The 142,329-nt window shown below is 46.6% G+C and overlaps 4 protein-coding genes across 7 annotated transcripts in view; all 4 read right to left on the bottom strand.

The window, feature by feature from the left end:
- The window catches only part of RPS6KA1 (ribosomal protein S6 kinase A1), a 38,835-nt gene extending 2,928 nt beyond the window's left edge, over positions 1-35,907 (bottom strand). Inside the window, exons 1-18 of one of the 3 annotated variants that reach the window (XM_079114515.1) lie at positions 35,747-35,907; positions 27,576-27,620; positions 19,954-20,070; positions 19,666-19,747; positions 17,729-17,809; positions 17,491-17,570; positions 16,141-16,247; positions 15,275-15,312; positions 14,812-14,954; positions 14,138-14,208; positions 13,737-13,825; positions 12,671-12,735; positions 12,355-12,457; positions 10,837-10,967; positions 9,547-9,672; positions 9,302-9,391; positions 8,795-8,953; positions 1-59 (exon numbers count right to left, since the gene is read on the bottom strand). The exon at positions 1-59 is cut by the window's left edge and continues 103 nt beyond it. In XM_079114515.1, coding sequence (XP_078970641.1) covers positions 1-59; positions 8,795-8,953; positions 9,302-9,391; positions 9,547-9,672; positions 10,837-10,967; positions 12,355-12,457; positions 12,671-12,735; positions 13,737-13,825; positions 14,138-14,208; positions 14,812-14,954; positions 15,275-15,312; positions 16,141-16,247; positions 17,491-17,570; positions 17,729-17,809; positions 19,666-19,747; positions 19,954-20,070; positions 27,576-27,620; positions 35,747-35,809 — 1,649 coding nt within the window. In that variant the 5' untranslated portion in view covers positions 35,810-35,907. Of the gene's footprint in view, positions 60-8,794; positions 8,954-9,301; positions 9,392-9,546; positions 9,673-10,836; positions 10,968-12,354; positions 12,458-12,670; positions 12,736-13,736; positions 13,826-14,137; positions 14,209-14,811; positions 14,955-15,274; positions 15,313-16,140; positions 16,248-17,490; positions 17,571-17,728; positions 17,810-19,665; positions 19,748-19,953; positions 20,071-20,833; positions 22,260-22,619; positions 22,881-27,575; positions 27,621-35,746 lie in introns of those variants that run through there. The other 2 variants (XM_079114516.1, XM_079114514.1) reach the window with 2 other exon arrangements.
- Positions 35,908-69,057: 33,150 nt separating this feature from the next.
- On the bottom strand, positions 69,058-72,516 carry HMGN2 (high mobility group nucleosomal binding domain 2). The gene is made up of 6 exons (XM_079115330.1): positions 72,293-72,516; positions 71,401-71,445; positions 71,185-71,214; positions 70,825-70,875; positions 70,119-70,214; positions 69,058-69,731 (listed from the first exon to the last, which is right to left on the bottom strand). Exons 1-6 carry the CDS (start codon positions 72,305-72,307, stop codon positions 69,696-69,698), a joined length of 273 nt encoding a protein of 90 aa, XP_078971456.1. The 5' UTR covers positions 72,308-72,516; the 3' UTR covers positions 69,058-69,695.
- A 1,101-nt stretch (positions 72,517-73,617) lies between these two features.
- DHDDS (dehydrodolichyl diphosphate synthase subunit) lies at positions 73,618-107,288 on the bottom strand. Of its 2 annotated transcripts, none has more exons than XM_079115081.1 (9): positions 107,157-107,288; positions 106,621-106,730; positions 104,595-104,711; positions 100,108-100,250; positions 97,196-97,312; positions 95,813-95,914; positions 86,352-86,466; positions 84,007-84,114; positions 73,618-75,929 (listed from the first exon to the last, which is right to left on the bottom strand). In XM_079115081.1, exons 2-9 carry the CDS (start codon positions 106,681-106,683, stop codon positions 75,690-75,692), a joined length of 1,005 nt encoding a protein of 334 aa, XP_078971207.1. In that variant the 5' UTR covers positions 106,684-106,730; positions 107,157-107,288; the 3' UTR covers positions 73,618-75,689. The 2 variants fall into 2 exon arrangements, with proteins under 2 accessions (XP_078971207.1, XP_078971208.1); XM_079115082.1 differs by having other exon boundaries at positions 73,928-75,926.
- Positions 107,289-111,823: 4,535 nt separating this feature from the next.
- LIN28A (lin-28 homolog A) lies at positions 111,824-124,657 on the bottom strand (the record flags this gene model as incomplete). The annotated part of the gene is made up of 4 exons (XM_079115295.1): positions 111,824-112,080; positions 112,923-113,107; positions 123,968-124,164; positions 124,627-124,657. 4 exons carry the CDS (start codon positions 124,655-124,657, stop codon positions 111,864-111,866), a joined length of 630 nt encoding a protein of 209 aa, XP_078971421.1. The 3' UTR covers positions 111,824-111,863.
- Positions 124,658-142,329: the final 17,672 nt, after the last annotated feature.

The following is a 142,329-nucleotide window of genomic DNA, read 5'->3' as shown; positions in this document are numbered from 1 at the left end:
GGGTTCCCAGACTCGTCCACGTACAGGATGTTGCTGGGCTTGAGGTCCCTGTGCACAACCTAGGGGCAGAGGGCTGGGGTCAGCCTCAACATGGGGAGGCTGCTGGGGAAAGACCTAGGGTCCAGGAAGAAGGAACAGGGCTACCACGCGGGGCCCTGTTGCTGGCGCAGCTGCCTCCAGAGTCTCCAGATGTCTACGGTGGCCGGAATTAACCTGCCCACCACCCAACTCCTACGTCTCCCCTCAAAGCTACTCATTGCAGAATCTCTCCTAGTCACAGCTTCGTCCTTCCCGTTAGGTGGGTCCTTTTTCCTTTTTCCCTCGTGTTCCTTAACCAACCCACAGGTAAACTCACCAACCCGGTAAACTCTGCTGACTCCACCACTAGAACGCAGCCGGAGCCCCACCATTTCTCAGCTCCTCTACTGGCAGGGCTGTGAGCCCCACCGTCGTTCCCACCCTTGGATTACAGCAGCCACCTCCTTGCTGGTCTCCCTGCTTCCGCCTCTCCCTCCTACACCCCGTCTCACCACAGATGAGTGCCACGGTGATCCTGTTAAGCATACATCAGATCATGTCATCCAGCTCGAGACCCTCCAAGCCCTCCCCTTTAAAGAGGAAAAGTCCTAGCTGGGCATGGTGGCATGCCGTAGTCCCAGCTACTTGGGAGGCTGAGGCAGGAGGATCCCTTGAGCCCAGGAGTTCAAGGCCAACCTGGACAACATAGACCTTGTGTTATTTTTTTTTTTAATTTGATTTTTTTTAGTTGTCAATGGACCTTTATTTTATTATTTGCAATGCTGAGAATCAAACCCAATGCCTCACACATGCCAGGCAAGCTCTCTACACTGAGTCACAACCCCAGCCCCTAGACCTTGTTTTGAAAGGAAAAAAGTGGCGAGAACAAAAATTCAATAAGGGGCACCAAAACACAGTTAGGAGAGGAACTCTGATTTATCTATAACAATCTATGATACATTTCAAAATAACTAGAAGAACATGAAATTCCCAATACATGAAAATGATTAGCCAGGCATGGTGGTGCACACCTGTAATCCCAGAGACTTGGGAGGCTCGGGTAGGAGGATTACAAATTCAAGGTCAGCCTGGGCAACTTAATGAGACTCTATCTCATAAAATAAAAAAGGCTGGGGGTGCAGCTCAGTGGTAGAGCACCCCTAGGGTCAACCCCCAATAACAGCCCCACCTGATCTCTCCCCTGCCCCTTGCCCACATCTCTTTCACTCTCTGCACTCTGGCGTCCAGTGTTCTCCTCCTTGCTGAATCTACTTTGGTCACATCAGTCTTTTTCAACAGGCCAAGCACACATCTGCCTCAGGACCTTTGTACTTGCAGTTCCTTCTTTCTAGAACACTCTTCCCTTATCCATCTGCCTGGCTGATTCTCTTTTTTCTTTCAGGTCTCAGTACAAATGTCACCTTATCAGTATGGTCTCCCATGACCATTCCCACAGAGAATAGCCCCCTGCCACCCAGTACTCCTGAGTCCTCTTACTCTGCTCTACTTTTGTCACATAGTAGCACTTACCACCATGTGACATAATATTTCATTTGTTTTCTGAGTCTGCGCACTGGAATGTAAGCTTCATGAGCACTTAGCTCACCACCGATCCCAGCACTCAGACTAGTTCCTGGTACACCGAAGGAATTCAATGCATGTCTGTTGAATGAATGATTGAACAGCACTTACTGCTGAGGCCATAAGCAAATGACTGTCCCCTGGATCCCATTTGCTCATCTGTAACCAGAGGGGGCTGAACACCCCACTCTCATGCTTCTCTCCCTCTGCATGGTGCTATTCATAGCCAATCCTCTACCGCCTAATTACAATTCTCAGCTCTCTAGCCCAGGCCCAGAACTTTCCTGAGTCCAGGCTCATATATCCAGTTTCCTCAGATGGCAACTGCTGGATGTTCCAGAGTCTCAAACTCGCCATATTCCAAACTGAACACATCATTTTCTCACCTTCCTGCCCCTCCTCTCATGAGCTAATGGAACTCCCTGGGATTTGTCAAAAACCTTCAAAAGGTTGGGCATGGTGGCATACACCTGTAATCCCAGTGACTCAGGAGGCTGAGGCAGGAGGACTGCAAGTTCAAAGCCAGCCTCACAACTTAGTGAGGCCCCAAGCAAGTTAGCAAGACTGTCTCAAAATAAAAAATAAAGCATGGGCTGGGGATGTGGCTCAGTGGTTAAGCACCCCTGGGTTCAATTCCTGGTACTAAAACCAAAATGAAACAAAACAAAAAAATAACCCTTCAATGGCTCCCAAGTAAAGCCCATGTTGCTAGCCTGCCCTGGGAGGCTCAGCCTGGCCTGGCCTGGCCACCGCATTCTCTCAGGCACTCTGAGCTCAGGCCACGCGGGCTCCTTCCATAATCCTCATAACCACGCCTGCCTGTGCCTGGTCCCCGGCAGCACCAGTGCAGGGCCTAGCAGAGAGCAAGTGCTGGTGAGCTCTGTGCAGTGAATGGAGGTGTCACCTCTGCAACATGCAGTCACCTTGCAGGTGACCATGGAAAGGGCAGACTGGAGAGCAGATGTGGCCCAGCATGGCCCACCTCTACAGAGGAAGAGTGCCAGCAGAGGAAAAGGGCCACACAGACAGGCTGGCCCCAGTGACACCCTGTGAATGCGTCCAAGCACTGGAGAAGTCCCTTGGACTCTCTCCTTCCAATAGTCATGTGACACCAGCACACAAGTTCCGAGCCCCAGAAAATGTAGACTGTCTTCCCCACAGTACCCAGCCATGCTTCTGAGAGGCCAGGGATGCTGGGGATACCTGTACAGGTGATATTCCTGGCTTAAGAGTGCTCCCCCACTACAATCTCATTGGGCTTACCCACCACACCTTGGTAAGTGGGCAGACAAGCATGATTGGCCCATTTTACAGAGGAGGAAACTGAGACTCTAAGGAGAATGGCCTTGCTTGTGTACGTAAGAGGCAAAGGCAAGACTTGAACCCAGTTCTGACTATAATCCCCCAGTCTTATTCAGTGCAGCACAAATAACACTTTTGGAAACGGGAATATGGACGTTTGTGATCTTATCCTGCCCTGACAACACAGGGAAACGACAAACTCCACCAGGTCTCATCTTGGCCGGTAAGGGAAGAACTGGGAGGCAGGGTGCAGACTGGAAAAGCCCCACAGGTGGTTCTGCGACCTGACCTCAGGTGTGGAGTGGGGAGATGACACAGTCTCACATCTCACGCACAGGAAGTCACAACAGGCTGGGCGAGTGTGAGGCAGGCCAGGCTGAGTGGGAACCGCGCCAACCCGTCTAAAGGGGCCACTGCTCCTTGGTGCCAGTAGACTGTCCCAGCGGAGCAACTCAGGCCCAGTTTTTCAAAAGCAGTCAAATCACCACACCTTACCAAACCAACCCAAAACAAAAATCAGCCCATATTTTGCAGGCCAAATAAAATATATGCATAGGTCACATGCAGCTGTAGGTCAACAGGCTGTGACCTCTGGCAGTCACAGGAGAGAGTCGGGCAGGCCAGAGTGAGAATCTTGGATTTGCCCATGGCTATGTAGTCTGCCTCTCTAGCCCTCACTTTTCTCATCTGTAAAATGGGAATGATAACAGTAATCAAATCCTGGGTTGGGGCTGGAGATGTGGCTCAGTAGTAGAGCATCTGCCTAGCATGCATGAGGCCCTGGGTTTGATCCTTAGTATGGAAACAAAACGAAACAGAATTAGAAGACAGATGCCATCCAGAGCATCCCGTCTATGCATGAATTAAGAGCGTAGACTCGGGGGCCAGATTAGCCAGACGGCTTCAGGCAAGTTCCTTAAACTTCAGTCCTCTCACTTGTAAAGTGGAGATCATGATGACACATTCTTTGCCAGTTTTTTTTTTTTTTTTTTTTTTTTTTTGTAACACTGAAGTGAGTTAATATGCAAAGTGCTCAGAACCTTGTCTGGCCTTCAGACAGTGGTGAGCGGGGTGAGCTGCCAGGAGCCGCAGCCGCAGCACTGTTTTGTTTTTTTGTGGTCCTGGAAATTGAGCCAGGGGCATTCCACCTCTGAGCTACTCCCAAGTCCTCTCAGTAAGGTGCCAAGGCTGGCCTCAAACTTGCAATCCTCCTTCCTCAGCCTCCTGAGTCACAAAGATCACAGGTGTGTGCTGCTGTGCCCAGCAGCTACGGCGTCTGTAGCACCTTCGGCATCCTCAGCAGATGTGCGCTTGGGCACCTAGGGCAAGTTGTTGTGTGAATCATCTGGTTAAAGACGGAGCCAAAGCCTAGTGTTGTCTCTCTTGAATCCATATCTCAAAGGCTGTTCCTAGCATGATGGGGACCTTATAGAAACAGACAAGATGGAGTCTGGGGACTTCTCCCCAATTCTCTCTCTTTCTCTCTCCCTCTCCTTTTCTCTCTTTCCCTGTCCCTCACCCTCTCCCCCTCCCTCACCCTCTACCTCTCCCTCTCTCGCACTGGGGATTGAACTCCAGAGTGCTTAATTACTAAGCCACATCCCCAGCAGTGTTGGTTTTTTTTTTTTTTTTTTTTTTTTTTTTGAGACAGGGTCTCACTAAGTTGCTTTAGAGCCTCACTAAATTGCTGAGGCTGGCTTTGAACTTGCCATCCTCCTGCCTCAGCCTCATGAGCCTCTAGGATTATAGGCATGTGCCACCATGCCCAGCAGTCTGGAATTTAAGAGGCTTTACATATTAAATAAAGAATGGCTACAAAATAACATGAAAGGGTCAGACAACCCAATTTAAAAGCAAGGGCAAAGGTTGGAACAGCCATTTCAGAAAAGAGGGCATTCAAATGGCAATACGCATGTGAAGAAGTGTCAACTTCACTAGTCATCATGAGATACCACCCACACCTACCAGAATGGCTGACTTAAAACATGAATAGCACTGCTGGGTGCAGTAACATGCCTGCCATCCCAGCTGCTCAGGAGGCTGAGGCAGGAGGGTTGCAAGTTCAAGTTAGCCTAGGCAACTTAGCAAGACCCTGTCTCAAAAACAAAAAAAGAACTGGGGATGAGCTCAGTGGTAGAGCCCCGCTGAGTTCACCTTCCAGTAGGCCTCACCACGCACACAGAAGGATCCCAGGGGATCTGGCGCCCCGGTCACATTTTCCCATCCTCCAGTTTCTGTCAGATTCCCATATCATAGTCCACAGCTCCCCCAGATGCCAGATCAACCCAGAGAATGCCCATCTAAATACCTCAATAAGAACAGCTTCCCATTTCCTCATCAGTTGTTCCTGGTATTTGGAAAGGGCCAGAAACACTGGAGATTCGTAAACTCCTAGCTTTGGGGAAGAGACAATTTCCTCCAAGTGGTTGCTCATATTTGGAACCTGCCTTGTGGGAGGGACTTGCTTTGGCTTAGAAAGCTTTTCCTTGCTCTGAGCTTCAGATGACCCACTGGTAACTCGCTGGCTTGCCTTTGTCTTCTAAACCCCCTTGGAGGTAACCTTAACTAGTACTCACTTGAGAACAAAACAGGAGAAGGAAACACATTTACTCTTTGATCTCACATTTGATTATTAGTCTGTTTGAATTGGCTATTTCAAAAGCCAAAGTCACTTCAAACATGGGCATTAAAAGCACATGCGGTAACCAAACTGAAGCTTGGATTATAAGGTAAAGTTTCTTTTTATTAAAGAGTTCCCACTAATAAATTAGACGTAATCAGCGCCATTTTTGTATACCCTAGTGAAATAAGTGATTCAAAGACCCTGAGAGGATGAAACCATGAGGTGAGGCTCTCTACGAGGAGATGGGAATGTTGCCACCTGGCACGAATAACGGGGCAACACGAGGTCATGTGCTCACAGATGTGATGCAGGACAGGCACCTGCACCTCTCATGGAGTGGCTGGAGGACCAGGGTCTCCTGTCGATTTCTTGTTTTATTTTTGGCCCCGTCCTGTTTTACTGTTTTGTAGCAGGAGGCAACTGCAGGTCTGTGGTCATGTGAAAGAAGCTGGTGCACAAGTGCAAACGGGACCCATGATTCTTTTATTCTGAACAAACACTTGACCATGATGCAGGGCCTGCAGCATCTGGCTCCAGGCCTGAATGGAGGGACTGCCTGCCTCCCCTGTGCAATGACGCCCCAATCCCCCCAGTCACCACTGCAGGGAAACAGGCGCTACTGGTTGAACGTGGTCACACTAAGTCCCTTTTCTAGACACTTCCCCAGTCCTCTACAGACGTGAGGATAAGACAACTGGAGATCCTTGAAGGTCAGTGATTCATAATAGCTAAGCTTTCTACACGATTCTCTTGGATCCCAGATGCTGGCTTTCTGAACTTTTTCCCATCCCACCAAAATTTGAAGCTACATCTAAATTAGACTTCAGAGCAAGATGGGTGCCATGGCGAATGACTGTAATTCCAGCTACTCAGGAGACTGAGGCACGAGGATCCCAAGTTCAAGGCCAACCTGGGGAACTTAGCAAGACTGTTTCAAAATAAAATTTAAAAGATAGGCTGGGGTTGTGACTCAGGGGTAGAGCACTTGACCAGCATGTGTGATGCAGTCCTGGGTTCAATCCCCAGCAATGAAAAAAAAGAAGATGATTCTAGAGCAACCTGCAGTTTACAGGAAATATGAGCAATAGAGAAATAATATAAATGATGCCACCAGGAAGCAAGCAGACAAATTCAGAACGTGGGACAATCTCTTCAAAGTAAGTGGCTTACAAAAGGAGCTCTTACTATTCAGCTGACGTGGGTGTACATATTTAACAAAACTCATCACCTATCGCATGCAGATTTTACTTCAGTTTAAAAAACGATTTGGATATAACAACTTAAATGAAATAAATGTGTGGACTTTGTAGCACCACATAAAAATAAATAAATAAAATAAAGGTATAAAAAAAATTACAGATATAAGACTTTAGTTCTGGGGGCTGGAGGTATAGTGCCTCTGGGCTCGATCTTCAGTACCAAGCAAAAACAAAACTCTGTCAAAATTTCTATAACCTCCTTTCAAATGCCTTCTCAGAAATACATTTATTTAGGAAGGCTGAGGCAGGGGGATTGCTGGTTCAATGCTAGCCTCAGCAATTTGGTGAGGCCCTAAGCAACTCAGTGAGACCCTGCCTCTAAATAAAATATAAAAGGGGCTGGGGATGTGGTTCAGTGGTTAAGCACCGCTGGGTTCAATCCCCGGTTACCAGAAAAAAACAACAAAAAAGAAATACACATTTATATCCGAAAGAGACAGGCAGAAAAAGAGGAAACAAATGCAACAGACTGTTACTGTTAGGATATACTGAATTAGAGGAAAATGAATTTCACTGTATCGTTCTTTTAACTTTTCTATACATTTTGATCTTTCTCCTTATAAAAAGTTGAGAAAAATATTTCAGTAGAAAAAAGAAATGAAGGAGGGCTGGGCTGGGGATGTGGCTCAGTGGTAGAAATTTGCCTAGAATGTACAAGGCCCTGCACTGAAAAGAGAAAGGGCGGCAGGGAGAGAGGAAATGTAAAGGAGGGAGCAGAAAATGTACATATCTTGACCATTTTTTCTTTTCTTTTCTTTTTTTTTTTTTTTTGAGATGGGGTCTTGCTATGTGGACCCAGCAGGCCTTGAACCTCCTGTGCTGGTTTTGACAGTTCCTGGGTTTGGGAGTTGAGCCTTTGGGGCGGCTACATTATTCTTCACAGTTCCGCCTGCATGTTGGGGTCCTGCCTCCCTGCTTATACGCTGTGTTTACCACCAGCCTGACTTGAAGACTACTTTGCTTCATCCCACAACCACCCCACGATGAGGCAGCTACCACAAGTCTGTAGAAGATGGAAGGTTTAGAGAGGCCAGATGGCTTTCCCAGCTATATGCACAGGTAAGATGAGAAGCCATGACCCCGACAGTCAATTGGATAAGAGGCTACATTCTTTTTATTTCCCCCTTGGTGATGGGGATTGAACCCAGGGGCACTTTACCTCTGGGCTACATCCCTAGCACTTTATATTTTTTATTTTGAGACAGGGTCTCACTAAGTTGCTGAGGCTGGCCTCTAACTTGCAATCCTCCTGTCTCAGCCTCCCGAGTCACTTGGATTCCAGGTGTGCAACACCTCCCCCACTCAGAGCCTACATTCCTAATCCCCATAGACTGATTAGAAGCACCCCCAAACATCACCTTATCCAAAGAGTAACTGGGTTAACTCACAGTCATACGGAACTTCTCTACCTTCTGCTCTGTACCTTGGTCTGGAGACGTCTAGTGTTTATTTGTTTTGTGCAGCAATAAAGGCCACATTCTGCTCTGTGGCCCTACACCCCTTCCGCAGCGCCTGCTGTTTCCAGCAGCATTTCCTCCTGCATCCATTTCCTCTGGCTTAACAACTGGTCCATAGCCAAATTCACCCCTCGGAAGGCTTGCAGCTACAGGGACTGCACAGCCTCCCAACTCAAACCAACTCTTCCAATTTCTCAGTCTGACAATCCGGCTCCATTCTTCCCTGGCTGTGGGGTCTTGGGCAAATGACAGCTCCCTTCCTGACTGGAAAGTCGGGCCAACAACTGCACCTAACTCAGGGTTGTGAATTGAGATAATACAAACCTTAGCATGGCACCTGGCACAAAATAGGTACCAAGCAAACTGTTCCTTTCCACAGGTTGGCTTCTTTCTCTCTCCCTTCTTAACATTCATCCCCTCGCCTCCACACCTGTCCCGAGCGTCACCTCCCTCTGGCTGGGTGGAGACTGCCACTCCTGGGCCAGACCATGGCTCTTCCACTCTGCTGATGGCATGACTTTGGCACTCCCCGCCCCGCCCCCATCCAGACTCACCCCCTGCGAGTGCAGATACTCCACAGTCTTGCTGATGGTGTGCAGGACGAAGCTGGCCTCCCGCTCGGAGAAGAACTTCTGCCTCAGGATCTTGTCCAGCAGCTCCCCACCCCGCATCAGTTCCGTCACCAGGTACACATGCTTGCCATCATCGTATACCTGCCGAAGACCGTGCCACCAGGCCTGGGCGCTCAGTCACCAGCTCCCAGCAGGAAGCATGACAAGCCCCAGGCATGTGTTCTGCCCTGGCTGGACCCCCACCCATCTGGACTCATGTCCTCCTGGTCAAGGTGGTGCTGGCACTTGTCCCTGATGAGCAGGGACGCTCTCGAGAGAATGCCCGAGTCTGAAGCAGCAGACCCTTGGGGTGTGGCTAGACCAGAGGGACTCAGGGTGCCTCTGCCCCTCCATGTGCCCTGGGAGGAGGGTCAAAACCAAGGCGTGACCTCCCCAAGACAAACCCCAGCCTCGAGCACGCCAGCGCCACCCGTCACGGATCCTACTCACATCTTTCAGGGTGATGATGTTGGGGTGCTGCCCATACCGCAGAAGAATCTCAATCTCTTCTGAGGGGTCCCGCTTGCTCTTGTCAATGACCTGAAGAAAGTGGGAGCAAATGGCATCATCAGGGGGACAGACTCCAGGGCATCTCCCTGCCGGAGCTCCAGACACCAACCTTCCCCACTGAAGTACCCACATTGGCCTCACCCCCAGCCCAGCAGCCTCGGCCAGGATGTGGTCAGGAGGCCCACCTTGACAGCGTACTCCATGTTGGTGGCCTTGTGGACACAGCGCTTACACACAGAGTAGGAGCCCACACCAATCGTCTCCTTCACCACGTAGCCATCGCTAAAAACCAGGTTCTTCCCATGGAGTTGCTGCAAAAGACCAAAAGATGGGGCTAAACCCTGGTTCCAGAGTGCCAGGGTCACCCCAGCACCAGGGCCTTCGCTCAGGGGGGATGGTACAGGGGAAGAGCCAGAGGCCTGGGATGGTGCTGGCTGTGTGACCTCAGAAGGACCTGCTCCCCCGGCCTCAGTTTCCTACTCTGTACAATGGGCACACTCACTGGCTCCTTGCTGGCCTGTGGTGCAGTCTACAGAGTGTGATGGAAGGGGTGGGCAAGAGAGTCAGAACACACACTGAGACGTATGCAGTTCTGAGAAGCCTGGGAAAGCCCAAAGGGACGCAGAAGACCTGGGCTGGGCTCCGGCTCTGCCACTTTCTACGGTTTTGGGTGAGTAGCCTCCTGTTTCTGGTGTCAGGGCTCACAGCATGGCGTCTCTCAGGTTCTGAGACATTAACAACAGCAAACGCTTGCACAGCATTTGGCGTGTGCTGTGTGCCAGGCACTATTCCAAGCGCTATCATCAGGTGGCCATGTGTCACCTGTGGCTCTCATGACCAGTCAGGTTTAACATTTGTGTTGGACAATGATGTCCCAATTTGGATAATAAATTACAATCACCTTGACTTTACACGTAGCTCAGGTAATCCTCACATGAGTCTATCATCACCTCCATTCACAGATGAGGAAACTGAAGTACTGGGAAGACAAATGTCTCATCCAAAGTCCCTTTACCTTGTAACTCTGAACTCAGGCAATGAGCTCTGGAGTTGACATTTCCTTTTTTCAGTACTGGGGACTGGACTGGGCACTCTACTACTGAGCTACGTCCCCTGCCCTTTCCATTTTGAGAGGGTCTTGCTAAATTGTCCATGTTGACCTCACACTTGTGATCCTCCTGCCTCTGCCTCCCCAGTAGCTGGGATTACAGGTGTGTGCCACTGCACCCGACCCAGAGTCTACATGCTTGCCTCTCAACTCTAAACTGCCCATGAAGCAGCATAGTGTACAAATAAGGGATAAGTGTGAGGACATGCAAGTCCCCTGCCACCCAGTCTATTAAGGCCTCAACAACCACTCCCCCACTCCGCCCTGGGCATCCCTTGGCATCTGACGAGACCCTGGTTCTGCCGTTCTGCCCTGTGTGTTCTGGGTGGAAAAGGACAACCGAGCAGCAGTCCCCAGCCTTCCTCACCTGTACCACTGAGTGCAGGGGGGCCTGTGTGGCCCGAGGTTTGCTGTCGTCCTCCATGAGGCCAGTGGCCACAAAGCTGAAGCCACGGAACAGCTGATGGGCACCGGCACTTGGGGGGACGCCTGGGGAATCTGTAGGGGTGGAAGGGGACTGGGCTGTGGCTCAGTGGTAGAATGCTTGCCTGGCATGTGTGAGGCCCTGGGTTTGATCCTCAGCACCGCATATAGGGGTGGAAGGAGGAAACGAGCCTAAGGGGGTACCCCTGACCCCAAGGCAGCCCAGCAAAGGGGGACCATGGAGTTCCTGGCCCATCTCATGGCTGGCCATGGTGGGAGCTGCACAGGGCCCATCTGTTCACACGTGCTTAGAGCGGCCAGTCCTGCAGCATGTGGAACGGAAGACTCCATGATCCAGCCTCAGCCCACGCCAAGCCCAGGCCAAGGATCCTGAGTGCCCCTCCCCGGCCGCCCCGCCTCCTGTCTCCGCTTCAGGTCCATCTTCTGGAGGGCTCCAAACACAAGCCTGCCTGCACCCTTCACCTGTCCCTGTGGCCCCCAACTCCTTGGTGCGGTCTTCGCCTCCTCTCTCTCCACTCCACAGCACTGTCATGCTGGCTTTCCCGGATCCCCAAAAGGGTCTCGGGCCACTGCACATGCTAGTCCCTCTGACCAGAGACTACTCCTGGTCCATCCTCCGAGGCTCAGCTCCCTCTAAGAAGCCCGGCTGATGCTGCTCCTGCCGCCCCTTGCCCTGTGAACCTCTCTTCTAAAAATGGCCTGAGCTCCATGAAGGCAGGGCTGGGTTAGTCTCATTCGCTGTCATTCCCCCATGGCTGGCACAAATAGGGACCTGGTATGATTTATCAGGTAAGTGAATAAAGAGGAGGTAGATTACCCAGAGAAGTGCTGAGCTCCCTGTTACCAGCAGTGTGCAAGCTACAGCAGGAAAGCACCCCCCTGCTAGAACGTGCCCCTCCAGGAGGCATCTTGGAACTCACATCCTCCCCTCTGCCAGTGCTGACATCTGGCCAAGAATTCACCAAGCTCCCTCCCAAAGTCTTCTCCCTGGCTTCTTGCAGCAACTCTTGGGATTGAGTAGGCCCGGCAGTCAGAACAGCCGCAGCTGGTTCCCAGGCTTGCCCCTGGCCTGTGGGCGCCGTCACCTCTGCTCTGCCATACTGTCTCCACCACGGTTTGGCTGGGTCAGATTCCTCATCCCCTCCAGTGGGCTGGAGGTGCCTGGGGCAGGGGTCCTGCCTTTTCTGTTGTGACCTGAGCCACCCACATACCTCACTCTCTCACCCAAACACAAAGAGGCCCACAGAGCCCCAGAGTGGGAGGGACAGGCAGCGTGAGACAGGGACAGAGTCAGAGTCCCACAGAGGCAGCCACTCATTGCCAGTCTGCCCCCACATACAGGCCTCCCAGAGTCCGTGACCATCCTGTGCCCTGGGGGGCCCCCATCCCCTGCTTCCCTCCTACACCTGCCCCTGGCAGACAAACCAGACAAGGGACGCACCTTTGGGTGTGCGGGATGTGAACTCAGTGTCAAAGTAGAAGGTGTCGTCAGGTTGAGCCACGGCTGGCTTGAAGGGTGGCTTGATCTCCCGACGGTATAGCTTCTGCAAGGTGGGTGGGGGCTCTGGTCACCACGGTGCCCCACACGGCCCGGCAGACAGCGGCATAACTGCTTGCCCTTGGAGGCCAGCCCTCGCCCCAGGGCACACCTTTGCCCTTTCCTCCTTACCCGAGGCCCTGGGCATCATTCACAGAGCCCACCACCCCACTTCCTGTGGCCAGCACAGTGGAGCCCTGGCCCGGACGGACACACTCACATTCCAGTCGATGGTAGAGTAGAAGACATGTCGCTTGATTTCCTCTGCCCCGTCCGGGCCGGAGCCTGAAAAAGCCCACGCGAAGGTTGGCCCCTGGATGGTGCAGTCCCCAGACACCCGCTGCCTGCCAAGTAGCTGCACAGTGCTCTGGGACCAGCTGCTGCAGGAGAGGGGGAGTTCCTGCCAGAGCCACCCAGCCACCACCCTAAGGCCTGTGGCCCATTCGGCCTCTCCCACTCTCTGGAGCCTCCGATGATCAATCTCCAGGGTACACGCTGATGAGGAAGGTCCAGAGAGATCAGGCAACTTTTCCAAGACCACAGTCAGGACAGAGCTGGACTGACGCTGAGACCTGCTGAGGGCCCCGACCCCTCCTGATGCAGGCTTCTCTCTGCTCTCCTTAACCTCTTGTCATTTTCAACCATGAGACAGGCTATCATTTCATTCAGCCCCAGGGACCTGGACTGGACCTCACAAAGCTGGTCATGGTCCAGGTGATCCCAGGAACGAGGAAAGCTACACACACGAAACGCTCACTACACAGCAGCCACATTTCCGGAGCCTCGTTTCGTACATAGGGCCCTTGCAAGCTGGCCTTGGATCACCATCTCCACTGAGACAAGGGATCAGGGGTTCAGAGAGGTGAAGTCACCTGTCCAGGTCACGTAACTCATAAATGGCACTCATTCACTCAACAAATATTTATGGAGGTGCCGCTGGGTGCCAGCAGTGGGGGCTGACACAGCTGGGACTGGGACCGAGCGTCTCACTCCTGAACTCACGTGCCTTTTCTTGGGCCAGCAGCACTGGCACAGAATCTGTATGGGGGCCTCTGTCCTTATCCTCAGAGGGAGTGGGGATGACTCAGTTCCTGCCTCTCCCTGCACACAGGTCACCGCCCCCCACCACCACACATGGAGCCAGAAGGCAGGGTGGCCAGGGACATTGTCTGCCCACACAAAGGACAACGGCCCCTTTCAGCCCCAGATGTGTCCCTGTGGCCTAGGCTGCAGCTGTACCCTGCTCCCCACCACCACGTCCCCTCCCATGAGCTGGGGTTGCTTACCGAGCCGGTTGGCAGGATTCCGCTTGAAAAGGGCCCGCAGGAGGCTCTGGGCTTCTGCACTCAGAAACTGGGGCATGCCCAGCTTCGCCCTGAAACAGCCCCAGGTCTCATCAGGGCTCAGCCTCGCCCCAGAAGCCCCAGTCCCCTCCCCGTCTCTGTCCAGGCCTCATACCCAGCTTCGTCTAGACAAGCCAGCCACTAACTCACCTTCCAAAGACTTCAAGGATCCCTCCCACAGGCCCTGGTGCATGAAAAGGGGGCTGTGGAAAGCGCAACGTTTCACCCAGAGGAGTGTCCCCTTAACGAGGACATCAGAAGCAGGGGCAAGGTAGTCCTCTGGCCCCCCAAATGGAGTGGAGCTTGGGGAGCCCTTGCAGGACCAGGACAGGGCTGATGCTTACTTCAAAATCAGGGTCATGGTTTCCTTCCGGTCCTTTCCCTGGAAGGGCAGGGAGCCCGTCAGCATCTCGAACTGCAGAGGACAAGGGTCCATTCAGGCTCCATCCCTGTCTCCTACCCAGGCCATCCTACTCCAGGCCCAAGATGCTCTTTTTGCTGCGCTGGGGACCAAACCCAGGGCTTCGCACACGCTAGACGAGCACTCTACCACCGAGCTACATCTCCAGCTCTTTTTATTTATTTATTTTAAATTTTGAGCCAGGGTCTCACTCAACTTCTCAAGCTGGCCTTTAACTTGCAAGTGTCCTGCCTGAGCCTCAGGAGCAGCTGTGATGACAGGTGTGTGCCACCACACCTGGCTCAGTCCCAGGATTCTTGCTGGTTGGTCCAACCTCTGAGCCCAGCTGGGGCAAAGACTGCCTCTTCCCTTACCCTCCACCGACCCAGACCACGGGAATAACGCTAGGGGCTTGAGGCCGAGAGGCCCACAGCCAGGTGAGGGGTGCCTCACGTGGGGTCCAGCCTGGCCTCCATCCAAGAAAGGAAGCATGTAAGACGAGGCCAGCTTGGCTGTGAGAGGACACGGGGAGAAGCTTGGAGGGGACCACCCCCTCGCTGCACAGGCAGCGAAACAACCCACCTGGGCTGGAGCTTCCACGCCTGCCCAGGCACTCACCATCAGCACTCCGTAAGACCACCAATCTGCACTGTGGGTGTGGCCCTGGCGGTTGACGACCTCAGGGGCCATATACTCCACTGTCCCGCAGAAGGAGTAGGCCTTCTTCTCGTGGTCGATGGCCTCCTTGCTCAAGCCGAAGTCTGCAGCAAGGAGGGCGTGGACACATCTTTAGGACCTCTGCCTTCCTCCTGCCACGCTGCACACTCACTCCCCTGCCAGAAGCACTAGGGCATCGCCTGCGACACTCAGGAGGAAGCTGAGGCCCGGGAGCTTAGGGGGCCTCTCTAATCCCAGTGAGGAGCCAGGATTTCATCTTGAGGGGCTCCAAGTTTGGGTCCTGGGGTTCGGCCCCTTCCATCCCCCGCTCAGGAAGAACGAGCAGCTAGTCCTCAGCTGGGACCTATCAGGAATTCTTTCTACCCACCTCCAAAGGCCTGAGAGGGCAAGTGCCGCCACTCACCAGTGAGTTTGATGTGGCCCTCCTCGTCCAGAAGAATGCTGAAACAGACGAGGGAGCCAGGGTCTACCAGAGGCTAGCACTGTGTGGGTCTTTGCCCAGAGGAGGTGCCTCGCCCAGATCTATCTGATGAATGGGTGTTGGATCAGGGCTGTGGCAGTGCCAGGCAGGTGTGCTGCTGGCGTCTTCTGTCAATCTCTGCAAACACTGTGTGTGGCAGGTTCTATAGGGTCCCATTTTAATGGAGAAACTAAGACTCAGGAAAGTTAAGTGACTCCCCATGGTCACAGAGCTGGCAGGGGATGGCAACAGGATTTGAATTTAGGTGAGCCTAACTCTTTTTGAGATGGACGCACTGTTACCCAGGCTGGCCTCAAACTCCTGGGCTCCAGTGACCATCCTGCTGCTTGAGTGGGTGGGACTATAGTTGTGTGCCACCATGCCCAGCTGAGGTGTGCCTAACACTAATGCCAGATCCCATTCTACCTCATCACTTGTCCCTGGATCCCAAGCTATTGTTGGAAGGTACTGTATTTAGGTATCAAGGAAAATTCTAGAAATGGCCAAAATAAGGAATGTTCTTTAATGGTGGCAGCTCAGATTATACTGGATTAATGAAAGAGTGGGGGGTTGGAGGGGTGCACCTGCCTGGAGGTGCTGGTCCTTGGTCACAGCAGCACTGGTGATTAGGCAGCCCCCTAAAGTGAGCCTGCTGCTGTCCCCAACCCACTCTTCGAGAGTCCCAGAGAGGGGGAAGTTCCTGGGGAGAACTGTACCCACCCCCGTCAGCGTGGCCCTGTTCTAGAGGAGGCCCAGGGACTTTTCTGCAATCCCTAGGGAGGTCAGGAAGGGTGGGGAACGTCACTCACTTCTCAGGCTTCAGGTCTCTGTAAATGATGCCCAGGCTGTGCAGGTGGTCCAGGCCCAGAGCCAGCTCGGCCAGGTAAAACTTCACGTCCTCCTCTGTGAACATAACCTGCAACAGGGAGGCAGGGGCTGCAGCTGGGACCGCCTCTTCCTCAGGAGCTGGAACGCTGAGTGGTCAGCAGCTTCCTGGTCCCAAGGGTCCACCCTGGGGATATACCCCAGTGCCACAAAACTTTCTCTCTCTAAAGGGGTTCGAAGTATGAAATGACTAATATACAAGTCACTCATGGTGGCATTGTTTGGAATCAGCAAAAGGTTGGAAATAGCCCCTGGGTCCAGGAGACTGGAATAAATTGCCTGTCCCCTGCATAATGAAGCTTGTGCAGCCAACACCCAGAGCAGGGGTTTCTCCATGACCAGATAGGGAATAACTGCCAAGTAGACTGCCTTCAAAAAGGAGAGGTACAGAACAGTGTACACAGAATGGTGCTTTGTATGTAAGAAGGTAGGAGGAAAGGGTTCAGAATGTGTACCTGGTTTGTTTGTAAAAGGAACATGGGAAGGTTAAACAAGAAACCAATAAAAATGTTCATCCATGGAAGGGTGGAAGGGACTGGGTTAGGAGGAGGACTTCTCAGTGAATATTTTTCTTTTGAATCATGTATTACCTACTCAAATGTTAAAATGATATTTTAAAAATTAAAGGTTTCGCTAGTCATGGTGGCACACACCTGTAATCTCAGCCACTTGGGAGGTTAAAGCAGGAGGATCACAAGTTGGAGGCCAGCCTCAGCAACTTAGAGAGACCCTATCTCAAAAAGGTAAAGCACCCCTGGGTTCAATCCCCAGTACAAAAAAAAAAAAGAAAAGAAACTTAAAAAATAAAATAATTAAAAATTTGGTTCTCTTTCTGCATTATACTAATGGTCCCATTTTTTTATTTGGCTCAGATTCTTTCATATTGGTTCCAAATCCCTTTGGATAACATATGGAACAAGAATGCTGAAGTTTCCAGCCTTCTGGATGGATCTGAGCTTCCCATGCTAGTGGCCTTGGCCAGCATGGCCCTGAAAGAATGGAACTAGAGAGGTGTCTTTACTCCCCCAAAACAGGGTGGCATCAGGTCCAGGGCCTATTCATCCTCAGCCCATCTTGGGAGAAACTCTCAGTGGCTTTGCCAGGTACAACCTCTGTCCCAGGATGGGTGACATCGCCTGTCAGGGGCTGCTGGGTAGACCTATGCAGTTCCAGGCCCAGGGCCATGTTGGATGTGTTTCTCACAGGCCCTGAGGTGAGAGGCCTGGTCAAGCCCTCGGACCTATCCTGGGGCTGTCAGTGGGACATCAGCTCACCTCTTTTGAGAGTCGTGTGAAGAGGTCCCCACCACGCAGGAAGTCCAGAATGAGATAGAGCTTGCCCTCGGTCTGGAAGGCTGGAAGAGGGGGAAGTCCACGGTGATCAGCTGCGCCTTGGGACCTGTCCCTTGGGCCCTGGCTCTCTTGGTTTACCAGGTGGGAGGTGGGACATGCAGCAGACCACAGGCAAGGGCCAATGCTGGGGTGGGAGATCAGGTATGGTCTGCAGTCTCACCATAGTGCAGTTTCACCACAAATGGGTGGTTTACATCAGCCAGGATGTCTCTCTCCATCTTGGTCCGAACACGGTCACGCACTGGCCAGAGGAGAAAGGAGTCACCGAGAGTCTAGACACCTAGTCACTCTCTCAGTCCCAACCAAGGGCTGTTTTCTACTTGTTCCTCCAGGGCTGAGCTCCCAAAGTTCTCAGCGAGGGCTCTGGAGACACTCGATCTTGATTTCTTTCTTCCTTCCCAGGCTGCTGGGCTCCTCGGCTGGCTTTCTGCCCACGTTCCTCATGGCAATGCCCAGGGCTAGGCCTTGGCACACCACCAGTTCTCTGGGCCTATCTCCCACCATGCCCCATTGAGGGCCACTGAACAACTGTTCTCCTGGGGGTTCTATTTTCTGAGGTCTCCAGACTTTGTACCTCCCCCAACACACCTTTACCAGGCCCCTGTTCATCTATAAAAATTTCCAAATCCTAGTCCAGGGTGTTGAGAATGGTAACCCAGGGTGCTAGCTAGAGAGGCAGATTTCCTGGATCTAAAGTTCTGGTTCCGATCTTGAGCAGGCGTACTCCACGTACTTTTCTTTTTCTTTCTGTTTTTGATACTAGAATTGAGCCCAGGAGTGTTCTACCACTGAGTCACACCCCCAGTTCTTTTGATTTATTTTTTACATTTTGAGATAGGGTCTCCCTAAGTTGCTGAGGGTATTGCTAAATTGCTGAGGCTGGCCTTGAACCTGAAATCCTCCAGCCTCAGCCTCCTGAGTTGCTGGGATTAAGACATGTGCTACTATACCCAGCCACAAGCTTGTTTTTTCCTTTTCTTTCAGTACCAGGGATTGAACCAACACTGAGTCATATCCCCAACCCTTATAAAAATATTTTATTTAGCAACAGGACCTTGCTAAGTTGCTGAGGCTGACTTTGAACTTGTGATCCTCCTGCCTCAGCCTCCCAAGCTTCTGGGATTACAGGCATGAGTCACTGCACCAGCCTCTATTCTGCTTTAATTCTTGCACTTCCCTCACTTTGACACAGCAGGGACCATGCCTCTGAGGTGAACTATTATAGCCATTGTTTCACAAACACACCTCATACTTCCAAACCACCTCAGGTAAATGGTTCCTCCTTCCCGGAGTGCCCATCCTACTACCATGGTCTGGAAGATTCCTAAATCACCCCTCAGGCCTTTCTCACATGGCTACTCCTTAGGTGCCCCCAACCCTCAGCCTGCTCTCCCTGAGGCCACGCCCCACCATTTCAGGCTCCAGCCTGGACCACCCCCCCCCACAGGTCACAGTGCCGCACTGCCAGGTGTGAGGAGCCTCCACCAGAGCTGCCATCGCCCACGGGCAGCCCTTCCTGGGTCACATGGCCAACAACATCCTTAAGTTGACACTCCTCTCCTCCCGCCTCACCCCAGCCAGGGCTTGGCTTGGATTCCACCTGGCAGTTGCCACACTGGCTGCCACACAAGTCAGTCAACGTCTCCCCTCGTGACCTTCCAGCCATCCTCATACCCTCTAAAATCCCGGAATTCTAGACTTTGGCTTTCCCTTCCACACCTTTCTGCCATCTACCTTTATAGCTTCCTTGATTTGCCCTGGCTTACGGGCCCAGCTGCCCCACTGGGCTCCCCACCTCTTCTCTCAGGTCCTTTTCCACCCTGAGTTGGGAGCCAAAGGTCTCCCTTGGACTCTTCCAGCATCATGAAGCACCTCTGCTGACCAAGCACCTCTGGTTGAGCAGCTTGATATTTGAGGGTCCCCCATCCTGCCACAAGCACCCTGCACTCACCCAAATAGTCAGCCACTTTCACTTGGTGTGGGAGGAGGGTCTGGGGGTGGGTGGCTGCGAGTCACCCTGTCCCCACCTTCATGCTAGGAGCTCCTGCAGATGGAGCTGCCTCCCTCATCCCACCCAGGCCCATGAGACCTGCTCACCTTTCAATGTTGCCTTCTTTAGGACCTTCATGGCATACAGGTGCCCACTGTCAGGCCGGGTGACCTTGCGCACTAGGAAGACCTGAGAAGGCAGAGGAGGGAGAAGTTGCCACGGGGCTGAAGCCACCAGCTCTAATGTCCCTGGGCCCCAAGCTGACCTTTTGTTCTTCCTGGGTACCCAGGTGACTTCTCACCCTTGCCCTCGGAGCCTCTGGACCCCAAGTGACCCCTGACCCCCACCTCTGACATGACCAAAGCTGCCCTCCCAGACATGAGCTCATGACTCACTTTGCCAAAAGATCCCTGGCCCAGAACCTTCAGGAGCTCAAAATGGGATGGGTCGGCCTTCTCGGAGCCTGCCTTAACATGGTGCGTGATGGAGATCTCCTTGAGGATGCCCTCATCCTGATGGAAGGAGAGAGTGGGTAGACCAGCAGGAGCACAGGTACATTCCCAGTCAAGTCATTTCCACCAGAATTCATCATATCCAACAGACCACCCGGTCAGAAAGCCTCCAGGATCATCAATACAAACAGGGATCAAAGGTTGGGCAGGTCAAACCACCAGGATGCTAGCTCTGGCCTGGTTGGGCCCCAAAAGATGCCTAGCCCCAGTCAGGCTGGCCAGGCCAGGCCAAGTCAACCCCTGGCTCTGGCTGAGGCACAGGGACCTGCCCCAGGTCCGCCCTGTGGGGCTCCCCTCCCCCTGCTGTTTTGGTTTTGCCACAGTAGGAAGTGGGGTTTGTTCTCATAATGGGGAGGCAGAGCTGCGCCTTTGTTCTGGAGATGAGGGGATTCCTCTCGTTGAATGGACAGGACTAAGACACACAGAGACCCCAGAGTCACCCGGATATTCCCTTCCACCCAGTAGATGCCAGTGTGGGATAGGTGGGAGTTAAAGTCAGAGAATTCATGCCTTGCTTGCCCAAACATCCCCAAACTCTAGGGACCCCTCATCAGGTCCTAGCTGTTTTATATGCTGGTCTTGCCCGGAAGCTCCGAAATGCCTCAACACTCCCCCAGGAAGCAAGTTGAGGCAGGGGCTGGTCACCCAGCAGGAACAGGCCTGGGCCAGAGGAGCCCAAAGCCCACTTAGGCCAAACCAGCTGCCCTGGCACCTGTTCCAAGGGCCACAACCGGGCCAGGACTAGATATCCGGACACACTTACCGAGTCCTGCTGGGGGCCAGAGCCAGGGCCATGGGCAGGCAGAGTGGTCTGGCCGATCCTGGGCCGCTGCTTCCTGGGCAGCCAGGGGAGCAGGGCCCAGAGCCGCAAACGGGGCGGCTTGGGATCCTGCTCCATCCGCCCAGCAGGGCCACAGCACCATGGCAGGGGCAAGCAGCCTCCGGGGCTGCTGCAGAGGTGGTCGGCCCCAAGGCGGATGTGCAGGATGGGGGTGCAGGGGCTGGGCCTGGTCCAGGGCAGCCAATCAGTCAGGGCCTGTGGTTTCCCAGCCCTGGGCCTCCACCCTCACCATGTTCCCTCTCTTCCCCTCTCCCCAGTGCCTGAGGGCTGCCCTCTGGCCCTCCCCGATATTCCCTGAGAGCCCACAAAGGGAAAGCCCCATGCCAACCCAGCTGCTGAAGCAAAAGGTACCCAACAGCCACAGTCAGACATCTAACATGTACAGGCAGATAAAGAGGCACCCAACAGGCGGAGACAGATAAAGACGGGCATCCAACAAGCAGGGGCAGGAAGGCACACAGGCTTGGCAGGCAGGGATGTGTGAGGACACACACCCAACAGGCAGAGACAGCAGAGAACACACACCCAACACGCAGAGATGGATGGAGGCATGCACCTATCAGGCAGAGGCAAGAGGAACTCATCTAACCGACAGAGGTGGAGAGACTTGTATACAACATGCAGAGGCAGTTGGGGACAGAGACCCAATAGACAGACAGAAGGGAACACAAACCCAACAGGCATCCAACACGTGGCATGTGCCCAACTGGTGAAGAGGCACTGATCACATGGAGGACAGAGACAGAAACTCAACACCACAGACAGGCGGGCAGCAGAGAAGCATCCTCATGAGGCCCATGTAGACTGACAGATACCCAGGGCAAACGCAAGCAGGCAGTGAGGCGGGACCCCCAAAGGATTAAGGGCAGGGCTGTGGGTTCCTGCTGGTGTGCCTGGGGGTGGGAGAGGGAGGAGGGACACAGCCTGCAGGGCCCAGCACTCAGCAGAGCAGCCCGGCTTCAGACCATCTCTGAGGTCTTCCATTTCCCAAGGTGTGTCTCCCTCCCAGGACCTGAGAGGGACCCAGGACTAAGGCCGGTAGCTGAGAAGGCCATCTCCTGAGTGGACTCTGATCGCTTTGACGGATCCAAAGATCCCGAATACCCCTTTTCAGGAACAGGAAACTGAGGCCCAGAGGAGAGTAACACCCAGGCTCAAAGCAAAGCAGTGGCAGAGCCAGCATGAACTAAAGTCCCCCCTCTGGCTCCTGCCTGGCCTCGGGTCAGCAGCCCCAAGTGCCAGGAACAGGTGGGCAGATAAGTCAGCCAGAGCCTGCCCACTCTCACCTTCAGACCTAGGGCTAGTGTGGGACTCCCCACTCCAGATCTTGACCCTCAGAGACTCAAGCCTATCCTCGGGGAGCTGTATCTGATGGACAAAGCAGTTGGTGTAACAACCCCCACAAAAAGAAAAAAAAAAAAAAAAAAAAAAAGAATCTGCACACTAATCAGGCCCCTGAACATAATCTTTTGATGGGATAGGCGGAAAGCCCAGCTCAGAGAGGGGCTGGGGTGGGCCAAGGCCACACAGCAATCCCTGCCCACCCACCCTGAGATCTGCACCTCCACCTTGCCAGCCTATCTCTGACAGAGAACACTCCCTGGGGACAGAGAACCCGGAAACCCCAAGGACAGAGCCACCCCAAACTTATTCCTTGCTAAAAGACATGGTGACAGATACTACTGGAGGAAGGCCACCCTCTGCTCACCTTCCTGGGACAGGAGGCCGAGTCCCTCTCAACCCTGGGGAAATCTGCTGGGGTCTGCATGGTGGGGCTCAAGCAGTGGCCAGAGGGCCCCGTTAGTCCTCTTACTTCTGCTTTTTTAGTCTTCTTGGCCCAGAAGGCAGGGTCGCTGGCCCCCCTCCTTCTCACTTCCCTCTTGGTAAGGAGGAAGGACAGCAGATGGGTCAGGATCCTCTACTGAGGGGATACTGCAGACCCGAAGCCTATAACCCAGGGACGGCCCAAGGGTATGTCCCTCCCTGTCTCCTCTCACCCTAAAGATGGGAGACAGGGTCACAGGCAAAAGTCACGAGGCAACGAGGTGGGGACACACAGTGGGCTCCCACTACCCACAAATGTCCACCTGGAGAACCCCAGGAGCATGTGGAACAGCAGACAGCAGGGCTGGAGCCCAGCTGCCCGACTCACAGCGAAGGCACACTTGCCCCAGCTGTGGCCACCCAGAACGGTAGCCCACAGAACAGAGACCACCATGCCTGGCCCTGCCCTGGCTCATGCCCTGAAGAAGCCTGCCAGTCCCAGGTCCCAGGATGGGCAAGAAGGCAGAAGGCTCCAGCCAGAACCTTACAGAGGGCTACAAGGAGGAGTGGGCCGCCGAGGGCAGAGGTGGAGCAGGCCCAGCCCCTTTCCACGTGACTTCACCTCATCCTCACACCAGTACACCCACAGGAACCGACAGACACACTCGGGCCAATGATCGGAAACCCCTTCCACAGCCATCCCCTGTGCAGAACACACACCCCCGCACTCTTGGACTTCCCCTCCCGAGGGCCCTGGGCCTCTGATAACAGTGTGCGGTGATGGCCTACAGGGGTTGTGAAAGACCTTCCTTAGAAAGAGGCCACTTTGCTCCCTCAGGCAGGAAACCCCAAGTCCCCTGGCCCAGTGCCAGTGCCAATTCATGGCCCCCAACTCCCTAGTCCCTCAGAAGCTGGGAAAGAACCTCTGTGGCTATGGAGTGCCAGAAGGGGCAAGAGGAAGGAAACAGTCTCAGAACTGCCGCTGTTGAAGGGTGTGTGGGGCCTGAGCCTCTGGTGGCGGGGAGAGGTGACAGCCACCAGCTCACATCCCTGGGTCTCTGCCTTGTCCTCACCATACACACTTCCTCTTTATTTACTTCCTCCCACAGGGCAGCTGGGAGAGAAGCCCAGCACTCACAGCCTGATCCCCAGTCCACAGGGTCCTCATCCTGGACCGCCCTGACAAGCTACGGCCAAGCCCACCTGGTAATCCCTGACCCTAACAGACACCAACAGTTCTTCCCCAGCTGGCTACAATCTGCAGGGCTCCCAGGTGCTCCCCTCTCTAGCAGGACAGATGTCTCCAGATCTCTCACAGCATGTCTCTGGGCAGGTGAGGGATCCAACTTGGGGCCAGTGATAATGAGCACTGAACCTCCTATCGCTGAGCGTTCGGCTACCCTGGCCATTCTTTCTTTCAGCTTTTGCTGATGTGGATTCCACGAGGCCTGTGCTTGGCACTGGAGCAAGGAGCTCACGTCTCAGTTCCAAGGGAGAGATGAGAAAACTAAGGGAGAGAAAGTGACTTGCCCGAGGTCACATGGCTAGCAAGGGGGAGAAGGAAGAGTGAAGCCAAAGGCTGATTGCATCCCAAGCCTGCACTCTCAACCCTTCACCACAGCCCTCTGCCAGGCCAGTAGGCCTGCCCCTCTGTGGAGGTCCCCATAGCTCCTGGCCCTGCTCCGCCCAGGCAGGAACCAGACACTAGGAGGCGCAGGTGTTAAAGCAGACCCAGGCCTTGAGCGCTGGCACCTCTGAAGAGAAACAGAGGATAACACAACACAACTGTCCTGCCGCAGAGCAGCAGTCAAGGTGTTGTGGATGCCCAGAGGCGGGGACTATGGCCAAGAGAGGGTACGGGTAGGTCTTCTAGAGGCGGACAGTCCAGTTAGGTACAGAGAAGGACCAGGTGTTGGCCAGGCAGAAGGCGGGGTGTGTGGGGTGGGAGACAGTCCTGGTGGAGAAAACTGGCTCCTCACTAGCTGGGTGCTCCTGGGCAAATCTTTCTTTCCCTGTCGGAACCTCGGTTTCCTCCTCTGTAAAATGAAGGTTCATATTACACATTCCATGCTCAGAAGGTTATTTCTAGAAGGTTGTTTGTAGAAGCAAAATAGGCCATGGAGACAAAGGGACATTTTAAACAGAAGTTCTCCCTGGTTTAGTTAGTCTGACTGCCACAGGATCTCTGCTGGGCAAGCTGAGGGGACAGAATCCAGGCAGGGCCCCAGGTGCTGGGCGGGGGGGCTGGCCTGCTGTGGATGGTCCAAGGGAAGTTACTCCCAACACCTGAGGCTGCCCAAGGCTCCCCAAAGTCCACAGTCACATCCTGCCTAAGCTCCGGCCAGGAGAGCATGAGGGATCCGGAGGGATCAGGGTTTCATAAACAGGAAGAGAGGAGGGGAGGGGGGAGACACTCGGTTCTCAAAATAGCCATGCAGACACTTCAAAGGGGTCCAGCTCCGGAGATGGCCAGAGGAGGGGGCCTGGGGTGCCCAGTCCATTCCCAGGAATGGAGGTGGGGAGAAACCCCATGTGCCTGAAGATACTAGGCGTCCCCAGGTGCTGAAGAGATCCAGGGAGCACACACCCTGCACCCTCTCACACTCTCACTGCTAAAACCCAAATTCTCCTTTCTTCCTGAAATAAATAAAATAAGCAAGTCTTAGACGCCAATATTGTACTATGAACCTTGCTGGATACCTTCATTCATATACCTCACATTTCCTCTTCCAGGTGGCCCTGAGAGGTGAGCACTACACTGCTTTTACTGGAAAAGAATCTGAGCCTTGCAGGAGCGAGTTCTTGTCCCAAGTTACAAGGCAAACGAGACATAGGGGCAGGAACTTGAACTCAGACCTCTGACTCCCAAGGACCCTCCCCTCCTTCTTCTCCATTTGGAAGGCCCATTAGTTTCTCCTGCTGCTCAAAGCCCAGCCAAATGCTAGCTCTGCAGGGAGTGGCCAGGTGCCCAAGCGTCCACCTAATTCTTCTTCCTGTGCCACACACAGCAGTGACCATCTGTCTGGTCCATTCTCAGCTCTAAGTTCAGAGGCCTCCAACCGGGGCTGTGATATGCTCATCACATCTTGCCACCAAGAGAGAAGGGGGCACCTGGAAGGTGGTATGTCTGCCGGGCATGGAATGGAGCTTCTGAGTGTCCGCAGGCGTGTTCCTGCCACATCCTAGCACCCACCACACCCCCCCAAGCCTGGTTGTTCCCTGGGGGATGTTGACTTCACTTTGGGGTCTCCCAGTGTCACAACAAGGTGCACTAAATTTCTAATGAAGGATAAGTTGGCGCATTGTCAGTTCCTTCCACTGCACTGATGAGGGTGTGATCACAGGTGAAGCGCCCCCTGGTGTACGAAGCCTAGAAGTGGGTAGTGGGGATACTGGTGGCCAGAAGGAGAGATGGCAGGCGCCCAGCGCTCCTCCTCTTTAGCAGAAGTCCTGCCTGGGCAAGCTCCTCCCTCCTCCCAGTCAGCCCCTCTGACCTTTTTTTGGTACAGGGATTTAACCCAGGCTGCTCTACCACTGAGCTACATCTCCAACCATTTTCACTTTGAGTCAGGGTCTCACTCAGTTGCCCAGGTCGACCTTGAACTTGTGATCTTCCTGCCTCAGCCTCCTAGCCCCTCACCACCACACCTTGGCCCCCCCGATTCTCTGGGTAAGAAGCTGCACTCACCACCAGCTCTCCACAGGCTGCAAACTGCTCTGCAGCCCCAAGGTCTGAACATCTGGTTCTCCACCAGGACTACAGTCCCTCATTTTATGACTAAGTAATCAGGGGCAGCTACTGTGTGGGAGGGGCATCTCCAGACACAGGTTAGGATAAACCAAGGGGTCCAGACCACACTGCTCACTGGCCTCTGATGGCTGTTGTCACAGTTGCCAACGGTGGAGGGGTGGGAACCTACTTCTCTCATCCTGCCCTACCCCACCAGCTCAAACACCTTATCTTAGGAAGCTGAGTCAAGGTAAACACCAGGGCCAACCCCAACTCCATCTCAAAGGTCAAGCAGACCCAGGCCTGGAAGGTGGGGCCGGTGGCAGGAAGTGGAGCTGAGCCACGCACAAAGGCCTTCACACCGCCAGGGCTGATATCACCACCCCATTTGCCCTTCGCATCACTCCTGTGAGAAAGGCATTATTTCCCCCAACTTACAGACTCCCACACTTCAACTCTGAAGAAGAGTTTTTGGGCAAATGAGTGGGGATAGACTGAGACTAGAACCTAGGTTTGCCCCTGCTCTGCCCCCACCCCGGGGCTTCCAAAGTCACTTCACAGCCGTCTTCCCTAACCTCAGAACCTGTGAGTTGCGTCTGGTCCTTCCCACTAAGGAGATGAAATAGCTAAGGCCCAGAGGGGACAAGGGACCTAGCCAAGGTCACACAACTATAACCAGCCTCTGGCAGAACCAGGAACAGGGTCTAAGGAGCTGCAGGAAGGAGCCCAGAGGAAGCAGAGCAGGGGTGAGGAAATACCTCAGCCTGGGAGGTGGGAGCCAGAGAAGCCACTCCCCCGGGCTTCCAGGCCCAATCCCACCAAGGAGATCAGCATGGTGTCTGGGCCTCTACCATCAATGGTAGGATCTCTCCATAGAAGGCCCAAACTCCATAAGTAAATAAACCCAGAAGTGTCCTGGCCTGGGTGACAGGTAGCCAGAGTCCCAGCCAGGATCCTGCTCCGAACCCTTTCTGGGCTGCAGACCTCTCACCTATGACACAGGAAGGTTGGAACAAGTGAGTTCTATGCCCAGGGCTGCTATAAGGATTAGGAGGCATCAAAGAAGGAAAGCTGACCTCCAGGTGGGGCAAGGGCGGGCCTCTCTCCCCCAAGGCCCTACAAACAGAACTCCCACAGTCCCGAGCCCAGACTACCCGCCCTGGTTCTCACCTTGGACAGCTGAAGTCCAGCTTCTTCCCCTGAGGCCTGTCCATTCTGGAAAAAAAAAGGGGGGGTGGGTAGATGGGGAGGCATTGTCAGAACTCACCTGAGTAGAGAAAGACACTCCAGTACCTCATCCTTGTGGCTCCCAACAGTCAGGAGGCCATGGAGAGGTGTCAGGAGTTCTGGGTGGGTCCCCTCCCCTCTACCTGCTTTTGCAGCGAGGGCACAGGAACCAAGCCCTCTGGCAACAGTCCCTCACAACCCTGGCAGAACATTCCCAGGGCCAGCACGCCCTCCCATACTGGCTGCCTAACAAACGCCTCATCTTCCGAGACTCAGTTCCCGGGAGAAGGAAGAGGCCTGTGTGCCCCTGGCTCTGCCAAAACAGACTGCAACCAATGGTGAGAGGTCTCAGTTTCTCAATCTGTAGCATGGGGTTGGTTATCCTGACCTCCCAGTTGCTGCCAGGGTGGAAGGAGACAGTCTGGGCAAGTGTTCAGCCCAGAGGTGGCACCTGGGACCCCTCCTTCCCACTCTGGCAAAGTGATGGCTGCCTCCCCCACACCCCTGCATTCCTTCCCTGAACTGCTTGTCACACTGAAGGGACTATTTACATGCGGGCCTGCCCTTCCTAATAGACAGGGAGTCCTGAGAGGGCAGAGACAGGGCTTGGTGCTAACAGCTGCTCTTCTGAGCTCCTGCCACATGCCGGGCTGGCTCAGCGCCTCACACCTGTGGCACCATTTAATACTCATGGCAGCCCCGGGAGGTAGGCCCTGGCCCAACTACAGGAAGAGGAAATCGAGGCTCAAGGGGGTTAATGATGGCACCTAAGGTCACACAACTGAAAAGTAGGGATTCAAAACCTCATCCAAAATCCAGGAAGTGCTCGAACACGTCTGCTGCAGAGGACCCTCACCCTGCCGGGTGACCATGGGTGGGAAAGGCAGGCCCTGGAGTCCACGCGGGGGCAGTCTTGGCTTTTCTAGACTTTGCCTCGCACGGGACTGACTGGTGTGATGTGAGCTGGGTAACCTACCTACCTGAGCCGGAAGAAACTGTCCGCACGCCTCTTGGCACGAAGAGTGCCGTGAGGCAACAGAAGGATCCCAATGGTAGGAAGACCCAGCCGAGGGCAGGCCAGGACTTTGGAGCCAAGAGCTGGGTCCACAGGCAGCCATGGCCTTGCCTGGCAGTCGCAGTCACAGCTGTGCCTTGCCCATTACATAACCTCCCTGTCCTGGAGCAGCGCCCCTTTCTGCTCCCAGGACATCCTTCCTGCCCCTGAGCCCCTTTAATGCCCCTAAATCCTTCCCAGGGGCCAAGTGTTCTGCAGGTGGCTGCACACTGTCATCTCTCAGCAGCCTGCGGAGAAGGGACAGGTTGGTCAGAACCCAGGGGGTGGACGGGGCTCTAATTCACCTGCTTCTAGGTTCCTTTTCGTTTTCCCCTCGCCCTCCCTCCGTGAGCCACCCTGCTCCTCCCCAGGTCTGCCTTTCTAGACTCCACAACGGAATCATCCCACACAGGACGGCAACGGCCTACCCACCAGCCCCCTGCCTGGCCTGCTCCACCCTGAACATCCATCATTCCCCAAATCAAGTGTGACCTTTACACTTAACACAGTCACCCAATATTTATTGAGAATCTTCCATGGCCCAGGCTGTGAATATTTCTGTGACTGAGAATAAAGTCTTTGTTGTCTGTAGAATAAAAATTCATGCTCCTTGGCATGAAATGCCATCATCTCCAACTGTCCAACACAATGACTAAGAATGTGGGTTCTGGGGCTGGGGTTGTCTCAGTGGCAGAGCGCTTTGCCTACCGCACTGGGTTCAATCCTTAGCACCACATAAAAATAAATAAATAAATAAAAGGTATTGTGTCCATTATATATATATATATATATATATATATATTTTAAAGAATGTGGGTTCTGCCACATACACCTGTAATCCCAGGGGCTTGAGAGGCTGAGGCAGGAGGATCGTGAGATCAAAGTCAGCCTCAGCAACCTAGTGAGGCCCTAAGCAACTCAGTGAGACCCTGTCTCTAAATAAAATATAAAAAAGGGCTGGGGATGTGCCTCAGTGGTTAAGTGCCCCTGAGTTCAATCCCTGGTACCAAAAAAAAAAAAAAAAAAAAAGAATGTGGGTTTTACCCACAGAATGGGAGAAAATCTTTGCTAGGTATTCTTCTAACAGAAGAGTAATATCTAGAATATACAAAGAACTCAAAAAAAGAACACCAAAAAATCAAATAAACCAATTAATAAATGGGCAAATGAATTAAACAGATACATCTCAAAAGAAATACAAATGGCCAACAAATATATAAAAAAATGTTCAACATCATTAACAATTAAGGAAATGCAAATCCAAACTAAAATGAAGGACTGAGGTTGTGGCTCAGTGGTAGAGAACTGGCATGTGTGAGGCACTAGGTTCGATTCTCAGCACCACATAAAAATAAATAAATAAAGATCCATCAACAACTAAAAAAAAACTAAAATAAAATTTCATCTCATACCAGTCAGAATGGCAATCATCAAGAATACAAATAATAAGGCTGGGGTTGTGGCTCAGTGGTAGAGGGTTTGCCTAGCACGTGTGAGGCACTAGGTTCAAAACTCAGCACTGCATAAAAAAGTAAATAAATAAAGGTTTTGTGTCCATCTACAGGTAAAAATATTTTTTTAAAAAAAGAATACAAATAATAAATGCTGGAGAGGATGTGGAGAAAAAGGAACACTTTTACACTGTTGGTGGGCTTGTAAATTAGTGCAACCACTCTGGAAATCAATATGGAGTTCCTCAAAAGACTAGGTATGGAACCACCATAGGACCCAGCTATACCACTCCTCTTATTTATCCTAAGGAATTAAGATCAGGGCTGGGGTTGTGGCTCAGTGGTAGAGCGCTTGCCTAGCATGTGTGAGGCACTGGGTTCGATTCTCAGCACCACATACAAATAAATAAATAAAGGTTCATCAACAACTAATAAAAAATAAAAAAAAAAAGAATTAAAGTCATCACACTACAGTGATACATGCAAATCCATATTTATAGCAGCACAATTCACAATAACCAAACTATGGAACCAGCCTAGGTGTCCATCAATGGATGAATGGATAAAAAAAATGTGATATATATACACAATGGAGTTTTGTTCAGTCATAAAGAAAAATAAAATCATGTCATTTGCAGGAAAATGGATGGAACTAGAGACCATCAACTTTAGGAAAATTAAGTCAAACTCAGAAAGTCAAGAACCTTATGTTTCCTCTCTCATGCAGAAGCTAGAGAAAAAAAAAGGAAGGACAGGTGGGGGCAGATCCCATGGAAATCAAAGGGAGATCAGCAGGGGAAAGGGACCAAGGGGTGAGCGGTGGGGAGGGAGGGGGAAAGTGCTGGGGAGTGATATTGGTCAAATCATGTTGTTATATTGTGTGCATCATTGTGTACAACCATAATGCACCAATAAAAATGTGGAAAAATTAAAATTTCCATCCATACAAAAAACCATTGTGGGTTCTAGCTGGGCATGGTGGTGCACACCTGTAATCCCAGGCACGTGGAAAGCTGAGGCAGAAGTATTAAAAATTTGAGGCCAACATGAGCAATTTAGAGAGCCCTGTCTCAAAATAAAAAGGGCTAGAGATGTAACTCAGTGGGAGAACACTTGCCTAGCATGCCAGGTATGGCATTTAATTCCAGCAACTTGGGAGGCTGAGGTGGGAGGATCACAAGTTAAAGGCCAGCCTCAGCAATTTAGTGAGACCCTGTCTCAAAATAAAAAATGAAAAGAGCTGGGGATAGCTCAGTGGCAAAGCGTCCATGGGTTCAATTTGCAGTAACAAAAAAAAAAAAAAAAAAAAAAAGGTGTGTTGGGGGAGGGGTTGTTTTAGTACCACCTTGACCTTGTGGATTCAAATTCTGGTTCTACCATCTGCATGACCCTGAGAAGGTCACTTCATTTCTCAGGGTTTGTTTCCTCATCTGTGAAACAGAGATAAAAGTAACATACTTCATCAGGTGATGCTAGAAGTAAATGAAATAATACCTATAAATATATATAACTAGCATGTAATTGGTCTACAAACAAAAGCTATTGTTATTATTGGGCCCTAATTTTTAGCAAGATTGTGTTTCACACCTCCAAGCATTTGTATAGTGGCTCACTCTACCAAGAAAACCCCTCCTGCCTTCTCACTTTGACAAGCTCCTTCCAGAACTGAATTTTTTTTTTTTTTTTTTTTTTTTGATGATACAGGGAATTGAACCCAGGAGTGCTGTACCATTGAGCTACATCTCCAGCCCTTTTTATTTTTTATTTTGAGACAGGGTCTCACTAAGTTACTGAGGCTGGCCTCCAACTTATGATCCTCCTGCCTCAGCCTCCTGAGTTACTAGGAATACAGGTGTGTGCCACCACACCCAGGTTCAGGACTAAATTCTAGTGCTACCTCCTCCGACCACACAGCCTCAAGTTCTTCCCTCACTCCTCTATGCACTGAGCACACTGCAGGTTAACTCATGAGGTGGCCATGGTGTGTCTATCATCAGCTCCTTGGCACCTAGCCAGGCTACAGTATGTAGTTTGACAAATGAAAGGTCAACTCAGCAATGAGAGCAAGGAGGCCAGACCAGGTTCCTTTACTCCCATTTTCAGCTTAGACTCAGAGTTATGGGACTTACCTGAGGTCCCTTAGCTACTAGGCTACAGCCATGGGACCATAATCCAAAGTCGTGTGGCTGCAAGGCGAGATTCCTGACGAGGGAGGGAAAAAGGCTGTAGGTATAACAGAGCATAGGGTTCTTCAGCAGTGGCCTGGATGATTCAGGGGACCTCCCTCCAGGCTGTTTGGTTTGGTCTCTGGCCTGGGTGCCATTGTCATGGGACTCCATGCCGCTAAGAGCTGACACACAAGATCTCTAGAGGGGAGCGGCAGCCCTGGAGAAGGGACTGAGTGGTGCAGGGAGCCTGGTCCTGGGAAGGCAGGGGCCACCCGTCCTCCGGGCCTGGTCGCCACATGGGATGTGGGAAGAACATAGCTGTGCAGCCACCAAGACACTGACACTCATTTGGAGTTCCTGCAGCTTACTCTGACCTTGGGTCTGTTACATCGCTTTTCAGATCCTCCGTTTCCTCCTCTGTACCACGAGGGCAGGTCTATCGTGTTTCTGTTGTTTGCAATGGTGACAGTACTTGTCGTCTAAGTACTCTGAATGAATACGTGAGTGGGGACAATGATGCTGACCCTGTAGGACGCTGAGTGAAGGATGCTGAGAAGCCTAGGATGGGGAAGGCCCTTGGGTCTCTTAGAGGCTGGAGATCCACTCTCCTCCCTTTTCCTCAGAGAGCACTGCTCATGAGGACGGCTGCCCAGGACGCACAGACCACTGCACCCCCTTCCCAGAGCTCAGAGATGGGTTCCAACAGACATTCCTCCTTCCCACACAACAGTTCTGTCTAGGGAAGAGGGACCCAGGACAGTGTGAAGAGAGGCTGGGCAGCAGATGGAGAAAGACAGCAGCACGTGCACCATGGTCAGGAGGCAGCCCCAGGAGTTGGGTTCTGAGCCCAGCACTGGCAGCCTACGAACGGCCGGAGGCTGGGGGTCAGGTGCCAGGGCACTGCCAGCCCTCAGCAAAGGCTGGACGAGGGCCCTGCAGGAGAAGGCGAGCCTGCCAACACCCGGAGGCACTCTTGGAATACCATCCACCTGGGCTAGTTTGAGCCCTGCCCATCCCCATCCTTGAGTCTCCCAACTTGGCGAAAGACAGCAGGAAATCTGGGTTCCAATTCTGGCTCTGACGTTAATTCATATGCCAGTTCTGCTCTCCGAGTTCTGTTGTCCCATCTGCAAATGGGGGTAAATTCCCCAACTTAAGAAGTTATTGTGAGAATTAAAATAAGGTGACACAGATAAAAGAGAGTAGGTGGCAGATAGTAAAGCTCTGTAGGTGGCAGAACCAGGCCTGGGGACAAGGCTTCTGTTTTCAGAAGGGCCAGGGAAGGCCCAGGCCGATGCCTCAACTATACTCATTGAGCATTCTCCACCTGGGCCGCACCCTGGGCCAGGCCCTGCCTTCCAGCAGCCCGTTTTCAGCAGTACTACAGGGAAGGTGGGGCAGTCCACATCCCAGGCCTCTGCCAAATGCTCCCACCAGCCCCTCACCTGCCTTCTTCCTGGCCACGAGCTGCCAGCAATGGCGCCCATACCCGCAGGTCAGGCCACTGTATCGCTTACATGTCACCTGGGCTAAGAGAACAGCGAGGCCCTGTTCTCCAGTGAGAACAGAGGAACCCGCACCCTGGCTGCCCCATGGCTCCTGTTACTCAAACAATAACACCCAGTCGCCTGGCACCCCCATGAACGGGGGGAGGGAGACAGGCAGCAGTATACAGAGCTCTGTACCCTCTCAGGCCCCAAGAACAGAGCTAGAACCCTGCTCTTGCCACTGGAGAAACAAAGGCCCAGACAAGCTGAAGACTGACTGAGGGTCACACAGCATTTCCAGGGTGAAGCTCTTGAAGAAAGCATCCCCCTCTATCCTTGGAAATTCACTAATCTTTTCTCAGAGAATTCATGTGCAGTACTCAAAACTTAGATGAGTTTCTACTTTATACTTGGTCCCCTGGTGAAGCTGGTTCTTTCCTCAGGATTTTCCACAGGGAAGCAGGAAGTGATTTTCTGGACCAAGAATCCTGGGTTCTACCTTCCTTGCTAGTAGAACCCAAGGGAAGCTGCACGGTGAAGTTCCTCCCTAGTCCTTGCCAGCTCAGCTTTACCTTCTCTCAGGGCCTGGGTGGCAGGGGCGTGCCTGGGCAAAGGAACCTGCCTTTGAGCATCCCCCTAGGCCCTTACGCCATGGTCCTACTGTGTGTGTGGTTGGAGGATGAGGGGCCACAGAGGGCAGTGTTCCTCACCTTGGAGGGTGAGTCAGCGAGAGAACCTCTGAGCAGCCTTGTAGGGCCTGTAAAAACCCCATGGCAGGGATCCCAGAGCAATTTACTCCAAATTGCGCCTTCAGGTTGGTTACCTAATCCTGCCGCGCCCACCCTCCAATAGCCAGTGTTGGCCATCCCTTTAAAGGGGCAGCACACTCTGGATGCTCGGGACCCGGGGCCCTCACCCTGATCTTCATCTGTGGTTCTGACAGCCTTGACACACTGTGGCTGCCCTAGGTGGGAGGACAGTAGAGAGGACGGATGCAGGTGCCAGGGACTCAAACTGGGCTCCTGGGTCAGCTGAGGTCTCCAATCCTTTCTGCTTACTCCCAATGGCTCCCCTAAACCCAGAGTAGCACCTGCCTCCTTCCTAGCATGGGGCTAAGGGAAAGTTTTCAACTTGCTGGTTCAGGGCTTGACCTTGACCCTGGGGTCACACAGCACAGGAAAAACTGGCCTTCTGAATGCTTAGGACCTGGCCCCAAGCGCCCTTACCCCTCCCTCAGAGGACAGGAACTGCTTCTAGTAGAGACAGTGCCAGAAGCCTCACTCCCCAAGGGCCCAGTCCTTGCACAGGGAGGGAGGCAGACACAAGGTCTTACCGCTCCAGGGAGTAATCTTCACAAGGTCTAAGGGCCTTCCTCTCTCTTCTCCACATTCTGGGGCGGGGGACAGGTGTCCTCTGGCTGAGGCCTCAGGGCAAAAGGAAACAGGAATCCCAGCCCCAGAGGGTTACTGTCATCCCACATTCCACAACTACCAGCGCTCTGGAGGGACAACCCTCCTAGGATCGGCAGCTTGAGAAACAAGGGGAGCTCTTGGGAGAGGGCCCAGGGATAAGTGGGGGTCCTACGATCCTTGTCTCTATTAGGATCAAAGCCATCTGACCCAAGCCCTGCCCATCTGCACGAAAGGAGGGAGAGCTGACAGCTCCCAAAGATGCCGGGTCCTACGGGTGTGGGATGAAGGGGGACAGATCTCAGCGCCCCAAGGGATCCTCTTCCCTGGCTATGGAAGGGAGCTACTCAGCGTTTGGCGGAACTATCCTCTGCACGCACACCCGGGGCACACGGGGGTGGAGCCCGACAGTGGGCAAGAGATCGGAGGACACTCGCGCCCTCGCGGGCGTCCGCCGGGCTGCAGCGACGCCGCGGGCCGCCCCGCCCCTGTGCGGATCCGGGCTCGCCGGCCGCCGGCGCCCGTCTCCCGCCCCGCTCACTCACCTCCGGGTCCAGCGGCACCAGCTCCATGAGCGGCCAGGGCTCCTTGAGCTGGGCGAGCGGCATCGCGCCGCCGCCGGGCCGCCCGCGCTCCTCCGGCGACCCCGGCTGCGCCTCCTCCGGGCCCCGGGGTCCCTGGCTCAGCGCCCCGACCCCCGCGTGCCCCCGAGCCCCTCGCCCCTCGCTCCGGCTGGGCCGTCCGCCGCTGCCGCGGCACTCGCACTTCGGCTCCCTCCGTCACCCGGCGCCGCCGCGCCCATTGGCTACCTGCGTGGGGGCGGGGCTGCCGAAGCCCCGCCCCAGCCCCCGCGGCGCGGCATTCCCGGCCCGGACCCCCGCCCTCGCCCCTCGGGAGCCGGGCCCCGCCTCCACCTCGAGCCCCTGGCCCGAGCTCGGCCCCGCCCACAAGAGGCCCTGCTGGTTCTTCCCTCCCCTGCCGAGTCCCCTGCGCCGACCACTCCGGTGCCACAGCTCTCCTGCACCCGACTCGTTGGGAATCTCAACCCAGATGTTCCTTCTTCCAGAGGGGAGGAAGTCCCTGCCCCACCCACCTACATTCACTGGGTGTCCTGGGTCTGATCCAGGCGGAGACTTGAAAGGAGCCTGGGCCCTGCCCGCCTTATTCCCTCACCCCACCAAGCCCTAGGGATCCCCATCCCCTCTACAAGTTTCTGCCCAACACGGAAGCCCGCACTGGGATCTCCAGGTGAGCTCCGTGTGAGCTCGGTGCCTCAGTTCCAGGTAGGCTCTCCCTCTTGTGTCTCCACAGTCAAGACTCAAAGCCTCCTGAGGGTGATTTCTTAATGTGCATTGTTTGCAAGGTATTGTGCCCTGTCACTTGAGAGCGCTCCTTTCGACCCAGTTCTGACATCTTCAGCTGCAGGCCTTGCTCAGGACTGCCCTGGGCCTCCTCCAGTGGAAGGAGAGTGGAGTCTAGGCTTCCAGGATCAGCGGGTGCTGCTGGGAGTTGGAGTAAATGACCAGGAATCCTCCTGGAGAGAGTCCGCCTCCACCCAAAAAGGTCTGGGGTACAGGTGTGGTGGGACTTGTTCACACGTGAGGGAGCAGAGGGATGGGTTTGCTGGCTTCACAGGCAGAAAACTGGTCAGTTCTCTGTTTGCAAAGCAGCTCTAAGGCAGGTGGATGAGGAGGAAATGTTGATCAAAAGCCTCCTGTGGGCCTGGGGTGTAGCTCAGTGGCAGAGAGCTTGCCTAGCATGCCCCAGGCTCTAGGTTCCATCTCCAGCACCAACAAGAACAAGAAGTCCAGGTACCACCAACAGGTGATGTCCTTTTTTTGTTCTGGTTCTAGGCCTGGGAAACCAGGGCTTTGGGCATGCTGAGAACTAGTTCTACCACTGAGCTGTACACTCCACATGTGATTTCCTTGAATCCTTACCACCATCTAAATTTTTGGGTAGTTGTTGTTTTGAACTCAGGGACTCTTAATCCCTGAAGTATACACCCAACCCTTTTAATTTTTATTTCAAGGTAGGGTCTCACCAAGTTGGGGAGGCTGACCTCAAACTTAAACTTGCAATCCTCCTGCTTCAGACTCCTGAGTCACTGGAATTACAGGCATATGCCACCTATCCTGGTCTATGGTTTATAAATCATGAAACTAAGCCAGAGGCTCAGAAGAATGAAGTGACTTACCCAAGGTTACACAGCAGGTCAAGAGCACACTACAGCTTAAAAAAATCAAAGTGGTGCTGGGGCTGTAGCTCAGTGGTTGAGTGCTTGCCTAGCACGCATGAGGCCCTGGGTTCAATCTCCAGCACCACTAAAAAATATAAATAAATGAAAATAAAAAGAAATTTAAAAAAAAATCAAAGCAGGTGATGATTTTTCCCAAATCCATACACTCTTATTCCTTGTCCCCAGGGTAGGGCCCTCACTGTTGAACTGACCTGATCTGAGTTTTGAGTGGAAAGGATGTTGGGACCCCATAAATCTGGATTTGAACCCCAGCTCCATCCCCTCAAGATTGGGAAACTCATTTTGCGTCTGCCAACTCAGTTTCCTCCTCTGTAAAATGGGAATTAATGATCTCAATCTCTCAGGTATATAGCAAGAACTAAATTCCTTTTAATTCAATAAATTATTTACGGCTATAAATGACACACCAGGCCCTCTTCCTGAATATGTATTATAAACCAGGCCTTCTTCTAGATACTGAGGATACGGCAAGGAAAAAACAAGGTCTTTTAGCCGGTTGCAATGTTGCATGCGTATAATCCCAGCAAGTTGAGGGCCTAAGGCAGGGGGCTCACAAGTTTGAGGCCAGCCTCGGTAATTTACCGAGACCCTTTCTCAAAATAACAAATAAAAAATGCTGGGGATGTGGCTCAGTGGTTAGGCACCCCTGAGTTCAATCCCTGGTACCAAATAAATCAATACAAGGTCCTTGCCCACATGGAGTTTGCCTTCATTCCGGTGCGATTAAATGACTACAGCCAACACTAACAGCACTTCCTGTGTGCCAGGCACTGTTCTAAGCTCTTTTCCTGTATAATATAATCCTCGTAACGACATTGGAAGCCGGTATACAGATGAGGACACTGAGGACAGAGAGCGAGCCTTTAATTCTCGGGGTCCTGCCACCGTCACACAGCTAGAAAAGGGCAGAGCTTAAAGACTACCAGAGTCTGGCTCCATCTGCCAGTGAGGTCTAAACCAAAGGCAGCCTGGACCTGAGGTGACAGCTGTGGACACAGTTTAATTGCCTGGCCGCTCAGGCCTCAGGTTGTGATACTTGGACATACTCTGGCTACATAATTATCTGTGTTTTTTGTTGTTGTTGTTTTGTTTTTTTGCAGTGCTGGGGATTGAACCCAGGGCCTCATGCTTGCAAGGCAAGCATTCTACCAACTGAGCTATATCCCCAGCCCTCTGTTGGTTTTCTGAATGCCCAGATTTAACTGGCTCTGCTGGTTTGGGGGTTGGTTTGTTTTTCGCATCACCAGGGATTGAACCCAGAGGTTTAACACGTGCTAGACAAGTGCACTGCCACTGAGCTACCCCGCCAGCCCTTTTCATTTTGAGACAGTCTTGCTGAGTTGCTCAGGCTGGCTTCAAACTTGTGATCGTGCCTCAGCCTCCGAAGGAGCTGGGACACAGGCGTGCACCCTCACACCCAGCTGGTCCTGTATTTTGTTTACTCTAGTAATCCTACTCAGGGTTTCAAAGAGATTGGACATGCGTGCCAAATGTCCATCTTGCAGCCAGCCCTGTTTAAGTGATCCTTAGCGAGGAAGAGATACTGAGACCCAGAGAATGAGGGCAGCGGCTGGGCGAGGGAGGCGAGCTGATGGGCAGCAGTAGAGGAGGAGGGGAAAGCTGGAGTGGACCTGCCTACGCTCTAACCCCTTCCTTGGGCCCCGACCCTCTTCCTCCCCCTCTCACAAAAATCTCCCTGTCAAACACTTCATCTCACTTACCGACTGAGTAATTGGTTGTGCTTTCAACTTTATGAATACATTTCACCTCCTGTGTCCCCTCTCCCCGAGGATGTGGGAGAGAAAGTGGGTCATTCTGGTACTACAGGAGCCCAGAGGACACCTGGGATATACCCGAGGCACTTGGTCAGGTCAGCAGAAAGCTGCAGAGAGAAAGCAGTAGCCCTCAAAGCACTGCCACTGCTGCAGCTCAGCTCAGCTCAGCTCATGTGACCCAACTCTCTAGGCTTCAGCCACAGGTCCTTTGCACATGCTGCTGCCCCTCCAGTCTTTTCCTGTAGGATGTCTTCCCTCACCTCCCTGTTACACAGACCCAAAGCAACAAACACTTCTCCACAATGCTTCTGGTAGTTGTAGTTTTACATGCTTTTAAGTGATTCTTTGATTCACATTGGGCTCTGACCCAGCTCTGAGAGGGCAGCAGTTCATGGCTCCTCATCCTCTCTCTAGCACATAGGTAACTCAAAGAGAATAAGATAGGAATGGGGTGGTAGGTGTGCCTCAGTGGACAAATGCATACTTAGCATGGACAAGGCCCTGGTTTCCAGCCCCAGCAACATACACACACAGAGAGCTAAGTGCTATGTCCAACATCGCCCAGCTGTGAAACGGTAAGGCTGCAGCTCAGACCAGGCACTCTAACCCCATGTTCTGGGGTGCTCCGCTCTGAGTGCTGGATATTAATAATAGTACTGGGGGTTAGAACAGGCTGTTCTGGGCGGTTACGTGAGTGTTTGTTAAATGAGTGACTCATGCTATGAAAGCCCTTGCTGGACAGTGAGTTTATTATCTGTACCTGTTGAAGAGGTGAGGAGCAGGAGCAGGGGCTGAGGGCCAAGTTCCGGTCCCTCTGCGGCAACCTGGGATGTGCGTGCAGCAGAGTTCAAGAGCACAGGGTCTGAATGGGCTCCGCCCAGGCATGTTATTCTTTCTTGGCCTCTCAGTAGAAGAGGGTCTTGGTTCACCACGCCTGCTAGCAGCAGGTGGGACAGGGTCAGGTGAGTAATCACAGGTAGTTAGCTTTAAAAAGTGATTACAATATGGCCCAGCATGGTAGCGCACACCTGTAATCCCAGCCACTCCAGAGGCTGAGGCAGGAGGCTTGTGAGTTCAAAGCCAGCCTCAGTAACTTAGCAAGGCCCTAAGAAACTTAGCAAGACCCTGTTTCAAAATAAAAAATAAAAGGACTGAGGGTGTGGCTCGGTGGTTAAGCGCCCCTGGATCAATCCCTGGTGCAAAAAAAAAAAAAGATTTACGACATGCCAAAACTGGGCTTAGTATTTAAATGACAATCACCGTGAGAGAACTGTGTGGCCTGCCTGAAGCTGAGTGGTCTCACAGACAAGGGATCATCAAATCACCCCAACAAGGCCATGAGAGAGAAATCCTGCTGCCATTTTTCAGATGAGAAAACTGAGGCTCAGAGAGGAAGGGATTGCCCATGGTCAGATCAGACAGCTGTATTGCAGCAAGAACCCCGTTCTCAGGTCAAAGTCAGTGTTCTACTGCTTTACTGCACTAACCCAGAAGGGGGTCAGGGGCACTCAGTGTGCACAGTGGGGCACAGTGACCCAGTGGGGGCTGGGATCTCTTGACCCTTGCCTGGGTCTGAGGGATGGGGTGGTGTCCCTTCCCAATTTGAAACCCTCCTGCAGCTTCCCCGTCACACCACTAACAAAACCCTAAGCCTTCGCCAAGCCTGCATAGACCCCCAGGACTGGCCCCTGCCCCCTCCGCACCTCCCCTCCCGGCCTCAACCTTGTTCCCTGCTCTCCTGCCACCAGGCCCCTTGGCTGCTCGCTGCATGTGCCAGGTCAACCCCACCCCAGGCTTTGCTCCTGCTGTGTCCCCTACCTGGAACATTCTTTCTGCAGCTCTGAGTTCACCCCCTCACTTCATTCATACCTCTGCTCCAATGTCACCTCTTCAGAAAGGACTATCTCTACAATAGTTCTCCACCAACAGCATCTCCCAGGTGGTTTTTTCCCACCCAGGACATGCGTGTCATCCAGCAACCATCTCACGTATTCACCTGTTGGCTTCCCTCACTAGAACAAAGCTCCGCAAAGCAGGACCTGTCTACCCTGTTTACTGCTGTCTGCCTGGAGACTCCTGACACATGGTGGGAGGTCACGAGCTCCTTGTGAATGGAACTGCACAAATCCGAGCTCTGATCCCAGTTCTACCACCGCTCAGCTTTGCACCTTTTATTTCAGTTCATTTCTCTGAGTCTCAGTTTCTGCTTCTGTTAACTAGGGGTGGTTGAGTATTACATGAGATCAGGCAATAAAACACCTGTGCTGTGCCTGTCACACCATATATGCTCAATATGAATAGTAAGTAGCAATCACAGACTTCCTTTCCTCTGCTGCAAAGGAGGGAGAGGCAGGAACCAGGGGTCGGGTTCACTGGGTGGACTCTCGGTGTGGGACGAAGAGAAGAGGCTATGGCTTGGAATGAGGCCAAAGGAAGGATGGGAAAGGAAGAGGAGGAACAGAAGCCTGCAGGTGGAATGTGCCGGAGCTGTGGCGGGTGGAGGAGAGCAAGGTGGTAGAATTGGCCAGTGGGCTTCTGCAGGGGGAAGTGCCATCGACAATGACCTGGAGACAGGCGAGGCAGAATCTTGCTGCTGCGGGTTAGAGAGGACAGGAGGTGACAGAGAGGTAACACAACAGCAGCAAGAGATGGAATTAGAATTGGAGTTGGAAGGGGCAGAAAATAGAGCAGGTGGTCATCCGCAAGTACTGGGCACCAGCCACATGCTGAGCACAGTCCTAGGCGCCAAGTAGGTAGCCAAGGAGCAGACAGAGAGGGTCTCTGCTGTCCAGGGGAGTGGCGGGCAGAACACTGTCCGCAGGCCAGTGCTGGCCTACTGCTTTTGTATACCTGCAAACTAAGAATGCTTCTTCAATTTCCAAATAATTTCAAAAATCAAGAGAAGACTATTTCATGACATGTGAAAATTGTATGAAATTCAATTTCAGTATCCATAAATAAAGTTTTATTGGAACACAGCCACGCTCCGTTTACGTATCGTCTATGCTGCTTTCTCACTACAACAGCAGAGTTGAGTAGTTGCAACAGAGACCATATGGCCTGCAAAGCCTAAAATATTTACTAGTTGGCTCTGTAGAAAAGGAAGTTTGTCGGCCCCTGCTCTCGGAGCTTATGTTCTCAGTGGGGGAGATGACAGTCCAACAAGCAGGTAAACTCATTTCCGGTGCTCAGAGCCCACCGAGCTGGGCATTGCCTCACATCCTGCCCCTCCCCAACCTTCCCCTGGCATGGAACTGTTCCGTCCCTCCAGGCTTCCTTACAGCGGCAGAGCAGTCCAAGTTATTGTGATGAGCCCCTACCTTTGGATCAAGAAAATCTGGGGTTTTTTTCTTTTTTTTTCCTTCTCTTTTTTGCTTAACCACTGGGCCACATCCCCAGCCCTTTGGAGAGCGGGTCCCACTAAATTGCTTAGGGCCTCACTAAGTTGCTCAGGCTGGCTTTGAACTTGTGATCCTCCTGCCTCAGCCTCCTGAGCTGCTGGGATGACAGGTGTGTGCCACCGTGTCCCCAGGATCTAGGCTTTTCTAAGGAGGAAAATTTTACACTTGGTGACTTGCAAAGTTCAGTTCCCACAAAATCTCCTTCTTTCCTCCAGATCCTGAGTCCACTTCTGCATGATTTGGGGTGACATCATCCCCTTTGTGGAGGCACCTGGGCTATGCTCCCTTACACAGGCTTCACAGGTCTGCCTCCTGGAGCCCCCAGGGGGGTACAGTGTGGGGAGAGTTTTGAGTCTCATTTCCAGGTAAGGAAACAGACTTAGAGAATTGACCTGACTTACCCAGGTCCCACAGCTGAAATAGCTTATGCAGTCAGAAATGAAAAGTAGTAGAATGTTAGTTTTGGAAGGGGCCTTTGGGATTGTCTTAGGCAGAGTTCAGAAACTGGTGGCCTGAGGCAGAGGTGAATCAGGTAAGGGTGGTGGCGGAGTCTGTCATGTGCAAGAAATAAGGTGTGCATTGTCTGTGGAGAATTTTAAAACGTCAATGAAACTGGGTAGGTCTGCTTTTTATTATCACCATGCCCCGGCTGTCCTAAACAATGTTGGTGATTTGGTGATAAAATTGTCTTTCGCAAAAGAGGGTTTTTTGTTGTTGTTGTTGTTGTTTTGTACCAGGGATTGAATCCAGGGAGGAATATTTTAACCACTGAAACACATCCCCAGATCTTTTTATTTTTTATTTTGAGACAGGGTCTCACCAAGTTGCTTAGGGCCTTGCTAAGTTGCTGAGGCTGGCTTTGAACTTGAAATCCTCCTGTCTCAGCCTCCCCAGTTGCTGAGATTACAGGTGTGCACCCCCATGTCTGGCCAAACCCTTGTTCTGGTAATTGTTAGTTGGTGGGGATCATTCCAGCTCAGTTCAGGAGCAGTTCATGGCCCTGTAGACCCGCTATTGAACAGAACAGTAACAGAGAAGTGGCCGGCCATCGTGGTGCCCACCAATAATCCTGGCAACTCAGGAGGCTGAGGCAGGGGGATTACAAATTCAAGGCCAGTCTCAGTAGCTTAGCAAAACCCTATCTCAAAATAAAAGAGGACTGGGGATATAGCTTAGTGGTAGAGTGTCCCTATTTTTATACAGAGTTGGGGATACAGCTCCGCAGTGGAGTGTATGTTTAATGTGTGGTCCGCGTTTGATCTCATCCCCTAATTTTTTTAACTATCTGTGTTTACTTGCTATTATTATTTATTCATGATTATTATTGAAGATGATTATCTAATGGGAGTTCAAATATGATCCACCTGTGTCACATATACTAGGTATGCAATTGGTCTGAAGACAAAATAGGACCCACGGACACCCACATCACCTTCTCCATGACAGTTATCTTTACTGTTTCACTGAGTGTCCACTTGGTGCCAGGCACTATTCTAAGGTTTGACATGTAGTATCATCTCATTTTAAACTTTACAGCGAGACAAGATTGAAAAGGGCTGGGGTTAGGGTGAGGTGAGTGAGGCCAAGTTACACAAGTGTCTGGTCAGATTCTGCCTTTATTTAAAATGTTGGCATCTTTGTTCAGGCATGGAGCACATACCTGTAATCCCAGTGACTTGGGAGGCTGAGGCCCAGGATCGAAAGTTTGAGACCAGCCTCAGCAAATTAGCAAGGCCCTAAGTTAGAACTTGTCTCAAAATAAAAATATAAAAAGGGCTGGAGATGTGGCTCAGTGGTAAAGCACAGCTAGGTTTAATCCCTAATACCAAAATTTATTTTAAAAAGAAAGAAAAAAAAATGTCGATATGTTCATCATACATTTTTGGTCATTACGTTTGGTTTTTCAAAAAATATTACTTTAGGGTTGAGGAGATAGCTCAGCTGGTAGAGTGCTTGCCTTGCAAGCACAAGGCCCTGAGTTCAATCCCCAGTACTGCCAAAAAAAAAAAAAAAAAATTACTTTAATGAGCTGGACTTGGTGGCGAATACCTGTAATCCCAGCAATTCTGGAGGCTGAAGCAGGAGGACGACTGCAAGTTTGAGACCAGCCTCAGTAATTTAGCAAGACCCTGTCTCAAAATAAAAGATAACTGGGGTTGTGGCTCAGTGGTAGATTGCTTGCCTAGCATGTGTGAGATACTGGGTTTGATTCTCAGCACCACATATAAATAAAATGAGGGTCCATCGACAATTAAGAAATATTTTTTTAAAAATTTATTAAGAAAAAGAGAGGGGTGCTGGGGAGCTAGCTCAGTTGGTAAAGTGCTTGCCTTGCAGGCACAGGGCCCTGGGTTTGATCCCCAGCACTGCAAAAAAAAAAAGAAAAAGAAAAAGAAAATTTAAAAAGGGCCATCTGGAGGCTGGGGTGTACATAGAGTGCTTGCCTAGCATTCAGAAGGCCTGTGGTTTGATCCCCAGAACCCCCTAAAAAGAAAAAATATGGTGGGCACCTGGGCCCCCATTTCTACTTGGGAGCGATCGTCAGGAGCAGAGCGGCGTCTCTCTTAGATGGCTGCCCCAGTCTGCACCATGCCCCACTGCGTTAACTCCTCACCCATTTCACTTACTCATTTGCCTGCTCCTGTGGACATCTGAATTTGGAGCTTTAATCTGTCCACTTCACAAATGGAGGAACCCAAGCCCCAGAGAGGAAGAGGCTTGACAAATCAGCAGCAGCTTTGTGACAAAGCTGGGCTCCAAGCCAGGGCTTGCACAGCCCCTCTGTGACAGGAGACAATTGAGTGACCTTGAATGTGATGGGAGCTCAGAAAGGGAGTTTCCCAGCCCCGATCTAAGCTAACTCCTATTTCCTGAGCACCTCCTGAAGGCTGGCGCTTGCTGGCATATCCATGCCCCCCACAGCCACGTGGGCCCGCCAACAATCCTGGCAAGTCAGCACTGACCACCTGTGCTACAGGGACGGTGGTGCAAGGAGGTTATGTGACTTCCCCAGGATCTCGCAGCAGGTCTGTCTAACTTCAGTTCGCTAGCTCATGACAGACCAGAGAAATCTACCTCCTCTTCCCTTCCTGGGGCAGCCCCTATCACTCCTGCCAGGATTTTCTTGGGCTGAGGCTGGAGTCATCCCTGGCTAAATTTCCTCTTTTCCTCTGAGACTGGGCAACCTGAGAGCCAAGCAGAGATTGCAAAAAATAGCTACCATATGCCAGGCATGAACGAGATGCTTTTCACAACACGTCTATCCTCTTCTTTGTGTTTATTTTTATTCTCTATAATTTCACAATTAATACATTTTTACTTCCTGTATAAGAAATTACTTGGGGGCTGGGGTTATGGCTCAGTGGTTGAGCGCTTGCCTATCTTGTGTGAGGCACTGGGTTTGATTCTCAGCGCCACATATAAATAAATAAAATGAATAATCCCAGCAGCTCAGGTGGCTGAGGCAGGAGGATCTCGAGTTTGAAGCCAGTCTCAGCAAAAGTGAGGTGCTAAGCAACTCAGTGAGGCCCTGTCTCTAAATAAAGTACAAAATAGGGCTGGGGATGTGGCTCAGTGGTCGAGTGCCCCTGAGTTCAGTCCCTGGTACCAAAAACAAACAAACAAAATAAAATAAAGGTCCATTTACAACTAAAAAAAAATTAAAAAAAAAAAAAAAAAAAGAAGAAGAAGAAAAGAAATTACCTGATGTAGGCCTGGATACAATTCTATAGGTCTAGAGAAATTGGGGATCAGTAATCCCATTTTGCAATTAAGGAAACAGGTTCAGAAGGATTGCCCAGGTCACACAGTAAAAAGTGAGAGGACAGTTTTCTTTAACTCCAAGGCCTGTGCTTCATCCCACTGCTTTGCCTTTTTATTTTTATATACTTTTCTTTCCAGGAAGACATAAATTATAAGGTCCTCTCCCCCACACACTGGGGATCGAACCCAAGGTCTCAGACATGCTAGGCAAGCACTCTTCCACTGAGCTACATCCCCAGCCCTCCACAAAGAAATAAATTACAGGGGCAAATTATAAAAACACGTAGGAAGGGTTGGGGATTTGTCTCCATGACAGAGTGCTTCCCTAGCATGCATGAAGCCCTGTGATTGATCTCTAGCACTGCAAAGGAAAAACACACACACACACACACAAGAGGAATCAAGCATTTTATTCTGTCTTCCTTGTATAAACTGTATTTCAAGAGAAAAAAATAATGAGGAAAAGTTATTTATGGAAGAATTCCAGTTAATGAATGCAAAGAGAATGATAAATTTAGACAAATCATCATTTCGCAATACCTGATAAAATAATGGTTCATTATTGGATGCTAAAACCAGCAGGTAGAAAGGTAATGAGGAATATTATAATGAAGAGAGCATTAAGTCTGGGTGTGGGGGTGCATGCCTGTAATCCCAGCTACTTGAGAGGGTGAGGCAGGATTCCAAGTTGGAGGGCAGCCTCAGCAACTTAGCGAGACCCTGTCTCACAAAGGACAGTGGAGCGCTGGGGTTGTAGCTCACTGGCAGAGTGTTTTGCCTGGCACGTGTGAGGCACTGGGCTCAATTCTTAGCACCACATAAAAATAAACAAATAAAATGAAGTCATTCTGTCCATCTACAACTACAAAAGAATTAACAACAACAACAACAAAAAAGGGCAGGGTCTGGGGGTTGTCTCAGTGGTAGAGCGCTTTGCCTGGCACCTGTGAGGCGCTGGGTTCTATCCTCAGCACCACATAAAGATAAACAAATAAATGTATTATGCCCATCCACAACTGAAAAAAAAAGGGGTGCTCGGGCTATAACTCAGTAGTAGAGGGCCTCTGGGTTTCATCCCCAGTAAAACAAAAATTAAAAAAAAAAAGGATTGGGGATTTAGGTCAGTGGTAAAGGGCCCCTGACTTCAATCCCCAGTACTGCCAAAAGAGAGAAAGCATTAAAGCATTAAACCCACTAATCAACCAGTAAAAGTGATTTAGCTAGACATTATGTGCCTGCAAATATTATGTAATAATAAGTACACACCACCAATAAGGTATTCTTGCCAAAAATATTAAACCTGAATCTAATCAAGTCTCTAGATCTAACTTTCAGTTTACTGGAAACATAAAGGACAGAAGAACAAGTTCAACTATACCACCAGGAAGTAACCAGCCAAATCTTCTAGGCTGTAGAAACTTTAACAGAAAAAAATGATCTGGATGGGTCAGGGGATGTAGCTCAGTGGTAGAGTACTTGCCCATCACATACAAGGCACTGGGTTCAATTCCCAGCCCTGGAAAAAAATTTAAAAAGATAAAAGCATGAAAAAAGACAAAGACATTAAAAGTTACTAGATACATTAACCAAATGGAATGTGTGGACCTTATTTGAATTCTAATGAAGGAACTAGCTATTAAAGATATTTGAATATGAACTAGGTTTTAAGCAATATTAGGAAATTTTTATTATTTTGTTAAGGTGTGAAAATAGCATTGGGGTTATGTTTGAAAAGCCCTGTTAGGATAAACACTAAAATAATTCAGGTGAAATGATGTCTGGGGTTTGCTTTGTAATACCTTCAGAGAGGAAAAGTAAGTAGATAAAACAAGATTGGCAAAATGTTGATGATAACTGAAGGTGTTAGGTAAACAACTGTTACATTCTATTTTATATATGCTTGAAATTTTCTATAATAAAAAGATGTTTAAGGCTAAAAGTAAATAATTAAGAAAAATGGGAGAGAGAAAATACAGATCAAGAAACAAAAATTCTGAGCTTGTTAGCAGCCAAAACAAAGAGGGAAACAGGAATCATCCCAGCAAAGAGATTATTAAACCAAGACAGAGGGATGCAGCTCAGTGGTAGGACACTTGACTAGCACATATGAGGTCCTGGGTTCAATCCCCAGTACTGCCAAAAAAAAAAAAAAAAAAAAAAAAAAAAGAAAAAAGATTTATAAAACCAACAAACCAGCACAGTTTTTTTTTTATTATTTATTATTTTTACAGACTGCACTTTGATTCATTGTACACAAATGGGGTACAACTTTTTATTTCTATGGTTGTATACAATGTAGATTCACACCATTCATGTAACCATACATATACATAGGGTGATACTGTCTGTCTCAGTCTACTATCTTTCTCCTTCCCCCACCCCTCTCCTGCCCCATTTTCCTCTACACCATCCAAAGTTTCTCCATTCTTCTTTTGCTCCCCCTCCACCCCCTGCCACTCCTCGCATTATGTATCATCATCCACTTATCAGAGAAAACATTCAGCCTTTGGTTTTTTTGGGCTTGGCTTATTTCACTTAGCATGATATTCTCCAACTCCATCCATTTACCAGCAAGTTCCATAATTTTATTCTTTATGGCTGAATAATATTCCATTGTGTATATATACCAGTTTCTTTATCCATTCATCAATTGAAGGGCATCTAAGTTGGTTCCACAATCTAGCTATTGTGGATTGAGTAGCTATGAACATTGATGTGGCTGCATCACTGAAGTATGCTGATTTTAAGTCCTTTAAGTATAAACCAAGGAGTGGGACAGCTGGGTTAAATGGTGGGTCCATTCCAAGTTTTCTGAGGAATCTCCATACTGCTTTCCAGAGTGGCTGCACCAATTTGCAACTCCACCAGCAATGTAGGAATGTGCCTTCTTCCTCACATCCACACCAACACTTATTATTCCAGCACAGTTTCTTATGATCAAAAACTCTACGCAAAAACTCACTTGGGCTGGGGATGTGGCTCAGTGATAGAGCACTTGGCTTGCATGTGTGGAGCACTGGGTTCGATCCTCAGCACCACATAAATAAAATAAAGACACTGTGTCGTCTATAACTAAAAAACCCCCTCTCACTTAACGTGGCTTACCATTGTTCCAGTAGGGAGGTTGGTCATCTATTCTGATTTGACTATGAAGAGAGACTGGAAAAAACCCAGTGTTTGGCGGGGAGACGAAGGAAGTAAGGAACAGCAGGGGAAAGCGGGTCATTCTAAGAGGGGGGCGGGTACAGAATGACCAGGGGCCAAGAGACTGTTCTATTTTCATAAAAGGAAAAAACATGCAAAATTTATACTAACCTTAATAAAGCTCATCCTTTCCTCCCTCCTTGAAACCCATCTAACTCAGAAAAGCTCTGATAGGAGGCAAAACTCTGGCCTAAGGACCTACACTACCCAGGCACTGCTAAAGAATAAAGGGGAAAAATAAAGGCTTTATTAAAGGTTGCTGCAGGGGCTTACAAAGGGACACCTCACAGATGTCCTTTCAAAATTCTCGGGTCTCCCAAGCTTTCCGAGTGGCTCAGCCCCTTTGCTTTCTAGTCTCCAAATTCCTGCCCAGCCTGCCAGCTCACTTCTCAGAGCAGCTTCCCTGAGTGGGACCGCAGGCCGTTCCTCCAGCTGCTGTCAGGATTCCACTTGGGTCTGTCCCTTTCCCTCTGCCCTCTTAGACTCCTTAGAACTAAATCTGGAGGAGAAAAAAACCATGAATATTTATATGTAAATATTTTTGTCCTGTTGTATAGGAAAGAAGGTTGGAAGGAAACCTACTGGAATGTTAACAGTAAGGCCAGGAGAGCTTGGAACCAGATAAAGTTGGGCCCAGTTCCTGGCTGTACCATTCTTTCTAGCTGTGTGACCTTGGGCAAGACTCACTGGAGAGCTGTTTCTTCAAACCTCAGACTTCCATTTCTTGAATTGCTTAGTGTGATATCTGGCTCACAGTAAGCACTTCATGGTGTGTAGCTGACAAGATAAAGGAGTTACCTCCCACTGGTAGGGATATGGTGAACTTTGACTTTATCAATTAATTTTTTTAGCTCTATTAATATTTAAGAAAAAAAATTTTTACAACACATATTTGTAATTTAAAACAAAAGAGCATAAAGATTATTATACACATAGGTATAAACTAAATGCTTCTCAGTGGGGGAGTAAATAAATTATGGGTATCCATATTCTGGAATATTAACTTTTTTTTGGTATGGGAATTGAACCCAGGGGCCCTTAACCACTGAACCACATCCCCAGATCATTTTCTTTTTTATTTTGAGACAGGATCTTATTAAATTGCTGAGGCTGGCTTTAAACATGTGATCTTCATGCCTCAGACTTCAAGTCACTGAGATTACAGGCTTGCACCACTACATGCAGCAGGAATATTATTAACTCTTAAACTAATGAGGTAGCGAGGCACACACCTGTAATCCCAGTCACTCACAAGGATCATAAGTTCCAGGCCAGCCTCAGCAATTTAGTGAGTTCCTTCTCAAAACAAAACAAAACAAAAAAACAGGTCTGGGGATGGAGTTCAGTGGTAAAGCTTCACTGGGTTCAAAAAAAAGTAAGGCGTGTTTCTTATAATGATTCTAGTGACACAAATACAGTATACACTAAATGAAAATAGCAATTTGCAAAATAATACATGCATATCTAAATATATAAATAAAAACACACAGCTCAACATTGGCTGTGTCAGCCATGAAAACGAAGATGAGGGGGTTTTTGTTTTGTTTTGATTTGTTTATTGGTACTGTTACATCCCCTTTTTATTCTTATTTTGTGATAGGGTCTCACTAAATTGCTTAGGACCTCTCTAAATTGCTAAGGCTGGCCTGGAATTTGTAATCCTCCTGTTTCAGCCTTGTCCCTGGAATTATAGGTGTGTACCACTACACCCAGTTCATTTTTTAATCTATATTTTATGAGTCTAATTTTTAAAAATAAGACACTTAAACTACCTTTGCATTTTTTTTTTTTTTCCTTTCTTTCTTTTCTTTTTCTTTTTTTTCAGGGAAAGCAGGTAGGAATGATTTCCTGGTGTATCCAAGCCTGAGGGCTGAACAGATCATGGCAGAAAGAATAGGATTCTAAGGCAAGGTGCAGTGGCACATGCCTATAATCCCAGCTATTTGAGAGGCTGAGGTAGAAGGATATCAAGTTGGAGTCCAGCTTGGGCAATTTAGGGAGAAACTGTATTAAAATATCAAGGGCTGGGATGTAGTTCTAGCTCAGTGGCACTGGGTTCAATCCCAGTACAGCCAAAAGGGGGGGGGGGGGGGGGGGGGGGAGGCAGGAACTGTAGATCAGAGGTAGCATGTTCCTGGGTTGGATTCCCAATACTGCAAAACTCAAATAAAAAGACAAAGTTTTAAGAAAAGGATTCCACCAGGTACCCTGCACCTCAGTACCATCTCCGCAGTTTGCAGTCTCCTGACTACTGGATTGGGAAGAAGGGGTTAAGAGCCACACACCATCTTCAGCCCTAAAACTGCCTCCCATGCCCACTTGTGTCCTCTTTGCCAAAGACTACAAGAGGAGGGAGCCAGATGAAGTTGTTCTTTAACCCTCCCGGTAGGAGATCACAAAGAGAACCAAGATGCTGGGCCTGGAGATCTGTCTACATGCAGCCGCTGGCCTCAGGGCCGGTGGCCCCAGTGGTTTCCCTCGAGGCCCACATCTTGTTGAACTGAAGATGGAAGAGCTGAGGGACCTTTCTGCTCCGCCGGGTTCTCAGAGCGGGGCCCACTCGGCATGGTGTGGAGGGAGGGAGCCGCTAGACCCTCAAACACTTGGGGGACAAGCCTGGGCAGCTCCTGGAATGCAGAGGAAACGAGTGCGACGACACACTGGGGGCCCAACAGCCCGTCTCTGTAAAACCAAGGCCTCAGATCCAGCCCCCAGATTGAGACCCAGGATTTCCTGGCTGGTTCCGAGAACCCAGTCCGGAAAGCGGGCGGGGTTCCTACCTCCTCCTCCCCTTCCCCCATGGGCGCGTCTCGCACTTGGGCCCCAGATCCCGGCGCAACCCCGGGGCCGGGCCAACCCCGCGCCCCCTCACACCGCTCACGGACGCCCGCCCCGCCCGCCACGTGCGGCGACTCCCGCGCCGGGCTTCCGCACGGCTCCGGCTCCCGTCACCCCGCGCGGCTCACCACCCTCCTGGCCAGCGGGAATCCCAGCCGCCGGCCCCGCCCACCGAGGGCCCGCCCCGCTTTGCCCCGCCCCGGCACGTGCGCGCGCGTGCTCCGTGCAGCCTTTGGGGTCGTGCAGGCAACCCCTGGGCCACACATCCCTGGCTCCAAGGGGTGAGGTACGGTAGCTGAGTCTTGGGGAGCTCCGAGCCCTGGCGGGCCGAGGGAGCGGAAGCAGAGGCGTCTGTCCTCACCCGAGGTGGAGAGGACCCAAGGTCGGGAGAGCCAGGGCCGCAGATCGCGAGCCCACCCCACCTCCTTCCTCCCAGGCCGGCGGTGGTAGGAGCCAAACGCGATGCCGGCCTAAGCTCAGAAAGCTACTGCTCTGGGTCGAAACCGAGTCCAAGCAGGCCCGACCCGGGTTGGAAGGCTGGCCTGATGCCCGCAGGGTGCTCAGCGCAGGACGGGCGGGCGAGGTGGCCCCAGGAGAGGCCGTAGTGGGTGGAGGGCGAGTCAAGAGAGGAGAGAACGGTGCGACCTCAGGCCGACATCACAGGGCCCCGCGAGAGGTTCGAGGTGGGCCCTAGGGAACGTCCAGTATTGGGCCCTGCGGCTGCGGTGACCTGTCCTGGAAGGGGCGGGGAACAGGACCCAGGAGGCCCAACCTGTGGGCGCTGCCTCCTCCGCACCTCCCAGGTAGGGCGCAGAACGCGGCTCTGCGCCGCCACCTGGTGGCCCGATGGCGCAGCGCATGCTTGACATCCGGAGACTTCTCCGGGTTGGACGTTACGGTTGCACGCGCCCGATCTCGGGGATCCGCTTGGGAGACCCCGCCTTCCTCCCAAGGCGGTCCCAAGGATGGGTTTGAGGTTGCCATGGCGACGTCTGGGCAAGCACGGTGCCTGCTTTTGGCCGCTGTGAATCCTGTTCAGAACCACGAGAGGACTGGGTTGTGGACACTCAGCATCCGTTTTCATCCTCACTGAATAACCTTAGTGGATGGTGATGATCTGTCCCCAAAGCAGCAAGGCCTCCAATAACCAATGAGCTTTTCTAAACGCCTGCTGTGTATAAGGCATCATTGTCGAAAGGAGACAAAAATGAAAAATAAAAAGCGCTATGATATGAAAATAATGGTAAAATTTATGACTAATAATGGGTTGATCGGTCTGGGCGCAGTTTGTCACACCTGTGATCGCAGCCACTTGGGAGGCTGACGCAGGAAGATCATAAATTCAAGACCAATCTGGGCAATTCAGCAAGATCTGTCTCAAAAAGGGATAAGGACTCGATCCCCAGCACCAAAAAAAAAAAAAAAAAAAAAAAAAAAAAAAAAAAAAAGGGATAAGGACTTAGCTCAGTGCTAAAGCCCTGGGTTCAATTTCTGGTACAGGGCAGGGGCCGGCAATTGTATGCTAGGCACAATCATTTGTATACATGATGATATTGCAGTTGCAGTCTCATAATCCTTTTAAGAGTGGACACCGTTATTCCCATCTAACATAAGGAAATCGAAATTCAGAGGTTAAATAACTTGTCCAAAGCCACACATCAGCTAGCTCAGGGGTGAGTTTCTAAGCCTTTGCTTTTAGCTACTGTACCAATGTCCTGAGGAGATATTCAACTGGGACTCCCCACTCCACAGGTGCTGGGGATAAAACCCCATGGCCTTGCACATACTAAGCAAGCACTCTATTACTGAGCTACAACCCCAACTCAACTGGGATTTTATTCTAGCAGGGGAGTTTACACACACACACACACACACACACACAAACACAAAGATGTGAGGAGCTGGGGGTGTAGGTCATTGGTAGAGCACTTGTCTGGCATGTGAGAAATCCTGAGTTTTCCCCAGAACAAACAAACAAACAAAAATTAGAAAATTTTAGGGTCCTTGGTGAATTTGGCTTGAACAGGAGGTTCCTGAATTTAAGTCAACCAAGTGTTAACTTCATAAAGCAGTAATAGCCACAAAATCATGGGTTTAATATACTTTATCTTTTTAAATACCAACAAATAAATACATTACTATTAAAAACTCTGATCATATATCACTAAAATCATCCTAAGACTCCCAGGTTGTCATGCTCTGGTTTTGGAAAACACTACCATAAGGAGTTCCTGGAGGTCCCTAGAACACCAAAAGTGGCAAGTTGAGGTCACTGATTTTCTGTCCCACGTGAGGGTGCTTGCTGGTACCGCTGATCCTTGCCTACTTTAGTGGTTCCCCATTTTCTCCCAGATAAAGAGCAACTACGTTTACATGTCCCATAAGGCCCCTTGGGATCAGTCTACCATGGTCTCCTCAGAGTGTGAAGGAGAATCGGGAAACTTCCTGGAGCAAGTGACATTTGATCTGAAATCTGGCTGATTTATGGGAGGCAACTAGTTCATGGCAGGGAAGAGCATTCTAGGTGGAAAGAACAGCGTGAAGCTTCTGAGGCAGGAGGGAACTTTCTAATGTTCGAACCTGAAAGAAGCATGAGGAAGAGCCTGGGAAGAGGGGAGTTGGCTCAGGCCGGACTCCACGGCTCCCCAAGGCATCACAGGACCGTGATGCTAATGCTGTGCCATGTGGGGAGCGACCAAGGGCCGTTACTCATATACTTGAATGACATACTTCATGAGCCTCTGCTCCATGTAGAGTGTGGGGAATTTGAGAGTGACAAGTCTAAAAGACCCTGCCATTGGGAAGCTTGTGATGTTTTTAAGCAAAGTTGTGCAAGCACGTGCCTTAAAGAGACTATAAATTGTTTCTGTTTTTGCTTTTTTGTACCAGGGATTGAACCCAGGAGCACTTAACTCCTGAGCCACATCCCCAGCTCTTAATTTTGAGGTAGAGTCCTGCAGAGTTGCTTAGGACCTCACTTGTTGAGGTTAGCCTTGAACTTTCGATCCTCCTACCTCAGCTTCCCAAATTGCTGGCATTATAGGTGAGCGCCGGTGTGCCCGGCAAGACAACAGGTATCATAATGCTTCCTATGAAGGCAGAAGGCAGGTCCCCATTTCTACTTCCTGGAGGCACTGTCAGCTCTTTAAGCTGATGTATTTTGTATTTATCTCCATAGCACTAAACAACTGTGCTTGGTTTGCCACTTTTGGTGCTTCAGTTTTAGACAAAATCTGATTTTCTGCTAGGAAGACAGCTTAACTCTTCCCCATCCCCGTCCGCCACACGCGTGATCCTCATCTCGCAGACTGCCAGAATAGTTTTGGCGAGATCGTTATTTGTTGTTTACATTGTTATATGGAAGCTTTCCCTTTCCTGTAGAATTTTCGGTTTTCCCCAGAGTTCAGAAGTGTCCTTGTTACTTGCTTAATTTTCATGTATTCCACTCTCTGCCAGTTGTCTAAATTTCTCCTCAAGGTGTTCAGGCAAATCAGGTCCCTCAGGTGGGTCTCTCTGGAAGCAGAGATGTTTTTAAGAATCAACACCCGTGAAAGAAAGGGGGCGGAAGTGGAGCTGCGGTGCAGGTCTGGCCCCCAGAGTCCCTTCTCACGCAGAGCTGAAGTGGTCCCGCCTTTCCAGCTTGCTGGCTCAGATGGGGCTGCCCTGTAGAAGGACGTGATCTCAGACCAGGTGGCTTTCAGTGTCTGAAGCCAACCCAAAGGCACTGACACCTGGAGGCTGGGATGTGCCTCCCAGACCCTGCTAGGGGTCTGGGAGGCACATCTCCATGACTCCTGGTCAGCGTCTACCAGGTCACCTGGAGCCCTTTTCTCGGCCCCCTCTGTTCTGCTGTAGTCTGGAGAGCTCACCCTTTACACCCAGTGAACAGCTATCAAACTGGGCAAGGAAATATCTAGATTTTGTAGAGTCTAAAGTTTATACAATCTGGGAGGTCTTTAAAAAATACAGAGTGAAGTGAAATTTATTTAGCTCAAGAAAAGAAAGCAATAGGGCTGCTGGAGAACTTGCCCAGCTTCCATCCCTGGTAGCGCAGAAGAATACAGCAGAAAATCACTGCAGTTTCAGGCCCCTGGGAGATCAGGACCCTTTCTTTAGCAGTCTCAGTCTCGACCTAAGGAGCCTAAGGAACGCTCCTTATTGCCACATGGCTTCTACCCACCCACATCCTTGAGCCTCTCGGTGCTCACAGAGCGCTGGCAAGGGCAGGCAGCTGAGGCTGAGGCTCTGAAGCCTCTGGTGAGTCCACCTCTGTTCCTGGAATCTCCTTCGTCCTAGAGATTTCCTCTCACCTCTCTTCTGCTGGATTTCCTTGGAGTTGCTTTTTCTAGATCTATTCCATCCTTTCAGTGATGCACCTACACCAATGGTCTCTTGGGAGAGAGGGTATAGGAAATGACTTTTTTTTTGGGGGGGGGTACTGGGGATTGAACCCAGGGGCACTTTACCACTGAGCCACATCCTCAGCCCATTTGAAAAATGTTTGCTAAAAATGTCTTGCTAAGCCGCTTAGACTGGCCTCAAACTTGCAATCCTCCTGCCTCAGCCTCCTGAGTAACTAGGATCAAAGATGTGTGCCACAGCTCTCAGATAGTTCTGGGAATTTTAATTTTTTTTTAGATGTTGATAGGCCTTTATTTTATTCACTTATTTTTAAGTAGTGCTGAGAATTGAACCCAGTGCCTCACACATGCTAGGCAAGCGCTCTACTACTGAGCCCCAGCCCCAGCCCCTCTTTCGTTTTTTTTTTTAATTCATTTTTATTGTAAACAAATGGGATACATCTTGTTTCTCTGTTTGTACATGAAGTAGAGGCATACTGTTTTTGTAATCATACATTTACCTAGGGTAATAGTTTTTGATTCATTGTTTTTTTTTTTCTTCCCCAACCCCTCCCACCCCTCTTATCCCTCTATACTGTCCCTCCTTCCTCCATTCTTGCCCCCCTCCCACCCCCCCATTATGTGTCATCATCACACATAGTTTTTTGAGATTGGCTTATCTCACTTAGCATGATATTCTCCAATTTCATCCATTTGCCTGCAAATGCCATAATTTTATTTTTTATGGCTGAGTAATATTCCATTATATATATATATATATTCCATTATATATATATATATATATACTGTGACATATATATATGTCACAGTTCCTTTATCCATTCATCAATCGAAGGGCATCTAGGTTGGTTCCACAGTCTGGCTATTGTGAATTGAGCAGCTATGAACATTGTTGTGGCTGCATCTCTGTAGTGTGCTGATTTTAAGTCCTCTTTAGTTGCTAATTGCTCACTCCTGTTTTCTGTGCCTTCTCTTTCTGTACACACTCCTGATCATCTTTCCCCTCCACGTTTCCATCCTTTGTACTTTCTGGGAATTTTCAAATTTCTCTTCCACCCCTTCCAGTGAATTTTTAAATTCCAGGGTTCTTTGTGGTGTTGGACTGTTCTCGTTTGGAAACAGCATGCTGTTGCTGCATCATGGATGTAGTACTGTCTCTGAAGACAGCAGTGGATCCTGCCTCTTGGTCTGGTGAGGTTTGCTTTGAGAAAACATCCTGATCTCCTGCCTGGACAGCAGGGCCACACCTGCCGACTGCCTGGGAGCTTCCTTGGGAATCATGGGGTGCCCAGCATCCACATCACCACCCCGCTCCCAGCTGTTCCTGTCTCCCCGCTCCGGAGATCCTTTCCACCCCTCTATAGAGGATCAGAGGAGCGAGCCCAGGACCGAACTATCTTAATCCTCAAGCAAGCACCATCTTAATCCTTAAGCAACTTCCCACTCTTCTCCCTTATTTTATATCTCTGTATCTCCATTGAAGGATGTCCTGGGCCTCTTGGGGAGCCTGTAACCTGGACTGGTTTTCTTCTCATTCCAATTTAGGGTATGATTTCTTTCTTTCTCTTCCGTCCTTCCTTTTTTTTGGGGGGGGGTACTGGGGATTGAACACCTGGGGCACTTTACCACTGAGCTACATCTCCGATCCTTTTTAATTTTTGAGATGGGGTCTCACCAAATGGCTTAGGGCCCCACTTAGTTTCTGAGGATGGCCTCAAACTTGCAATCCTCCTGCCTCAGTCTCCCAAGCTTCCAGGATTACAGGTATGTGCCATCATGTCAGGCACCCTTTTTATTTTCTATTTCGAGACAAGGTCTTGCTAAATTGCTGAGGCTGGCCTTGAACTTAACGATTCTCCTGCCTCAGCCTCCAGAGTTACTGAGATTATAGGCATGTGCCCCCATGCCTTGGTAGGGTACAGTTTGCCTGAGTTTGCATGTGGTTAGAAACAACCATCTGTTTTCCAGCTTCCAAGTGCCATGCTGTTGTCTCTCCCTCATCCTCCTGATCTTAGTGGGTTTATGCCTTAAACAAAATTGCTTTGTTGTAGTTTTAGTGAGGTTTTGGGAAGGAGTAAAATTATATGTAAATGTTCAATCAGCCATAATTTTCAAAGTTTCCATTCTTATCTAAACCAGTAAGCAGATTAATAATCATAGACTGAAAAAGCCACAAGGAAACAATCATGGGGCTAAGATAGAACTTTAGGCAAGACAACTCCGACTTGAAAAGCACAGATTTGTGTCTTTAAAATACGTCTCTTAGCCAGGCGTAGTGGTGCATGCCTGTAATCCCAGTGACTTGGGAGGCTGAGGCAAGAGGATTGCAAATTCAAGACCAATCTCTCTCGCACACTCACACAATCAATCTAAGATCCATGTTAAAGTAAAAATAAACAGGTGAATATTTTTGTGTTATTGAGGATTGAACCCAGAGGCATTCTACCATTGAGTTACACTCCCAGCCCTTTTTTTGAGGCAGAGTGTTGCTACATTGCCACACTGACTTTGAATTTATGATCCTCCTGCCTTAGCCTCCCAATCAGTTGGGATCACAGGTGTACACCACTGTGCTGGACTCCTCATAATTTTTGTTCTTTAGATTTGTGGAGCTGAAAAGCATCTGGAGTTAAGGATCAGATGTGCAACGTCTGACACACTCAATGTGAAGAGGTGCCCACCAGGCTGGGAACGCCCATCAACCACCTACATAAACCACTCCTAAATCAACCTCTCAGCAAGATGGACTTTGGACAAAAGTTGTCCATCTTTTTGACCAAACTTTCAAATAAAGTCTCCATCCTTGCCTCCACACCTTGTGTCTTTTGATTGTCCTGTTGAGGGGAGCAACTTGACTTGGACCTGTAACAATCTTTTGGGACTCAAATCTTGAGGGACTTTGGACTTCTTATAATTCGTGGAGATGGAGGTTTGTGCCAATCTCAGCTTCAGTTACATCTCAAGAAGCAAAGGGGCCACAGAAGATGCCTCTGTGTTTGTGAATATACAGAAAAAAAGATTGGGATGGGCTTCACCAAATTGGCAGTAGCTGCCTCTGGGAGGAGAGTGGGTTAGGAGAGAGGAAAGGGCTTTTCACTTTTGCTCTGGATGTCTGTGTCCCATAAATTGTTTTATTTTTTGTAATTGTAGATGGAAAGAATGCCTTTATTTTTTTTTGTGGTGTTAAGGATTGAACCCAGTGCCTCACACATGCTAAGCAAGAGCTCTGCCACTGAGCTACAGCCCCAGCCCCCACAAATTGTTTTTAAAAAACATTTTATGGGCTGGGGTGTGACTTGGTGGTAGAGTATTTGCTGAACATGCTTGAGGTCCTGGGCTTGATCACCAGACCAGAAACAAAATGTTTTTACAGTGATCAGGTAGTACTTTTATGTTTAGAAGGAAAAGAAAATGTCCCACCCTCGGGCTGGGTTGTGGCTCAGTGGTAGAGCGCTTGCCTAGCATGTGTGAGGCACTGGGTTAGATTCTCAGCACCGCATATAAATAAATAAAGGTCCATCCACAACTAAAATATATATATATAAAGAAAATGCCCCACCGCAGTTCCACAAGGACTACAGGGCTATTGTTGCAAAGTCAGACTGCAGGATAGGAAGTGGGAGCAAGTAACAAGTTGTCAACTCTCCATCCAGCTCTTTGCTCTCCTCCGTCCACCGAGCTCTGGAGAAGTGCCCAGCCCTGGGCTGGCCCTCCTTAGAGTAAGTCTGACAGCACAGGGCCATTTCGGCCCAGCCCCAGAGTAGCCAACAAGGCTGCTTCAGGGTTTGGGGCTGAGAGGTCTTTGCCCCTGTGCCTGGAGTGTCCTGCGGTGGCACAGAACAGCTATAGGCCGTGGGAATGTCCGGGCTGTTTGGGGCTGTGCTGGGAACCCCTGAGGAAGCGCCAGAGCTGTGGGAGTCATACTAAAGCCTGTGACATTTAAGGCACTGCTTGTGGCACAGTGGTTAGGAGTTTAGCCAAACACCCCGAGCACATTGCTTCAGCTTTCTGGGTTTCAGCATTCTTTTCTGTCAACGTGCGACGGTAAAATGAGATTGTGTGTGTCGTCCACGCAAAGCATTTCTCACAAGAAAAAATATTCCAAGAAGTAGTCTGTGTTCGGGTAAATCCTCCAGCCTTGGAGGAGAAGTAAGAGATGTTTTCCGGGGTCCCCTGGGCCAGTGTTCTGTCTGGTAGGATCAGGAAGAGCCAGTCATTGGGACCCCTATCCCAAGGTGGGGTCCCTTCCAAAAGTTCAGTGGTAGGAAATGGGACATGATGGGTGGTGGGATGGCAGCTGGCTCCTTAAATAGTTGGGGCACACAGAATACAGCCTGGAGGCCTAGATTAATGAGGAAGGCAAGTGTGGATTCTGGCCTCCACTCTGCCATGAGCGTAGCCAAAAATGTGTGCTGGGAATAAGAGTGGGGTAGTTTCTGTGCAGCTTCCAGTTCAGACTGCCCAAGTTCAAGACAGGCTGAGTATACCTGAGGCTTTGGGCATTACTTAACTAACTCTCCTGGTGCCTCAACTGTCCCACCTGCAAAATGGTGAAATGATGGTACTAGATAATTGTCTGAATTCAATGGGAGAAAACGTTTAGACAAGAACCAGATTTATAATGAGGGTTCAGGATGGATACATCATGAAAGAGTGGCAGAAAATCCTTGGGTCTTTCTGGTTTTAAGTCATCAGGCTGGGGCAGGCACAGTGGCCCCCACCTGTAAAACACCAGTAACTCAGGAGGCTAAGGCAGGAGGACCTCAAGTTTGAGGCCAGCCTCAGCAACTTAGTGACACCCTGTCTCAAAAATAAAAAAAAAAAAGGCTGGGAGCTGGGCACAGTGGTGCATACCTGCAATCCCAGCAGCTCAGAAGGTTGAGGCAGGAGGACTGCAAGTTCAAAGCCAGTCTTAGTAATTTAGTAAAACCCTGCCTCAAAATAAGCTGGTTAAGCACTCCTGGGTTCAATCCTAGGCAGGACGATGGCAAATTCAAGGCCAGCCTCAGGAACTTAGCAAGACCTTTGCTTAGTATGTGAGATATCCTCAGTTCTATCCAGTGCTGGGGCAGGAGTGGGGTGGTCACTATCTTTCAGGCGTGTAGCTTAAGACCTCTTTAAGAGGAAGGTTAGCCTCTCAGTTCCATCCTACCTCCAGTATCTCACCCCTGAAGAACGACAAGGTCTTTGAATAACTCAGAAAAACATTTTCTAGCCTGCATTTTGGTGGGCGATAAAAGAAGTATTTTTCTCTCAGCCAGTAATGCTTCAATTTCCAGTCCAGGTTCAGAGTTTACATTCATTTGTACAAATGCTATCTGCGTCCATCTGAAGAACAGGGTCACAGTTTATAGAGTGGGCTCTGGAGCTAGATGGGCCTGGACTTCTGGCTGGGCCATGACAACATGTGCGACCTCAGAAGGCCGCCCACCTCTCCAAGACCATATTCTTCACCTGTGAAGTGCACTGGTTTAATTTCCATTTCCTCAGGTTGGTTTGAGGATTACTGAAAAAATCCAATGCTTTGGTTAAGACTACTTTCAGCTACAAGTAACAGACTGTCTGATAAAAAGAATAAATGTTAAGTATCTGGAGATTGAGCTGGGTAGCACGTGCCTGTAATCCTGCAATTTGGGAGGCTGAAGCAGGAGGATCACAAGTTTGAGGTCAGCTTGCATAACAAGCTTCCTTAACAAGACCCTGTCTCAAAAAACAAAAAGGGCTGGGAATGTAGCCCAGGCTAGAGCACCCCTAGGTTCAATCTCCAGTACTGTATTAAAACAAACAAAAACACTTCCCAAGCTTAAAATACATGTAAATTTAACATCACAATTTGATGGAATTGAGGCCTAACATGACCATCATTATATGCTGTATAAAAAAAGGACTGCAGAGAGAAAGGACCTGAACCTGGTCATGTCTTGGTTTAGGAAAGTGTCAGAGATGGTTTTGCTCTTCCAGGACTTGGCATCATGGGTGCTTTTGCTTGGTTATCCCTGGAGTGGGCACTGTGTGCACCCAGAAGTTCACTAATGGGACAAGGGAAAAAGAGTGTCCCATTTACCCATCAGTGGAGCCTTACAGAAAGAGATCTCTCTGGAGTTAATCATTATTATGTGTCAAAGGGTTGGAGAACATTAAGGAAGCATTTTCAATTTATGAAAAAAACAAAAACAAGTTATGGTTCTCTACCCTGCTAGGTGGTTATGTAGCATATTATGTAGCATGCAGTATTACATAACACATAACACCGCAAAAGTCTGCAGAGTCAAGCAGTCACACACCTGTAGCCTCAGCTACTCAGAAGGCTGAAGCAGCAGGAGGATCATTTGAGACCAGCTGGGGCAACATATTGAGAAGCCCAACCCCAACCCACCACCAAAAAAAAAAAAAAAAAAAGCCAGACATGGTGGTACATGCCTGTAATCCCAGCAGCTCAGGAGGCTGAGGCAGAAGGATGACAAAAGCAAGGCGCTAAGCACCTCAGCTAGATGGTCTCTAAATAAAACACAAAATAGGGCTGGGGCTGTGACTCAGTGGTTGAGTGCCCCTGAATTCAACTCCTGGTACCTCTCAAAAAGACTGGGATCTGTTATGTCCACAATTTTCACCCATTCATCTACCTACCAGGAGATAAGCTGCAGCCCCAGCCCTTTTTTTTTTTTTAAAGTCAGGGCTTGAAAGCACAGCCCGTCATTTTTTTTTTTTTTTAAACAAGGTCTTGCTAAGTTGCTTAGGGCTTAAGTTGCTGAGGCTAGCTTTGAACTTGCAGCCCTCCTGAGCTCTGGGATTATAGACCTGCCCCACGATGCCCAGCTACCCTACCCTTTTTATGCCTGTGGCTCAGGTTGCTCTCGAACTTGCAATTCCCGCTTCAGTCTTCCAAGTAGCTGGGGCTACAGGTTATGTGGCACAAATGGCTTTTCCAGAGTGTACTTTAAATGAATAAGGAGAAATATTTAGTATACCATCTTTATGAGAGGGAATATAAATACCTGCTTGCGTTTTTAAAAACGGAAGATTAGGTCTTAAGTAATTAAATGCAAAGGGATGGAGGTGACGAACACAGGATAGACACAACTTCTTTGAGTATCTTTTTTTTTTGTGGCAGATGCGGGAAGGATGGCTGGCCAAGGAAGCCAGGGCACCGAAGCAGCCTATAAACAATGACCAACATGGAGCCAACAGGCATTCTAGGGCTTTTTGTTCTTGCTGTGCTGGGGATTGATACCGATGTGCTATACCACACGTTCCCAACCCTTTAATTGAGACAGGTCTGAGTTGCCCAGACTGGCCTCAAACTTTCAAGCTTCCTGCCTTAGCCTTCAAGATGGCTAGGACTACAGGTGTGTGTGCCACCACTCAGCTAGTTTTTGGTCTTGCAATGTCCTTCACCACTAAGAGGAAGCAAGGTTGTTAGTGTAACAATAGCAATGAATCACTGAAACACAAAATGTTTTTCATTTTTTATTTTTACTTTTTGGCAGTGCTATCAAACCCAGGGCCCTGAACATGGTAGGCAAGTGTTCCACCTTGGGCCATGGAATATATAATAATCATGGCACTAAATATACTTAATGTCCACCTACTAAGTCACGTTTCGAGTGTGAATAAACCAACTCATTTTGAAAGTGAGCAAAACTGGCTGGCATAAGATTTGGGCATTTATCCTTTTTCCAGCACGACCTGTAATCATGACTGGGTAATCAAAGAACAGAGAAGTGAAAAGTTTTTTTATAGAGTTATTCCAGAATTGTAATATCACCATTTTACAACCCTTAGTGACTAAATGGATTCAGGCATTGAGCTTCAATGCTGTAGCACAGAGACCAGTTATGATGAAAGCACAAACTATGAAGTTTGTTACAAAATCTGAATCCAACCTTATCTGTAAATTCATTCCTAATGAAATGATATACAAAGAACACAGAAACCTGTTAGAGATGACACCATGGGGACATAATCAGAAAAATCCACATTGTGGGAAACAGATGTAGAGGGAACCCAGGTGCCGAGTTTGAAGAGATTTGCAAACTAATCACAATGTCTGGATCCCAATTCAAAAAAACAATTAGAAATTTCAGAACTTAGGTATTTAATATTATTAAGGAATCAATGTTAATTATTTTTGGTATAATGGTATTGTGATGTTAGAAGTCCACATTCTTTAGATATATACTGAAATATTTACAAATCTATTCTAGGTTATGCTAGTGGGGACAGTAGTAGTTTAAGTTAAACAAGACTGGCTCCAGTTGCTAACTGCTGGAGTCACATGATGCGTACACAGGGGATCATTACATTCTACTTTGGCAAATATTTCAAATTTCCCATGACAAGAATACCCCTAAATTTTTAGTCAAGTCACCATGACTTGTACACTCAGTAGAAATGTGCTATGAATGAAGTAGAACAATTTGGGGTCACTTTCAGATTTTCTCCCCTGTGGTACTGGGGACTGAATGTGGGGATGCTCTACCACTGTGCTACATCTCCAGTCCTTTTTGGAGACAGAGTCTCAGGAAGTTGCTGAAGCCAGCCTTTAACTTGGGAGCTTCAGGCCTCAGCTTCACTGGGATTACATGCTTGCACAACCACGACTGGCTTTTTTCTACTTTCAAGAGTTCTTAAGCAATGGAATGGGTGGTGATTGGCTTTACATCCCAGCCTTAGTGGTCATGCTTCTACCAGATCTAAGGAAAGCAGAGAGGTAATGTGAAGAGCAAAGTGAGTTGCATTTTGGTCATACTGAAGTTGGGGTGCCTGGGATTTGTCTGGGTAAGACTGCATAGGAGGTTGGTGAAATAGAGAGATGGGGTAAGAGATGAAAATGTGCATCACTGAATGATCTCACAGGGAAAAACTCAAAGAGGGGATTCCAAAGGGATTGAAGGAAGGATGTCTTGCAAGCTGGAAGGCCCAAAGCAGTCTATAAGTTTAAAATCAGAAGGTCTGGACTCCTACTTCACCCTGGGTTGCAGCTCAGAGGTAGAGCTCTTGCCTAGCATGCACGTGGTCCTAGGTTTGATCCCTAGCAGTGGAAAAACAACCTCGAAAACCTCAAAATGCTGTTTAGTGACATGTGCCTGTAATCCCAGCTACTAGGAAGGATGAGGGAGGAGGATCAGAAGTTTGAGGCCAGCTTTACAACTTAGCGAGACCCTATCTCTTAAAAAAAGGCCAGGAGTATAGCTCAGTGGCAGCACCCCTGGTTCAATCCCCAGTAGGGCCCCCCAATAAATACTTTTGTTCAAGTAAAATGAAAACAACCCAACAACCCACAGAATGGAGATATTTACAAACCATGTAAAGATGTAATTTCCAGAATATGTAAATTGTTACACTTCCACAATAAAAACACAAACCAATTTAAAGATGGGAAAAAGAGCTCAATACATTTTTTAGAAAGATACACAAATGGCCAACAAATATGAAACAATGCTCAACATCCTCGTCACTAGGGAAATGCAAATCACAATCACAAAAGAAATACCACTTCACACCCACTAGGATGCCTACCAGAAAGAAAAGGGGACAGTGGTGCCGAAGATGCGAAGAAACTGAAACCCTCGTGAACTGCTGGTGGAAACGTGAACGGTGCAACTACTGACAATCTGGCAGTTTCTCAAAGCCGACTACCACCGAGCCAGCAGTCCCACCCCTGGGTAGGTGCACAAAGGAACTGAAGACCTTCACAGAACTCGTACATGATATTCACAAGTCAAAAGGTCCGGTCCATCCACTGATGAGTAAACAAGATGTGGCTTATCCACCCAACAGACAACCAATGAATTTCATGCCACAAGGTGGACAGATGGACCTTGAAAACATTATACCAAGTGAAACTTTAAAAAAAAAAAAGATGATTCCATTTAGAACAAATGCCCAGGACAGGCAAATCAATAGACACAGAGATTAGTGACTGGCTAGGGTTGGGGAGGAGGGAATAGGGAATTAATTATAAGGCTTTTTCAGGGGATGGTGAAAATGTCCTACAGACGGCAGACTGTTGTCCCAACATGGTGAATACACTAAAATCCACTGAATTGTACTTTAGAATGGTGACGTTTATGGTGTGTGTATTCTCCGTCAGAGGGAGGTTATGCACAATAGTGCTAAATGCTGCAACAAAGTCACATGAGGTCAGACTTAGACACAAAATTTGGGTAAGTTTGTCACCTCACGGTTCTTCCACGATCATCTACCTTGCCCCTATTTAATGCGCATGATCCTGACTGGTCTCAACAAACAGGTTCTGTGATTCCTTTCCTTGTTAATACTAGTAGGCAGGCTGAATAACTGATGAAAACAGGCTGTGAAGTTTTCTGGCAAAGATTCTTTTTTTTCCTTCCCAGTGCTGGGAACTGAACCCAGAGGCACTGTACCATTGAACTACATCTCCAGCCCTATTTATCAGACAAGATCTGGTGTTTTCCAGGCTGGCCTTGAACTTTGAGATCCTCCTGCCTCAGTCTCCTGACTTGCCAAGATTTATGGGTGTGTGCCAACATGGCCAGCTTTCATTATTCTCAAAATAAACCAAGAGTCCTCCTCTTTGCTTCTGGACACTGGTATCTCATGCTGTTAAGCACTCAACTTGGGAAGCCAGGTAGCTAGACGACATGCCAAAGGCAGCAGTGCAGGCCACCCTATTCAGAGCTTCTTGCTTTAGGAGATATATTCTCCTCCACTTTAAGCACTCAGGGTCCTAAAGCAGGTAACTGGTGAGTCTGAGACTTTTTACAGTCCGAAGTTAGTCAATCAGTGAATACTTTCCAGGAAGGAAAATGAACCATTCAAGCTCATCATATAAGTTTTTGGCAACACAAAAGACGACCAATGAACAGAAGTAAAAACAACAGTACCAAGAAATGTCCTTGGCCAGTTACTTTATAACTGAGCTACAAAATAGGTTTAATACCCACATCTAGAGGACTGGCCAAAAAATTAAACCAGACCACATGGTAGAACTTCTAGCACAGTCCATAGCTCAGCATTTCATTATTCTGAATGAATATTGATAAAGAATCCCAATAATGGCTTTTTAAAGTTCTGGAACTTTTGTTCTAAAATCAACCTTCTGTACCTAACTACTTTAAGACATCTATGACTGTTTCCATTCTGGAAGATAACCTTTTGAGTAAGAATTAAACACGTACAGCCTAATATTTCAGCAACAGTAAAACTGAAAGCAGCCTAAGTGACTGGGTAAAATGGTATTTTACCCAGTGCCCCCAAGCCTAAGTGTCAATGACTTTTGACAGGTAAAGATGGGTGTTTAAAACCCGACTCCACTGCTTATTAGATATACAAATAACCGTAAATTTTCTAGTCTTTTTCCTCATCCCCAGAATAGATATTAACATACCACAAAGTTGTCTCAACTAAGACACAAACCTTCATCAAGAAGCTTAACTGGTAACTCTACCTTTCTGACCAAAGAGTCGATTTTGTTCAGTCTTCAATTTTACTCTCCTGAGATATATAACCAGATGGTCTGAAAACAAACTCGAATCACAATCATTAATTTATTAAAAGTTCTATACTCAAACAATTCTTGCCACTTCGCTAAAGGAAGTTCTCTGGGGATTCTCCAAAATCCCCTATTAACATCTTTCTTGCAGACCACCTTAGGAGCAAAGTGTCACCAGCCTTCTACAACAATGGGTACATTTGACAAACCTACAGCATTTTCTAATTTGAAAATTTTAGGTCATCATGTAGATGAAGTAGAGAATCCTGGCTATCAGCTACCAGGCCAAACCTTAAAACCACCAAAAGACCATGTAAAAACACTTCAGGGACTGCTTGCTACATGATCTTGTGACAGAAACCACTTTATCTACAGCCTCTCAAATCTACTCCTGGGATCCTTCAACTCCACCTACACTGTGTTTTGGAAACAGAGCCATGAAAGATACAGGACAATAAATGGAACCTCTACACCTCACACCAGAATGCATCCAGTCTCAAAGAGACTTGGAGAAGCCAGGTTCCCCATGGTGGGAAAAGATCAGAGGCAGCATTCCAAGCCAAACTGTATCCAGCTTTATTAAAGATACTTTTCATAAACAATCATGGTATTTCAGGCAGGACATGGGCAGACAATCGTTAACAGTATACAACAACTTTCAAACTCCCTTCTTTGATGGACTACCAAAATCAGAAAGCCACTATAAAACCCAATGAAATCTTCATTTGATGCTCTGAATAGGGAAAGTTTAGAGTGAGGGTTGACATTTCACATTTAGCATGTTGTTTAACAACTTTTCACAAGCCGACCCTGACTTTCAGGAAATGAAATGAAAATGGCAAAAATTATTAATCTGAAGATCCACAATCTAGAAAAGGAACTGTTGCTCTTCTGAGGGACAATATCTCAATGTCACTGGGAAGTCCAGATTGCCGACACACTGGTAAAACCAATTGTTGGGAGACAGGTCCCAACAGGTCTGAGTGTAGGGGAGTTAAGTCTATGCCGATGGCAGAGAGGGAGAAGAGGACATAAGATGAATTTGAGTTTTTCCATACCACAAGGCGTTTGTGCCAAGGTGGCTATGTGTGCCAACATCAGGGAATCCCTCCTCTTGGGAGCCAAGAGGAAGTCTCTCAAAACTAGCAGGGGAAGGTGTTTTCCCCCACAGCAATCCAGCTTTGGAGACATTATACTAGTGACGTATGCGCCTTCCCCTGAAAACAATAATGAAGTGTTCTGTGTGCTAACAACATAGCTTTAAAAAAAAAAAAAAAGAAAAAAAGAAAAAAAAGGAAAAAAAAAAAAGAAAAGAAAAAAAAGTAAAACAAAATTCTGCATTTTTATAAAACTTGATAAAAAATAGTATTTCAAACTGTACAGTCACCAGAAGTACACAGTTATCAAAAATGCACACACTTCACTTGGCATCTCCAGCACCTTCAGCTTTCTGTGCCTACAAGAAAAACAGACAGTTTTAAAATCCACATGTTGCATTTATCTATGTTCCCATGCACCTACAGCATCACTCTGGACAAAGGTCAGGTCTTGGGTGCTTCGATACCGAGACTCAGCACTTCTTTAGACAGAGGTTTACTACATAACTTTGCTAAGTCACCTCCCCTTTGAACCTAATTGTACAATTGGGGAAGAAGACGTTAAGACTGCAACACAGTGCCTTGAACTGATGGCAGAGATTTTTTTAAGAACCTAGAATTTAACAGGAAGATCATGACATACTTGGAACAATATAAACATTTTTTAAAAAGGGGCAACAAAAAGTTTTGGGATCAGTAACCGATTCAATGACAGACCTAAAAAAAAAGTGAAAAGACAAGTGTACCTGGTCTGTTTTGGCATCTCCATTTTCTGCAGGGTTATTCCCATCCTTGCCAGCGTCGGCTTTTCCCTTTTTCCCTTTGGGTACCTTCTCTCCCTTCTAAAAAGGGGGAAAAACAGAACTGTTTCTCCCCATGAATACTTATCAAAGAATAGTCTGTGAAGTTCTGCACAAGGTAGGGCTGTTTATACATACCCAACCACCCATTTACAAAAACTGATCAAAAATCACACTGAATTAGAGAACTTTTTGGAGGTACTATGGATTGAACACAAGCCAGGCAAATATCTATTAATACACTACATCTCCACAGTCCCCCACCTTTCAATTTAATTTTGAGATAGGGTCTAAGTTGCTGAGGCTAGTTTCAAACTTGTAATCCTCCTGCCTCATCCTCCCAAGTAGCTGGGATTATGAGTGTGCACCACCATGCTGTGCTGTGAAGTTCAGCATATAAAAATTCATGTCTAAGTGGAAATATTACAAAGAAACAGACCAAACACTTGGGTGTTAACGTTCAAGTACGAATTTTTTGTCAACTGATGACAGAAACCAATTCCACAAATATCAGGGACAAGGCAAGCAAACAAAACAGTTCATGACTTCCACTGACAGGGTAACCATTATGATGAACCAGGTTAAAGTAGAGAAGTTCAGTTCTCTTTCTGTGAAAATTATCAATTCCAGTGTTAGCATCATTACCACTTACCTTTGCAGGGGCCTTTTTAGGCTTGGGCTCTGGCTTTGGAGGAGCAGGTTTCTTATTTTGGCAAGCAAGGGGAAAGAAGAGAATTTTAGTACAGCAAACCAAAGAAAACCCACAACCAAATCAGTACCAATCAATTTCTCTTACTAGTTTTTGTGGCTGATTTCTTTCAGAATATCAAAACAAACGCATCCCACTTTGGTCACCAGAACTTCACCACCAGTGAACTCCGCATGTCTAATAGTCCAAACTAGAGCAGAACACTCACTAGCCTCTAACCATAATTCACCAGATGGAAACAGAAGTTTTTCAATGCCTTTTAGTCTCAGGAATAAATATTAAAAGTGGTGCATATATACTTACAGCAGACAACCTTGCTGATCTTCTCTGTGGCTATTGAAATAAAAGTGAAGAATGTTAGGAAAATGAGCAAAAGTTTTGTGCCAATCTGTTCTATCCTATGGGAAGTGAAGACAAATTCAAGACAAGAATTGTAGTTGAATACCACCACAGGAGTCCTGTGGTCTTTTTTTGTCCAAGATTTCCTACCAATCCCCCAAGAGAATAAATAATACTTACTTCGTCCTTCACCTTGGCTTTATCTCCTTTAGCATCCCCTTCAGCCTATAAAACAAAGACAAAAGAACACGTTTCTGAAGCGTTTCTCGGAACTTAACACAGTTCTGGGGGTGGGGGGTAAATGAAGAGTCACAAACTTTCTGAGACACGTCTGCCTAGCTTCCATGCAAGAAGCTGAAGTACTGAGCAGGCTGTAAGCTTGCTCGCTCAAGCCCGAGGCGTGCTTGGTGCGACCGGCCCAAACCCCAGCGGGGCCGGCGCCACAGCTCCAGGCTGGAGCAACAGCTGCAGATGGTGCAAACAAACCCCTCCGGAGGCGGAGCCGAGCGCCGTTGCTATGGCAGCCGTCGAAGGCGGGAGAGAGGCGCGCGCAACCCGGGGAACTCGTGGGCGGCGGCGCGCGCCGCGCGCGCGGAGCGCGTGGGCGGGAAGAGGCGGAGCCACACCGTCCCGGCCCCGCCCCCGGGAAAGTGGCTCCGCCCCCTCGCGGCGGCGGTTTTTTGGCGGCAGCGCGTTCCCCCGCCCGCCAACCCTGAACGCCGCCTTCCCGCCCTTTCGAGTTTGAATCGCCCGCCCGCTGGGAGAGGGGAGGGGGCCTGGCGGTGGGGGAAGGGGCGCCGGGCGGACGCGACGCGCCCGAGGAGAGTGGGATAAACAGCCGCCAACATGGCTCCTCCCGCCGTGGACGCCGCTCCTCCAATATGGCCTCTGGCGCCTGCGGGCAGCGGCGCCGCGCAGGGTTAGCCCGAGGCCGCCCACCCTGCCTCGAGCTCCGCGTTGGCCGGCTGCGCCCGCTCTGGCCTGAGCCAATTCCCGCGCCCCGAGTCGAGGCGGCGGCGGGCGGCAGCGGTGGCAGTGGCGGCTCGGCGCCTGCGGCCCTCGCGCCACGTACCTTTCTCTTGGGCATGGTGGCGACGGCGGTGGGACGCAGGCGCTGGACGCGGGGATGCAGCGGCGCGCGGCTTTGGTCGGTCCGGGGGTCGTTCTCGCCTCTTCTTCTTCACACTGCTCAGGCTCCGGGGGGTTTATAAAGTTTTTATAGCGCTGGGAGCCCCGGACCGGTTAGAACCGGATTTCACCTCCCGCCGCCGCTCATTGGACCAGCTGGGGTCACGTGGGCGGGGTTTAAACTCACCTCCTCTGGAGGGAGTGAGGAGGGGGGTATGGGGGGAGGGCGCGCGAGACGGCGGCGCGCCGAGGGGGTGGGGGCGCAGTGGGGGAGGCGCGCGTCTAAGGCAATAAATGAGGAGGGGCCCTCGAGTCGGCGGGCTATGCGTTCGCTCCCGCCAAGAGCTAGCTTTTGCAAACTACCAAGTTCCTTCCACCTTATGCAACCGAGCTACCCACTTCTCTAAGCCGTGCGACATTCAGGGCGCATCTCAGCCGCTTTCCTTCCTGCTCCCTCTGGGGGCCCCAGAAGAGGGGTTTGCGAGGCCTGGCCGCGCCGCCCTACTCCACTGGAGGCGGGAGGAGGCTCGCCGCTTGAGGCACAGGCTGCTGCTCCGGGGGCCAAGGCTGACGCTCAAGTGGGAAGAGAGAAGGCCAGCTTGGCGCAGCTGGACGTGCATCCTTCCGAGCTGCCACTTCGGGGAAGCCCTTCGAGCGCCTCACCTGAAAGGCGGTCCACTCGAGGTGGGGTGAGGGTTCGAGGGGGAGACTTCTCACGTAAAGATGCCTTTCGGGTGCTGCGGGGCAGGTAGGAGCTGTCCTTTCAGCACCCGTTGCTCAGCCGCCTCCCCAAATGCTAACGAAGCCCCCCCCCCCCCGCCCCCAGCCTGTGGGTTGACTCCCTTAGGTCCCTGCATGAACAGACATCAGAACCCTGGCACTGAGTGACAGCGAATGGCCACCAAGAAGGCCTGAGAGCACTCCCCTCCCCCTAAGCACTGCCCGTCTTAGATACATCTAGCCCAGCTGCCCCCACCCGACGCGGCCACCAAGCCTGGGCGCTGCAGACACCGCAGCTGGCGAAATCCCTCCTTCCACACTGTCAAGCTGGTTTCCTTTCACTTGCGAGAGAGGAAGGGGGTGGCAGAAAGCGTCTGGGGATTAAGAAACAAGTAGAGGAACAGGTGCTGTGATGGCAAAAGGGTTCTTCCAGTGTCCCTCAGCTCAAAGCCAGGGGTCCTGGAGCTAGCCAAGCGCACCGAAGGTGGGTAGGCAATTGCAGCAGCAAAACAAGGTTTTCTTCCGTTGCACTTACAACACGTCTTAACATCTAAGAATTTTAAAAATTCTATTTGAGACCCAGGAGAACACAGGATAAATATCCTCAAAAAAGGGATCTGGCTCACAGGTGGGAGGACACATAAATAGGACCCACCTGATTTTGTGAGGCAAGGGTTGGTTTGTACAAATACCAGGAGAAAGGAAACAACCAGGAGTTCAAGTCAAGTATTCTGCAGCCCTTGATCCTGGGCAGTCGTGGGCCTTCTGCCTCTTTCCTTACCATCCCCACAGTGCCTCCTGGGGCAGCTCCTCCCTAACTCCACCCAGTGTACCTTTCCCAGAATACAGGACCTCAGGCCAAGGAGAGATACCAGTTTCATTAATCACCTCTACCCCAGTCTTGAAGGAGTCAGAGAAAGGAGACAGGACTCAATATTCATGCTCACAGGGCAGATTCCGTTTGCTGCCTCCAGCCCCTCATTCCCGCCTTAATTGTAGGGCTCCCCATTATGGCCGCATAATTCATGCCTCCCTAATTAAGGCTGTCAACAGCCCCATTGTAAAGCTGGAAAATGTACAGCACCTGCTCTCTGGGAACCCTGTGCCAGGGATTCGTAGTGGGGAGTGCCAGGTGTATAGGGGGCCTTGCCAAAGTGTGTTGATTGGCTTCTCAATGGCAGTGTCTGGCATTTATGCTCAATTCTGGGAGCAGGAATGATGGCCAAGGGGTCTCCATTGCCAGGTATCTAGGTGCAGAGAGGGAGGAGGAAACTAGAATATAGAAAATTTAGGGGTCTAAAGAGTACACTCCACACAGCTTGCAAGATCCCACCTCTCTCCTGGAAGGAAGTGCCGGGAAACAGCTTGCAGAGAGTAAAATGAGAAGACTAGAGTAGCATTCGGTTGGCATTACTGGTTGGTCCTTGCTGCTCTGGGGCCCCTAAAACACGGAGTTGCTCAGGCAGACAGCTCTTCAAAGGCACTAATCCGCTCGGCAGCTCTGCAGAGATGCCTGGCAGGGGGAGGTAAGGAAAAGGACATAGCCTTGACTCTGTGCTCGTCTTCCTGCTGGGCAACCTTGGCCCTCTCTGCCCGTGAGGGCCTGGAACACGTTTTGCCATGCTGAGAATAAATCATCTTGGGGCCTACTTAGGGAGCCAGGTCAAAGAGCTGTGAGAATCCTTAAAGAGTGGAAGTAGGAATCAAGAATTTGAGATGGCGAGGGCTGGAGGCAGTCAGTTGGGAAGATATGTATATTCTGTATGTCCTGATGTGTCACAGGGAAGGAAGCTGGTGTGGGATTAGACTCACCAGGGCCTATAGGCCTTTCTGTTACCCTGTAGCCATGGAGGGGGCCAGTCTCACTGGGGAGTGGAACCTGGCCCCGTGCCCCGCAAGAGGAGGGGAAAAGCTTGTGTGGGCTGAGTCGACAATAGGTAATTGGATTGTAATCACCCGCCTGGCTTCCGAGCGCCATTGGGGGCGCTGAGCCTTTCAGTGAGCAATCAGTACTGCATGGTGGGAGGGGGTAGAGATTCAATAGCAAATCCCAGGTGGAGAGCCAAGGGGAGGAGCAGCAGATGGGCAAATTTCTCTGTCTCTCCCGCCCCTTTCTTCCATGCCCAAATAACACTGGCTGCCTATTAGCTGTTTACCAGCAGATACAAGGTAGAGCCAAATCTTTTGTGAAAGTCAGGTGGAGGGCTACGATGGATGGGTAAAGGGCCAGGACTTGGAGAGACCTCTTTGCTGCCATTCTGTGTGCTGAAGGATGTGCTGGTAGAAAAACGGCATCCAGAATACAAGTGGTGGTGGCAAAGGTGAATGGAGCAAGCAGTCAATGAACTGGGGTTCCCTGCTCTCCAAACCTACTGGTGTACTGGGTTTAGTGTACTTCTGGGAGTCTCACCTTTAGTCCTCCCAAGTGGTCACTGTCCTAGGCAGTCTATAGCCAGCAGAATTGGCCTTGGGGGCTCCCCTACCAATCAAGGGGAGTGTAATTCATTATTTGGAGGGGGGTGCCTTTCACCCCCCCCAAAAAAAAGGGTGAGGAGGAGAGAAAGGGGAGCGGGGCCCTGGAGGCTAGAGGGCAGGGCAAAGTGGCAGGCTGCCAGCCTCATTCAGGCTGATGCAGTGCCCAGACGTGCCAACCAGTTAGCCCGCTTGAGTTCCAAGGCCTGCAGGAAGCCTTGGACTCGCTCTTCTCGTCTGGCTGAGAGTTTGTGCAAGCGTGTCCGTCGGAGCTGGGTGTCCCCACTGGCCTGGAGCCCCTCTCGCAGCAGCTGCTTTGTCACTGCAGCCTGGTCCCTCTCCAGCTGGTGCCTCTTCAGTTCCTCTGCATACATGTCTCGGGCCTTCTGCTAGAGAAAAGTGGGGTTTGGGGTGGGGAGATCATGTTTAGGTGTGGGCAGAACTGGGATGGAGGAAGTAGGGTGGGGCACAGGGTAGGTCAAGAGGAACAGCACTATGGAATCTGGACCAGCTTTGGAAAGTTTTGGGAATAGGTGTGTAGTAGGTGTTGCCCACATGGTACAGGTGGGGCAATGGCAGTTTTGGGTCCATCTTGGTTTGTTTTGTGTGGCAGAATCTGTATTTCTCAATTCTTCTCAGGCTTGCACTTGAAAGGGAACCAGAAAAATGTGGATCTGACTTCTGATTTCCCCACCAACTAGCTTCGTGGCTTTGGGTAAATCCTTTCCTAACCTCATTTCTTCATCTGTAAAGTGGGGGTTGTGCCTACCTTGAAGAGTGGTTTTAAGGATTAGAGATAATATATGCAAAATCCTCTTTAGCATATTAGCAGACTCTCAGACAGAAACAGCAATTTTACATGTTGTTATTGTCTATTGTTTGCTGCAAGGAAGGGTTCTATTCCTGTCTGGGGCACTATTCATTAGATCACTTCCTGTGGTCTCCCAGATTACACTTGGGGTGCCATCCTTCCAATTCCTTGAGCAAGTTTTCAGCTCCATATTGGCCTTCTTTGTGAAGACAGGCCTGCCTCTTCCAGCAAATGGCCTTTCTGTGAACACTGAGAAGCAGGTTCCATTCTCTTCGGTTACTTATTGCATCTTCCTAGAACAGGTGTTAGTGTCCAGAGTTCACATTTTCTGTTAGAAAAGAAGTCCTTGAAGACTCCAGAGTGCCCCCAGATCTCCTGGAGCCAGTTCTGACACTAGGTGCAATCATAGTCCCTTGTAGTACGTCTTAGACCTTGAGTGTATGTCTTCAGACAAATCACACACTCCTAGAGGGCAGAGACTGTACTTTTTCCTTTGGCACTTGGGGTGCCTTGTATATGTGAAACAATCACCTGCCCACATGATCCTGGGAGGGAAGGGAGGATGCTCCTGGCACAGGAGGAGAAAATCCCTTTGGAGCAGACCCAGGGCCTGGCTGTGCCACACTGATGCTCTCTGTTGTTGCTGCCAGTATGTCTGGTCAATGGCGCCTTCGCACCAGAGCTCCTTGTACCAAGCCTTTTTTGTGAGTGAGCAACTAGGTGTTCCTACAGGATACGTCTAGATATCTCAAACACCAATGACCCTTGCCATGTTCTACTCTGTATTGTGGCACCTTGTGTTCATGTCTTTGATCTAATCAAGGGCACTCTTTCAGCTCCTTCACTGTCCTTTTTTTCCAAGTGGTACTGGGGATTGAACCCAGGAGTGCTTTACCACGGAGTTATATCCCCAGTCCTTTTTATTTTTTGAGACAGGGTCTTGCTAAGTTGCTAAGGCCAGCCTCAAACTTGTGATCCTCCTGCCTCAATCTGAGTAGCTGGGATTGCGGGTGTGAGCCACTGCATCAGGCTTTAAAGAATATCCGAGGGGCTGGGAATATAGCTCAGTTGGTAGAGTACTTGCCGCACAAGCACAAGGCCCTGGGTTCAATCCCCAGTGCCACAAAAAAAAAAAAAAAAAAAAAAAAAGAATATCCTACACATCACTTTATCTGTTTTCTCACAATGCAGTTGTGAGGGAGGTTCAGAGTAGAGAAAAAGTTTGCTAAGATCTCTCAGCAATAAAGGTCTTCTGTATGAACAAAGATGACAAAGGAGGCAGAGCACAGTAGCCCATGCCTACAATCCCAGCAGTTTGGGAGGCAGAAGGATCACAAGTTCAAGGTCAACCTGGAAAAATTAGTGAGACCCTGTCTTAAAATAAGAAAAAGGGCCAGGTATTGTTTTTTAAATATGATTTTATTTTGGGGTATTGGGGATTGAACTGAGGGGTGCTTAAAGCTTAGCCACACCTCCAACCCTTTTTGTTTTTTGAGAAACTTTGGGCCTCACTAAGTTGCTAAGGCTGACCTTGACCTCTCAGTTCTCCTGCCTCAGCCTCCTATGTGGCTGGGATTATAGGCATGTGCCACTACGTCCAACCATGCTGTTCTGATGAATCACGTGAGGAGCTATAAAGACTACGGTTGAGAGAAGTTCTCCATCTTGTCCAAGGGCTTTTTTCTGGTCTGGGTAAGGAGGAACTCTGGGGTCTACATACAAAACTTTGTTGTAGGTATGAGGATGCACAAGACAAAATTACGAATACAAATACCATAACACAAGGCAAAATGTGGAAGAGGTCATCAGGGAGGCATGAGGTGGGGTCAAGCAAGCTCAGAGAAAGCAATTAGGGTTCATGAAGGTTGAGTAATGAAACATCATGGACAGGCAGAATTTTATTTTTTCTTCCCTAGTACTGGGGACTGAACCCAGGAGTGCCCTACCACTGAGCTACAACCCCAGCACTTCCTAATTTTTAATTTTGTTACTTCTTGCTGGCCTCACACTTGTGATCCTCCTGTCTCAGCAGGAGTTGAAGTCACAGGCATGTGCCACTAAACCCAGCAACAGGCAGAATCTGAGCTGGTCTTTAATCAATGGGGAGGATTTGGACAGAAGTAGAGTGTATGGAGGGAGGAGAATATTCTGTTAGTGGGAATAACAGGCAAAGTGTCACGAAATGGAAAAGTTTGTTCAGGCCAGAGTGAATCAGCTTAGAGCACAGATATTTGAGAAGTTCCTGTCCAAAGGATTCTCTTCTCTCTCTAAAGCTAGCTATCTGCAAAATGGGGTAATAGTACCCATCCTGCTGCATTGTTTGAGGAGCAATGAGATAATCCAGCCTAGTGCCTGGATTAACTACCAGCAATTTTATCATGACTGCTGGTGGCTAGGGCTACATAAGCAAAGTTCTGGCAGGACAGAAAGGATGGGGGTACCCAGCCCCAGAAGGAGGAAATGCAGAGTTGGTTAAAGGCACTTAGTGAGGCTCAGAATTCCCCCAAATAGTGGCTTCTGATGGCGTGCTGGCCATGGAGGCTGTAGCCAAGGTAGAGCCTGGCCCTTATTTGCCAGGAATCATATCCTCATGGTGGGGATCACAGAGCTGGGACCACTGCTAACACCATCCGTTACAGCTCATTTCACAGACAAGGACACTAAGGCGAGCTGGGAAGGGATTTGGCCTAGATCTCACAGTTAGTTCCTTTGGTTTCTCCAAGGTAGCATTTTGGGAGGATGATGGAAATGTATCCTGTCTCTATGGATAGGCTGTAATTTCTAGGGTCAAGTGGAGAAGTTCATAATCTGCTTCTAGATACCTGTCTATCCCCATGTGGTTTGGGTCTACTCTCCCAGTCCTAGAGGTGCCTTAGAGATTCTTTTCAGGTACTCACCCTCAGAAAACCCAGGCTAACATGTCCTCAAGGTCAGTGTCTCTCTTCCTGACCATATTTCTACTGTCTATATAATGATAAATCAAGGGAAGTAAGGGTGTTCGTTCTTTTTTGGGGGGGTGAGTACTAACTGAACCCAGCAGCACTTGACCACTGAGCTATGTCCCCAGCTCTCTTTGTTTGCAATTTTGGGACAGGGTCTTGCTAAGTTGCTGAAGCTGACCTTGAACTTGCAATCCTACTGCCTCAGCTTCCTGAGTAGCTGGGATTATAGGTATGCACCCCTGAGTGAGTATATTTAATTCCTTCAAAGACTTTTTGTATAGACCTTACACAATCTTGGCACAAGACTCCAAGAAGCTCACTTTGAGAAATGTGGCCTAATCTATTAATCTAATTTCCTCGTGGACACCAGGCCTCTCTGCTCTGGTTTTCTTCTTGGAAAAATCAAGGAACAATATGTAATAGTCCTTCACCACCTTGCTGGTGCCTGGAGAGAGGCTGTAGTTACTGGGCTTCAAAACATTAGGGACTGTGGTGAGGGTGTAGCTCAGTGGCAAAGTGCTTGCCTGGCACATGCAAAGCCTAGGTTCAATCCCCAGCACTGCCAAAAAGGAAAAAAAGAAGTCAATGAAAAGCTCTCTTTAAAGATACAACCAGCATGCTCAGGGCAGCAGCCTGGGGGCCACACCTGTGAGGACTACGTGTATATGGCTTTTCTGGAGACAGGAAAAGTCTGATTAGGGGCCCCAAAACACTTGCAGTTGATCATATTAGACACTACACTCAGCACTTTTCATTTATTAGTTTACTGAATCCTTATCACAAATCTGAGGTGCAGGTATCATAATTGTTATAATCCTCTCATTTTACAGATGAGGAAAATGACATGCTGAGTTGGGCAGATGGCTGTGATTCAAAATGCCCATGACAACAGCTCAAGCTCTTCACTTCCCCTGAGAACACAGTGACTGCATTAAGAGCACTGTGAGCACAGTGGTCGGTCAGCCTGAGGTAAACTGTGACCAGGGCGCTGAGGAGATTCTGGGGGAGTACAGTGCATGTCTTCTGTAGCTACACTATCAGGCTTGGAGTGTAGGTGGACAGGCACCTGTTGCTCACCTCTATTCACCCACCTCAAGCCCTCATGGAACCAGCATTCATGCAAACTGAGGACCAGGTGCTCTGAACTAACAACAGACTTCTTAACCAGTGCTTACATCTGCTTCCCAGTCTATGATCCAGAGTAGATTCCACTGAAGATGTATCACCAGAGAACTGTGTGCCAGTTACCTGGATTAATTTCTTTCTTTTGGGGCAGGGGTAGTGTCACCTTGATATACTTAGTTTCATTTGTTTCTGCTCTTTTTTTCCTTCTTCTTTTTTTTCTTTTGGCTAGGGGGCAGTAGTAGGAGTGAACTCAGGGGCATTCAGCCACTGAACTAGATCCTCAGCCTTTAAAATTTTATTTGTTCTGATTAGTCATACATGATAATAAAATGCATTTTGACACACTAAAAAAAGAGTGGAGTGTAACTTCTCATTCTTCTGGTTGTGCATGATGCGCAGTTACAGCAGTCGTCCAATCATATATGCACACGGGGTGATAACATCCGGTTCATCCTACTGTCATTCCTACTCCCATACTCCCTCCCCTCCCTTCATGTTATGGTTTAGATGTGAGGTGTCCCCAAAAGCTCATGTGTGACACAATGCAAGAAGGTTCAGAGGAGAAATGATTGGGTTGTGCGAGTCTTAATCCAATCGGTGAATTAATCCCCTGATGCGGATTAACTGAGTGGTAACTGAAGTGGTAGAGTGTGGCTGGAGGAGGTGGGAATTGGGGTTGTGACTTTGGGGTACGTATTTGTATCTGGCAAATGGAGACCTCTCTTTCTCTTTCCTGATCACCATTTGAGCTGCATCCCTCTGCTACACTCTTCCACCATGATATTCTGCCTCACCTCAACACCTGAGAAACAGACTCTGCTGTCTATAGACTGAGACCTCTGAAACTGTGAGCCCTTGAGTAAACTTTTCCTCCTCTACAACTGTTCTGGTCAGGTCTTTTAGTCACGCATCAAAAAAGTTGATTAAAACTCCCCTCTGTCTAATTCAAAGTACCTCTATTCTTCCCTAGCCCCCTATTCTTTTAAAATTTTGAAACAGGTCTGGCTAAGATGCTCAGACTGGCCTCAGAATTATACCAATTACCTCAGCCTCTCCTGAGATCAGGTATGTACAACCACACTCAGTGCTGTTTTTTTTTTTTTTTTGTACCAGGGATTGAACTCAGGGGCACTCAACTACTGAGCCACATTCCCAGCCCTATTTTGTATTTTATTTAGAGACAGGGTCTCACTGAGTTGCTTAGTGCCTCACTTTTGCTGAGGCTGGCTTTAAGTTCATGATCCTCCTGCCTCAGCCTCCTGAGCTGCTGGGATTACAGGCATGTGCCACCATGTCCAGCCCATTGCTATTTTTGATTTAATGTTCATTTTTATCTCCTACCTTCAGTCCTCCCCTGCCCAACTGCCACTACCCTACCTAGATGCACATCTCTCTCACCTGACTGTGGCAGAAATGTTGTCTCTCGCCTCTGAGTCCTGCGCCTGAAACTCCTAAGTGATTTTTACTAAATATCAATCAGATCCTGTCATTTCCATGATTAAGGCCTTCAGGGTTATTTCCATGGCTTACCAAGCTCTGCATCATCAGAAGTCTGACCACCTCCAGTCACATGCCTCCCACTTAGGCACAGTGGCCTCTTAGATTGTTCTGCCAACACTCCAACTTTACAACCTCAAGTACCCTGCATTCATTCCTCTATTACCTTAGCACATTACTCTGTGTATTCTTCATTGGCTTATTATAATCAGGAATTATCTATTTGTTTACTTGTTTATTGTCTGTCTCCACAACTAGGAATATAAGCTCCATGAAGGCAGAGACCCTGTCTGGCCAACTAACTGGTGACCCTTCTGTGACCATCTGTGTGCCTGACTTGTTCTAGGAACTCAATAAAGATTTAAAGAGTAGATGAAACCTGAGGTAACTCCTCTGACAACCATGTGTAAAGTATCTGGGAAACCTGAAATTACTATAAAAGGCTCCTGGGCAGCCAAACTGGAGGTTCATCCACAAGAATATCCATAAACAAAAGCTCACACACCAAGCTCCTCTGGGTTTCAATTTGCTACACACAACTCTAACATGCTTGATGAAATGGTTTCTTTGCCTATAGCTGATTTAAAATGGTAAACAGGGTGGGAAGAGAAGAGGGATGCTATCAAAATTAGCCACTGATAGCAGTAGGAAACGAAGGAGGGAGGATACAGAAAAATACACAAAAAATCCTGAAGCCAGGTATTTTGGGACCATCTAATTTAGAGAATACAGTCCCACTTTTCCAGAGTGTCACTGTGCCATGAAGTGTTTATGGATGGCAGTTACCATTATCATCAACATTAGCAAGTGCCAGTATCAAAGTTTTCCATCAAAAAGGTTAAAAGTTCTTTGAGGGAGCTTTGGTCATAGGGGAAAATCTGATATTCATTCCTCACTGACTGGATAATTGAGACTTCTGTTTTCCTTTTTACTTGTTCTAAACTACTTCTTTCCTCATACTTTGAGCTTCAATGATCACACTCATGATCAAATTTTTGTGATTTATTGACTTATACCAGTTCATGGACAAATTTTGGGGATTATGTAAATCCCTTGAAAATATTCTATGTATTTGAGTTATAAGTACAATTCTATGGAAAACTGATCTGAACTTTTTTTTAAGATGGATGATCTATAGCTTTCATTAGATTCCTCCAAAGGGAACTAAGACTAAGGAGACTGAGAAGCCCTGACTTAACACTATTATTTTTTCCTGGGTCTTACCTCTAAAGACTTAAGAAGCAGCAGCAGTAGCTCTGATTTTAAAGTTAAGGTTCCTAGTTTTGTGGCAGTTACTTAGTATGGGACAGTTATAGTCTCTCTACCCATCTGTTTTCACATTTGAAAAATGAGGTCACCAAACCTGTTGGGTTGTTGGAAGGCTTAAATAAGAAAATGTACATGAAATCACCACAGTAGATCCCCAATATGTGAGCCACCACCACCCACTCCCATTATTATTAAGTGTTAATTAGATGCAGGTGACTGCCTCCTAATGAAAACCCTTTCAAGATTTCGAGATCAAAACTGAAAGTAGAACTACAGGTCTTGGCACAGAACAGTTCTACGAAATGGAAAGACAGTGCTATTTTATTCTTAACCCTTTCTGGAAAAGGCCTAGATTTTGTATACAAATGTTAAATTTTTTTTTTTTTTTGTTTGGTGTGTGTGTGTTTTGGCGGTGGTGGTTGTTAGGTAAGGATCTTGCTGTGTTGTCCTAGCTGACCTCAAACTCGCACTCCTCCTGTCTCACCCTCTCAGGACTATAGGTATGTATCACTGCACCTAGCTACTATCTTTTTTAAGGCTAATTGTGGTCAATCTCTCTGAGAAACATTATCTTGGGTTTTTAAGAGGTTAGACTTGTACTTTGAACCCACTCTGATCTCTTATTGCATATATGCCCTTGACTAAACCATTTCTCTTCTATTTGCTCATTTGTATAAGGGAAGCTAATAAGACCTACCTCACTGGGTTCTTGGGAGCATTAAATGAGATGCTTATCTGGAGATGCTGGTATACAGCAAGGTGGTCTATCAGTGCTCACCTTTTTTTCAATCCCTTCCAGACAGGCCAGGCTCAAACTCTTACCTGAAGCATGCTATGATTCATCTGGAACTGCAGGATAGCCTCACAGAGATTCCAAAATGTGTATTCTGGCCAAAGAACAGGTTGGAACACTAGGCAGGAGTGGGAGGTCTGGGAAAGATAGGGAAAGGAGAGAATATGGTTCAGTAACATGCTGCTGGGCCAAAATGTTGGTGAGTCTCCCAATGGAGGAACAGGCTGAGCAGGAAGAAGTCCAGAAATGAGATAACACAGGCATCCTGAGCTGCAGCAACTTCCGTGATGGGCCCCGATTCCCTCTCGGACAGTGGGAGGGGTCATCTGAGGCAGTGAGATCACGGGTTTGTGGCAAGCAGAACTAAAACAAGTCTAGATCAATGTCTCTACCAGGATTTTTCTAAGAGCCAATTTTAGGACTATGAAATAACATGTGGATTATGTTATTGGCTTTTGGCCCTTAGAGGTCATCTGAGAGACAGTGATAAAAGTCAGCAATGAGCAAATGGTAGCTGCCATTGTTATTTTTAAGTAGCAGCAGCATGGCACCATGTTTAATTGAAAGTATGGATTCTGCAGTCAGATCTGAATTCTGGCTCTATCATTTACCATCTGTTTGAACTGGTGAGCTTTTTAATCTCTTGGGTCTCAGTTTCCTCAAGTATAAAGTTGGATAATAAGAGTATTTGTTAGGGTACTATATAAATTAAATGTACATAAAGTAGAACACAAAGCAAGACAAACTTTAATAATTACTGAACCTCTTTAGAAACTTTTTTCCTCAGAGTGCTGGGATGAAACCCAGGGCCTCACGTATGCTAGGCAAATACTCTACCACTGAGCTACATCTCTAGATCTCTCTTTTTTTTTTTTTTTTTTTTTTTTGCGGTGCTGGGGATTGAACCCAGGGCCTTGTGCTTGCAAGGCGAGTATTCTACCAACTGAGCTATCTCCCCAGCCCATCCCCAGATCTTTATGTTTTTGTTTTTGGGTTTTTTTTTTTTTTTTTTTTTTTTTTTTTTTTGTGAGTCAAGATTCCAGTAAGTTGCTGAGGCTGGATTTGAACTTGCTACCCTCTTGCTTCAGCTCCCAAGTTGCTGGGATTATAGGCGTGAGCCACTGGAACTTTTGAGAGCCACTGCTTGCTACTTTTAGTGGTAAAGAATTCAGTGCCTCATGGCAGGTAACATTAGTTATTAGTTAGCTTGCTATACTAAACCAATGTATTGTTTTCCCCACAATTTATACCATGGTCCCAGGTATTTCTCTGGAATAAATTTGTTTCTTCAAAGTAATATTTTTCCAAATATTTGAAGGCTAGATTAGAGCTATTATTCCACAGGTTTTAATGACTTGTTCAGAGTTTGACTTTGCCAACAAATTCTAAGCTTCAAGACAGCAGGGATCATTTCTGATTTGCTCACTACCATCTATCCAGCACAAAGGAGGAACTCAACTTTCTTTAGGGAATAAACTGTCACCTCTTCCAGACCACTATCCTCTTGTTTCTACTAAGACATGAGATTCCTTACTCTCTACATTGGCTTCTTCTATTAAATCCTCTACTTTACCAATGTGGTTCAGTGCTCAAAGAAAACTCCAAGTGTGATCTTAACAGGAGAGTGGGCCACAGAACTATTAGGTGCACATGATAATTCCTTCAATGTAGCCAATATCTGAAAACGTCTTCAGCAGTTCATTGTTAGTTCATCTAGACTGTGGTTCATTCAAATGTCTAGACTTTAACCTTGTGAACTGCTTCCAAGCTGAGTCTTCCTCCAACCTCTCCTTAAACGAAGATTTTCCCTAGACATACTACCCAGGGATCAAGAAACAGCAAGAACAAACTTAACTGGATATGAGCTTTTTAGGGACCACTTCTGTTGAGGTAACTGAGCTAAGAGGCAACAGAAATCCCCTCAGAATGTGGATGTAGTTTAAATCCCTCATGGGCCAAGCCTGCCTACATGTGGCCCTTTATTCTGAAAAGGAAAGGCTGGTAACTACAAGATCTAGCCCAGAGGTTCTAGGATAGACAGCAGGTCACCAGCATTTCAAGGCCCCATTCCTTCAATAGGGACACAAGTGAGTATTCACTAAGGTTGGGTGGTCTTGAGTTTCCTCTAGGCTGGATGCCTTCTACTTTGGAAAGCAAGAAGCACACAGGTTTGCAAAGCCAGGGTCAGATGAGGAAGGGAAAATAAATGTTACCAGGCATAGCCTGTAGATATTTCTCCAGATTTTAGCCCCTGTCTCATGTTCCCTGGTCCCAGCATGGCTGAGAGTGGGTACAAACCACTCTCATTCAGTCTATAGGTACGGTGGTAATTCTTAGCCTGACACAAACATACTGGTGATTAGAAATCATGTACCTGCCAGAGCAAGAAGTCGCTTAGCCGTACTTCTCCAGAAGTCCGTATCAAGATGTCCGGGTGAGGAGAATGGTTGGTATAGAGGCACTTATCGAGCAGAGACTCAGAGATATCACTAGGGTGAGCAGAAGACAGAAGTACACATTCTTTTTGTAGTACTATTCTGGTGAATTTTCATGCAGAAAAGTTCCAGTTTACAGACCACTATCATACACATGCCAGAGGCTGGGGTTGTGGCTCAGTAGTAGAGTACTTGTCTAGCATGTGTGGAGGCACTGGGTTCCATCCTCAGCACCACATAAAAATAAATAAAATAAAGGTATTGTGTCCATCTACAACTAAAAATATTAAAGAAAAAAAATACACATGCCAGAGATAGGGATGTAGCTTGGTAGTAGAATTTGTCTATCAGGTGTGAGGCCCTGAGTTTGACACCCAGCACTACAAAAACAAACAACAACAACAACAAAAAAAAAAAAAAAAACAAAACAACAACAACATGTTCACCAATATTTCCTGCTACAGAGAAGGCCTCAACAAATGTTTGCTAAATTCACAAATTATTTTATTGGTGCTTGGGATCAAACCCAGGGCCTCACACATGCTAGACAAGTGCTCTACCATTGAGGTACATCCCCAGCTCCATGAATAATTTTAAATCTTCACAATTATATAAGGTATTTATTTTATTGTTATTGTGTACTAGGGGTTGAATCTAGGGGCACTTCTGTCATTAAGCTACATTCCTAGGCCCCTTTTATGTTTTATTTTGTAACAGGGTCTAAGTTGCCCGAGCTGGCCTCAATTTGCAATCCTCCTGCTTCAGCTTCCCAAGTATCTGGGATTACAGGTGTGTACCACCATGCCTGGTATGTACAGTATTTCTATCCTCATTTTATAGATAAGGAAACAGTCTTAGAAAAGATGAATAATTTGTCCAAAGTCATTAGCTGCAGGACTAATGGATACACTCTTGTGTTGTCCCTCAAGTAAAATGTTGTTTTTAAAAAGCATATACCCTATGATCCAGCAATTTGATGAAATACTACACAATTTTTTTTTTTTTTTTAATAAAAATCTAAATGCACCAATTTGGAAAGATGCCCTAGGTCTAAGGTTACCTGGAAAAAGTTTCAGAAGACATACACTGGAAAATAAACATATCTCTATACTCAAACACTCACAATACATGCATCAACGTGTGCATGAAGAAGAAAGTCTAAAAAGTCACATGTCATACTATTAACAGTGGGTTGTATAAGAAGTAAGGATGGGAAAACCATCTCTCTTTACTTTATGTACTTTTGTTATTTGAATTCAGTAAAAGGAACGTTTTCAGTTGAACGTATTGGCACATACCTGTAATTCCAGTGACTTGGAAGACAGAGACAGGAGGATCTGAAGTTTGAAAACAGCCTTGGCAATTTAGCAACACCCTATCTCAAAACTAAAAATTAAAGAGAGAGGGGCTGGGGTTGTGGCTCAGTGGTAGAGCGCTTGCCTAGCATGCGTGAGGCCCTGGGTTAGCTCCTCAGCACCACATAAAGATAAAATAAAGGTATTGTGCCCAAATAAATAAATTAAATTAAATTAAATTAAATATGTGGGAGGATGTGCCTATGTTCAAGGTAAATGCTAAGCCCTTTAAAAAAAAAAATTAAAAAGGGGCTAGGGATGTAGGTCAATGGTAGGGCATCCCTGGGTTCAACCCTCAGTACCACATAACCGAAAGAAAAAGCATTTTTAAAACCTTATTTAAGTCATATGGGTTCTAAAACATTGCAAAAAAAATCCATATTATTCGGGATTTTGTGTGTATGTGTGCTAGGGCCTTGCATATGCTAAGCATACACTTTACCACTGTGCTACATCCCCAGCCCTGAGAATTTTTTTTTTTTTGTACTCGAGATTGAACTAATATGTGCTTTTACCTCTGAGTATACCCCCAGTCCTTCCTTATTTTTTATTGAGACAACATCTCACTCAGTTGCTGAGATTGGCCTCAAACTTGCAATCCTTCTGCATCAGCCTCCCAAATCTCTAGGATTGCCACCACACCTGGCATTAACCCTCAGGATTTTAAACAAACAGCAAAATGATCAGTTCTCTTGTTCTATCCCCAGCACCACATAAAAAAAAAACAAAAAGGGTATTTTTAAAAATTCGGGTAGTGGGCAGCATTCTCATGGAAAAGAAGGTAACACTTCAGGAGGGAAAGATAAAATGGACAAAATCAAAATGAAACATCTACAGACTTTGAGCAACAAAAATCTACCAATGAGGGGCTGGGGTTGTGGCTCAGTAGTAGAGCGTTTCCCCAGCACATATAAATAAATGAATAAAATAAAGGTCTATCAACATCTAAAAAAAAAAAAAAAACAATAAATGGCACTTGCTGACTACATGAAAACTCAGAAATATATTAAATAACAGTAAAATATCAGCTTTGAACAAATTAGACCAGTTGACATTTAAAAATCTCAGCAGCAGGTAGTTTTGTGTCTAATCCTAGCAACTTCAGAGGATGAGGCAGGAGGATCACGAGTTCAAGGTCAGTCTGGAAAATTTAGACACCCTGTCTCAAAATAAAATAAAATAGGCTGGAGTGTAGCTTAGTGGTAAGACATTCCTGAATTTAATCCCCAGTACCAAAGCTACTTCCCCAACCAAAAAAATGTGGCAGTCTTGGCAAGAATGGAATGAAATGGGGATCTCCAGACCCAGAACCTGAGGAAGTAATCCAAAATGCAGATAAGAGTGACACTCAAGGGGCTGGGGAGATAGCTCAGTCGGTAGAGTGCTTGCCTTGTAAGCACAAGGCCCTGGGTTCGATCCCCAGCACCCAAAAAAAAAAAAAAAAAAGAATGACACTCAAGAATTTCAGGTTGGGCATAGCAACTCACAAAGCAAATCTAGAACCATGGTTTCCCATCTGAAGTAGAGGAGCAGGACCTTGCTCTCTACCTGTGTCTTGTGCTTGAGAAAGCAGAATGAAATGTCACTTGGCAGCATGTGATTCCACTAGTACACACTGGTGTAGATACCATTCTTGTGGGTGTTCACTGCAAGTTTAGCTTGAATTAAGGGATTTAGGGGACTATTCAATTTAATTACTGCTAGATTTGAAATGTCTTTGTAAGAATAGATGACACAGATGAAGCAATATGGAAGACTAGAAGATGGGATGACACTTATCTGTGTTCCTATGCACACTATATGAATATTGTTTTATATGGATTTTTATTCACTTTTTAAACAAACTACTTAAGAGTGCCCCTTCAGCTGTCCGGCAAGCATCTGTAGCTTGTACAATGGCAGAATGGGCCAAAGCTTAATGTTGTGATCTGTTTTGAAAATAAAGTATTTTGAAATAATAAAGAAGAATTTCAGGTTGGGGATGTAGCTCAGTGGTAGAGTGCTTGCCAAGCATGTACGAGGCTATGGGTTGAATCCCCAACAATGCACCAAAAAAAAAAAAAAAAAAAAAAAAAATCATTGTGGCATTATTTCTAATAATGAGAAATTAGAAACAGCATACATTCACAACAAATATAAGAAAGTTAAGATATACTTGGTAACTGGTAAAATAATGTTATTAAGAATTATTAAAAAATGGGACATGGGAAGGTATTCATATTATAACATTAAGTGAAAAAAGAATTCAGGATATAAACAGTTTGCAGGGTGATTTCAGCTGTTATAAATAACTGGATAATAACTGTCATAACTGGATCTTATTTATTTATTTATTTATTGTTACTAGGGATTGAACTAAGGGCCTAGTAGATGCTAGGCAAGCACTCTACTATTGAGCTACATACATAACTCTTTTTATTTTGAGACAAGTTCTCACCAATTTGCCCAGGCTAGCCTTGAACTTATGATTTTCCTGCCTTAGTCTCCCCAGAGGCTAAGCCTAGGGGTGTTTGCCACCTGGCCTGGCTTGCTTGCATTTTTATCTTGAAATAAGTATTTCTGTTTGGGGTAAATTAAAAATTCTGGAACTAGACAGTGGAAATGGTTAGGGATGGGATGTAGTTCAGTGGAAGAGTGTTTGCTTAGCCTGGTTTGATGACGCACGCCTGTAATCCCAATGACTCAGGAGGCTGAAGCAGGAGGATTGCAAATTTGAGACCAGCCTCAGCAACTAAGGAAGGCCTGAAGCAATTTAGTGAGACACTGTCTCAAAATGAAATATAAAAAGGGCTGAGGTTAAGCACCCCTGGGTATAATTCCCAGTACCCCCTCACCCCACAAAAAGTGTTTGCCTAGCACGTGTGAGATCCCGTGTTTGATCCCTGCACCGAGAAAACAAAAAGTAAACTTAATATTATTTAACCACTATTACAAAAACAAAAAGAAATAGAACATCTTCTGGAAAGTAATGGCCACATGTATTCAACAAGATAATGGTTTCTCCCTAATAACTATGTGTTTCAGGAGATAACCAACTTCAAGACCTGGGTGGACCTATAATGGAGATAAAGCAACAGCCCCTGGAAGACAGATGTGGCAACAATGAGTACCTGCATGATAGCAAATCTCCTGGCATGAGGAAAAAGGAAGAGTTAAGAGCATATCAATGTGTCCCCAGTACCTTCTAGAAGGTACAAAGATACAGAGAAATTTGCCACTTAAAAAAAAAAAAAAACATGGTACTTTGTGTGTGTGATGCTGGGGATCCATCCTGGGCCTTACACATGTGAGGTAAGTACTCAACCACTAAACCACTAATCTACCTTCTCAGTTTTTTTTTTTGTTTTTTGTTTTTTTTGATACAGGGTCTCACTTAAGTTGCCAAGTCTGGCCTTGAACTTGTGATCCACCTGCCTAGTCTCCCAAGTAGCTGTGATTACAGGTGTGCACTACACCTGTGATTACAGGTATGCTTGGTAATATAGTACATTTCATAGCATTTAGCTTATAAAGAAAACGGGGGACCATTCTTATCAAGAACATGGGCTTTTAAGGTAAGATGGATATGAGCTGGAGTCTAGGCTGTTTCACTTACTAACTTATGTGTCACTGGCTAGATCAACTGATCTTTGAAACCCTCAGGTAAGGAATGGGGATGCAGCTCAGTGATGGAATGCTTGCTTGGCATGCATGAAGCCCTGGGTTCAATCTCTAGCACTGACAAAATACAAGTAAAAATATAAAGCCTCAGTTAATCTGTCTTATAAAATGGGGAAAAGAAGTCACTACCTTATATGAGAATTAAATGAGAATATTCATAATAAACTCTTAATCCAAAGCCTGTCTCATAATAAGATCCAGTAAATATTAGTTATTAATTTTTATCACTATACTCTTTTTGTGCTCATTTCAACCTTCCCATGAGAAAGTCATCAATACATTACAGTGAATGAGAACACAGGATCTAGAGCCAGGTCTGCCAACTTTGTGAATGAATATAAATTACTTTTCCTCTGTCTGTCTCAGAATTCTCATCTTTAAATTGAGGATAAAAATGCCAACCTTGGTGGCACACACCTGTAATCCCAACTACTCAGGAGCCTGATGCAGGAGAATTGCAAGTTTGAGGTCAGCTGGACTACTCAATGAGAAACTGTCTCAAAATAATACAATGGCTGGGGATATAGCTCAGTGGTAGAGTGTCCCTGAGTTCAATCCCCAGTTCCACTAAATAAATAAATAAATAGGGCCAGGCACAGTGGTGCATACCTATAATCTCAGCAACTTGGGAGGCTGAGGCAGGAGGATCACTAGTTCAAAGTTGGCCTAAGCAACTTAGCAAGACCCTGTCTTAAAATAAAAAAATTAAAAAATAAAAAAGGGGGCTGGGGATGTAGCTCAGTGATTAAATGTCCTGGGTTCAATCCCCAGGACCAAAAAAATGATAGATAAATAAATGGGGATAACAACAGAATCTATCTTATAGAACCTAAGAATTAAGTGTATGTAGAGCACTTATTAAATGCTTGGCATACAGTAAATGCTCCAGAAATGTTAGCAATTAATTATTGTTATTATTATCATCATTATTATTTTAGTATTATTTTTACACTTTTGGTACCAGGGATTGAATCCAGGAGCGCTTAACCACTGAGCCATATCCCTAGTCTTTTTTTTATATTTAGAGACAGGGTCTCGCTAAGTTGCTTAGGCTGTTTTTGAACCTGTGATCCTCCTGCCTCAGCCTCACAAGTTGCTAGGATTACAGGCATGTGCCACTGTGCTTGGCTTATTACTATTATTTTATAAGGAATACGGAGGACTATACAAAGTCAAGTGATCTGTTCAGAGTAACTCAGTGGAAGAGAAGTATCCTTCAGACTCAATCAAATTTCTATAATTCCAGAGTCACAAAACAACCTATCTATTTGATTGCCAGAAAAAAAAAAAAAAATACACCTGGAAGAAAGGAAAAGAAAGAGCTGGATGGTAGTGATAAGAGAACAAGAAAATGCAGCTATTAGGAATAGCCTAATTGTAATAAACTCATTAGTTTTTTGATATAAACACAGGTTTGTCTAAATCTGAATAATGTAAATAGAACTGCCTCTCGCTCTGACTGAACTGCATGTTAAGCTGGTGGATTGAGACACCAGCCTCCTGACCCTGGTGATACTGCCCAGTCCAGACAGCCTGTGTGCATGAGAACCCCACAGAGGCAAGTTATAAATGAAGCAGGGCAGAAAAGTTGGGTTGGGGAAAACTTGCTGGACAATAAACAGGTGGTAAGTTCAGAGGATGCTGCAGTATGAGTCAGGGTAAAGTATACTGAATAGGAGTTCTAGTTCTGTGTATGAATGAATATTAAGTCCACTTGCTAAAAAGCTTACTATCTGTTGTTATTTTTAAAATATTATTTCATACATACAAAAGATTTGAAACCCATTAATTATAAAACACAATATAATGACAAAACATGAAATCACTCCCAAGTTAAGAAAATCACCAGTGACTTACATTGACTCAATCCCTCTTCTGCCTAACCTCCCAACTGTCCCTCTCATCCCCACTCATTTAGTCAGTATCTTAATTTTTTTCTCCAATGCCTAATTTTCTTTTCTCTCTCTCTTTTTTTTTTTTTGTACTGGGGACTGAACCCAGGGGTGCTTTACCACCGAGCTGCATCTCCAGCTCTTATTTTTATTTTGAGACAGGGAATCAAATCACTAAGTTGTTTAAGGCCCAGTTAAATTGCTGAGGCTTGGGTGGCCTTGAACTTTTGATTCTCCTGCCTCAACCTCTTTTTTTTTTTTTCCTTTGGGATCAGGGATTGAACCCCAGGGGTGCTTAACTATGAAGCCACATCCCTAACCCTTTTTATTTTTTTTAATTTTAATTTTTTAAATTATTTTTAGATGTTGATAGGACTTTATTTTATTCATTTATTTATATGTGGTGCTGAGAATTGAACCCAGTGCCTCACACATGCTAAGCAAGTGCTCTACCCACTGAACCACAACCCTAGCCCCCTTTTTATTTTTTAAGACAAGGTCTGAGTTGCTTAGGGCCTCACTAAGTTGCTGAGGCTGGCCTCAAACTTGAAATCCTCCTGCCTCAGCCTCCTGAATCACTGGGATTACATGTTAAATGTGTGCCACTGTGCCCAGCTCATAACGTAGTCTTAAAAAACATTTTTTCACTGAGTGTGGTGGTTCACACCTGTAATCCCAGCAACTTTAGAGGCTGAGGCAGAATTGCAACTTAGCAAGACCCTGTCTCAAAAATAAGTAGGTAGAATTGCCCTTGGGTTCAAACCCCAGTACTGCAACTGTCTTCTCAAACAAAATAAAGCCAAAAGAAAAAACAAGAAAACAAACAAACAAACAAACAAAAAACCCAGCTATCTTTGTAGGCTGAGGTTTTAGCTCTTGGTAGAACACTTCCTTAGCATGTGTGAAGCCCAGGGTTCCCTTCTCAGCACCACAAAAACAAACAAGAAAACTCCTTTATTCTATTTTTTTTCCAAGCTTCCTTGGAGAAAAGATTAAGATCTTCCTTTCATTTTGCAGTGCTGGGATTGGAACGCAGGGCCTTTTGCATGCTAGCAAAATGCTCTACCATTGAGTTCCATCCCAGGTCTAACTTCTTTTTTCTTTTTTAGTTATCAATGAACCTTTACTTTATTTGTTTATATGTGGTGCTGAGAATCAAACCCAGTGGCCTCACACATGCCAGGCAAGTGCTCTACCTCTGAGCTACAGCCCCAGCCCCCCTCCAGGTCTAACTTCTTAACTTTTAATCTAGTTTCTAGTCAATCAAATTATACTTCTAATTATACTTGAGAAGGGAATCAAAAAAATTCCAGGGTCCTAAGATTTCATATAATAGAGATAAAAGAGAAGCACTTGAGAATTAGACAGCTTTAGATATGGGTCCCAGTTCTAGCACTTACTAGCAGAATGACCATGGGTCAGTTACTTCAATGCTGTCAGTTTTCTCATCTAAAAAATGGACAAAAGGGGTTGGGTATGTAGCGCAGTGGTAGAGTGTTTGCCTAGCTGCACAAAGCCCTAGATTCAATTTCCAGTAATTAAAAAAATAAAAGACAAAAAAAGATTTGAATCTCTCACATGAGTTTTTTTTTTTTTTTCTTAATGTTATTGTATTTTTTATACCTTTATTTTATTTACTTACTTTTACATGGTGGTGAGCATCAAACCCAGTGCCTCACACATGCTAAGCAAATGCTCTACCACTGAGTTACAACCACAGCCCCACATATGAAGTTAATGACTAAATACATAACACATTGTCTGGGTTATTTTGCTACTATTATTTACTAATGCTGTTATTTGTTTACTAATTTATTACTTAAAGTTATTTAATACTAACGTCAGAAGGACCACATAGACAGATGGTTTTGAAAGTCCCTCCCAGCTCCAATGATTAGAATTCCACTGTCACTAATGATTAAGATCTTTCTTTCTCTTTCCCTCTCCTCTCCCCAATTGTTTTTTTCAGTGGTAGGCACAGAACCCAGCCCCCTGTACATACTAGGCAAGTGTTCTACCACTTAACTATATTTCTAGCTCCCCTGCTTTTTTTTGGAGACAGGATCTCACTTAATTGCTCAGGCTGGCTTTGACCCTCTTGCCTCAGACTCCCAAGTAGCTGGGATTATAGGCCTGCACCACAATGCCTGGCAACAATTTTCTAGTTTGGAAAAATACCTTAATCTTGTGTGAAACTGTAATATGAGAGAACCAAAAGAGTTTCCCCCAATGTAATACATTCCTGAAAAATCACTCTTGGAAAAATACTACCAAAGGGCCAGGAGGTGTCATTTTTCATTGAATGACATGGCCTTGTCACCTGTTTCTCTGGGGCTTCTTGGTGTGTGCCATAGTAATTCAACTCTAACCTCTATGTTTGGGAGATCTCCTTAAATATTTCCATGTGTACCCCTGATGTGACTTCTGGCCAAGTACATGGTGTAAGAGGGTCTGTCTTCCTTGTCAGTCACCAGGAGAAACAACCCAAGGTACCTGGGATCCAGGAGGCCTTGCTCTACTCCCCAGGCCATCTCTCTCACAGCATTGGTGATCTCATGGCGGGATGTGTATGCAAAGCAGACATTCAGGAAACACCTGAGGAAGGATGAACAGAACAATTTACCAGAGACGATGACCTGAAGTCCCTGATTACAGTGTCCTGTAAGGACACACACACACACACACACAATGTTAACTGCATACTTCTGAAAGGTGGGATTGTGATTTCCAAGATTTCTTGGAATAAAATTGTTATTAGTTTTATAAGGTGAAAATTTTGAAGTGGCCTCTAGTGCCCTCTTAACCTCTCCTCTTCTATTGCCAACCAGATTGCAGAGGATGTGAACCATTGTTATGTTTACACAGTAAAGAAGATCTAAAGAAAAACAAATTCAGTGCCAAGCACCAATCATATTCCAAAGTCACAGATGATGACATTTGGATTATTACTCTATTCAGCTTCTAATTTGTATAACCTTCCAAGGTCATCCTTCTGCGGGTTAAAGGAGTGGGATGGAAAGATAATTTCTTAGGCTGGAGATGTAGCTTGTTGGCAGAACATTTACCTAGTGGGTGCAAAATCCTCAATTCAATCCCTAGTCAATAACCTTTTTTGTTTGTACTTGGAATTGAATCCAGGGGCACTTAACCACTGATCCACATCCCCAGCCTTTGTTATTTTAGACAGGGTCTCTCTAAGTTGCTTAGGCCCTCAATAAATTGCTGAGGCTGGCCTTCTTGAATTTGTGATCCTCTTCTTGCCTCAGTCTCCTGAGTTGCTGGGATTACAGGCATGTGCAACCATGCCTGGCAAAAAAAAAAAAAAACTTCTAAAAAATAATTTCTTTTTTTTTTTTTCTGGTACTGGGGATTTAACCCAGGGGCACTTTACCGCTGAGCTACATACCCAGCCTTTTTTTGTTTTGAGACAGGGTCTTGCTAGGTTGCCAAGGCTGGCCTTGTACTTGTGATCCTCCTGCTTCAATCTCCCAAATTGCTGGGATTACAGGCATGTGCCATTGTGCCAATTTTGAGAAATAATTTCTTGAAGGATCTGTCTTCAGGGAGACAAGGATGAGGAATGCTGTATTTCCAGCCCAGTGTTTATCAGGATAAAAAAAATGTAGGTTCATTTGGGGATGAGGTGGGGAAATAATGAAAAAGTGTATCTATGTGTAAATATACACACCAATAACATTATTGCAGTAGGATCAATGGTCTGCTCTACAGATGGAAGAAGAAGTCCTTAAGCATCCCAAATTATTCCCTCATTGTCCCTTATACCAAATGCAGACCAAGAAAGGTTCAGGATGTATCCCTAAAAGCCACAGGAAGTCAGAGGGATATAGGTTTCGGAGGGGATATCTGAGCACTTACTTGTTGTAGTTCTTAGTGGCCTGTACGGCTTGTGCGATCAATTCCTGGAGGTCCAAGGGCAACAAATGCAGATCACCCAGGACCCGGATACATACCCCATGCTTCTGCAGCTTCTCCCTGATTGGGAAGGAGGAGGCAATGTTGAGACAAAGCACCTATTGAGCTGGAGAGAGCAGGGAGCTTAGATAAGAACCAACTACCAGTTTCTAAGTGCTTTCCTGCATCAGGCACTGTTTTATGTGTATTATTTCAGTGTTCTCTTCAACAGCTTTGAAAGGAGTTTACTACACTCCTTGAGGATCAAAAAGAACATGGACTGTCCAAGGTCACACAGTCATCAAGTATTGAATTTGCATTGAACCCCAGCTTTATCTGCCGTTGAGGACCCAAACTTTTTTTTCACCCCAGGATTGAATCCAGGGACAGTCTACTACAAAGTTACATCCCCAGTTCTTTTTATTTTTTAAGACAGGGTCTTGCTAAGTTGCTGAGGGTGGCCTCAAACTTGTGAACCTCCTGCCTCAACCTCCAGAGTCACTGGGATTATAAGAGTGCACTACCATGCCCAGCTAAAGAACTCAAACTCTGATCACACATTACATCAACTTAAGTGTCCTTGTTGGAAGTTGCATTTTGTGTATTCTATGATGTGTCTGTTCCATTTTGACAAGTAAGCAAACTGCTCAAGGACTGGAGCTGTATTATTAATTTTGTTATGTTCTGGTGAAACGTGAAAGTGACAGCTAATATTAATTATGTTTTTTAGGTATCAAGACAGTAGTCTAAATGCTTTACATACACCAACACATTCTATTCTTAAACCAACTTTGAGGTAATACCACCATAATTTCTCAGTGAGGAAATTGAGGCATGGGGAGATTAGATAATTTGTTCAGACAACAGATGAATGGACAGGCAGGATTTGAATCTGGGGAGTCTAGCTATAGAGTCTATCCTCTTAATCATATTATAGCACTTCCACACAGTAACTTCTAGACTCCACACACGTGAGAACAAATTCACTGTTATTCACCCAGCTTTTCTCACCTGGGAATGCTATGGAGAAACTGAATGCTTCCTATTTCAGAAGTGAGAGCTTAATACTATAGGATGAGTATATCTGGCAGTTGTTAAAGAATCTTGATCCAGAGCTGAAGGTCACATCCATAGCCCACCATATACAACCTTCAACCACATTTCTTCAAAGGTTTGTGAAGCAAGATCTTACCATCTATTTTTGAGAATCTAGAGCTATAGGTGATATACAGTAAAACCAAAGCAAATCTGAATTAAGCACTCCTAGATTCAAGTCCTAGTACCCTCACATCTTAGCTGACCTTAAACACTTTCTCTGAGCTCCTTCTCAGTCGCACCTCCACTGTCATGTGTGTCATGTATCATGTTGATCTTACACAAATTGTAAGATTGTTTCCTATCTCTTAGCACACAGTAGACAACAGCTTATCTCTGGATCCAGAAAGACCCAGAGACACACCTTGGCTCTGCCTGTTTCTGACAGCTGTGTGATTCAGAATACATGCCTTAATTTCTCTGGGTTTTTATGTTCTTCCTCTCTAAAACTGGGCTAACAATATCCTCCTTATGAGGTAATGTGACCATTAAATGAGAAGACATCTGAGGTTAAGGGCCTGGCACATAATAAGCACTTACAAAAAAAAGTAAGATTAGTATACAGTACTAAAAAATTTGAACACTTGGAATGTTTCCCCCCAAACCTCAATCTTCAGACCCCTGGGCATGAGCTCTGAGCAGAATGGATTCTGCTGCGAACCAAGGAACAATGTTTGCAGCCCAGAATCTCACCATTCTAAACTAGACTGTGAGAAGCCTGGCTATCCCTTCCACCACCCTGATCCACAAAGAGACAGAAATGGCAAAAGCAACTTCCTAGAAGGTTGTTCTAGGTCCATCACTGCTGGAACACTAGGCTCTGTTCTCTCATCTTCCTGGTATAGGTACGAAGTGGGCAGACAATAGCTATCAGCTGTTAATTAAGACTTTTGGGCAATTATGACTGAAGAGGGATCCATGCTATATATATATTTTTTTGGTGTGTGTATGTGTGTATCAGGGATTGAACCCATGGGTGCTTAACCACTGGGTAACATCCCCAGCCCTGTTTTAATTTTTTATTTTATATTTATATTTTATTTGCTGAGGCTGGTGTTGAACTGGTGATCTTCTTGCCTCAGCCTCCCAAGTCACTGGAATTACAGGCATGTGCCACTGAGCCTAGTGGGACCCATGCTTCAAACAAAAGAATCTCCATTAAACCTACTCCTTGCCCCTTTATGGTCTTGCTCCCTAAGTAAAGTCTAATCTTAGTGACAGGTAATGCTATTGTTGTGACAGCACTGATACCTCCCCCATAGAGGTCTCTTATGCATCTCCCAGCCCGTCCAAGAGACTATGCAAGAGGAGGAGTATAGGAACTCTGCAGGGATCTATATGCAGCAGCAAATGACTTCTTCACATTTCCTTCCATCCCCCAGTGACAATTTATTGTTTCTGGGGTAAACAATAGATCAAGGTGAGCCAACTAAGACTCTAGTTCATTCTGGTCTTTTCTCTTGAAACAGAGAAATCTGGTCTGCAGAGAAGAGGAAGAAAATGTACAAAGAGTTTCTACCAAATAGATTTTAATTCGTGATTTCAGTTTTGCTTGAGGTTGACTGTACTTGTCTTTAAATTCTGTGAACTATCTCAATATCCTTCAATAAATGCCCCCTTGAAAAAAGAAAAACTAGTTTGCATTTCTGATACTTGCCACCAGAGATCTAACATTAAAAGGATTTAGAGTTCCTTAAATAAGCCTCAAATAAGAGTTGTGAGTGTTAGGGGAAGGCTGGAGGTGGAGGAAGAACATATTCTCCCCTCAGATAGCATCTTACTGTTCTTCCAACAAGCAAGTGAACTTCTGTCGGGCCAGATCCAGTAGTCCGTCAACCTCACTCTTGGAGCGTTTGAAGTTCTCAATGCTGAATGCGTAGACTGTCACTTCAAGGATGCCCAAGTTCAAACACCAGCGCAAAGTCTGAGAGGGGAGAATGCAAAGAGCTAGGACACAGGAAGAGAAGAAAAGAAATAAGAGATGCTTCAGCCCTGACTCAGAGATGAGATGGGAGACACTCTTCTCCTCAAACCTGGGTAAAGCTACAAAAATAGTAGTGCTATGTGAGAAAGATGAACCCATAAGCAGAGAGCTTCTGTTAAAGAAACTGAAAAATATGGGCTGGAGTTGTAGCTGAGTAGTAGAGTGCTTGCTGAGAACATGTGAGGAACTGATTCAACCCCCAGTGCCACATAAAAATAAATAAATAAAATAAACATTATATGTTCATCTACAAAAATATTTAAAAAAGAGAAAAGAAACTGAAAAATGTGATATTAGTCAATGTCACTACACAGATGCCAGTGTGGTTTACTGGAAAGAACTCTTCACTGAGAGTGTGAAGACCTAGGTTCTGATCCTTGATTCCATCAAGGATTTGTTATGAGACCAGAGGCAAATTATTTAACTTCTCTGGGTTAAAATCTCCTTGTCTGATGAAAGGGATCACAATCTATCCCCTAAAAGGTGGTTAAAAAACAATATAAAACACGAGATATCATTACTCACAGTATGACTTCATTTTTCTGATATATTGAGAGGCTAATAAATTTAAAGACAAAGTAATAATTGGACAGTTATAAAACATTTCAGAGTTGGCAAATGGTTTTTATGTACATTATTTCATTTGATTTTTCTTTTCCCTTTTCCCCCCTCTCAATTCTGGGAATTGAACCCAGCAGCTCTTACCACTGAGCTACACTCTCAATCTTTTTTTTTTTTGTGGTGCTGAGGATTTGAACTCAGGGTCTTGTGTGCTTGAGAGGCAAGCACTCTACCAACTGAGCTATATCTGTAGCCCCCAATCTTTTTTTATTTTGAAAAGGGTTTTCAAGTTGCCCCGGTTAGTCTTGAACTTGAACTTACAATTCTCCTGCCTTACCCTCCCCTACCAGGACTATAGGCATGCACTACCATGCAGAGCCCCTTTATTTGATTTTTCAAACAATCACTTAAAAGTGGCATTAGTGTCTTCATGCCTACTTTATACATAGTAAAACAGGCTCAGAGAGCTGAAAAACAGTGTCAAAATTCTCTACTGTATGATTCCATTATACGAAATTTTAGAACAGGAAAAATGATCTATAGTTACAGAAACAAGAAGGGAGGACGGATCTGGTCTGGGAAGGGACACAGGAAACTCTGCAGAGATGGTTCTGTATCTTGACAGGATTAGATAGATGAATGCAATTATTAAAACTAAAATGTGTATTGCACTATATGAAATCATATTTAAATTTAAAAAGAAGCAAAACTCGGGTTGGGAATGTAGTTCAGTGGTAGAGCACTTGCCTAGCATGCATGAGGCCTTGGTTTCTATCTCCAACACTAGGGGGGGGGGGGGGAAGTAAGCAAGTAAGAAAAAAACTCATAATTTAAACTCAGTCCTCGGTGGCTGCTCTAACCCAGTACTACTAAAGAAGGAGAACAATCCAGAATTGACAATAACAATGTTGAGATGGGGAGTTGGGGGTTAAAGATAGAGGATAGAAGATATTCAAACAGAATTGAAGAGCAGTGGCTCATGCTTGTAATCCCAGCAGTTTGGGAGCTGAGACAGGGTGATTACAAGTTCCAGGCCAACTCAGCAACTTGGTGAGGAAGGCCCTATGCAACTTAGTGAGACCCTGTCTCAAAATGAAAAGTAAAAAGGATCAGAGAATCCAGTCACAGCGGCACACACCTGTAATCCCAGCAGCTCAGAAGGCTGAGCCAGTTCAAAGCCAGCCTCAGCAAAAGTGAGGCACTAAGCAACTCAGTGAGACCCTGTCTCTAAATAAAATACAACAGTGCTGGGGATGTGGCTTAGTGGTGGAGTGACCCTGAGTTCAATCCCCGGTACCAACCACCCCCCAAAAAAAGGTAGAGGTTAGGGATGTGGCTCAGTGGTTACGTACTCCTGAGTTCAATTCCCAGCAGTAGGAAAAAAAAAAAAAAAAAAAAACAGAAGAAACAAAGCTCCAGGGGGCTCGGGGCCTAGCTCAGTCGGTAGAGTACCTGGGTTCGATCCCCAGCACCACCCACCCCCCCAAAAAAAAAAGAAAGAAACAAAGCTCCAGAACTACCTTTCTGATCCTAATCCTTCACAGGTACACACGCAAAACAGATCCACTAACACCTTGGGGAAGATACCAATAAGAAGCTGACGTTTGACTAGGCTCAGGCTCTGAAGACCTTGCAAGGCAGCCATTTTGGATGGCAGGCACACCTGGGCTGGAATCCACCACTACAAAGGTTCAATTTTTTGAGCCCTTCCTTAGGTTAGGTCCTATGCCATCTTGCTGAATCTTCACATCGATCTCCTAAAATGGAGATTATTGCTAACCCTGTTTTACAGATAAAGAAACAGAGGCAATGGGAAGCTGCATAACTTACTGCAGGTCACAAAGTCAGTAAGTGGCAGAGCAAGGGTGCCAATTAGTTCTTTCTTTGTCATTACAAGGCTAAGAAATTTGCCTATATCAATGAGTTCTAAATACTCCAGAGCTCAAGCTTCTAAGCACTAGGCAAAACTGCCTTACTTAGCTGCAAAAGAGAAGCAGTGGTTTGTAAACCTAAAGATTCTACAGAGTGCTGGAGACACTCCAATGCCCCATTTTATGAGGCAAAAAATATTACTGCCCTAGCATCAATGTACATTCCTATTCTGTGACACTGGGGTCTGGGACCTGTGGGCTATAGATCATATTTCTATTTTTCTTACAAAGCAGGGGGTGTAACTCAGAGGTAGAGCATGTGTTTAGAATGTGTGAGGTCCTAGGTTTAACCCCGACACCAAGAAAAAGTTTCACAAAGATTGTCATATTCCAATCTTTTTTTTTTTTTTTTTTTTTTGGAGTAACAGGGATTGAACTCAGGAGGGGCACTCGACCTTTAAGCCACATCCCCAGCCCTATTTTGTATTTTATTTAGAGACAGGATCTCACTAAGTTGCTCAATGCCTTGCTTTTGCTGAGGCTGGCTTTGAACTCATGATCTTCCTGTCTCAACCTTCCTAGCTGCTGGGATTACAGGTGTGCACATCGCACCCGGCCATATTCCAATCTTACTATTAAATTTAATGTTTCCCAATTTGCAATATGCATTAAAAAAAATTCATGACCTTTGTGTAGAGTGTTGTCCTGGTTGGCCTGGCACTTTCTCCAGTTTTGTCACTGAAAGGCCTAAGTCCTGACATATCCCTCAGCCTTGAGCAAAGCAGGATGGGTTGTCACCCACCCTTTACTCCAGAAATGACACCTCAGAATTTATCCTAAAACAGTATTATTTATAATGGCCAATTACATTGGTGCAGCTAAACAAATTTTGTCAGATTCTTTTGATAAAATCTGTCATTAAAGGCTACGTTCATTAGAAAGGCTATGCACTGGGTCCACAAGCCTGTAATCCCAGCAACTCAGGAGGCTGAGGCATGAGGATCACTAGTTCAAGGCCAGCCTTAGCAACTCAGAGAGATCCTAAGCAACTTAGTGAGACCCTGTCTCAAAATAAAATATAAAAAGGGCTGGGAATGTGACTCAATGGTAAAGCACCTCTAGGTTCAATCCCTGGTACCACTCCCTCCCCCCACCAAAAAACCCCCAAAAGTATGTGGGAGAGTGTCAAACTAAAATGTTATTAGAGCTATAGATGCAATATTATAAATGTTAGGTCAAGTAGAACATACTATAAGGACTGATAGAGGCATAGAGTAATAAAAACTATTGATTCATTAGAGCAATATAAGGAGGAAATTTTGTTCTTCTTTGTAATATTTTGTGATGATTCAAGGAATGAATACACTTTATTAATGTCAACATGAGACCTACAGTTAACAAGCAAGCAACAGAACAGAGAAACAGCTATTTAAAAAAATATCATTGGCCAGGTATATAGCACACACCTATAATCCTAGTCACTCAGGAGGCTGAGGCAAGATTACAAGTTCAAGGGAAATATGAGAAACATAGCAAGGCCCTAAGCTATTTAGGGAGACACTGTCTAAAAACATAAAAAGGGGGCTGAGATTGTGGCTCAGGGGTAGAGTGCTTGCCTAGCATGATCGAGGCACTAGGTTCGATCCTCAGAAGCACATACAAAACTAAATAACATAAAGCTATTATAAATATATATATAAATATATATATATATATATATATATATATAAAGGGCTGGAGATAAAGCTCAGTGGATAAGCACCGCTGGTTTCAATCTCCACTGCAAACTCATTTTCTAGCAATAATCCAACCCTCCACAGATTTTCACCTGGATTCTGCCATCCACACCCACCTCAGCCAGCTTGTTGAATCCCTGTGAGTGGCCCTCCTGCCGTTCCACCTGGCACTTCTTGGCATAGCGACGGTTCCCATCCATTATGAATGCAATGTGTTTGGGCATTGGGCCTGCCTGTGGAATAAGAAGACAAATGATGAACCAATCTTATATTCTCTGGGGATAAGAGGAGACACTACATTGAACACTGACAGGTTTGAGCTATATGATAAAATCCCTGAGAAAGGTTATTGAGTATTTTACACTTTTAGTTCTATAAAACTGCATTAAGCATTTCAATTTATTTTACTTATATGTTTACTGAGCACTTATTATATCTCAAATACTATGCTGGGCTTTTTCTATATCATCTTATACAACTTTATAAAGTAAACAATATTATCTTCATTTTATTCATGAAAAAACTGAGGCTCAGAGAGGTCATGTGAATCACACAAGTCACACAGCAAGGAAGAAGCAAAACAGGAATTTAAACAGGGGTCTAGGGACTAGGGAGATAGCTCAGTCGGTAGAGTGCCTGCCTCACAAGCACAAGGCCCTAGGTTCGATCCCCAGCACCGCAAAAAAATAAAAATAAAAAATAAATAGGGGTCTATCTGTTTTCAGAATTCATCTTTTAACCAAATGTTCTTTACTACAACCTTGTTTTCATGAGTCTCCCACAGGAAGGCAAAGGAAGAAAACTGACGGAACAGTCAAACGGAGATGACATCCTCCACATGAAAGAGACACCAAGTCTTGAATAGTAGCACAGGCCTGTAGTCCCTCCCTCTTGGGAGACTGAGGTGGGAAAATGGCTTGTGTTCAGCTTAGGCAACATAGTAAGACCCACTCACCCCAGCCCCATTTCAGGGGAAAAAAAAAGAGAGAAAAAAGAAAGGTACCCATTCCCCAGCTGTAGCCAATTACTGCCAGAGGAATTGAGGCCCAATGTTGTTTTAATCTTTTACTTTTATATTATTATTAATTATTATTATTATTGTGTGTGAGGGTGCTGGGGATTGAACCTGGGTCTTCATACATGCTTGGCAAATACTCTACCAGTAAGCTACAGTCCCAGACCCAGTTTGCTTTTCCCAACATGTGACTGCCACCATTTCCTGAGAAGATAATTTCCATTTTCTGGCCTGCATGAAATGACTTGGCATTTGTATTTGAGAATATGGGGGGTATAAGAGTTACTGACTCACAAATTTGCTTCTGTATCTACTGCTTGACAATTTGTGGCTGAAAAACAAAACCAAGCTGACTGGTTCCAATCTCAAATCTATCTCAGGCAGAGGATATAACATTGTTGTAATTCCTGGAGAAAAAGTTGAGGGAAGACTTGGGTATGCAAAGGGAGATGTGGGAAACAGCAATCACAGTATCCAAATACTAAAAGACCACCCCAATAATAATAGAAACTAAGAAAGTTAGGGGCTGTGGTTGTGGTTCGGTGGTAGCATGCTTGCCTAGCAATGTGAAGCACTGGGTTTTGTCTTCAGCACCACATAAAAATCAATAAATAAAATAAAGGTATTGTGTCCAGCTACAACTAAAAAAATTAAAAAAAAGAAAATGTTAGACATTGGGTAAAGTGCTTTATATGTATGTTTCACTTTATCCTCATAACAGCTGTATAATCACTAAAAGTCAAACAGGACCTTCATTCATGCTTGCCTGCTTCCAGAGTCTCTTTTAACCATTATGCTATATGTAATATTATGTCATAGAAAAATTACTTTTCCTGTCTAAACCCAGAGGACAGCATTAGGATCAAACTCCAGGGAAACAAATTTAAACTCTCGATAAAGGAAACCTAAGTTTATGCCAACCAATGATATTGGGACAGCTTGAATTGCCTGAAAATGTCAGCTGAAACAATAATAACAGAAATTGAATTTACCTTACAATTCTAAGACTGTTTCCTTGATAAATTCCACTTATCACCATGGATTGTTCAACTTTCATAATAATAGGATTTGATACAAGATTACCCAACTGACCAAAAGATCAAATGATGCTCTGGCCCACAGCTCACCTTTATGATATTGGCACAGAATCGCTCCCAAAGTGATAGCTCTCCTTCCTTGATCCATGACATAGTTTTTGTTCAAAGATCACCCCAGAACAAGACACTAGCCAGATAACCTTGGGTAAACAAGAAAGAGAATATGACGTCACCAGCTTTTGCAAATAGCTACAGTTGGCTTCTAGGGAGTCACCTGGACTGTGGAAAGCAGCCAGCAAGAAAATCCAAAGACAATGGTCTAAGCCTCTAATCTTTCATTACTCACAGCTGTATAAGCCAATGGGAACTTTGGGGCAAGAAGCCCTTGCTTGGTTCTCCTGGCTTTGTGGACTTTGCTTCCTCATTATCTGAACTAATTTCTTCTGAATATCCATGTCTGCTTCCTGCCACATCATGGTACCTACATCTTGGTCATTCCCCATATCTTTCTTCTCCTTCTCCCAAGCCATTTCCCCTTTGCGCTCCCAGTCACTAACCTCTTCGCCTGTCACACCCATTTCCTGATAGCTCAATGGTTCCGAAATTATCTATTCCCTTAGTTGTACCTGTATCTCTCCCGCAGCTGTCACCTCTCTCCTCCCTTCTTAGGTGCAGAACCTATACCGCTCAGCTGGGCGTACTTCAACTGCTCCAGTGCGCTTACACTTCCTCACGACGTGGCGCTGGAAGAACACGTCATCGTTCGGCGCTGGAACACGCCCCTTCCGTCACGCAGGGGGCGGGGCCCGCCTTACGCCTGCGTGGGAGGAGGGGCTTGTGGGGGTCTGGGGCTGCCCTTCACTTACGCTCCCTTGGCGCGTGGGTGGAAGCCGAGCTCACGTGACGGAGCGCGGCGGGCTCCCGGCCACGCGTTGGGAAAGGCGGGGCTCAGCTCAGCAGCTGGAGCTGAGGGATCTGTTGACCCCCAGATTCCAAGGCCTCTGCAAAAATGTGTTTCGGAAATGTGCCACAGGGCACGAATTGAGGGAGCTTTACCTTAGAAAACTGAGAGGTTTCTCGACCGCTAGCAGCAGGCTGCAGAGAACTGGGTAAGGCAGCGCCAGAATTGGTCTTTACTAGCAGCCCTGCTACACCTTAGTGTTAAAAGTTAGTTTTTTACCGTATTGCGTCTTATTTAGTGGATTTATTGTTTGGGTAGTCGTTAGTCGTCCTAGTCAATCTTAACAGACCAACTGAATAACCGTCCTTTTTAGGTTGATTTTAGGAACCCAGACATTTGCAGACTCTCAAGACCCACTTATAGCATCGGAAACCAAGGGGGAAGGGCAGAAACGACTTTGCTGTTCAAGAAGAAACTGGCAGTTGTTTTCCCAAAATGACAAAAAGCAAAGAACTTAGGTGTCTGACGCAACTGGTATTTGCTTTAATGCATAAGACAACTTCTATCTGAATGAAGTGGAAGACACAATTTTCAATGAACCTGTTTTTGGAGGTCGGGTAGTGGGGACTGCTTCCAGGGACAGTTTACCACTGAGCTACACATCCCATCCCAGCCCCCCCCCCCTTTTTTGGGGGGGGACAGGATCTTGCTAAACTGTTCAGATTCGCTTGGATTAAACCCGCTTCAACAAAATGTTTTACTTTACAAACAAGGCAACTCGATGTTGCGTTGGTCATCCCCAATTGTGACTTCCACTCTTTACAGTTGAAAGTGTTATTTTTTTTTTTTTTTGTAGTGCTAGGCATTAGAACCCAGGGCCTTGTGCATGCAAGGCAAGCACTCAACTTGAGCAATCAACTGAGCTATCTCCCCAGCCCCTGAAATAGTCTTTGATCTGACTTTCCTGCTTTGTGACTGGGGAGTAAAATTAAGGCTAGCAGGTTACTTCAATTTTGCAGAAAGACTAATTCAATGAGGCCCAGTAGCAGTTTGCTACTTGATGAGCTTCCACTGTCAGCTTTGACTTTTGATACAGTTAAGGAGCTATAACCCCCATCCCCCAAGGGATGTATGAAACTTCCAACCCTTGCTCTGGTAATGTTACCAGGATTCAAGGATTTAATGTGTTTTTTTTTCTCGCACTTTTGTGTTAATACTGGGTTTGCCTTTAATCAAGTTTTTTCCTTTTTAAATCCTTGTCTTAGGGGGAGATGTTTAAAAAGGCAGTGTTCATTAGAAGGCAGGCAAACTTTGGCTCAAAGAAAATGTTGGATAAGTCAGTGACTCTCCTTTGGCCTCAATTTCCCCAGTTCCACATCATATTTTCCTTCTTGGGGTACTGTAAGGGGTTAATTAATTAAGATTTGTAAAGGGCTTTGAGGAGTAGGGGACAAAGTATTATTAGGGTCTCATGCCCCAAGCCATGGCCCCATCCTTTCATCCCAGCCAGTGGCAGAGGCAACCCCATTCTTATGCATGCCAAGCCTCTAATCCCCTCTTGAATGTGGCAGCTTCCAGGGAAAGGACAAGAGGCCTAACTAGAAACAAAAATCCACTGTAATGAGGTGCCGAGGACTGAACTTTCAAGATTCATTCTTAACAGAGTGGTAAACTGAAAATTTTAATGGCTCTTCTGTGATTTCTGAGTCGCAATCCCGGAAGGTAGGGCTATGGGGAGGAGAAAAGCACCCTAAATATCTGACAAGGAGAGAACAGTTTGAGTACCAATAATCTTTATTCATTGTATTTTCCCAGGGAGAAGAGAGGGAAGGGAAGAGTCAGCATGTGTTACAAAATGATTAGAAAATGGGAAAAGAAGAAAGTATCTGGGTACAGGAAAATCAAACCATCATATAAAACACCCCTGTGATGGGGTCACCAAAGCCCAAGGGGGCTTAGTCTCCTGGATTTCAGGAATTAGGGGAAGAGATCAGGGAAAGAATAGATAGGTACATACTTTCCCACCCTCCCTCCCTCCCTCCCCACTCCCCATAAATTCAAGATTTCACACAAAGCTTTGGTTTCTAGCAGTAAACATGGAGTTACATTCGTCCGTCTCCTATTAAAACAATCTTGTGGCCACTTTGACATAAGTTTCTTTGCACCTGCATAAAAGTTCCTGAGTGACTTGAACATACATTCATATTCTCTTTCCTGGTCTCCTGACCCCACTTTCTACATGGAAGGCCCCCAATTGCTTCTCTCTACTTTAAAATTACAGATTAAGTAGGTTTGATCCATGCAAACAATAGTGTGGTGTTTGGCATGAATCACTTCAAGAGCTGGTCTTGACTCAGGAGGTTAGGAACAAGGGGCAGGGAATCCTAGCTTCTTAAGGAATTTTGCATAAATCATTTAAGAGTTGTAGACACACTGGAAGAATTAAATGTGTATGTAGGTTTTCTTTTGAGGAAAAGGTAGGATAAGAGTCAGGTTTTTAGGACAGAAGATCTGGTCCAAAATAGCAAACAGGGAAAGGGGAACATAAGAGATGGTTCAAGACCCCCACTTCAGGAAGAAGCCCCCCCCCCCAACTTATGTTTCAGATCCTTTTGCCTGGTGCAGAATCTTCTGTCAAAGATGCTTTGGCTATTTTTCTCTCAATACAAAGTTTGTAAACAATAAAACCCCAAAAGAACATGGAGAAAGACCAACACATTATATTTACACAAACTAGGCCACCTAGCAATCACCAACTCAGAGACTCAGTGAAGTCCTACAAAGCCCAGACAAATATAATAACTAGAGGGGGGCAGCATCTGGGGGAGACAAGAAACCAGGATCAGACACACACCGCCCAATGCGTTCTATTGCATTTGTCCCGTTTCAACACAGTGAGGTAGGTTTGTGGTGATCTCACAGCATGTAAACGAAACCCCCTTTTTTCTCTCTTCGCTACCGTGACACTCATTACTCATCACTATTGCAGCAGGGCAGGACACTGGCTCCCGGTGCCACAAAGAGGTCCTTGCTTATGGATCTCCCTGGAAGCCAAGAATTTTGAAAGGTTAAGGATTTTAGCCCTTGCTTCATAATAGCCTTCCCTGTACAGCACAGGGTGGAACAGGGGTGCTGGTCTTCAAACCCATCCTTACTTTAAAAAAAAAAAAAAAAAAAAAAAAAAGCACACCTACACCCTGTTGTACATGGTAGATCTAGGCTAATCTGGTGAAGGATGGATCTGGTATGTAAATCAAGTTCCATGCCCTAGGATTAGACAACCATCACTTAACTTTGGCTTCCTCTCTGGGCCTGTTACCTGGCCCAACCTCTCTTTACTTCTCTGCACCACCATTTTTTGTTTCAACTAATTTCCAGTCTTCTAGTACAAGGAGATCAAGTCATGGGGCAACTCAATTAAAACCTAGTCTCCCATGAAACATTTAAGGTGGAGGGGGTTTCAAGAGGACAGTATGGCAGAAAAGCCAGCTCTAATTGGCAGAAATGAGGTAGTTCAATAGGCTGTGCACTCCAAATGGTTGCTCTCCATGGTGATAAAAACAACAACAAAAACTATTCCTGCTGTGCAGACCTGGAGCTGCTGCCGCCTTATCCCTGAGATTGCTCATGTACCTGAGAACACAGTGCAGGAATGAGGGCCTTAGATTAAAATATACAAAAATACAAAACCAGAATATTTATATTAAGGGGAAAAAAGTTAAAATGCACAAGATACGTCATTCGCACACAGATAGTGCAGTTGGCATCCTGGAGAAAGTGGGACCCAAGGTGCAGTTACCCAAGGGAGCAAATAAATAAAATCACATTGGCCTAGAAAGGGTGGGAGTGAGTTAGGAGTAGTGGGTCTATAGCTGTTTTCCCAACCACCCCTTTTGCCTATCCTCACAACCCATTGCTTGGGACAGTTCCCAGCACTATATCCCAAGATGGTGTCGTGAGGAAACAAACAAGATGTGAAAACCCTGCTTTGCTCCTGAGATTCTCTCCCGCAGAACGTGGTAGTTTGTGGGTTGGGTCCATTCATCTGATCTCCTGCTTAACTGTTTTATGCCCTGGCAAGGGAAATACTACTACATTTCCTTCTTTGAAAGCAAAACAACCTCCCTATCCAGGCCACTTTCAAAAGCCACAGGTTTTGGGGTGAAGACTCAGATAAAGCACACAGGTGTTAAGGTGGCTTTGCCCCAAAGCCCTTACTTGCATTTGGATAGAGCATGGTTGGAGTTCCTTTGCCTCACCCCTTCCCCCCACTGAAAGGGAAGATGGGATGATGCTGGGAACCCCCGGCCTGAGAAACTTGGCACTGCCGCCTACCCCCAACCCACCCTTATCCCCACTTTCTCCACTCTGCCGATTGATGCCTGCTCCTTGAACTCCTGATAGCAAAAGAATAGCCCCCACCCGCTGTGGCTCAATTCTGGGCCTCTGGGAGCAGGGCAGGGCTGTGGATCTCTTCTTCTTCCTCCCGGAAATAGGCTGGCTTTCCCTGGGAGCTGGGCGCCTGCTGGGCCTTCAGTGGACATGAGGCTACCATATGGTTGATGCTTTGGCAGAAGTGGCACTTCTTGGGCTGGGGTGGCAGCTTGCATTCCTTGGCATGATGGTCCAGACCACCACAGTTGTAGCACCTGGTACGCAAAGCAATGTGGGAAAGGTGAGATAAAGGTATGAGAAGAGTTTAGAGTCCTCCCCAGAGGGAAAACATCTGAGCTTGGGTCCAGGACTCTCACTTCACTCACTTTCCTTCCCAGAGACCAATATCCCCACTTACAGATGAAGAAATAAAGACTAGCTGATCTCTAAGTTCGTTCCAAATCAACTGCATATTATTTTCAGATTCATGTCAATTTGAAAATACTAAGATACCAAGAGCAGAGTCACTGACCCCAACTGCAAACTGCATCTTGGGGAATAGATGACAGTCTACCATACCCTTAGTATAAAAGAAATTTAGGAAGTCAGATATTGGTGGGGCATGGTGGTGCACACCTATAAATTTAGTGACTCAGGAGGCTGAGGCAAGAGTATCACAAATTTGAGGCCAGCCTCAGTGACTTAGCAAGGTCTTAGGTAACTTAGCAAGACCCTATCTCAAGGCAGGAGCACTGGCACATGCCTGTAATCCCAGCAGCTCAGGAGGCTGAGGCAGGAGGATCAAAGCCAGTCTCAGCAAAAAGTGAGGTGCTAAGCAACTCAGTGAAACCCTGTCTCTAAATAAAAATACAAAATAGTGATGTGGCTCAGTGGTCGAGTGCCCCAGAGTTCAATCCCCAGTACTCGCCCCCCCAAAAACACCCTATTTCAAAATAAAAAATATATCTAAAAATAAAAAGATACAATCTGCTCAGAGATAAGATGTTTCAAACCCAACAGCAAGATTAGGAGGGACCATAGGCTTCATTTTACCTTTGGTAACCTGATACATTTGACATACTGGGAAAAATATCCCCTTAGGCCTTCCAAGCCATACCTGTCTCCTTTGGATCTGCGCTTCTGCATATTCTTCCCCTTTGGCCTCCTCTCACTCCCAATACAGAACACACCACCAGGCCCAGTGACGCGGATGGATTCCAGGCCCTTGGCAGACTTCTTAAAGGTAAACTCCACTGCCTCACCCTCCTTCAGACTGCGGAAGCCCTCCATATGCAGCTTACTCTGGTAAAGGAAACATGGTAGATGTTACCATTCGTTTCCATTATTACACCATAAAACTCAGAAGTGCACAAACCTGTTCATATAAGATAGGAGAGCAAGGGTGACAGCATTCCCCGTTAAGCAGCAAGGACTAAATTCCAAGAGACTGCATGACATTAGCAAAGGTTATGATGATAAGTAGATGCCAAACATTGTTTTACAGCCAATTTAAAGTCCTAAGTTAAAAAAAAAAAGAAAAAAAAGTGTCTAAATGTTAGCATTTGTAAGAAATCAACAAATACAAAATTGCAGAATAGAAAGGGTAACACTATAAAGCCCTTCAACATTTTGTGTTCACATAATGCCTCAGTTTTTATATTACCACCAGAAGACCAAGTAACTAGAATATTGGGAACAAGATAAAAAATTAGGCAGTATTTTAATATTAAAGCATTATTGTGTGCCTTATTAAAAAATGTTCAACAATTTAAGAAATAATGACCAACAAGACTTATTGCAAATTTACAGTAGATAAAACTGGCAGAGACCAACCTAGCCACATTTTTTAAGTTTAGCATTACTGAATCTATAATGGGACACAATGAAAAGGGACACCTATTTCCAGGTTCAATGCACCAAGGATATGACTTTCAACAGCTCACTCTGAATCTAACTTTGAGGGAACATCAGACAAAACCAAATAGAGGGACATTCTATACCACAGACTTATACACTTCAAATATGTCAAGATCATGAAGGACAAAACAGGAAGAACTGTGTGGTTAAATGGAATGCAAAATTCTGGACTGGATCCTGAAATAGGACAAAAATAGGACAATTAACAAAATTTGCATATGGACTATGGATAAATGTCAATATCAAATCTGATTATGATCATTGCACTGAGATGATATAAGAGATTGTCCCTATTCTTAGGAAATACACATGGAAATATTTAAAGACAAAGATGCTGAATACTGCAATTTATGGTTAAAAAATTAACTACTACAGTCCGGCACAGGGTTCACACCTTTAATCCCAGGGAACTCAGGAGGCTGAGGCAAGAGGATTCCAAGTTCAAGGCCAGGCTTGGCAACTAGTGAAACCCTGTCTCAAACCATTAGGCTCCGTCTCTGGTACCAAAACCCCCCACAAAACCAACCGCAACTGTACAAAGATAAAGGCAATGATAAAGCAAATGGAACAAAATGTAAATAATTGATAAGTCTGGGTAAAGGTTATATAGGAACTTTTTGTATTATAATCTCCTTTCTCTTTTTTTTAACCATGGAGATATGTGTAGATACATTTGAAAGGCAGAATAACCATGGACTTAGAATAAATGTACAGAATCAAAGACTATTTTACATGCATATAAACATCAAGTCCTCCAACTCTCTGGTACCTTTCTTCGATTTTTACATGACAGAGTGCATTTTGACACATTATACATACATGGAATATAACTTATTCTAATTAGGATCTCATTCCTGAGGTTGTACATGATGTAGAGTTTCACTGGTTGTATATTTTTATATGAACATAGGAGTTACGTTCAATTCATTGTCTTTCCTATTCCCATCCCCCATATTCTTGTAATCTTTTTCTAAGTTTGAAATTATATCAAAAGTGTTACTCAAAGTTGAAGGATAAACACAGCATGAGGCAGATGAGGGAATTAAAGTGAAAGTCACAGCAAGATCCAGGACTATATGGAGGAACCAGTAGATGAGGAAAACAAGTCAGATTTTGCTGAAACAAACTAATTACTCACTTGGAAATAAAGCCAGTTTCCTAGACTTTATCATCATACATATCAAAATGCGTTTCAAGGGAATTAAACACCTAAATGTTAAGGAAAACTACATATTTAAAAAAGAATTATATAAGTATTAATAGGTTTAATTTTCAGGAAAACAGCATAAAATTCAGTATGTCATTGGTGTTAAAAACTGTAAATAACTTACTACCTTATTTGCAGGGAATGGCTGAATATAATATGGTATAGACACAATAGTGAATACCATTCAGGCATTAAGAAAAATGTAGAAGACCATGTTATTACTTCAGATAATATCTAGCACATTTTTGGATGAATTAAAGAACAGAGGTAATTTTTTTTTTTTTTTTTTTTTTTTGTAGTTGTTTCTATTTTCTTTGAGATGGGGTCTCACTGTGTTGCTCAGTCTGGCCTTGTACTTCTGATCCTCTTGCCCCAACCCTCTGAGTAGCTGGGACTATAAACATGTGCCAAGACACATGGCAATAAGGAGACAGATTTTAAATTATTTAACTTAAGATGACCACATAACACAATTAAAGGAAAAAAAGCAATGTTTAGAACAATTTGTATGAAATAATCCCATGAAAATACACATTTGTACTAAAATTTTTAAAAATGTGATACTTACAAAGCAGTAAATAAATAGCCTGGCAGCCTTAAAAAAAATAAAAGGGAAGGGGAGTTATCCATACAACTAGCTGAATGGCAATACAAGCATCGGAAGAACCCAGAGTTCCTGACTTAAAACTCACAGCTACGGTGCCACTTGGTACATCAACAACATTTTAGTAGAGGTGACAGTATCTCCCATGCCCTCTCTAGAAAAGTCTTCATTATAACTTCACCTTATTGGGGTAAAACAGCCAATGTGTCAAATATGTCAAGAAGGGCCAGGTGTGGTGCACAATGACAACCATGTCCATGGCCCTTTTTATTTTTAATTTTGAGATGGAATCTCTAGTTGCTGAAGCTGACCTTGAACTTGTGTTCCTCCTGCCTCAGCTTCCCAGTAGCTGGGATTACAGATCTATGCACCCCAACATGTGGCTAACTTTTATTTTAATTAAGATGATATTGTAGGGAGGGAAGGGTTAGAGTTAGGGTTAGGGAGGGGGGCAAGTATGGAGGAAGGAACTACTGTATAGAGGGTAAAGAGGGGTGGGAGGGGTGGGGGGAAGGGAAAAAATAACAGAATGAATCAAACAACATTGCTCTATGTAAATTTATGATTACACAAATGGTATGCCTTTACGCCATGTACAAACAGAGAAACAACATGTATCCCATTTGTTTACAATAAAAAAGAAGATATGAAAAAAAAAAAAAAAGATGATATTGTAAAAGACAAAACTTCCACAGAGAGTTCAAAGCCAGTCTCAATATCGTAGCAAGGCCCTAGGCAACTTTGTGAGATCCTATCCCAAAATTTAAAAAATTTTAAAATGGCTGGGGATGTGGCTCAGTGGTTAAGCACCTGTGGGTCCAATCCTAGGTACAAAAAAATCTTCTATCAAGGGTACTGGTTAAGAACACAGGCTTAGGAGTAATACATATCCTGCTTTATAAAATGCTTGCTTTCTAGTTACTGGCTGTGTGACCTTTATCAGTCACTCACATCTGAGCCTCAGATCTAGAAAATGAAAAAACAAAAAAGAACAAAAAAACGAAAAATACCCCAGTGCCTTTTAACTTAATAGGTTTAATGAAAATTACATGGACATGGAAATATCAAGTATGCAGAAAATACTTTATGTGTTATTATTTGCAACTGTCCTATCATAGGAATATTCCAAAGCTATAGGATTCTTCCACTTTTTTCTCCTGGACAGGAATAAGGGTGCTGGGGATTGAACCCAGAGCCTCTGCACATGCTAGGCATGTGATCCACCCCTGAATCACACCCAAATACCCTCTTCACTTGTTTTTATCCTCCCAGAACATCCAGGGATGTGATGCCTCCCAGCACACTGCCTCAGCTTGATGTGGGCAAAGGGGTAGAGCACTCAAACAGGAAATAAAAACGCCACAGTGGCCAAAGGACCTTTTCTCTTCCCTGTTGCACAGAAACCACTCTAAATTTAACCTTAGATCGGACTTGTCTCTCACTGAGCCAGGACAAGAGATAACTCAGTGAGTTGGAAGGTACTGGAGGAGCAAGACCAGGAGCCTTCTCCCCAGGTAATTCCAGCTGTGATTCAGCAATGAGTGTTAAGAACAAGGATTAAAAGTCAGATACTTCGCCCTCCTTTCCTTACTCATTTATAAAATGGAGTATAAACTAATTTTATGGTGGAACCATGAAGTTTTATGCATGAAAAGTAGTTAACACTTAGCCTCCTAACACACATAAATCCTGGGTGAGTGGCAATTACTCACTTCTTTAGGCTGGTTGGGGGCAGGGTAACAAGGAGAACCAAGTGTCAAGAGACTCAAAATCAACTCTGGTTTTACCACTAACCAGCTCTGGAAACACACAAAAATATGGCTTCTCCAAACTCCAGTTTACTCAATCATTTTTGGAGCAGGGGGCACCATACATAGGGACAGGCACCGTAAGACTGACTCATTCCCTCAGGTCGCTCCATCACTGGGAGACTTGAGGTCTGAAACACCCCTGCAGGCACCTCGACCTAACCGGCTGGCCAGGATTTAAACTGGTGGTCTCCAGGGGTTGCTCCCTGCCCCCCTTCCTGGTTCCTTTCCAAAACACATAGTTTGAATTCCTCTCTTATCAGATAGGTAATCAGCGTGCAGCCCGACAGAGCCAGCCTCCCAGGGCCTGAATCTGAAAGGAGCCTGAAATTCTTGTACTACCCCCATTCCACCCCCAACCACACACAAAGCAAGGCCCCGCCCTCTCCCCATCCCCTCCAAAGAGAAAAGGCCTGGCGGGGGAGGGGCATGGCCTGAGCTCCCCCAATAGAGCCCAGCCCCAGAAACAAAGAGTTGACACTGGTTGGTTCTGGTGGTCAGATTCCTGGAGTTCCAAGGCACAGATCCCCCAGTATGTCTTCCCCTCCCCCACATTGGACAGGATCAGTTCCTCCCTTCCTCTCCATGTTGGGGTTATGGTCACAGTGGGGTAAAACGATACAGAAACACCTCTCTTCCCCAGTCAGTCTTGCCTAGTTTGCCAAAGTCACCTCCAGTAACCATCTTCCCTTCTCAGGTCTGTCCACCCCATACCTCCTAGGTCTAACTAAAAGGAGGACCCCCATCCCCACCAGATGCCTTCAGTCAAATCCTTCTTGCTGGAGCCTCAATTATTTATCCAGATAAACATTTTAAAGCCGAGAAGTTGAGGAAGAGAGGAATCCCATCTTCCGTTCCCAATTTGTTCAAGTTAAGGTGGGCAGCCTGCCTGGGCTCGCTGCACAAGCTAAGTTGGTAGAGGCAGTTGCAGCAAACATCTTCCATTGAAGGTGGTGGTACTTACACCTTCTGCTCCCTTCTTAATACCTCATTGACTGCCCCTCCCCCACCACATACAAACACCCCTTCCCAGCAACAGCTTCTGCCAAAATGTAGAGAGATGTGGAACTTAGGGGTCACTCAGGAAATAGGAATTTAAAAAGTTTAAGGTTCTGATTCTTTTAATCATGCCAAATCAAGAGATCAGACTTAATGTACAAATCAGGCCCCTTCCAACTAGATCACCGCTGATTTTATTCACATTGTTTCTTCCCATATAAGTGGCAACAGTCAGAATTTCAGGGTACTTGCTATAACTTCATGGAACCCCAAACAGATTTTCAGCTCTCCTGCAACACCCAGAATCACTTCAGTTAAGTTACCCAGTATGCCTCTACCCTCAGCTCTAGGTTTTTAGCAGTACACAAGTATTTGTTGAACAAATTAAGTTCTCTAATATCCAAAATAACGGTTATTAATTGATGCTTACTATATGTTAAGCATAAATAACAGTGTTAACCCATTTAACCCTCATATAAAATTCATGTGGCAAGTCTTATGACCCCCACCTTACAGTTCAACAACATGGAGACAGAGGGTTAATAAGCACCCTGAGTAAAGTCGTAGTGAAAGGCAAGGAGCTGGGCTGATTGCAAACAGCCTGTTAGCCAATACAAACAGCATGATCCAATACAATGCAAATCACAGACCTTATTTCAAACTCTAGTAGAAATAATAAGAAACATATAAAAGCCCAACATGCTAGAACATGCCTATAAATCCCAGCAACTTGAAAAGCCAAACCAGAAGGATTCCAAGTTCAAGATCAGCCTCAGGAATTTAGGGAGACCCTGTCTGAAAATAAAAGGCTGGGGATGTAGCCGAGTGGTAAAGCACCATCCCTGAGTTTAATCCCTAGCACCACAAAAAAAAAAAAGAAGTAAAGCACATAAAAGTAATTTTAATAACTTAGCCCTGTCAGAGCTCTACTTGAGCTTCATTTCAGGAAGTAGGACTTTATAGGAGTTAGGAACCCAACCAGTTCACCAAGACCAGTTTATTTGGAGGAGGGTAGAAAAAAGATGCCCAGAACCAAAGGCTGCAGGCAGCCTACCCCAACCAACACCGTGCCTCAGGGGAGCCAGGCCCACTGGCTCCTGCCTGCAGTTCTCCACCAGATGGTGCTATGCATCAGCATGTGCAGAAGGCAACCTAGAGGGAGAGGAGACGCAGGGACCAAGGGGTTCTGAACTGTGAACACGTATGTGTATGTGAGTAGTTCTCGCTCTTCAGCACCTTACTGTGATCACCTTGCCTTCTTCCATCCTTAGGATGAAGGAGTTGCAAGGATAAGTGCTTATTTTGAACCCACTCCACCTCCACCTTGCTTAAGGAATGCAGCATGGGAATAAACTTTCTGGAGTTTTATGACAAAAACCCATTCCTGTACTCTGCTGTATAGAATAGCCATGGCCCTTCTTGGACTGTTGTTTCCTGTTTGGATTAAATAACTCCAACCCGAGATGCTAAAAATTACATACTATTCTTGGAAGTTTCCTCCTTCTCCCCCTCAGACTAGTGCTACACAGAATTATTGTTCCTATCTGCAGAAAGAAGGGAGGTGTGGTTGTACCCAGAGCAGTTTCTACATAAAATGGATTCCTGAAGGGCAGGTAGGTGATTGAGTAGAAAGGTTTGAGCAACAACACTGCCCTAGTAAGTCACTAAAAGCCCCTTATTGGCCAGGCAATAGTGTCACAAACCAACAGGTAGAAGCTTCCTGTATTTGACACTTTGCTCAGGATGGTGGCATAGTCTTTACATGGGACATTGTCTAGAAAGTATGTCTACTCAGAGAAAGATCCCAGAAGTTTCCATGATGCCCAAATTAACACACAACTTCTTACTAACATTCTGAAAAATCAAGGTGACTTATTTTTAACCTGCCTTTTCCCATTAAGTTGTGAATGTACTAGGTAGTAGAGTACTTGCCTAGCAAACACAAGGCCCTGGGTTCCCTTCCCAGTACTGGGCAAGGAATAAACAAAGCAAAACAAAAAAGATGGGAATGAATTAACTAACGAAATCACCGAAATTGCAGCTTCCAGTCCACCAAGAAGAGTATCCTACTGGGGCTCAGTTGTGGTATACCAACATTCATGGTGCCATAGTGTGCCAGGCTATATTCTAGTCAGTCTTGAAAGACCAGCTACCAATGAACACCCATCCCCTATCACTAGTCTTTTTCTCTGAGCAGACCTCTGCTGACATGGATCTCACAGAGTACTCCCGATTTACCAAGGTGCTCAAGACAAGACCCCCTTACCTTTTTCATTCACACACTTGGTCCCTTCTTTTCAAAAAGATTACACATTGGTTAGGAGAGTATAAGAGAAATACATTAACAATTAGAAATGAAGTGAGGAATCACAGGTGCAAAGTTAAAACCAGGCAACTTTGAAAGAGGCACTTTAAACCCAATAGTTCTAACAACCTAGACCCTGAAAGATGTTGCTCTCACCACCCCAGAATTTTCTTTCAAAAAAGCAGGCCACGTGGCTTCTCAGTCTCAGTATTGAAAAATGCTTTCTCCTAACCCCATTTGGTCCCTTGGTCAACTATGGGCTCTTCTTGCTTCTGAGCCTTCTAATATAGCATTTTAGTCAGAAAACCAGTTTAAACCTATTATGTATGGTTCTTAGGCACTATGGAAAAGCAAGACATTTTTTCTTATTTACAGAATTTCTACAAATCTGGGTAGTTTGAGTCTTGAGCCACAGGAAACATGAGTTAAGGCAGAACTCTTAAAATGGCCACAGGGATTTTCGCATTCTTGGTGAATCTCCGGGAAAAAGGAAGCAGTTTAGCTCTTTCTTGCTGTTTTCCCTGTAGAATGGTTTCTCAACTGGAGGTGATTCTGCCTCCCAGGGGATATTTGGCAATGTCTAGAGACATTTTGGTCATTACAACTGAAGGGTACAACTGGTTTCTAGGGAACAGACGCCAGAATCCTACTATACTTCCTAAAATGAACAACACAAACCCCACGATAAGGAAGTACCCTGCTCAAAATATGTCAAATAATGCTGATGTCAAGAAACCTTGATTCAAGGGCTTGCCATCTACCATTATTATGATACTTAAATTCCCCTAACTCCAAAGATTTTCTAGATCTAAAGACCGTGGCTGGTAAAAGGGATGTTATAGAAATCTCTTTGCTTTGTGGGTATTTTTTGAGGGGTGCCAAAAATAAGCTTTTCCTCACACTTACTTACCCCAGGGGTACATAAAGTATGTGGAAGGGAGTCTAATAGTAGTTAACAGGGTGTTGGGAACCTTATAAACCCAATCTCAGAAGGGCTTATAATCCCCTCTCCCTGGCAAATGTTACCTTAGGATCACTGTGCTTACAACCTCACCCCACCCCTAGGGTGCCCAACAACCAACGGCTATAAAGAGTGAGAAGTTTTTAAAAAAGATTTCTTACCCTCTCCATTTCAGTAACTTTCCTCCCCCAGCAAACAATTTTTACAGGTTATCCAGCATCTACAAATTTCCTCTGCCATTAGGTATCCAGAGAGGGATTTCAAATTACTAGGCTAACGTACTAAGGTGCAGTCTGTGGACCGTCCAAACCCGAGGCACACTATCATAAAGACCAGTTACTGTTCTCTTTGACAAGAGTTGGGAGAGTGGGAATTAGGGAACAGATTCTTGATTCTTTATTCCAGCTCGGCTCCCTCCTGATAACTTCTTCAACTGTTCATCCCTTGGACATTCCAAGACCTTGAAGTCCAGAGTGTACCCAAGCTGGTCCCTGCTTTCTTCCATGGTATCCAAGTTTTCCAATTGTTCTGGATCCTAAGAGTAAGCCTGCTGAGGCACAGATTCCCATTTGATCAGTAAAGAAATCCAGAAGATCAGGGGACACATTCCCCTTAGTCCCTCCCTACTTAGCAGCCTTTGAGGGAAGTCAAGAAAATGTTGGATCTGACACTTATTCTGACCTCCCAAAATTGGGGAAGCTGTCCAGTCTGTCTCCATACCAGGAAAGATTTTAATCTCTTTGTGATCAGATAAATGGGAGAGTGGGGGAGGCTTGCCACCCCGCTGAGGAGGGCCATTCAAAGCTGGTTCCTGTAATAAAGTGATTTAATAGATCTAAAGAGGCCAATTCCCTTCTTTCTCCCACAATTACTTCCTGTGGGTTATCATCCACATATGTAAATGAGATGGGGGCAAAGACACCAACCAGAAACTAGCTGTCTAATGGGGGGGGAAGGGGCTGCAAAAGGGTAGTTAAGCTTCCTACTGGGGGTCCTTTTGGCAGATGTTCTAGAAGTCCAGTGACCCTACTGCACCAACAGCTAATAGTAACCAGTGTGTCCCTATCTCCATGATTCCTCTGTCTTCATAATTTCCCCTCCTCAGCCTCCTCACTGAGGACTGGAGACTTCTCTACTGCCTCCCACCGTCCACCCAGCATCTCCCTTCCCCACCCCTCCCCCTCCAGAATGCCATCCCTCAGGCTCCAACCCTTAATCCCCACATCCTCCTTTCCCCTCCCCCATGGCTCCTAAAGCCAACCTCCCCGAAGTAACCCCTCCCTGCCCGGCCTGGATGTCAACCCACAGGGCCTGGGATTAGCAATTTTTTGTTTCCAGGTTCAGTCTCAACCATCATAGATGGAACAGGCACATGCAACAACTTCCTTTATCTCTGAGCTAGTGGCCTGGGATAACTGCAATACCTCTAGGATATTCAGGGAAGAGAAGCCTGGGAGGAGGGAGACCAAGGTCTCTGGCTCCTTGTTTGAGGCTAGGAATGTTAGGACAGCAATCAATGGCTGTCTGGGGCCATAAATGCCAAGCTGAGGAGAATAGGTCCAGAGGCCAGCTTCCCTCCACCCCCTGCCCTTCGACACTGAATTTCACCCCATACTGTGCTGCCCTGCGTTAACTGAGAACTTGGGGTTGCACCGACCTAACTTCCTCATAGCCCGTCCCAGAAATGTTAAGGCCTGGGTTCCTTAAGGTTTTCCTTCTGGCAGAAGTTGGAGAGCAAAGGCCTGAGTCCTGAACTGTAACGAATCTTCTAAAGGAGCTTTCAAGACTCCAGATGGGTCCTTCAGGAATCTGCTGAACCTACCCAGGCCCCAGGGCCTGAGTTTTGGATGACCTCTTGGGTGAGGTCGGCATTAAACAGGGGACACGGCTGACTTCCCAGCTTTATGCCTTTGGATCTGGTAACTAGTTCCCCTCACTCTCTCCCGCCCTCGGAGCTATATTCAGACGTTAAAGGCGCTGGGCGCCCGGCTCAGGCCCGGCATGTGCTTTCCTGGCCGGCCTGCTCGCCCTCCCCCCACCCGCAAGCACAATACAACCTTAGTTTCTGCCACATGGGGTCACCTCTCTGCCCCCTGCCCTCTTCCCAGGGGAAAGAGGTAATAGACACGTGGTAAGCCGGAGGGGTTCCCGGAAGGGGGCGGGGGACACTGATAATCAGTGCCGCATCCCCCTCTCGCCAGGTTGTAGTTAATGGGCCCTGAGAATTGGGGTGCTTGGGCAAAGATGGGGTCGCACAATGAGTCCCTGATCTTCAGTCCAACAGCCGAGCTTGACCGGCCACCGGTGGATACGCGCTCCTAGTTCCTCTTTCCCCAGCAAAGTTACCAGAATCAGTCTCACCTGGTGCACAAAGACGTCCACTGGGGGGTCGAGCGCGACCCCGGCGCGGGCGGTCATGGACAGGAAGCCGAACCCCATGCGCACGTTGAACCACTTACAGATGCCGGCACCGTGCAGCAGCTGCGGCTCGTCTGCTGCCCGGGCCGCGTCGGCCGGCGCCTCCTCGGGCGCCTTCTCCGCCGCTTTGGTGCAGCCACCTGGAGATAGAGAAGGCCGGACGCTCAGCTGGAGGGCCACGGAGGGCCCTCTCGGGATCCGGCCGGGAGACCCCAGTGTCCAGCCTGCGGTGTACACCCAGGAGGGGGCATGTACCAGGCAGCTGGCGAGAAAAAGACCTGTCCCGGCCGCCACCCGCGCTCCCAAAGCTTACACCGAGGCCAGTGGTGCCCCGAAAGTTTTGCTCCTCTTCCCACAGCACGTTGCCGGGGGACACACGGTCCGACAGGCCCCTCCTCTTCTTTCCCTCCGCCCCCGCAGGTTCGGCGCGCCCGCCACTGGGACTCCAGGGTTCCTTGCTCCAGAGATGGCCCCGTGAAGCAGGAAGCCGCACCGACTTGGGGTACTACGGGCAGCCCGAGGGATACTTCCCCACCTCCCCTCTAATTGGCTCCTGGGCGCCCTGCCCCCTAAGGTGTCCCCGCTAAGTCCCGAACTCGAACCTGCAAACTGCTGGTTGGACACCGAGCCCATGGTCGTCGGCTGAGCCCGTGGCCCCGGGCCCCTAGTCGGGCGGCTGCTGGCCCCAGAGAAGTCCGCAGGCAAAGGGGTGGTTCGGAGAAGAGGCTGCTACATCTTCCCCCGCACAATAGCGGTGGGAGGGCCCACGGCTTTTCAAAGGCTCCCAAATTCTAAAAGACAATGACCCAACCCCCCGCGGGCAGCCCCCTCCCCTCCCCTCCTTCTCCTTTCCCCTCCCTTTCCCTCTGGTTCCGACTCTGGCCCTCCCCCACCGCTCTGGCTCTGACACCTCTGGGGTGTCCCTTCTCAGAACCTTGAGGTTTGATACCCCCTCCACATACACACATCTGGAGATGGGGATCGTCTGCCCTAGAAGTCTTGCGTACCCCAGAATTTGGGATCCTGCACTTTAAGGACTCAGTGGGGTCCCCAAAGCAGATACAGGTGGGGAACCTGGGGGGCTAGTTTTAAAACCACGTGACTGCTCCCACACACACTCACACACTACCCCCACCCCCCGCGCAGATAATTATACATTCCAGAGAGTTGGGGGAGGGAGGTGTGAGCCTGGTGGCGCTGGCCAATCAGAAACACAAACCACCTGTCAAGGGAGAAATGGATGAGCCCTCCCCCTCCCCCAGTCCTTGAGCGCCCCTCCCCCCTTCCCCCTTAGGCCTCTGAACTGACCCGGCTGCTTGGCGCTGACCCGCTCTCACCCCCCACCCCTGTGTGCTTAGATAGACCTGGAGTTCTGGACACTAGGAAGTCGGGGCTGGGGAGCAGGGGAGAGGCTGTAGATCCCGTAGCGCTGATCTCCGGTCCTGACCAAGGCGCTGCCTCTCAAAGTCAGCCTGACTGACTACAACTAAATGTCTGCCTCCTGGAGTTTGTGACTCGAAGAGTTTTCTGGATATTCCCCAACTAGAATAGAGAAAGCGCTCTTAATTGATGTGGTGTAAAGAACCCTTCCTTCTTTCCTTCCTTCCAAATCAGTGTCTAAAGTTGTTTTCAGGTAGCGCTCCCTGGGAGAGCAGGGGGAACCCAAAGAGCCTGGAAGTGTGTCCCTCTCACCAGTGCCCTCCCGCCCCACCCCACCCCCACCCCTTTCCATCCACTGCTGGGAGAGGGGCTAAGTGGGTTGGTGGGTGGAGGCACTTCCTCCTGTACTCGCGACACTGAGATTTCCAGACCCTCCTCGTCTCAGAATCACCATCCTAAAGTGCGCTACCGTCCCCATAACCGGGTTGGCGGAGGAACTGAACTAGGGGATCTCCTCATTTGAAGAGGAAGCCTCCGTTCTAGGAGATAAAGAGGGTGGGCCAGTGGGTTGGCTACTGCCCTGGTCGGAGATGGACAATGGCCCGGGGCTCAGTGCACGGCCCTGGCCCTGCCCCTTCACTTCCGGTGCTCAGTTCAAACTGGACAATGCCAGCTCCGGCCAGTTCCCCTCCCCCACTGCCTCAACCCATTTAAAGGGACAGAGCCTGCTTTCGGGGGCATCCGCTTGCTGAGTTCAGTCTTCTCCACAAGTGTGCAGAACAACTCGTAGTTCTCACGCTGCAGCTGTGTGTGTGTACGCGCGCGTGACCACGTGTGTAAGTGAGAAAGGGAAAGAGTGGGGGTAGGGAAGGGGAAGATGGGGTAGAAGCCAGGGATTGTGGAGAGATTTCCCTGTCCTACGGAGTACTCTAGACGAGACAAAAATTTGAGTGTAAGGAATGGAGGATAGGACTTTGGAAATAAAAAGGACTACGGGGACCCTTTCCTATTCAGCCTAAAAAATAAGTATCATTAACACATATCATAAGTAGTGTCCCACTGCCAACTGTAGACTGTAATTTAGATCTTTGAAGAATTCTCCGAGGACTTTAGTGGAAATCATTTTTACTTACATAAGTTTCCCCACTAAGAATTTTATCTTCCCGTCAGCGCCCTTAAAATATATTTGTTTCCTATACCTCTTTTTCTAAGATTCAGAAGCAGGTGGCCGAAGTCGTCTGAAGAAATAAAGAGAAAAGAGTTGAGCGCTCTGGCTTCGCGAAGTCCGCCCTAAAGTGTTTTTGGGTTTCCCGGCAGGCGCGACTAGCTCCTCTGTCCAGGGTCCTGAGTGCGCTTTAGCTCTGTCCTTGGTGCTGAAAAAGCCAGGCTCTTGGCTCCTAGCTCCCAGCTTTGAGAATGCTTTCTTGTGTTCCCACCTCCACGTCATATCCAGAAAACCTGATTTCCTTAACCTCCCCATTAACACCGACATACTTCATACTTGAGACAGATGAAGAGACGTTATTGGACACTAAAGAAAGTGCATTTTCAGTAATGCCTGATTTTGTGAAAGTAGTGTGAGTATCTCAAGCTTCACTTCAGAAAAATGTGTAGAACTCGTGTGTCCATAAAGGGTAAGGAAAGAGTAGAGTTTTGTTTTGGTTTGTTTTTTGCCAAAGAAGACCAGACTAAAAAGGAAGCTAATTTATCTATTACTAATTTTCAAATAATTTCCTTATTTATTAGAACTTGTCATAAGACCACAGGTGTTGGGATCAGATTACCCATGTTTATTACAGCTCTGTGACCTGGGGCAAATTCCTTAACCTCTATGTCCCTCAGTTTCCTCCTCAGTCCAGTGGAGATAATAAGAATACTTAGTTCTCAGATATATTGTGAGTATGAAGTTATATTGTGTAGGGAAATCTTTCATACTACTGTCTGACATATAGTTAGTTCTTTCTTCCTTTCCCCCCATTACTTGGGTTTGTACCCAGAGATACTCTACCACTGAGTGACACCTCCAGTCTTTTCTAAATAGAGTCTCACTAAGTTGCCCAGATTGACTGAGAACCTGTAATACCTGGGATTACAGACATGCGCCACCAAGCCTGTTCAGTTCTTAATAAATATAAATTAGTACTGTTATTATAGCAAATGCTCATGCTTGTTTCTATGATCTAGAGTCTACAGGATCATTTACTCCCCAAGTAGTGGGACCATTCATACCTTCCCCATTTTTCACTAGAACAATGGCTGGTCCACAGAAGACACCTAAAAAGAGTTTTAATTGAAAAGTGAATATTACTAAAATAGTCATAATTCTTATTCTCCTTGGTTGCCTCTTCCAATTTCATTTCCAGGAGAACTCAAGAGGAGGTCAGGGTCTCATTAAGTTGCATATGTGGGGACATAGGATGCTTTAGAAAGGGACACATAAGGCTCCCAACATACTTGATTCTTCATTCTCAATGGGGTTGTCCATGTGGAAGGCAGGACTCCAGACTAAACCATCTTCCTCTTTTGGGTCCCCATCTCAGTAAGTGAAAACTAATTAGGTACTTACTATGATCTAGTCATTGTACTAATCCACAAGTTTGGTGGAGGAATCACATAGGTAATATGCATTAAGCAATATCATGATGTTAAAAAAACACAAGTAAAAGCCTGGTGTGATGGCACATTCCTGTAATTCCACAAACTTGGGAGGTTGAGACAGGAGTATCTCAAGTTTGAGGCCAGCCTTAGCAACATAGTGAGACCCTAAACAACTTAGAGAGACTCTGTCCCAAAAGAAAAACAGGAAAAACAGGGCTGGGATGTATCACAGTGGTAAAGCATCCCTGGGTTCAATCCCAGTACCAAAAAATAATTACTATTAATATAATGAAAGAAGACACAATCCCACCTTCCAAGAAGTAATGGTCTAGTTAAGAAGATAAAAAACCTAATATAGCTAAGTATTACAGGTTTCTTATGTACTGGTTTCCGAGGGTAATAGTATCTAGGTAAAAGATGGGAAAGGGGACTTTTATCTATCTATCTATCTATCTATCTATCTATCTATCTATCTATCTATCTATCTATGGTTCTGGGGATTGAACCCAGGGCTGCTCAACCACTGAGCCACATCCCCAGTCCTTTTGATTTATTCATTTTTATTTTGAGACAAAGTCTTGCTAAGTTGCTTAGGGCCTCACTAAATTGTCGAGTTGGCTTTGAACTTGTTATCTTCCTGCCTCAGCCTCCCAAGCTGCTGGGATTACAAGTGTGTACCACCACACTGGGCAAGAGGACTCTTTAAAGTGTTGTATAGTATCAACACAAAGAACACCTACCTCCTGCCTGAGGTACATTGCTAAATTCCTCTTGTGTAGGTTCATAACTCTAAAAGTAAGAGTTGGAAGAGATCTTGGTAATAATAATAATTCACTCACCAATTAAATATTTATTGAACATTTCCTGTTTGGCAGACATCATTTTAAATGTTGGGAATACATCAATAGGCAACACAAACAAAACCCCTGTCTTCGTGGAGTTTACATTCTGCTAAACAATAATAATAACTGTTATTCTTTATTAATAATAAAGACATGTTTTTGTTTTTTCTTTCTTTGCAGTACTTGAATTGACCAGAAGAGTTCTACCTCTGAACTGCATCCCTAGGTCTCCTTTTTTTTTTTTTTTTTTTTTAAATTTTGAGACAGGATTTTACTATGTTGCCCAGACTGGCTGGCCTCCAACTTGCAATTCTCCTGCCTCAGTCTCCTGAGCTGATGGAATTACAGGTGTGCTCCTCTACATCCATCAGTAAAGGCACTTTTCTTATCTCCTTCAAGTCTTCCAATAACTCTGAAGAGTACGTATTAAATTTTCACTTCATTGGAGAGGAAACTGGAGCTGAATGAATCAATACATTTTGCCTAATGTTGCTCAGCTAATACGTGGCAGAGGCAAATTTTTACCTATACTTCCTTGACTCCAAAGCCCACATTATTTCCATAATTCTAGTATGTTGTTATCATTACTGGTACTGTTCTCATTTACAAATGAGGAAAAAGATTTGTACATGTGAAAACAGAAGTGGAGAGTTGGGTGTGGTGTCACATGCCTGTAATCCCAGTGACTCAGGAGGCTAAGGCAGGAGGATCACAAGTGTGAGTGCAGTCTGGACAATTTAGTAAGACCCTATCTCAAAAGAAAAGAATAAAAAGGGCTAGGGATTTAACTTCGTGGTAGAGCACCCCTGAGTTCCACCCTAGGACTACAACGAAAAACAGCTACAAGGGCTGGGGTTGTGGCTCTGTGGTAGAGCAATACCTAGAATGTGTGAGGCACTGGGTTTGATCCTCAGCACCACATAAAAATAAATAAATAAAATAAAGATATTATGTTTCTCTCCAACCAAATTTTTTTTAAAAACTTCTTTTTAAAAAATAGCTACTGGTGGGCTGGGGATATAGCTCAGTTGGTAGAGTGCTTGCCTTGCAAGCACAAGGCCCTGGGTTCAATCCCCAGCACCGCAAAAAAAAAAAAAAAAAAAGCTACTAAATGGGACTATATATTAAATAAAATTAGTAAATATTAGGACCCAAGGTTGTGATTCCTTTTTTTTCGGGCCATGGCTAGAGCCTGTTATTTCCATTGATTGCCCACCCCAAAGTTCCTTGGTTTCCCATATCAAAGATCTGATCAGAGCCAAAGCAGGTCCTCTTCTGGGCAATCATCCATACCCAGCTCCCATTTCAGAAGTTATTTTGAGAACTCTGTATAGAGTCCAGGTTGGTGTTCAAAACCCTGGCTATCTGCTAACATGAATGATGGTGTGCATTTGAGAAAGCTATTTCCCACAACATGTATTTCAAAATTTCAGGTCCAGCCAGGCATGGTGTTCATGCATGTAATCCCAGCTATTCAGGAGGCTGAGGCAGGAGGATCTTGTGGGAGCCAGCCTCAGCAATTTATATAGACCCTTTATCAAAATAAAAGATAAAAAAGGCTTGGATGTAACTAACTTGTAGAACACCCCTGGATTCACTGCCCAGTACTGAAAAAATAAAATCCAATACCAGGGGATAATTGATACATCCTACCATTGGAAAAAAAAATATCTACAGTGCAATCATTTGGAAAAATGGGATAGTGTCTATGCCTCCTATGTAGTATATGCTCTAGATTCATCAAGGGGGCATATGATGTGTACAGCATTTCTGTTCATTTATCTGTTCATTCACTCACCTAACAAATATTTATTGAGCACATATTAGGTGTCAGTTGGCACTATTTGAAGCACTGAGGATATATCAGTGAACAAAACAGATAAAAATCCCTGTCCTCGTAGAGCTTACATTCTGGAGGAGACAGACAATAAATCTGTAGTTAAATAAAACGTGTGGCATATGTATTTCCAGCAAGAAAGGCATGTTTTACTCTTTAAGTGTAAAATGAGAATTGGGTTAGTTGTTAGGGAAAGGTTTCTTCCAGTTCTGAAATTTTGAAGTAATGTAAATGTGTGTGTGTGTGTGTCTGAAAGAGAGAGCGAGAGCCCACTCCCAATTACACTGAAAATAACTTGTTTTCATGCCACCCTGTCACCTTCATCCCACTTTAGGGACACCCTTGTCCTCCATCAGGCGGGGCTGTGCACCTCTCACCTCTCAGGCCTCTTGAATTGGCAGGAGGACCAGCCAACAGAACCCCCTTCCTTCTTTCATCTGCTCCCCATGCTGGCCCTGCTTCACAGAGCAAGACGCCAGGCACTTGCTTTCACCAATAATGGCTTCATTAGATTGAAAGGAGAGGAGAGTGACCTCAATGAAATAGACTTCCTGACCCCAGCTGACCTCTGACCCTCACCCTGACAGCCTCTAAATCTTTTCCTTCTGACACATCCCCCACAAGGTACAGACAGGAAGAGAAAATGATGAGTGTGCGATGGTGCACTGTCCAGTGACTGTGACTCTCCAGGTGTCCTCTGTGGCAACTCCTGAGAGCCGACTGTGATTTCCCTCATGGCTGCTGATCCTTTCAGTGATCCTCACCATGACTCTAGTCTGGACTGTGGGTCACAACCCATCCAGCTGTCATTCACCTGGTGTCCATTTGTTTGTATCCAATGGTTGTCATGTACCAGAAGGTAGGGTGTCTAGCCAAAAGGCTGTCATTTCCCAAATGCTATTTTAGCCTTGGTTTTTAACCCACTTTCCCCTGATTCTGAAGCTTAGCATTTATTGCATGATTATTATATAACAACCATGTACTAAAAACTGTGTATTGTCTCTTTTGACCCTCCACCATTTAAATATGATGGACATTTTCCTGGAGATGAAACTGACTTATGAAAGTTAAATGACTTGCCTCAACTCATAGATCCCAAAGGGTGGGATCCCAGGTCTAGCTCACTCCAATATTATTCTTCTTTACTTTTTAAAAAATGGTTAAGGTAATTAATGCATAGGAATAAAAAAATCAATTAGTATCGAAAGAATTATAATGAAAAACAACAGTCCCCTGGACACCCCACCTCCTCCTCTCCCTTGAGGCTGTCTCTTTGAACCATTTCTTCCGGAGACTATTTCCATATCTCTGAATAATATGCATGTATGTCTATTCCTTGATTTATTAATTTTAGATATTATCTATTGATTTCCTGTTATGATAAATGAGAACTTACCCTCTTGTCTCCCAAGTACAGTTAAATCTCCATTTCCAACTAAATTGATCACCAATGTTTACTTTGTCATGGTCACAGAAATGTTCACTGTGTTGTCAAGTAGTAGAGTAAGATGAAATTTCTCTTCTTATATTACATTTTAATGTCCCTGCCTTAATTTCCCTCTAACTGCTATTTTTCTCTTTCTCACACTGAGTGGCAGAAGTATCCTCAATTATTTTCAGAATCTCCACGATAGTATCCTTTCCACTAAGCTTTCATTTTTCCTGAGGTTCCCTTCCTGAATCACACCATCCTGGTTCCCCTCCAGGCCTGCTTTCCAGTGGTGATTTGGAGCTGCTTCTCACTGCTTTTCTGGATTACCTGGTTTCTGGGTTCACACATAAGGAGCACATTCTCAAGTACTGCTCAAGAGAGGATGTGTGGCCTGGGCACAGTACTCATGCCTGTTATCCCAGCGACTCTGGAGGCTGAGGCAGGAGGATCACAAGTTCAAAGTCAGCCTCAGCAAAAGCAAGGCGCTAAGCAACTCAGTGAGACCCTGTCTCTAAGTAAAATACAAAATAGGGCTGGGGATGTGGCTCAGTGGTCAAGTACCCCTGGGTTCAATCCCTGGTTCACCAGTCATCTCTGCCCCCTGCGCCAAAAAAAAAAAAAAAAAAGAGAGAGAAGGTGTGTGGGAGTGAAGGTCCTGAACCTCACACATCTGAACTTGTTATTTGACCCTTACTTTTTGATGGTTCCAAAGTTATGCTCTTAATCATTCTACTTTGCAGACCTTAGTGAAATGAAGAAAGATACTCTACTTGCTTAGAGGAAATTGATATTAGAGGTGTTTTTTTTCTAGATTTTGAGCCCCCAGCATGTTCCTTTCAGTCAGGAAATTCCCTTTCAATCAGGGAATATGGTTTCAAGTTCATATCTCTCCCCTCCATGTTAGAGATGGGAGAAAACTAGTCGAGAAGACAGGCATATAACAGGACCAAAGCAGCAAACTGTGACTGGAACAAGTATTAGAGGCGTTTGTGTAATGTACTTTGGAAACATTGAAAGCTCACACATGCCATAAGTTATGAAGAATTTCACAGACCCACTGGGCATGGCAGTGCACAACTGTAATCCCAGCTACTTCAGGGGCTGAGGAAGGTGCACTACAAGTTCAAGGCCAGCCTGGGCAACTCAGAGAGACTATCTCAGGATAAAAGAATAAGTGCTGGGGATGTATTTCAGTGGTAGAGTTGCCTAGCATGAACAAGGTCCTAAATTCAATTGCTAAGACACACACACACACACACACACAAGCTCTACAGAGGAGGTGGCATTGGATCAGACCTGTATAGAGTTTTTTTTTTTTTTTTTTTTCTTTTTTATTGGTCTTTATTGGATTTTGAAAGCTAGGGAGGGCAGGGTGTCCTAGAAGAAAGGAACAGCAGAAATGAAAGCAAAGAAGCTTAAAAGGCTACAGCTTATTTGAGGAACAACCTCAAAGTTTGGTCCCACATGGGAAGTCCTCCATGTCCCTAGGGAGACATATAGAGACCTGTATTCATTCATTCGGTCTTCAATGACACATTCTGTGTCAGTAATAGTGATAGAATGGTTTGGTGAGAACATTCTGGGATTTTTTTTTTTTTTAATTTTTATTTATTTATTTATTTTTTTGGGGTGCTGCTGGGGATTGAACCCAGGGCCTTGTGCTTGTGAGGCGAGCACTCTACCAACTGAGCTATCTCCCCAACCCTTGTTTTTGTTTTTATATTGGGAATCGAACCTAGGGATATTTGACCACTGAGTCACATCCCCAGCCTTTTTTCCTTTTTTCTTTTTAAATTTTGAGACAAGTTCTCACTAAGTTGCTGAGGCTGGCTTTGAACTCGTGATCCTCTTGTCTCAGCCTCCTGAGTCACTGGGATTACAGGTATGCACCCCTATGCCTAGCAAGTTTTCGGTTCTGATCTCTAACTCCCTGTGTGACCTCAAACAATCTCTCCTCTGGACCTCAATTTTCCCTCTATCAAATGGAGGGATGAATTTCTGATCAGTTTCTCTGTGATGTTTACAGATTAAGACCATGACTTATATCAAAGTACCCCAATTCCTTTCCTTTAGACTAAGTAGGAAAACTAGCATCTGTTAACTTCCACGTGCTGGACATAGCCCCCTCCAACCACCCAGTGATGGAGGTGTTATGCGCCACACTTAACAGAAGAGAAAAAGGAACTTCAGAGCATTGGAGTATCTTCCTCAAATTCCCCCATCAAGTCATCATGTGGACACACACACACACACACACACACACACACACACACACACACACAATAACAAGGGCTGACATGTATGCTTACTATTAGGGTCATGTAATCCCCCAACAATTTCCTACTGTGCCAATTGTTCTTCAAAATGAAGACAGAGGCTCAGAGATTAAACAACTTTCCGGGGTAACACTGACAAGCAATCCACCCAGGTCCACCCAATGGTGCAACTTTTTCTCCTAACCACTAGGCTTCACTACATTTCTGTGATAACAAGGGAGAACACCAAAACCCACATAAGTCCTCCTGGAGCCAAGGTCTCCAAATGGCAGGGGACTGACCCTTCCTTCCCTTTTCTTATCACTGGGCCTCTCTGGTTTGGCCACGGTGGAGGAAGAATAACAGAAAGAGGCATGAGGCTGTCCATTCTCCTCTCTGGTCTGAGTTCTGAGCACCCTGAGGTTCTAAAGAGATGTCCCATTCCTGTTCTATTAAAGCAGGGGGTATGGAGGGACGAGAGTAGACACACAAAGACTCTCTGAGTCAAAAGGAGTCTTGTAGACCAGTTGACCCCTCTCATACCCCAAGCTTGACATCTACTATTTTCTAGATCAGTTTGCAAACTTTTAGCAGCAGGGAGTTAGCTTCCTGCTTCTGGATTCCCTGCCCATCCAGCCGTCCAGCCGTAGTGGGATTATTAGAAAGTTCTTTCATTGAACCGAATCTGATCTCTGCAGACTCTTCCCGCTGTGGTTCTTAATACAAGTCCCCTCCCTCTTCTGCAAAGACTGAGTTCATGCTTTCTGTTTGAACCTAAATCTCACCCTTCTCCAGTTGTGTGATCTCAGACGATTTTTTAAAAGGCTTAATGCCTCAGTTTTGATGAATTTTCCACTGATCTGGAAGTTAGCCCAAAGCCACATCGACCCTAACCCCGCATCCAGTGATTCACAGCCCCATTTCGTTGTGTGTGTTGCTCTTTGCAGGCTTTCTCAAAAGTGAAGCATTTTCGCTGTTCTTTATCTCACTAGACCTAGAAAACAGGGCTGTTGGAAAAGGAGGAAGGCAAGGTGGTCCTGCCCCCAATACAAGCCTTACTTCCTGCCTTATACTCTTCGATCTCCCTGTTAACTCTATTACAAGTAACGTTCCCTGACCTTGGGTACAGTTGGTTCTTCCTGGTGTTTTCCCATCATTACCCTTCTGCCTGACCCTGGGCATTGAACTCAGGAGTGCTTTACCACTGAGCCACATCCCCAGCCCTTTTTATTTTTTATTTTGAGGCAGGCTGTCACTTAGTTGCTGAGGCTGGCCTTAAACCTGTGATCCTCCTGTCTCAGCTTTCTGAGTCACTGGGGTTACAGGTGAGACCCCACTCCTCAGGGGGTTATTTCCATTACTTTCAATTTGCTGATCACTATTTATTCTTTAGAGTTCAAGGAAGATGTTGCTTTGTCCTTTCTGGGGATCAATCTGGGCCCTCTACACTGACTCACCTATCCAACACCTCTTCCTGGGTTCCAGTAGCCTACACTTCATGACAGAGCACTTACCCCACTCTGTTTTATATGCTTATTTGTTTTTCTTTCTCACCGGTTACTAGGATGTCAACTCCATAAGCCAGGGTCTATGTCTGTCTTGTTCATTGTGTCCAGCACACAGCACAAAGCTTGGCATAGCATAATTCCTTATTAAATGTTTGTTGAATGAATAAATAAATATACGACTTGCCTGAGATTCCACAGTTAATAATGTCTCAGATGAGAATTTAGTTTTTGTTTCCAGGTCCAAGAATTCTTTTTTCTAATTTTAATAATGTATTTTATGTATCACAATATATCCCACATATTGTTTCAACATGTATTCAACATAAAGATATTAATAAAATCTTTTACATTCTTTGTTATACAAAATTATTTTTATAGCTTTTATTGGTGCATTATAATTATAAATACAAGCGGAATTCGTTGTGACATTTGCACATGCACATAACAATTTGATCAATCTCATTCCCGGTACCTCCTGCTCTTTCCCTCCCCTCCTCCCTCCCCCTGACCCCTTTCCACTACTCTATTGGTCTTTCCTATTATTATTTTTCAATTTTAGTGTATTATAATTATATATAAAAGTGGGATTCATTTATGTATATTTGAACATGGACATAGCATAATTTGCTCAATTTTGTTCCCATCCAAGAATTCTTTTAAAAACAAAAAACGAAAAACAGAGTCTCCATAATTTACCCAGGCTGGCTCAAACTTGCAATTCTCCTGCCTCAGCCTCTCAAATGGCCAGGATTATGTGCATGTGCCACAATGTCCAGTCCCAAGAATTTTTTTGTTTTTACATCTTCTGAACTTAACCTAATTCGTGCCCTGAACCCCTACTGTCAGCCCTGTCCTCACTCAATTCCTTAGAATCTTAAATTTGTTAGCTACAAGGGACCTTAGAGCTTGTCTGATTCACTTGCTTCATTTTATAGACAAGAAAACTCAGGATGATCAGGTCAAGTATTTTGCCCAAGACCACACGGAAACAGTGCCATCCTTCCTGACTACTCCGCTGGTGCTTTTTCTATGGGTTCCCCACTGAGTTCCTGGATTCCCAGGGCTTCGCCTTGTGAGTGGGGGCAGTAGCAAATAGTCCCAGGTCCCACCTTCTATGTTCCCTAGCTACCCAGACACCCAGATGTCTATTCTGGAGGACAGGCTGGAGAAGGGCTGGGTGTGTGTGCCTGCGTGTGCAGGATCACGGGGAGCCAATGATACGGACGTGAAAACCAGGCTGCAGCACATCCCACCCTTGTGGGGTCCCTGGGGCTCCCATGGTGGCAACGCCACTTCTGTCCCCGAAGCTGACCTCTGGGGCCAGAGATCAATAACCTGGACTTTGGCTTTAGTCCCCTTTTGCCCCCCAGTGACCACAGGCTGCTCAGAAGAGCTAGCAGGACTCAGGGTCATTAAGTAACTGTCACTCTTCCTCAGCTCCACTTGGGGGCATGGCTGGGGGAGGGGCCAGGGATGGGAACCAGATGGAGCGACACAGGTGTGGTCTGTTCTCTAGTTCTCATGCAGGAGGAGCGACCTCCATCTCCCCTTGGCCCCTCCCCCGCCCACTTCTCCTTTTGACACTGGCTAAGAAGATTTCTTCCTGTCCTCTCCACCCTCCTAAGGCTGAGGCCTGACTCCCCACACTGGCCTCCTCACCACCCCACAGTTGGCCCAACCTTCTTTTATAAGCCCCTCCCCTTCCACTGTGCTCCTGCTGCATAAACTGGGGGTATTTTACTCCTTTTCAGCCTAGGCGATAGCTGGGAATTCCTCATTCATCTTTTCTAAATATTTCATCCCAGCAGTCTTCTCGTCAATTATGCCCCCAACCCTGCTTGGATCTGTTGAGCCCTGGTTCCTGTTCTGCCAATTTTTTTTTTTTCAGTACTAGGGATTGAACCCAAAGGTGCTTTACCACTGAGCTACATCGCCAGCCCTTGTTATTTTATTTTGAAACAGGTTCTCACCAAGTTGCGGAGGCTGACCTTGAATTTGCAATCCTTCTGCCTCAGCCTTCCCAGTTGCTGGGATTACAGGTGTGAGCCACTGCAACTGGCTTCTGCTGTACTTTTAGCAGGTCCCTGTTTCAGAAGCACAATCCCCTGCCTCCCACCCCAAGCAACTTCCCATATCCCTGCCCACCATTCCTTATTCACATCCACACCAATGCCCTAGCCAATCACTTTTGATTGATTGATTAGGGAGGAGGGGAAACGAGGATCGATGCAGGAATCTGGTCCCATTCTTATTCAAAGTTAAAGGTCTGGGAGGGAGGAGTATTAATTGTGGAAAGGAGAGGGCAGTGGTCACTAAGCTTGGGTTGAGGTGGTCTGCAGCTTGAGGAAGACGGATATAGAAGACCCTTGGTAGTAGGGACGGGTACCCTGAAGTTTGTGAGTTGAGAGAGGTAAGAAGGCATAAGTCAGCGATCTGCACATAAGGTTGGGGGTTCCCAAGACTGCCCCGAATATAGAAAATTTACCACCCCATCCATCATTCTCCCCAGCTCAGAGAGGATGTCCTGGGTCCCTGATACTCTAGGGTTCAGCAGGGGGCGCTCATTCCCCACATGACTCCTTTCCTCTGCCACCATAACCAAGTTCCTTTGTTCATTCATTCATTTGAAAATATTGTTTGGGTGCCACTGTGTGCCAGGCACTGTGCACCTCATACTATGCCTTGCAATGGAAAAATACAAGCATGAAAAAGAGACCAAGTTCAGACCTCGTGTTGCTGGCAGGATAGGATGACACTGAATGAATAATTGTAGTCATTTAATTTAAGGGACAGACAAAGCCTTCCTGAGAAATGGACTTTTCAACTAAGACTTGCCAATTGCCTAACGCTTAGCCAGGTGAAAAGGTAGAAAAGAGGCGGGGACAGGCTGTGTGTGGAAAGGGTGGGAACTCAGACAGAGGGAGCAGTTTTCAAAGACCCCGAGGCAGGAAAGATCAGGGCCCCTTTAGAGGGAAGGAAAGAAGCCTGGTAGGGCTGGATTCAGCTTTGGTCAGAAGTTTAACCCTTTCCGCTGCAGAACCCTCACATATGGGGCTTGCATAGCCACAGTTGGGGCCTTCAACTTTCTAAGACTCAATTTCCTTGACAAGTGCTATTATTTACTTACTAACTTACTTATTTTATCGGAGAAGGGAAAGAGAGCAGATCTCTGGGGACTTTCCAGAATAATTGAGTTCAAAACTTTTCTTCCAGAAGTGAGGGGGGTAAAAAGTAGTTTGGTTTAAACTTCAGGTCACCTCCCTGGGAGGAGTGAAGTACTGTGCACAAATGAGAAATTTTGATCACAGCTGGACATTTCAAATGCAATATAACCAGTAGTTAATCTGTTAAAAAGTAGGAGAGAGGAGTATCAGGCAATTAATTAATATTTGTGGCATTTTCCATCATTTATTTATTTTTGAGCTTTTAATACTTATTATTTATCATGACATCTTTTCTCCTTCTAAATAAACATCCACGTGGGGTACATATTTTATATTTATTTATTTTTATTTATTTATTTATTTTAAATATTGTGGATTTTTATGCCTTTATTTTATTTACTTATTATTATGTGGTGCTGAGAATTGAACCCAGTGCCTCACGTGTGCTAGGCAAGCGCTCGACCACAGCTAGAACCCAGCCCCCGTATTTTATATTTATGATCTTGCATTGTTTTTCTTTCTTTCTTCTTTTTTTTTTTTTTTTTTTTTTTTTTTTTTTTTTTTTTGTGGTGCTAGGGATTGAACCCAGGGCCTTGTGCATGTGAGGCAAGCACTCTAACATCTGAGCTATATCCCCAGCCCTGCATTCTGTTTCTTAAAGAGGGTTCGCAAATTGTAAAAGCTCTCAGTCCAATAAAACCCAGATTTTCTGAGTGTGATTGTTCTGCCCATCCATGCAAACCTTAGCTGGCCTCTGGACATCATTCTCCCAATGATTAACACCCCCCAGTCCTGTGGTCCACACCCATTGGATGAGCGTGGCCCATGGGTAATAGGGATGCGGAGGGCCCTTTGGTTTTCAAGGAGAAGCATGTTGAGGGGCCCAGATAATTAGAGCTGTGTCTCCCTACCTTATCTCGAGCTGGGTCCCTAGAAGAGAAGCCATCTCAAAGTATCCAAGTTTGTGTGTGTGTGTGTGTGTGTGTGTGTGTGTGTGTGTATTGTCAGGGATGAATCTAAGGCCTCATGCATGTTAAGTACACATCCTACCACTGGGCTATCGCCAAGGTCTAAACTTTTAATCTTGAAATAATTTCAACTTATAGAAAAGTTACAGGAATAGTAAAAGAATTCCTTTATACCCAATTGTCCAAATATGACACACTTGCTTCATTTGTTTTTTTCTTTTTCTGAGGAAATAAACATACTTCCTCAATTATTTCATCCTGAGTTGCAGACATGATGCCTCTTTACCCCTAAATACTTCAGAATGTGCCTCCTTAAAAAACGAGCCCACGCTTGGCTGAGCACGGTGGCATGCCCCTACAGTTCACTTACTCAGGACGGTGAGTAGGGAGGATCCTTGAGGCCAGAAAAGGAAAAAAAGGACATTCTCAAACATAATCACATACAAATGTCAAAATCAGGATAATATAATACAATCTACAGGTCTTCCTCAGATTTTCCCAATTGTCCTTCTGAGGTTCTAGCAATATCCTTTGTTGTCCAAAATCAATTTAGGATTTCTCATTCCATTACAACTTCATATTTCCATCTCCTTAATCTGGAACAGTTTTCTTGTTTTTGTCTTTTATGACTTTGATTTTTTTAAAAAAAATATCAGACAGTTATTTTGTAAAATGTCCTTCAGTTTGGATTTATTTAATGTTTCCTCATAATTAGATTCAAATGATGCATTTTTGGCAGGAATACCACAGAAATGATTTATCTTCTCAGGACATCATTTCAGGAGGTGCATGATGTCAATTTATTCCATTATAGATGATACTGAGCTTGAGTCACTTGATTGAGGTGGTGTCTGTCAGCTTTCTACAATGTAAAGTTACAGTTTTCCCTTTGTAATTAAAAAGAATCTTGTAGGGACATTTACTGAGACTATGTAAATACCTTGTTTCTTACCAAACTTTCAACAAGTAGTTTTAATGTCCACAATTTAATCCTTGCATGAATCTATTATAGTTATTATTGGTGCTGGGGATTGAACCCAGGGCCTATCACATGCTTAGCACATGCTCTCTCACTGAGCTATACCCCCAGTCCCTCAATTACTATTTTGAGGCTTGACAAATGAAGATTTCGTGTGTGTGCGTGTTGCTGGAGACTGAACCCGGGGTGCTGTACCACTGAGCTGCATCCCCAGCCCTTTTCGTTTTTGACACAGGATCTCCTTAAATTGCTGTGGTCATTCTTGAACTTGTAATGCTCCTGCCTTGGTTTCCTGAGTTTACAGGCGTATGCCATCATGCCCCACCCAATGAAGATTTTCTTTTCTTTTTTCTTTTTTTCTGAGATGGAGTCTTGCTTTGTTGCCCAGGCTGGCCTAGAACTCCTGGGCCCAAGTGGTCCTTCTGCCTCCACCTCTCCAGTAGTTAGTACTTACAGGTCCAAGCAGGCACCAGATGGGTGATTTCTAATTATATCATCCCTCTACATTTAGTAGAGGTAGAGTTCTCCCATCCCCCCCATTTATTATTTGAGAATAGTTCCATGGATTCCTCTTTTTCCAGTGGACTATCATCTATAGCTATCATTATTTATTTTGATCCTTAAATTCTCCCAGATCTGGTCAGTGGGAACCCTTCAAACTGGTTCCTGGGTCCTTGTGACATAGCCTCATCTTTCTTTGAACACTTCCTGGCTTTCTGGCACATCAAGCTGTTACAGGCTTACCTGTACTCCCCTAGCTCAGACTGAGATCAGACATCTCTTTTAGAAGCCAAGTGTTTTATAAACTGAAAGCAATATACAAGAGCCATATTCCTATTAGCCTAGTACTTTAAATTTGTAGAAGCCACTCATATTCCTTTAAAAGCCTTTGGAGTGAGAAAGAGTTGAACTTGAACTTCAAATCTGCTTCCTGGCTTGTAACCTCTGGTAATATAAAATGGAAGCAATAATACCTACGTCCTGGTGTTGCACACAGTAGGAGGGCATGGATCTTTGCTTTTGGTTTCTTTATCACCAGCACCTAGCACAGGGCCTGGTGAGCAGTAGGGACTCCACAGAACTTGCTAAAGGAAAGACTGACATGAGATGACAGTTGTAAGGCACTAGCATCGTGCCTGGCCCACAGCCAACCTGTAGTCAGGGATGGATATGGTTATCATCTACTGGACATCCATGAGCTGTTATTACCTATGGTCAGAGTCAATTTTTGAAAAATTTATTTTATTTTTAGTTGTAGATGGACACAGAACTTTTATTTTATTGATTTATTTTTATGTAGTGCTGAGGATTGAACCCAGTGCCTCATGTGTGCTAGGCAAGT

The sequence above is a fragment of the Sciurus vulgaris genome (assembly GCF_902686455.1).
Source record: "Sciurus vulgaris genome assembly, chromosome: 1".
Classification (NCBI taxonomy): Eukaryota; Metazoa; Chordata; class Mammalia; order Rodentia; family Sciuridae; genus Sciurus; species Sciurus vulgaris.
The sequence above is the reverse complement of the archived record's forward strand: the minus strand, read 5'-3'. Positions and strand labels throughout refer to the sequence as shown.

Bases quoted from the DNA above. Each gene is read 5' to 3' on its own strand.
- HMGN2 (XM_079115330.1), bottom strand. The intron at 70,876-71,184 runs GTAAGTATATAT...TGCCAAAATAAG, and splicing joins GATCAGCAAGGTTGTCTGCT to AAACCTGCTCCTCCAAAGCC. The intron at 70,215-70,824 runs GTAAGTGGTAAT...CCCCCTTTTTAG, and splicing joins CTAAAAAGGCCCCTGCAAAG to AAGGGAGAGAAGGTACCCAA.
- DHDDS (XM_079115081.1), bottom strand. From the start codon at position 106,683: ATGTCATGGATCAAGGAAGGAGAGCTATCACTTTGGGAGCGATTCTGT. The intron at 84,115-86,351 runs GTACATGATTTC...TATCTTTCCCAG, and splicing joins GCGACTTCTTGCTCTGGCAG to ACCTCCCACTCCTGCCTAGT. The intron at 75,930-84,006 runs GTAAGAGTTTGA...ACTTTTCTCTAG, and splicing joins TGAATCATAGCATGCTTCAG to CAGAAGGCCCGAGACATGTA.